The 122,746-nt window shown below is 36.6% G+C and overlaps 6 protein-coding genes across 9 annotated transcripts; 3 read left to right on the forward strand and 3 right to left on the reverse strand.

Moving 5' to 3' along the window:
* The first annotated feature begins 2,063 nt into the window (after positions 1–2,063).
* Positions 2,064–35,436, forward strand: LOC102807482 (xanthine dehydrogenase/oxidase-like). Its single transcript, XM_085492313.1, has 29 exons — positions 2,064–2,202; positions 2,349–2,406; positions 10,874–10,970; positions 11,105–11,210; positions 11,733–11,921; positions 12,021–12,233; positions 12,450–12,591; positions 13,355–13,522; positions 14,253–14,329; positions 15,587–15,683; positions 16,025–16,131; positions 18,008–18,195; positions 18,767–18,983; positions 19,345–19,447; positions 19,715–19,766; positions 19,887–20,013; positions 20,201–20,320; positions 21,847–22,065; positions 22,288–22,421; positions 22,809–22,983; positions 23,206–23,397; positions 23,632–23,777; positions 23,865–23,946; positions 24,737–24,961; positions 25,090–25,164; positions 25,852–25,904; positions 26,058–26,238; positions 33,188–33,376; positions 34,402–35,436. The coding sequence occupies exons 1-29, from the start codon at positions 2,089–2,091 to the stop codon at positions 34,582–34,584; spliced, it is 4,029 nt and encodes a 1,342-aa protein (XP_085348439.1). The 5' UTR covers positions 2,064–2,088; the 3' UTR covers positions 34,585–35,436.
* Positions 35,437–55,489: 20,053 nt separating this feature from the next.
* On the reverse strand, positions 55,490–64,096 carry LOC102800516 (large ribosomal subunit protein eL28-like). 2 transcript variants are annotated; one of them, XM_085492314.1, is made up of 6 exons: positions 64,019–64,096; positions 62,806–62,914; positions 62,380–62,439; positions 60,486–60,549; positions 57,174–57,292; positions 55,490–55,651 (listed from the first exon to the last, which is right to left on the reverse strand). In XM_085492314.1, the coding sequence occupies exons 2-6, from the start codon at positions 62,893–62,895 to the stop codon at positions 55,565–55,567; spliced, it is 420 nt and encodes a 139-aa protein (XP_085348440.1). In that variant the 5' UTR covers positions 62,896–62,914; positions 64,019–64,096; the 3' UTR covers positions 55,490–55,564. The 2 variants fall into 2 exon arrangements, with proteins under 2 accessions (XP_085348440.1, XP_085348441.1); XM_085492315.1 differs by lacking the exon at positions 64,019–64,096 and adding an exon at positions 63,946–63,966.
* A 180-nt stretch (positions 64,097–64,276) lies between these two features.
* On the forward strand, positions 64,277–73,189 carry LOC100367271 (uncharacterized). 3 transcript variants are annotated; one of them, XM_085492318.1, is made up of 6 exons: positions 64,277–64,497; positions 65,803–65,960; positions 68,267–68,569; positions 70,719–70,830; positions 71,714–71,891; positions 72,418–73,189. In XM_085492318.1, exons 3-6 carry the CDS (start codon positions 68,275–68,277, stop codon positions 72,484–72,486), a joined length of 654 nt encoding a protein of 217 aa, XP_085348444.1. In that variant the 5' UTR covers positions 64,277–64,497; positions 65,803–65,960; positions 68,267–68,274; the 3' UTR covers positions 72,487–73,189. The 3 variants fall into 3 exon arrangements, with proteins under 3 accessions (XP_085348444.1, XP_085348445.1, XP_077867023.1); XM_085492319.1 differs by having other exon boundaries at positions 65,803–65,952; XM_078010897.2 differs by lacking the exon at positions 65,803–65,960.
* Positions 73,115–96,152, reverse strand: LOC102810393 (protein odr-4 homolog). The gene is made up of 12 exons (XM_085492317.1): positions 95,984–96,152; positions 94,714–94,866; positions 93,416–93,615; positions 91,641–91,677; positions 89,315–89,452; positions 88,928–89,032; positions 85,743–85,811; positions 85,251–85,367; positions 84,325–84,403; positions 83,426–83,608; positions 75,258–75,356; positions 73,115–74,954 (listed from the first exon to the last, which is right to left on the reverse strand). Exons 1-12 carry the CDS (start codon positions 96,077–96,079, stop codon positions 74,881–74,883), a joined length of 1,350 nt encoding a protein of 449 aa, XP_085348443.1. The 5' UTR covers positions 96,080–96,152; the 3' UTR covers positions 73,115–74,880.
* A 215-nt stretch (positions 96,153–96,367) lies between these two features.
* LOC100367126 (palmitoyltransferase ZDHHC12-B-like) lies at positions 96,368–105,060 on the forward strand. Its single transcript, XM_085492320.1, has 5 exons — positions 96,368–96,752; positions 99,461–99,594; positions 101,475–101,615; positions 101,989–102,155; positions 102,549–105,060. The coding sequence occupies exons 1-5, from the start codon at positions 96,641–96,643 to the stop codon at positions 102,865–102,867; spliced, it is 873 nt and encodes a 290-aa protein (XP_085348446.1). The 5' UTR covers positions 96,368–96,640; the 3' UTR covers positions 102,868–105,060.
* LOC100366971 (uncharacterized) lies at positions 105,042–109,848 on the reverse strand (the record flags this gene model as incomplete). Its single annotated transcript, XM_002736673.3, has 7 exons — positions 105,042–105,189; positions 105,613–105,759; positions 106,597–106,701; positions 107,290–107,416; positions 107,768–107,972; positions 109,156–109,311; positions 109,731–109,848. Coding segments are annotated over 7 exons (897 nt in total), but the record flags the coding sequence as incomplete, so codon positions are not given.
* Positions 109,849–122,746: the final 12,898 nt, after the last annotated feature.

Here is a 122,746-nt window from a genome sequence, read left to right on the forward strand (position 1 = left end):
TCAGATTTCTCTGTAAGTAACTTACCGTTCAACACTGTACTCCGATAGTGATCCCCGATAAACATGCGTTCACCACAATGATAATTCGGGATATTCATTTAAGTCTTCAAGATGCTGGTACTAACGCAGTCACCTCTCAAATACGCGAGCGGTACTGGATGACCCGAATGCGACCCTACGTCAAAGCAGTTCTTCGTCAATGCGTCAAGAAGGAAGACGGTACGCCGTACGATCTGAACCCTTTTCTACAATTGGAATTGACTATACAGGACACTTATTCGTCAAAGACCCAATCAACCAAGTGATTGTTAAGGTCTACATCTGTCGATTAACGTGTACTATCATGCGCGCCATACACTTAGATTCCGACGTTTCACATCACGTCGCTCAACACCCAATCTCATCATATCGCACAACGCGTCAACGTTAGTATCAGCGTCACATTAGCTCAAAGAAATCATGCAAAATTCTACAGTACAGCGCTATCTCTCGGATCGTCGCATCGCATTGAAGGTTTCTTCGAACGAATGATATATATTACTAGGATAATTCTCAGACGACCCTGTGTGACCTGTGTCGAATTGGAGACTATTCTGATTGAAATGAAATCTTCAATAAATAAACGTCCGCTGACACTCGTTTCTTTAGATATCGCCGATCTGAATCCGCTCACATATTCACATTTGCTCAACGGGCGTAGAATACACAGTCTCCCGCGAGCTACTGAAACGAACACAAACCCCCAATATCTCGATGGATCATCATATTGCACCAATAACGTTACCTCACTATGCTTCAAGATGCCTTCTGGAGGCGTTGATCGCATGAATATATCATCGCTCTTCGCGAACGGCAAAAAAACAACAACACAAAGGTGTCAAAACAAATTGAATCAAAGTTGGTGAAATAGTTTTAGTACATGACGACATCAAGAAGAGCGTTCACTGGAACGTGTTACCAAGTTATTGTAGACTACATAGGCAGACATGATAGACCCCATGTCATACTCACAGAGCCAAACAGAGCAGTTCAAAATGGCGTGTATTCCATATATCATGGTAGTGTAATTAAGAAGTGTAATCATACTATGTCCATAATATGTAATAAAAATCCCGGTCATATCATCGTTCCGTTCAAGCGGGCTGGCTTTTCGAGATCATGGCTGACTATCACAAAATAAAAAACAATGGTTTTACACAACATTTATTGAATTATTATAATTATTTCTATTCTTATGTTCCAGAATAAATATAAAGCGGCATATATGTAATACCTAATTTCAAATTCTCCAACTTCAATTTGTCCCTCATTTCTAGTGGTGTTTTGACGGCCACGATCAAAATTTAATTTAATTTGATTTATATTAGCAATACAACCAACTATAACGATGACTCAAAATATAATTACAGGATATCAAACTTTTACTAAGATCCGTTGTCCTGCCATGGAGATAGCACTTTTGACCGAGGCGAAGGTGGTTCGTCATCCCTAAGGCCGCAGGAAGCAAAAAAATAATTGGTCCGGCCACCCATCGAGGGCGTATGATGACGTGTGCCGAAGGACCATGTCTGGTAGGGGGGGGGGGCGGTATGGCCGATACGGTTCCTACGGCCTTGATCCCTCTATCAAACCTCAAAACGGTTTATATGTATTAATTTTACAAAATTCTTTACAAAATTACTGTCACATCTAAAATTTGTTTGCTGGTATAAATTAGCTACGATTAATTGAATAATTTTGTTTAAGCAACATTTGTCGCTATGTGTCGTCAAACAATCCTATGGCGTACGCCACATATACATGTTAGTTACTTGTTACCATTTCGAACCCACATTTCTACTGGTACATACAGCACAAATATGGAGATTGCTATATTTGTATTAGTAGGATTATAAAAACATTATTTTAAACTGTTTTAGGATTAAACTAGTGCACTATGAACTATGCAATATTAAGAACATTAACACAAACATAGGAGGCCCATATCGGTCACGTGGCTCTGTAAATACCCAGTTGAATAGATTTCACTGGCTTCGCAACATATAGTGGTTTGATTCGCTCTGGGTGTTCATTTTCAGTGGTTCAATCATGTTTCACATACTTCCCTTATGTGATACGTTACGCAAACCGAACAAGATGAGTTTATTTATGGATAATTCGAACTATTCTGACGATCTGGTGTTTTTTGTCAACGGAATTAAGGTGAGGAATGTATTACATAGTACAGTCGATGCATATTGAGAGCTTTCTGTAAATCATGATGGGTGGTTGAAATGTAATTTTCGTGGTGACGCATATTGCTATATAAATAATTATATTATATTATGTTAATTATATTGTTCCTGTAGGTTGTTGAGAAGCTTGTGAACCCTGAGATGAATTTGCTGACCTACCTAAGGGAAGTATGTATCCTTTTTGAATTCCAAAATTTACTAGGCATATGTCAGTTAGGAAATTTACTGAGGCAAAGTGTGATAAAAATAAACAGTAATTTTGATAGTGCTACTATATTTTCAGAGGCATACATTTATATGTCTGTGTTATTCAATTTGGTCTCAAATCGTCCTGCAGATCTGGTAATGAAACTAAACACATGGTTACTAACAAATCTTTAATTTTATTACGACCTAGGTCAATATTTGTAGCTTACAGATGCGTAGCTAAGGTCGATGATAATGACGAAATTTGTTTTATCTGATCACACCAACGCATTGCTATTGCAGTAATGTGCCTAAACATCTCTCCAATGTTATTTGATTTATCTTTTAATATTTGCAAAATCGTGTTAACACTGATGCGACCTTCTTCGTCAATAATGTCTTCAATGCGCATGATTTGGAATTGCACCCAAGATTTGAATAGTAATACATCACCCTTATACTGTATGTGTTTATTACACCAAATTACCTGTTGGTCAATTTCTCGTGCAGAATTCGTTTTAGAAAACCCCCACCAGCTTCATGCCGCGCTTCAATTGCGCATTTCTAAAAAGCTGAGGGATAAAACAAGTCATGGCAGTGTTTTGGTTCTTGGAAATTTATTGTATCAAAATATGTTTGACATAGGAAGTAAAAGGAGACGCATTTCCAAAAGGCAATAGAATTATTATCATCACTTTTAAAAATGAGACGATTCTCAGACATAATCATGCTCCAATTTGTGTACCATTTGCTTGATCAGCATGGACTTGTTCGATTTCGTGTTTTACTTGTTTATATTCACTAAGAATGCTAGGATTCAAATTCTCATCTATTTTTTTTTTCGTTGGCATTTAGCTTTAATTCTTTGTGCACGTGATTTGGAGAAAGCTATTAAGTAAGATATAAAGTATTTATACATGGACATATACATCAATTGGTTCATGGTGGTCTCTCGGGTTTCCTCCCCACATTCACACATGATCTTTTATCTAGTTTTGTAATATGAGCACAATGAAAATCGATGTGAAAATATGTCATATGACACATACATTGACACAAACGTCAATTAAAAAAGAAAGAAAAACAATTCTTCCACAGTAGACACAAATCAGCACAATTGAGTGTAAATGAAGTTAACAATAATCCATAGTCAAAATATAATGCAACAGTCCTTTCCCACAATCTGTTGTTAATTCGTGTTTAAGAACTATTAATAGAATAACAATAGACTATAATAGAATGACATGCCATGCATATAATTTGATATATTCTTCATTCAGAAGGTGTGTGTCTTGATATTTATTGGCGAACAACACACGTGCAAATCCAAGAAAAATGTACACGATAACACGGTCTAGTTATCGACGATATCCAAACGTCTCTCAACAAAAGATTTTACATGTGTAATCCCACATAGCATACTACACATAATTCATTTTGGACGCATATAATCATGGCTCGAATTATTTTACATCAGAACATGTACTATGCCATGTCATCACTGCCAAAGTTGAGATTCTACACAAACAAAATGATAAATAGACTAAAAAACAAAAACATCGAATTAATGTAAAGTTATAAAAGATCTATACACCCATTTATGTGTATAAAAATACATGAATGAAATAAATCATTAAATAAGTTTATAAATAGAAAATAAATAAATAAATAAATAAATAAATAAATAAATAAATAAATAAATAAATAAATAAATAAATAAATAAATAAATAAATAAATAAATAAATAAATAAATAAATAAATAAATAAAAGTAATGTATTGTGAAATATTTAGAAACTGCAACCATTATAGTCTCAAAATAGCTGAACGCTCCGAAAATAATTTGAATCTGTGTGTTTGTTGTTGAGTGACACAGCTCTTTAAAGTTGTTGAATTGGTTGGAAAATGCACAATTGACAAAAATATTAGGTTAATATATATTATTATTTTACATCTGTGACCGTAACGCCATATGTTATAGTGTGCCGTAATTTTGCGGAATTTTACGGGGTATTTTCTTCCTACCATATTTGGTTATGCAAATTCCAAATATGCAATTATTACGCGCGTACGCGTCCTCTAATAATAAAAATAAACATGTGTAAACAATGCGGGTTTCGTTTATCAGGGGTTGTTATGGTGGATGGTTCGTCAGGTTGAATACACGGGAAGTGGTTGTAACGGGGAATGGGTAACTCGCAGAGCAGTGAGTGGTACACTGGGATCGCTCGACACTTATACGCACCATTCAGTCATAAGGACTCCAGTAATATAGTATAGCCGGATATTTATTACAACTACAATCGTCACCATACGCCCCCGGTCCTCTTCTAACTTAAAGATACACTAGCTGTAACGACCTAGTTTTTTTTATTGCAAACGTGTTCTACATGAATAGCAATTATTTCCGTTCTATTAGCTGAAACTAGTTCAATTATTTGGTACCGGGCCCTTCTGTATGCTTTATAAGCTCGCTAAAAGCACTGAATCAACATCGTGAAGTGTTTATTGTACGTACCCTAACCTCCGTTTGTTAAACCATCATACGTCATTACTGATTGTTTGCGCGTCCGCAATTCCGAGTACATGTACTTCGTTGTGTCGTCACCGGAAGCGCTGTCCCAGCACAAACCTGTGTCATATGACGCCTTACTAGCCGATTTTGGCTAAAATTCCGCTCCGCCGCCTCTTTACAACAGTGTTTATACGCGGAACTTGATATTGCTTTTTACAATTTGGGTTGCCTTTGAATCACATATTTTAGTGAAATATTGTTCGAAAGTAGTTGCGTTATTTCCGGTATCAACTAGTTCGAAAATAGAACGTCCTTGAGCGCGATAAAATGACGCGTAGAACTCCATCCGAACCAGCGTAAACTTATTGCAATTTGTGCGATTTGGACCCAGTTTGTTCTTACAAGCTTTCTAAGTTTCATTTATCATTATTTAGTAAACAGGTCTCTGAAACGATTTAATATATCCCGGCACACCTAGCGCGATATGCGTCAGATCGGTGTAGAAGACGCCGAACTGCAGCGTCAATACAGTCAGACCACCTAGAAATATGGCGTTGAGTTCGATCGTGAGCATTTTCTCCGCATTCGTATCCGCACAGAGATCGATGTAAATTTTATTATAACAGGAGATAAGCAATTTCAAAGATAAATGCAACAAGTTTTCAACCCAAAATAGTTATTTAGAACGCCGTTAGAAACGTTTTCATTACAGCTACTGGGCCTTTAATACGCTAGAACCCCCCATTTTTATAAACGACAGTGTTAATCGTTCAACCAATAGTCTAAATACTTTGCATGCGTTGTCATGACGGCATGTGGACTCCGCCAGTGAGGGCGTCGCCCCATAGCATCGTCATGACAACATCAATGCAACTTGGTGACACATGGCAGCCACCAGAGTTTGACCGGACTCCTCACTAGCAAAGAGATTCGCTGATTGTGTTCTAAACATATTGGATTTCAGCATTCCCGTGATGTATCCTTGGAGGACAAAGATGTATAATAATAAGGTTATTACGAGGATACCTCAATGTATAATATTATTTAGGTCTGGCTAAAAAACTTCTCGTTCCCAGAGTTATCTCCCATGCATTTATGCACAATATATCTAATATTGAGTTTACTTGAAATCTATGGCATAGCATAGAGCCCAAAATGTGATGACCTGATGAAATCCAATTCATGCAGAGCTTCTAATCACATGACAATTTTGACTCTGGTTAATGTCAAGTCTAGTTACAGCGCCGTTATTTACTCGACTACCTATGTTCCTCCAAAACTTTCCTGTATCTTATTAAACCTGACTTTTCTTATCACAGTGTACACATGGTATGACAATGATAATTAGTAGTTATTTTGTTGATTTCACGATTTAGGATAGTTTCTCATTAAAAAAGTAGGGTTTTTATCGCGGTGTTATATTTTTGAACTAGTCATCTTATAAATAGGTGTCTAGTCCGGGAAATCTTGTGAATGTTAGTGTCTGAATGCAGGCACAATTTTCAAGAGTTAAAATAAAGCATAAATTATACTAAAATCGTAATAGTAGTTTATGAATAAACACACGCTGCTCGGACTGATAAATATGATATATAGAAGATAATATTTGGTAATCGTAGTTCTAAATAACTATTAAAAATAGCTAGACGTTTCGAGCAATGGCTCTTTATCGATAGCATAGAAGAAAATGTTAAAACGTACAAGTAGAACATAGGAACGTAAGAACGCGCATGAACTATAAATTAGAATCACAAAAAATTCCACAATAGAACATATAACGCGCCTTAGGTAGTGAGCTCAACAAATGAGTTGAACTGTTTGTTAATTCCATGGGGATCTTTAGTTCCAAGGCGGAATATAGTATCCTCCTCGACATGCCTGAGCCGATTTTCGTTGCCATTGACAACATATACATCAGAAATAGACATATCTGTAATATTATATCCACTAGAATTAAAATGAAGTGAAACTGGATAATAACGATTTTTCTGTCTAGTTTGACGTAGATGCTCAGCAAACCGATCACCCAATCGACAAACTGTAGATCCAATATAAAGTTTCCCGCAATTAATACATGAAATGCAATATACAACATTCATGGTGATACAACTGAACGGATATTTGACCTCAACATCTCCCTTGGGACCAAATATACGATTAGAGTCTGTAATAAAAGGACAAGTATTACACCTAGGACGATTACAAGGGACAGAACTATATTTCTCAGGGTCTCCCCTTTCACCCGTATGCACCAATAACCTCCTTAAATTAGTGTCACGGCGCCAGGCAGTAGTAGGCATTAGTGGAAACGTAGAACTTGTCTCCTCGCTGGTCTGGAAAATGTTTGTACATTATGTTTTTAATCCTGAGATTTAGAGGATGGTACGTAATTGCCAAAATTACACGACCCTGATTGCCACGGGAAACCGTAGATCCAATACAGTCCGTTCTTGACATTGACATAACCTTGGCCAATGCTTTCCCAGTGACATTACGAGGATAACCCCGTTTTTTGAAATAATCACATAAATTCCTCGCCTGGTTACGGAAATCAGTATCATCGCTGCAAATACGACGTACCCGGAGTAACTGTGAGTAAGGTATGGAGTCATTCATTCTAGTATGGTGTGATGATTCATACTGTAAATAACAATGTGAATCAGTAGGTTTTGTGTAAATTGATGTAGAAATCCGATCACCATCTACCTTAGTAGAAATATCGAGAAATGGTAGTGTTATTTCTGATATCTCATGCGGGTATTGTATGGCGGGATTAAAGTTGTTAACAAAGTCAATGAACTGTAATAACTCATCCCGACTGCTTGACACGGCGCCAAAGCCATCGTCAATGTACCTGACATAACATTCAGGTTTAGTGCCTTGAAAGGACGAAAAAAATAACTCCTCTTGATATGACATGAATAAACATGCATAGCTCGGACCAAAACAACTGCCCATAGCCACACCTCGTTTCTGTATATAATGTTTACCATTAAAAGAAAAACAATTCCCGTTCAAAACTAATTCCGCTAGGCGCATCAACACAAACGTAGGAGGATCCTTAACTGCCCTTTTATTCAGAAAATGCTGTAAAGCCAACAGTCCATCAGTGTGCGAGATATATATATAAAGTGATTTTACATCCATAGAAAATAAAAATCTGGGTTTATCCGGCGTGAAACGAAATAACTCTAGTTTTCTAACTGCCTCATTAGTATCCTGAACATACGTAGGCTGTGACGCAACAATTGGTCTCAATTATACTAGAGTGATATAAGATATATTTTATTGTGAATTCAACAATAGGTCATACCGTGTTTTTTATTGTTAAAGAATTTCTAGGGTGTAACATGTTAAAATTGATAATTTGAGGGAAGATCATGTTGTAATTAGTACAAAGAGTGAATAGATATATAATTAGCTAAAATGAAACTGCAGTTAATAATGAGAGAGCTTGAAGCAGAAGAAAAGAAAGCCGTTATTAGCTATGTAAAAAAATAGCAGCAGTTGGACAAATGTAACAAGATCAGCGTGTACTTGGATATCAGCATTAGCTAAAGAGGACAGGGTAGCGCCTAAGGAAGTAGGTAGATAGACTTACATTTTGAATAGTGGGTGATCAGGAAGCACATGATTTAAACAAAACTGCAATGCTGGCTGATGATATATGGTGAAACCACAATATGAGCACTCTGTGATTAAAGTGAATTTAAAGGTTAACGTAAAATAGCGTTATTATATAGATCGCCCGTAATCCTATCCGTTCCAGGTGATGAGGCTATTGCGAGAACACCTCAAAGTATGCACGAAGACAGTACACCTGGAGTATCGACCAACGCGCAGTGGAGGTCAATGCGCGGCGTACTGTCTGAGTGCATACTTTGAGGTATCCTCGCAATAGCCTTATTATTATACATCTTTTCTTTCCGAGGATACACCATGAGAATGCCTAAATTAGAGCACAATCAGCGAACTTCTTTGTGTTGAATCTGGTCAAACTATGGTGGCAGCCATGTATTACGCGTGTAATCATTTGCATTTCCTAATATGGTAGGGTGAAAATTATGGAATTACGGTACGGTACGCTGTGACTTATGGCGTCACGGTGATAGATGTATAATAATGGCTGTTATTTATGTCTTTTGATACTGATTCGATAGTATTTATCCTTTAGAAACTGATTTCACATTAACAGAGACAATCAATATTTGTCAATTGTGTGAAGTTAGCACTGGATACCGACACAGTGTGATATAGCAAAATTTTTATTTTTCATGAGATAATGAAAGAAGATGTTCCATCAGATTGAAAACATGTCAAGACTTGCATCAATTAATACTATATTAAACATTAGATAGACAGCAATGAAGAACTACTCAGTCAAAGCGTATGTCATGTTCTTAAATGTTTGGACACGTCACATAAAAATTGATCCAGGAACAGATTGATTAAATGTTAGAAAGCCCTACTGCTTGGTTAAAAAAACATGGTAAAACTAGGTAAAGCAAACAAGATAAGAATTTGTATAGTCCTAAATAAAACAATCAATTGTGAACACTATTCAATGGGAACTATTGAAAACGTTATGTTCAATATTATCACGACGTCACAGGGTTGGGTCAAATAGTACCCCATACACCCAATATTATTGAATATTTTTCCTTCTCGTGTGCGAGTTCTTAACAAATTTATAATTACATAATTCATGTAAGAAAAGGATGGACACCATTACAGGTCAATACAATAATATGCACATATAATTAGAAAGAAGATTGCACAATGGACAATCTTACACATACAACCATAGTTTAATTGGTACACCAATATTTATGCTCAGTTTATTTCTCATCTTCGAAGGTATTGCCTTTCTCGTCTTTCACCACGCACCAATGCCAATTCAGTACCCGTAACACGACCCACTTTCAGAAAAACGTACGTGTGGTGTTAACTATAAAAAATATATAAATAAAAGAGGAGTCTAAATGGTAGAAATACTAGCAATTTCGGAAAATGTGTGAAAACAACTTAAAACTGAGACACGAAAGACAAAGAAATTTGAAAAGAAAAAACATTTGCAGTACAAATTGGTCAGGAAGAGAAAATTGCAAATGCCTTGCAATAAGCTAAATATAGTGTGAATTAGGCAGAATAAATCTCAGATTTGTTTATGGCATACAGTGAATTCTTATTTATAGTAAATATCATATTTGTTTATCTGTATATATCTTATTCAAACAAGTATACCAATATCTGAATTCCAACTAGTCAAGGTCTTTCTTAGTCCAGTTTAAAGTTTGTATTATTTCTTTCTAAATATTTAAACTGGTAAATGCTCTAACTTGGCCATTGAATTCTGTTTAGATGCGATTAATGATAAAATACATTGCCGATTCCGTTAGACAAGTCGCATTTCCCAAGACAAATGATATATGTAATTGATGCTATATGTGGCAAATATATCAAACGTGACACATTAATAATAAAAAACAAATACATTATTGAAATAAATAATCAACTTTCAATTGAGATTTTATATAAACTTGTGAGTCGTTTTGACTTGTGGTGACAAAACATTGAAAATTCATTATATCAATCCTGGATATCTAGTATAGTATAGTATATTTATTGCAAAGCAAAAAGCCATTGGCCCAAAGAGCAAATACAGTTTCACTTAACAATGGTAACAATAAAAAACAACACATGGAGTCACACATTTCACAAACATGTATATATATTTAAGATAGACTAAAAACTAGTTTCGCTCAATCGACATTTTTAGTTAGAGCTTAATTGTTGTCTTTCGATCAACACTAGATTCTATTCATGTAATCATTGCCAAAACATTACTACACGCTGGTTTAATTGTCATAGACCTGCATGTCCTTTGAAAGATAACTGCTTATTGCATCAAAACGTATTGCCTTAACTCCTATAATCAGTACATCTACGAGGCAGTAAACTATCGTGTGGAGAAGGTGGTTGCGGTGCATGTACGGTTATGTTGTCTAAATATGACCAAACTACAAGAACAATAAGGTAAGAAGTGACGTATGACGTATTCAACAATTATATGAATTGAAAAAAGCATTACATTTACACATTACGATAACTATTTCAAACAATTGCAAGTTATAGTAATGCTATGCAGTCACTGGTTTGTGTTTTTACAGGCATTACTGTGTGTATGCTTGTCTGTTGCCACTATGTTCTATACACGGTATGGCTGTTACAACTGTTGAAGGAGTTGGTGATAGGAACAGACTGCATCCAATACAGGTAAATATTTGAGCATTAACGATACTTTTATTTCTAATGCTGTTTAGAACCTTGTTACGGGTTTTTGTATCAGGTATTTGACAGCAAAACTCGGCTATAATCTATAGTACAAAGTCGGACTAGAGTAAAAGGAAACTAAGTCTATCATGTTTTACTAATTTCTATGTTTATATTTATTCATTGAACACATGATTACTGGCGGTTTGTGATATGATAATTGATTTGTTATTTATTCTGCTACACATACCCAAGACTTACTTTTAGCGTTTTAGCTAGACATCTATTGAGTTTACTTTACTGTTATATCGCGTATTCCATAAATTACTTCAGCAGTTGAATGATTATGTCGTTTGTATGTAAGATACTGATAAATTTCTCGAAGGTAAAAGTCTGTGTAATAACTTAAATTTTACAGCCTTATGCGCAGGTAGTGCATATTCTGACGCTTGGGAAATTATTTTCCTTGTTTGATTTTAGCTCCACCATCTATACCATTAAAATATAGTTCCATGAACTTTACAGGAACAACTTGTCCGTTACCATGGTACTCAGTGCGGTTTCTGTACACCAGGAATGGTAATGACAATGTACACACTACTGCGAAACAAGCCTTTGCCGACAATGTCAGACATTGAGGGCGCACTAAGTGGAATGATATGCCGCTGTACTGGGTATAGGTCAATATTGGAAGGGTTTTACACTTTCAGTAAGGTGAGTTAACTATTCCCAGGAAGACTAAGAAGGTTGTAATTTTATAGCAGAGTGACAATTAAAGAACTCACTTTCTAAACAGTTGACTATTTATCGCAGGAATCAAATTGCGGTGACTCCGCCAGTGGAAGTGGTATTTGTAGTGGTGTCAGTCGTAGATGTTGTAAAGATGTTACGAATGATGATATGGTCAATGCATGTCCTTGTAAAAACACAAGTTCCTTATATTGCGAATCTACGAATGGTGTTAGTGATGTTGACTATTCTCTAAATGATGCGACTCAGGAATTTATATTTCCACCGGAGTTGATGGTAAAGTATAACTATTTGAAATTCACAATCATAATACATTATGCAAAGTCCAAGAACTCAAAATAACCAGTATGCATATTTAATTAGTCAAGAAAATAAAACACGTTGCCAAATCGCTGAGACAAATATATATAAATAAATTATTATAACCCAACAATCGATTACGTCACGCGAAAATTCATACGTATAGATAATAATATAGCTCTTTTTTTGTAGAAAGTCGAATCGATTCACACAAAGGCTGCAATCTTCCGGAATGAGCGTTGTACCTGGATACGGCCAACGACACTACATCAATTATTAGAATTGAAGCAAACATATCCCGAAGCGACTCTAGTAGCTGGAAATAACGATATTGGTAAGTTTATGTAATTATTATAATCCTTTAAGTATAAGACAGTCAATGTTATTTGTGTGTTACTTGTCTCTGATTGCATAATATCTGGATCTGTTAGACTGCTGATGGTAACAACCTTGTTAGCACTTTCTAAATCGTTCTTCCGCCGGTAATGACTCTGACTAATATAATAAACTGATATAATTATATTTTTACGCAAGTTGGGAACTATAACTCGTAACATTGCCCTCAGTCAAAATCAATTATAGTATTAACTTTTTGACAGCAATAAAGTGTTATTGAAATGTTTCAGTAAAACAGTCGATTGGATTGAGGCAAATGCATGTACAAAATCAGGCTGTATTGGTAGTAGTTTATAAATAAATAATCGCTGCTCGGACTGATAAATATAATATATAGAAGATAATATTTGGTAATCGTAGTCCTAAATAACTATTAAAAATAGCTAGACGTTTCGAGCAATGGCTCTTTATCGATAACACTTTCTTCTATGCTATTGATAAAGAGCCATTGCTCGAAACGTCTAGCTATTTTTAATAGTTATTTAGGACTACGATTACCAAATATTATCTTCTATATATTGTATTGGTAGTAGTTTGAGTATATACATAACTTTAATGAACATTGGAATTAGAAACGAACATTACACTAAATCACGACTTAATATTGTTTTCATAGTATATTTTATGCTTTTGTAAAATTATTGCAACGGGTATTCATAACAATTCTATTTGGTGGACATAACATTAATCTATTTTAACAGGATTGAACACACTCCTTAATAAATCGTTTCCGCCTTTGATGATTGCTGTGTCTCATGTTCCGGAGCTGAACAGAATAGAAGTTTTTGAAGACAAAATCAACATTGGTGGCGCTGTTACAATGACGGATATCATTGAAAAGTTTACGCAGCTGATTTTGACTATGCCAGGTAAGTACATTTGTTTTCATAAATTGTGAACTATAAATATACCTAAACCTACATATCTTTATTTTAGAACTTTCTGATTACAAGACATCAAAGGGGGAAATTTTGTTCAAAAAACCATAACACTAATACGGAGTTAAAACTGAGAGCTTTTACATAGTATATGCATATTATATTTAATAAATCTGAAAATTAAATGTTTTACATATATATCATTTGTTTCCAAGAAAAATAAATAAATGTTTCAAATGATCGCGTATTGTGAATGACAAAATGCCGTTATACGGCCGTTTTCTATTGCATGTCACTGCGTGCTGGCATCCATTGCTCAGATTTTATTGCGCGGCAGGTTCACACTATTTTCTCGTAAATATTGAACTAAAGTGCTGCTAGTTATTAATTAGGCGTGATCTATAATATATTATATATTCAAATACTACGGGTGTGGGTGACAAATGTACATAATGCAAACGTTCATACACATTATATGCATATAAAGTTAAAGTATGTGTAAATTTTATGCAAATTGATTATACACATACAATTTGAACAAGCGTATAAATTATACGACATTCCAAAGGTTGCATATAATTTGCCTGAGTCTTTAAATTATAACACATAATTATAAGTAAATGAAATTTACAAGTTCTTATGTTAATTTATATTATATGTCGTTTTCTGAAATGTGTCTTGTTTGTTTCTAATTTAAGAAAATATCTGTATTTTGTTTCAGAAACAAAAAGTAGAGTTTTGCAAGCACTGAAATATATTATGATGTCCACTGGAGGACCACAGACAAGAAATACATCAGTGAGTGATTGATTAATTATTTGTTTGGTTGGTTGGTTGATTGATTGATTGATTGAGTGAGTGAGTGAGTGAGTGAGTTAGTGAGTGAGCGAGCGATTGAGTGAGTGGGTGAGTGAGTGAGTGAGTGAGTGAGTGAGTGAGTGAGTGAGTGAGTGAGTGAGTGAGTGAGTGAGTGAGTGAGTGAGTGAGTGAGTGAGTGAGTGAGTGAGGGGGTCGTTGGGTAGCGAGTCTATGTTAATTTAAAATAATTAGGAATTATTAGACATTAGATTATTGGCTAAGGTAAGGTAAAGTAAAATAGGTATATATGCAGTATAACAACATGTATATCAATATGACGTTTTATTTGATTTTATTCAAATTTAAGTTAAGTAGAATGGGTTTAATTAAAATGTTAGCATTCGCAACCTCATATAAATATACAATTTGGTGTAATTTTACTGAATTTAATTTATTGCATTTACTTTGTAAGGGAGACATTCGTGCGTGTATTTGTGTATTGTGGCGAACGTGAACGAGTGAGTGAGAAAGCTAGTGGACGTCAATGTCTAAAATATCCATCGAACTTCTTAGGTAATTCATATAGACTATTTCCGATAGATAAACAAAACTTTAATGGAATATTATTTATTGAAATGAAAACTGACAACTCATGAATTAGTGTGTGTTTATGGATTAGATTAGACGTGTAATCAAGTATACTTTATGTATCCATTACGGGCAACTATAACAATTTAATTCTCGTGTCATTAAACGTCACATCACGTACCCAGGATCGTAACGTTCTCAAACGTTTCAGCACAGCAAAGACACACACAGATGGTGTGTCAAACTCTAATCTCAACCAATCACACGCTAGGTATTTAACATGCCATTATATACTTGATTAATGGTTCACTATATTGGAAGACTATTCATATAAATAGTATGTGAGGCGCCAAAGTTATCATCCGTAGTAAAAATAACAGTCCGTTGGCAAATTTTTTTTCTTTAATTAGTTCCAATCACTGATTTTATTTCCGTCTAGTACTTTAGATATAAGCTCAAATGATAACAGAATATCAGCGTGAATAATCTCGCCCGTCCTTTCACTGGGAACCAATAAGCTAGTCATAATCAGTGAGTTTCGTCACAATTGCCAAAACATGAACCGATATCTAAACACATGAAAACATAATCATGACACAACTAAGACCCATTAAGGCCAGAATGATGTACAACGTTATTAAACTAATGTAATATATTTAACATTCTCAGACAATTGGTGGTCACGTGGTAGCTGCTCTTGTTGCTTCTGACGTCATTCCGCCACTGATAGCTGCTGACACTGAGGTCATCTTAGGTCAATCAATAGGTATATCCAGCCATCATTTAGCAATCTTAGAAAAGAGGGTAGAATATTTAAATATTGTTCATTATGAATGATTTGATATTATGATAACCACCAGAGTTATGAAGGACATATGAAATTAAGATTTTATAAGACATGTAATTATTGTAGTTTGCGTAGAAGGTAGGGCGTTTAATACGTTAAAACATACACATCATCGTCTCTATCATATGCCAATAATGAATGTGTGACGTTAACAAAATAACCACATCTCCACTCAAAAGCATCCCAGCATAGCTGACCACGTAATAACACAGAACAGATATACTGTCATATGCGACCATTACGATTATGACGTTTTACAGGTCACCAGAGATCACTGCCAATAAAGTCGTTTTGTCTACATGATCGGAAGGTAGATCTAAAACAGGAGGAATGTATTCTGTCCATCTGCATCCCATATACTAAGGCGGTAAGTTAAAAATGTGCTCCGACAATTTTCAATTTTAGTCTTCCTTCTCAAACGCCGCCACAAATCCTGCTATGCGAAATGCGCATGCGTGGACTAGAATTAAGATTCTTCGGACAAGACAGTCTGAGCAAAGTTTGTCTAGTTTGAAGTGTAATTGAGATATCAATAGGTAAATAGAAGTTACTACTTTAATTGTGTCTACTTTATTTGTTTGGTACAAATACACTACGCATCAATTTGCTGCTCATCATCATTTGTTAATGTAGATCCATGGCTACACTCAGTAATGTTAAAAGTTTAATCTATTTGTATGGACCAATCAGATTATCAGGATTGTTATTGCGTAATATGGGCATATGTCATAAGTCATGCATCTTATATAATTACAAATTTTCAAGTAAAATCAAACCTTGGTCGTTTCACAACTCGTGACGAATCACCACTAGATTGTGGATGAAACAAATTTACGTGGAAAAGATGAGTCGGGAGAATATGTCTTTATATCAGACAAGTGTTTTAGTCGACATCTGAAACTACAAGAAATCTACGAATTAATGTTATTACCAATAATAATTCAAGAAATATTGTGTAAAACCACCAATATTATCTGATATTGGTTTACTTTCAATCTGCTTGCACGGACCAATCAGATTGTCGAGGTTGTTATTACATGATGGAAATATAGGCAATTAATAAAATGCGTCATTACACTGAGCTGCAATAGTATATATGATAAATACAATTATTACACTGCTTTATTACACGGAACTGTCATGGTATTTGGGATAAATACAATTATCACACTGCTTTATTACACAGAACTGTCATGGTATATGGGATAAATACAATTATCACACTGCTTTATTACACTGAACTGTCATGATATATGGGATAAATACAATTATCACACTGCTTCATTACACTGAACTGCCATGATATATGGGATAAAGACAATTATTACACTGATTTATTACACTGACCTGCCATGATATATGGGATAAATACAATTATTACACTGCTTTATTACACTGAACTGCCATGGTAATGGGATAAATACAATTATTACACTGCTTTATTACACTAAGCTGCTATGATACATGGGATGAATACTATTATTACACTGCTTTATTACACTGAACTGCCATGATACATGGGATAAAGACAATTATTACACTGCTTTATTACACTAAACTGGCATGGTGTATATGATAATAACAGTTAATACTGCTTTATTGCACTGAATTGCCGTGGTATAGAGATAAGTAGCACATTTATTTTGAACATGATGTGGGACTTCCCCGTCTTTTGTTTGCACATAATTTGTCTTACCTATGTGTAGTAGTGGTTTTTCACGTATTGTTTTGTTACCAATAATTACCGATTGCTGAAATTCAAATTACACTGAAAATAGTTGGATATATTATTTTTTGCGTTTCACTTTGTCAAAAAATTTCCTACTCTTTTCAACATGAAATGCCTTACGACCAATTATAACAACTTGGAGAAAACTCTGTAATCGGTGTTCATGAACGGTGTTCTTATATGCAAATTAGCCAGGAAGAGTACAGTGTCTTGACTACGTTCACATTTTCTCATCATTTACATATATTGGATAATTATAATATCAAATTCGTGACATCAGCCTATTATATTTGTATAACTCGGGTAGTAATTTTCATTTGTTTCTTGCCAAGAGATTGGAACACTTGAAACTGACTACACTCGTTTATTTAATCTGATATTGGGTTACTCACGGAATTTCCTCTTTTTATCACCTTTTTATTAATGGATGATAATTTCAGTATTGTTTACTCAAGTGTTTGTTTAATTAAAAAAATAGTTTACTGATAAGTACCAAATGTTTTATTCAAAATAGGATGAATATTACCATGCATACCGTACAGATACTCCCCATCGTCGTGACGTCACTATTGACGTTGTCAGCGCGGGAATGAAAGTTACTTTTAAAGATGATACTATCTGTGATCTTAACATTATATTCGGTGGTGTCGGAAAAGATGTAGCTATGACAATCGGTGATAGACTTGCAAGGTTGTCGGGAAGGTAGGTCGATTTGTGTAGTGTTGGATTTAAGCAATACAAATCGTTGACAGCGGTATAAGTTTATATACAACACAGATGCAGATACCGATTGTCATTATGATTTTCGTGACATATATATTCAACATCCGTACGTTTTCTCAGGCAAAACATGTCCAAACACTAAACAGTAAAGGTTTAAGTTGTACTTATCTCTACGTATTTCATAATGTTGACATAAGGTAGTTGCAAAGATACACATGCGGTTGGACACTAACCTACTCACCGGGACGACCTAGAACGAGGTCGCACCAAGCAGTCTGGTCGATATGCGGATATAACTGTAATTGACCCACTGTGGACATAGTAGTTGTAATGAACGTGTGCGTTAACGGAGAAATTCACAATTGAATGTTAAGTGATGCTTGGTAACATTTTCAACGAAAATAGCTAAGATCATTTTAGTGTATCCAAGCATGATAACAAAGGCAATAATGGTAACACAATTCTTGCGTAATACCGTACTTGTAGTGATTGAGGTTTAATGGGAAATAAATATATTTTATGTTCAAATAAAAATATGTTTACATTTCAGTGTATGGAATGAACATTTACTACAATGCATGTTGAATATCGTAGACGAACACGCAGATATGATAAAAACATTTGAAAAAGATTTCAAACAAGGAGTTATGAAAGGTTTTGTCTTCAAGTTCTTCCATGCCGTGTTTTTGGAACGATATGGAACTTTGAGCACGGGACAAATAGGACTGGGACCAAGTGTACCAGCGAGGGGAACTCAAAAATGGCAGGTGTGTTGAACCTATAATTAATGTCATTCTGTTTGTTACCCAGAACTGTAACGTCATTAATTCATTTAGTGAATAGTCATGTAATAATTCCAAAACTGCATGTTATTGTTAATCTGTATGCATATGCATTAGAAGAACAAACAAATACGAAACGTTGTTATTTTATTATAAACGGCCATATAATGCGTGTTCTAGAATATATAAACATATCCCCGGATATGACATCACAATGTAACAATAACATAGTCGATATGGTAACTATTGTGATATTGAGGACAAATACAATTTTGAAAATTTATTATGATTGGTTTCTGATGAGACAAGCTTTACTGAGATTCTACTTTGTTGCTTTTTTTCTCAGCGACATATTGACAAAAGCGTTGGACTTTCATGCCATCATACATCGTCAATTCAACAAACAACTGGGGAGGCGCTCTTTATTGATGATATCATACCACGTAAAGGTAAACTGCGTCGTTGATTCCCATAACTAAATTTGCTATATTATAGTGATCAATGAAGAAACACATTTGTTTGCCAAAATCTGCAAATAACGTTATTTCGGCATATATATTGGTCAATTTGTTTAAAACAAATCCTAAAGTGTGTGCTTTAATATACGGCAACGTGTATGCGGTCAAACTGAACAATTTATACGATTTATACCGGTATGCAATCAACTACATTAACATAACGTACTGTGTTACAATGTATCATTTTCTTTTTTTAAGACGAACTCTTCGTGTCGCTAGTGACGAGTACACGAGCACACGCGAAAATAAAGTAAGGTTTCATACTTCTATAATATTCGTAATATCTATAAATTTCCATTTGATAATTGCATTAGTTTAAATTAGTTATTTTATTATTGTCAATTGCATTGAGACTATGTTTTAAATATAGATACATAGATTACAAAGAAGCCCTTGAACTCACTGGAGTAAAGTATTATATCGATGCTGATGACGTGCCTGCTAGGAATGCTATCGGCGCAAACAGTGCAGAAGAAGTGTTATTTGCTCGCGATAAGGTTCGTTAACATGCATATCATAAGTGCAAACATCTATGTTTTTTTAACAAAGGATATTTATTATGCGACACATACTACAATGAAATACACATGATCATGTTGAATCAATTGAACTCAAGAGCAGACAATATAACAGTTTGTTTGTTTGTTTGTTTGTTTCAATTGTTATATCACAATGTGTATTTAGGTGACTCATTGTGGACAGATAATTGGAGCCATCATTGCAGAAAGTAGGGAAATTGCAAGACATGCTGCTAAACGAGTTGTTGTGGGATATGAGGATCTCAAACCTATATTAACAATTGAGGTGAGAATGTGTTTTGTTTAACTGATCCGTAAGCAGATTCTGAAAGCTACTATTTTTAAGGGTGACGCCCATGTTCGTTGACACGTATATTACAATATATGATTCAAATTGGCGATCCCATTTCATCACATATATTATTTATTAGCATTATAAATGAAATTTCTCGAAATTATATTTATTTTGAAATCATTTTTGAATCGTTTTAAAATAATTTAACTGTCATTGACATAAATATAAAGCGATGTTTATTAAATTCAATACTATAGTAAATTTGGAAAAAAAATACTTTGTCGCAGCATATGTTTATTTTGAGACACTTTGTATAAGCCAATGTCAATGTTGACTTGTATTATTTTAATTTTCCTAAATAGTAGATGTAAAGTACTAATTTACATAACCAATCGATTTATACCATTCATTACATATTGTATGGTCAATGGATAAAGTTCTATAAAACAAATATATGTACAGACTAAATTTAGTTGATTTCAACTCATTTTTTCACGTGTTCAATATAAGATATGATATCTTCAAATGTACACAATAACAAAAACTGTATATAGGAATAGGAAACTGGGTTTCACATTAATTATATAAAAGTGCTGTTTTTTGATATTGCGAAGGGAGTTTACTCTACTTTAACTGCAACGGTATAGAAGTATAGAAGTAAAGCAACTCAAGACTTAAGAAAAATAACTAATTATCAATTACTGGGACTAAGAATGAAGTTACAAGTAGCCTCAGAGCAGTTAGAACTACTCCACCTATGGAACTATTCGTTAGTCGTCTTCACCCAAGTACTACTAACGAAGATATGATGTATTTTATGCGATCCCTGGGGATTAATGACGTGAAAGTCACCATGATTAAAACAAAATTTGATAGGTACGCCTCGTGCAAGCTGACAATAGGTTCTGCCACTAGCAAAACTTTGTTAGAGGCAGATAACTGGCGCCTAATGGCATATTGATTCGAAAATATTATCCATTGAGAAATCAAAAATCAACATGAAGCTGAGAATAAATGGAGTTAAATCCTCAATTCAATCGGTAAAGGATAATTGTGAACGAAGTGATGTTTGTTTATTGCCGGAGCATTGGCTCACAAAATCAGAACTGTGTATGTTATCAAATGTTAGTAATGATTTTAATGCAGTGGGTGAAACCGCTATGAATGAACAGTGTGGCATAAGGCTTGGTCGGCCCTATGGTGGAGTTGCGATATTATGGCGAACAAATTTGGGCAATGTCAAAATTAAACGTTATAGTGATAGCAGACTTATTGGTCTGGAAATTTCAGATAGAAAATTAACAATTATCAACGTATATATGTTTTGTTTAATAATGTTTGGCGCTGAGTAGAAAAAAATGTACAACCTAATATAAAAACGATTGTGCACATACTATACAAAATGTCATCTGTTCAATATTCAACCCTTTAATATGAAGCGTGTGGACAACCAAACATAATAAATGTTTCATATTTGTATTTTACTCGATTTAATTATTGCTAATTAATTATTTTAGGATGCTATTGAAGCCGAATCTTACTTTGATATGTTAAAACTTGTTGACGGCGATATCAGTGAAGGTTTTACATCATGTGATCACATCATTGAAGGTGAAGTGATGCTGGGCGGCCAGGAACATTATTACCTGGAAACACACATATCTCAAGTTATCCCGGATAATGGTGATCAGACAATGGTGGTGCTATCATCAACACAAAACCCATCTGGTGTACAAGTATGAACTTCTATGAAAATAAAACCATTCATAGAACTTAAGATTTTAATGTTGAAATCATTATAACACAAGTCTTGTTCTGCCACGATATTAAACATTATTTTCTATTCAAATATTATCTTTTTTATTATTAAAATTATTGTTTTCTTGGGTAATACAAATAACAATTAAAATGCATTTGGTGTATGTGGTATCGTCAGTAATAAATGCACTTTGTTGCAGAGTTCTGTTGCCGGCATTCTCGGTTTCCCCTGTAACAAAATAATAAGTAAACTGACGAGACTTGGCGGTGGATTTGGTGGCAAAGAAACACGATCAGACATGTTTGCTTGTATATGTGCTGTTGCAGCTCACAGGTAATTTGTTGAACGTAATACAAAGTGAAATGGAAGACCGTACATACATAAGGATTAGGTTAATTATTGGCGATGTACTACGTAATAAGGTCAGCCTTTTACACTTACGTGAGAAGCTGATTTAAATGCGCATTGTAACAATTTAGTATAATGAAATGTATGGCCAGAGATTTAAAAACTTGGTGAATGTAACACTGATATCAAGATAATGTATATACTCATATTGCGATGGACTGTACTTCAAGGTACTGGTCAAAAAATGCAGCCATATCAAAAGTTTTATTGTGATACTTTTGTTTTGTTGTACTAGAATCTAGGTTAAATGTGATTTTGTTTGTTCAGTGGTACTAGTATGATTGAAAAATCTGTTGATACGATTGTTTGCAGGGCTAAACAACCAATGCGATTAGTTTTAGAACGCGAAGACGATATGAAGATTAGCGGTGGTAGACACCCGTATCTCGCCAGATACAAAGTTGGTTGTACTAAGAATGGAAAACTATTAGCATTAGATGTTCAACTTTATTCTAATGGTGGACATTCTCTTGACATGACGCCGTATGTAAGTACAACGCTCCTTCACTTGAAATTGAATACAAATTAATTACCAAGTTTTGGCCCGTTGCAAGTACTTTGTCCTTTAACCGCTGCCAAGTCCTCGTGTAAATACCAATACAGGAGCTTATGTGTGACATTACTTGAAAGAACAGTATTGCTATCGCTTAACTATATACTGATTGTGTTATAACGATCAGACAATGGGAATTGTCTTCTCTTCAACTAGGTAATGCAATATGTGTTATTGGACATTCCAAACTGCTATATTATTCCCAATGTACGACTGCAAGGATTTATGTGTAAGACGAATCTACCGTCAAATACAGCTATGAGAGGATTTGGATGTCCACAGGCTGTTTTTATTACGGAACACATCGTGACTGATATTGCAATTAAATGTAACATATCACAGCAAAGGGTATGCCAATAATATTATTTATTGATGAAACCTCACGCGTGTTGGTTTTTGTTTTGTAAATTGTTTTCTCTTTAGCTGGACTGTAAACCTTTTCTATTAATCACGCCGTTCTGTTTTAATTGTAAATAGGTTTCATATTGTTGTAAATTGTTTTACAAAATTATATTATCTCGAGATAATGTTTTTCTTCGTCATTGTTCTTTTTTAAATACTAATTGTTTATCTGTTTTTCAGTTTCGAAAAATTAATTTTATTGGAAAAGACTTTGTTACAAATTATGGTCAGATAGTTGAAAACTGTAACGCAAAAAGATGCTTTGACGAATGTGTCGAGAAAAGCAGATTTCATGTGAGACAGGATCAGATACAAACATTTAATAGGTGAATATGACTTTCTGATTATTTTATGTTTTCTATAAATATTTACTGCCAGCAAAACTAAGTCTGATAATGTATTTTTCATTTCAGGGAAAACAGATTTGTAAAGAAGGGAATATCTGTTACTCCAGTGATAATGGCAGTCGGGTTTCACTGTAAACTTTTGAATCAGGTATGCTGTCTTTTGCTGATATACTTAATTTACATAATGTTGTTTTTTAAATAATAATAATTATGTACTATTGTTTACAAACTGATGCGTGAAATTCGCGTTTTTGATTTTGTAAATACCTCAGAAACTGCGTTACAACAAGATCACTTATATTGCTTTTCCATTACCAATTCCATTTTTTTTAAAACATGGATTTCAATTTGCTATTGGCAATTTGTTTATAATATCAGAGTTAAACGAAAAGATCGGTAACATACACCAACACCTTGGCAGAAATGCTCTGAATAAAACGATTTCGTCACAGATCAGGTCAAAACCATAACCACTACTACTAGTATTAGAAATCGGATAGACTTAGCTATCACTTTGGTTCCGACAGTTACACATCTTGCATCCAAAAACAGTGAAACAATGTTCCCAGTGAAATTACAATAATATAACCGTACAATTTAAAAAAATAACGCATTGCTTGTAAACAAGAGTGGTTTACAGTTGATGTTAACACAGGGATGTATAGAAAAGATATGATTCCCTCCCCAAACGCCCTCTATAGTATGATTTAATATCGCACAATAATTTGCAGAACCAAATATGGAGTTAACACATTTCTCCCCTATATAGCTCACATGATCACATTTATCCCTACATCCCCTGTAATACCAACAATTAGGCGTGTCACATAACACCAGGTTCACTCAATTTCTCTAATTGAAATTTCTCCAGCGCCTTTTTATTTTCATTCGAACTTTTACAAAGTGGCACTTACATTGTATATTTATCGTTTTTGCAGGCTGGAGCTTTGGTTCAAGTATATAGAGATGGGTCAGTTCTGTTAACTCATGGCGGAGTTGAAATGGGTCAAGGGCTTTACATAAAAATGATTCAAATTGCAAGTACAGTTCTTGATATACCAATGGACTACATTCATACTGCAGATACCAGCACACAGACAGTTCCAAATACATCACCCACTGCAGCAAGTGTTGGAACTCATCTCAATGGATGTGCTGTTAAGGTAAGGGCAGATTAGTAACGATTTATAGGAAATATTTTTGACATTCATCAAAATGATGGTTCGCGTTCTACCATATGACGTACTATAGGAGTGCACTTGTGTATTAATAATACTTTTATTATTTATAGAGAGCTTGTGAAAAAATAATAGAAAGATTAAGAATACTGAAAGAAAATGACCCCGAAGGAGACTGGAATAAATGGGTAAAAACTGCTAGATAAGCAAATTTGAATCTTGATCTGTATTGCGCGTGTTTCATTTTTATCATCCATTCTTAACACTCTACATTATCTGCTTTCAGGATTAGGTTTGGATTATCTAAATCCTGCTACTCGTTAATTTTGTAAATCCTTATCTATTTATGACTCAAAATATATCAAGGAAATACATTGTCATGGTAAAAAATAAGTGTCTTGACATTATTTAGCAGTTAAAATAAAATTTTTAGAATATATCTTCTCACATATTATATAAATTGCCGCATTTGCCCTTTTTAAACTTGACTATGGTGGCTTTGTTTAAAGCGGGGGAGTCGTCACCTGCGCATGCGTCAGATGGTCATAGCGTGTCATTGTTTACAAACAAGTGTCTACCCACGGGCCTTTGCGGTTTTAGCGTGGGTTGTTGTTGTCGCTTGGGCCTCAATTTCCGCGCGTGCGCAGATGACGACCCTTCCCTTTTAATGTGACATGTGTTCCTATTAAATGTTGTTTTGATTTCATATTTCTTGTTCATGTGACTATAATGGAGCATGCTTGATTTATTTTGAAACATATCAATACAACCAAAAACAGATTGAGATGGTAGTATGTGTGCATATCATATAATTGCTGGAAAACAATGTGTATATGCATAAGTGATAAAGTGAAATACGATATTATATTTTTCAGGTCATGGCAGCTTATATGGGCGGTGTTAGTTTATCCGCTACTGGATATTATATGTACAGTTTGTGTTTTTCATTCTAATCTAATGTGTTATGATTAAACTTGTCAGTCATACAACGAGGTGGTTGGGCTATAGTTTGACGTGATATTAAAATTATATGCACATAGTAATAAAATCAATATCTATATATTTAAATACTTTATTCTAGAGATGAAGATATTACATTGGATTTTGGGACATTCAAGGGAATCGCATCATCAAGTTTTGTGTGTGGTGCGGCCTGCTCAGAGGTTGAAATTGACTGTTTAACGGGTGAACACCGAGTACTAAGTACAGATATTGTAATGGATTGTGGACGATCTATCAATCCGTCTATTGATATTGGACAGGTATATTAATATATATATATATATATATATATATATATATATATATATATATATATATATATATATATATATATATATATATATATATATATATATATATCCTACATATCATGGCAGTATGATGGCTTAATTATCGTTTTATTAAACCTCAGATCAGGTACACAGGGGATCGTTACGTTCTCAAGCCTCTCGACCAAGCAAAAACCAACACAGAGATGAGTCGTGTCAACTTCTAATCTCAATCGCCTTGTGGAGAGCCCGCCAAGACTAGCTCGGCTGCCGAGCACTGCCCAAGACTCTCTGCCTCGTATGATGGAGATCTCTCTCAGACTGACCAAGACTCTCTTTATTTACTTTCCAAAACATTAACATATCACATGGAAGTTCAAGAGATTGAGGCGTGGCCTCCATACATTCTACTCATGTAGCCAATCACATGTACTTAACTACAAGTACTTAACACGTCATATATATATGATTAATTGTCCGCTATATTAAGAGACTACACATACCAAACTGTCAGGAATAATGGTCTGTTGTCAACGTTTATATTGTAATTTATTTCCAATCACTGACTCAAGTGTGGCCTAATGCGTCCTATAAGCCTAAATAATGACATGTTATGGGAAAGTGTTGAATGATATCACCCAGCCACTCCACTAGAAATATCTAGACACATTGTAAATATCTAGATATAAGATAAATATCTAGACACATTGAAAGAATCCCTGACAGTAGTACGGTATAATAAACTATAATAACTGTGTACAAGGTATTAACAACTCAAATAATCTGACTGTTTAAACGTTTTACACCATGACTAACAACCTCAACATACACCATTATCTCAATATAGCGATGGGTAACACTACACTTCCAAAAACATTTGTTTGGGTTGTATTAATCAAAGTCGTAAAACGGTGTGTCTAAACAATGTATTTTGTACGCGTTGTGACGTAGATATGGGACCGATATGGCTGTAGCGCTTCAAGAATGTTTTGTAGTTTCAAACAGCAATTACTAATGCGTTTGTGTCATTAAGCTATTTGTCACACGCAACGTAATATTACCGTAATTGGTATAGTACAGGTGTGATGGTTCAAATACCAAAATGGCAACAGTAACATAAAGACTTCCCTGGCAGGGATGATAACATACTAACACGGATCCAACAGATGAGGTTTCAACTGGTACTGGTATTATTATACTCTGCAAACACCAAGTACAATAACGCAGTAAAACTCCAAACCTCCAATAACTAGATACTTAAACTCCAACACAATTCAACGAGATCTCCGATCTGAACTCAGTGCTGAACAACTCCTCTATATATACCCTATATATAAATAGACCATCACATCAGCATACATAATGAGTCTGGAACTTACTACAAATTTATAGAATGTTCCATTACCTTCTATTGCCTCCTACAGTGTTCAATTACCTATTCAACCAGTTTCTAAAAAAATCTAGAATATTCCACCCAGACACAGTACGGTTCTAGAACATTCTCAGTGACACGGAAGTGGTAAATAAGCCGTATGCGACATGCCTCCCCTCTCAAGAATATTATAACATATAATATTACATGACTAGCAACGACGTCAATAATACGAATACGATAACAATTTCAAATAAAACAACAATACAATATATCAAATCGAACTGAACAAAGCTCTGAGTACATAAATTCGAAAATCACATACAGTATAATATAATAAAATATGAAATATAATCATAAACGAATAACATTCTACTATACTGTTCAAAAGTTCCTCAGTCCATCAATCTACTCAGGTAGTCTGCTACCACATTGTCCCGTCCAGGAATATCCTCAACACGATAATCATATCCTTGCAGAGTCATCGCCCATCTCACCACTCGGTCATTTGCAAACTTGGCTTTATCCAGGTAAGACAATGGTTTATGATCCGTCTGCAAAATGAACTCCACACCGGCTAAATATAGGCAAAATTTATTCACGCCCCATACAATGGCTAAACATTCCCGTTCTACAGTTGAATATTTCTTTTCTGCATCGGATAATTTCTTACTTGCATAAGCAACTGGATGAAGCTTCTCACCATGATTCTGCATAAGTACTGTTCCAATTCCTACCTGAGACGCGTCCGTCCGCAACACAAATGGTTTCTGTGGGTCTGGCAACTTCAAAATTGGTTTGCCCAATAAGTATTCCCGCAAAGTGTTATATGCTTTCTCCTGGGCCTCTCCCATACAACTTTGTTAGGTTGTCCTTTCTTTAGTAGGTCACTCAAGGGTGCTGCAATAGTTGCGAATAAGGGGATGTGGTCTCTGTAGTAATTGACCAGCCCAAAGAATGATCGGACACCTTTCTTGATCGCTGGTCTTTGCGCTTCTCGAATTTTCTCCATGTTGTCATGACTTGGACTCACCCAATTGTGTCCAATTTCATGACCCAGGAATTCTACTGATGTTGCACCCAGAACACACTTGGATGGTCTAGCTGTTATGTCCGCTGCCCCTATTCTTCGTAACAACTCAGATAATACTTGAACATGCTCATCCCAGCAGCTTGAATAAACTATCTGGTCATATATATAGCTTCCAACCCCTTCCATACCTGACAATAATTTCCTGATTCCCTGCACCAGATTAGCTCCCGAATTCTTCATTCCAAATGGCATCTTTAAAAATTTATAAGTTCCATCGAGAGTAACAAATGCTGTCTTTGATATATCTTCTTCAGCTACTGGTATCTGCCAATAACCCTTACTTAAATCAATTTTTGACAGGAACTTACTATTATGTAGCCTCTAAAATATGTCCCCTGTTGTTACCATTGGCTCAGGATCGGTTACAGTGATCTTATTTAATTTCCTATAGTCTACACATATGCGATTCGATCCATCCTTCTTCTTTACAATCACCACCGGTGACGCATAGGGTGATGTGGACTTCCTGATTACTCCCATTTTTAACATATCTTCAATATCTTGCCTAAGGTTCTCCCTTATTGCATATGGTAGTGAGTATGGCTTAGATCGTATTGGTGTATCATTTGTCAGGTCAATCTTATGACTGATTATCTTGGTCTTTCCTGGCAAGTCAGTAAACACTTTATCATAGGTATTGACTAAACCCTGTACGAATTTGAACATCTTTACCTGACTCCCTTTGGTTTACAAGTTCCTAACTCTGGAAGATCATCTTCGTCTACAGCATTCTCTTCATCTGACTCGTTGCACCCCGCTGTAGCTGCGCGCACAGCATTCATCAGGTCTATGGCCGTATTTGGTGAGTAACTTGTCTCACTTCCATCTGGTTGAGGTGACGTCTCCCGCTCAACATACAACTTTAACATATTTACATGATACGTCTTCACTTTGTCACCTACCCTCACTCGATAATCGTTTTCGCCTATTACCTGCTCCAACACATAAGGACCTTTCCACTGCATCAATAGCTTGTTGTTGTCAGTTGGCAGCAAAATTAACACCTTATCTCCTTCCTTAAGCACTCGTTTCTTCGTTTTACGATCATAGTAACACTTGTATCAGTGTGTGCCTTCTGTAATTCCTCTCGAGCAATCTCTAAAGTCTGTTCTAACCGATCTCTCAACTCAAACACATACTGGTATCTATTAACTATCTCAGGAGTATCGCTCTCTTGGATCCATAACTCTTTAAGGATCTTCATTGGGCCTCTAACCGTTCGACCATATAACAGCTCAAATGGCGAAAACCCAGTTGACTCCTGTGGTACCTCTCTATATGCGAAGAGTAAAGCACTAATATACCGATGCCATTGCCTTGGTTGTTCATGGCACAATCGCTTTAACATCTTCTTCAAAGTACCATTAATCTTTTCCACCAGTCCATTACAAATGGGATGATAGGGCGTAGACGTCAGTCTCTTAATGCTGAGCAATCTTGATACTTCTTGCATGCATTCTGACACAAACTGAGTCCCCATGTCACTTAGTACTTCTTCTGGAACCCCCAATCGGCTATAAAAGTCAATCAAGGCCTCGGCTACAGTCTCTGTATCTATATTTTTAAGTGGAACCGCCTCTGGTAATTGGTCCAACCAAATCTATAGCCACACGCTAGAATGGCATATCAATGAAAGGCATCTTACCTAATGGGGCCTTCACAACTGATCCCTTTGAAACAGTCTTCTGGCACACATCACACGACCTACAAAAACTGGTAACATCTTGATGTAGCCCAGGGCAATAAAAGCTAGTCACAATCCGGTCTTCTGTCTTCTTTATCGCCATGTGTCCACCAAATATTGAATCATGGGCAATCTCCATAACATGAGTCCTCAACAGTTTTGGCACAACCACTTGACGTACCGTCTTGCCTCCTGGAACTGAACGATTCCAATACACACGATATAGCAAGCCTCCATATACCTGGAACTCGGTTGTATGGTTCCCTCTCACTTCTGGTTCTCTCTTATTATAATACTTCTTCAACGATGTGTCTGTTTGCTGCATCTCGATTATTTTGTCTTTTGTTACATGTGCTCCAGTCTTTACATCACACACTTTGAGCGGCTTCACCTTACCAGATTTCTTTGCTTGCGCTCTGGTTGTTACTGCTCCACTCACATGCCACACTGGATCCGGGTCATCTGGTGGTCTTTCTCCGGGCACATTACCAACAATTAACTCATAGATTGGGTCCTGCACACATAATGCTTCAACCGTGCCTCTCAAATATGGCGTATCAATTTCCACCATGGCGACTGGAACCCTTCTTACAGTACGATCAACCATCAATATATGACCCATCTTTTTTGTATACTGGTCATCTGGTACCAAGCTCTTCTTGACTATAATGCCATTACACCCAGTGTCTCTCAACATGGTCACAGCAGTGTCACCAGCCTTCCCTTGACCCACAGGCAAGGTCCTGTCCTCCACAACACCACTTTGATCCATACATGCGCCATTCACAACCTTTAACTGCTCCCCCGATGCCAACAACAAATGGTCCTTCTCAATCATTTTAGGCACATCACTGTTAATTTGAACAGCACAACTAGCACTGATATTAGACTCCTCTTTAACCACTGCAGCTGCACCAGTAGTAGTGCTGGGTTTGACACTCTTTTTTCTTGACCCCTGTGTTGTCCACTATGGCAGAACTTAGCCACATGTCCTATGGCACCACACTGAAGGCACTGTTTACCTTTGTCATGGTTGACATCAGTAACACAGGATGGATATTGTGCTGCTCGATGACCTACACCCTGACATACATAACACCGGATACTACTACCCTGTCCCACATCAGTATTTCTAATGGCAGTCTTATTATCGTTACGCCTCACCTGGTCCTTTATGGATAACTGTCGACCATGTGCCACTAGGTACTGCTTTGCTATTACTGCCAATTCATCTAAATCTTTGGGTTCTCTTTCTTTAAGATAAACTGGAAGATCTCTTGCACAGGCACCAATAAACTGCTCCTTCACCATCAAGTTGGTAACACCATCATATGTTGCTGCAGTGCCTAACAACTCAACCCATTTAGCAAAATAATTCTTAAGCCACACAATTAACTGGTCAGGACTCTCGGAACTTTCAGGTTTAATTTCACGGAATCGCTTCCTGTATCCATCCTCTGTGAAATCGTATCTTGTCAACAGCACCACCTTCACACGATCATAGTCAACTGCATCAGTGTCGGACATCCTGGAATATACTTCCAGTGCTCTACCAGTCAACAGCGCACTCAATTTTGTAGCCCATCCATCTCTATGTCAACTCGCATTCGTTGCAAACCTCTCAAACCGCAATAAATAACTATCAAGTTCATCCTTACCATCAACAAATGCAGGCAACTTTGGTGACTGTGCATCACTGACCACATTTCGTTGACCGCCAAAATCAGCCTGTTGGAACCCCGACATTGCTGCTTGCAGCTCTAATTTCCTCAACTCAAATTCTCTTTCCTTTTCTCGCTGTTCTGCTTCCACTTCCAGTCGTAACTTTTCCTTTCTTTCCTCAATCTCCATTTTCCTCACCTCTACTTCTATTTCCATTTTTGCCCTTCTCTCTTCCCTTGCCGCTTGTCTGTCAGGCCGCTGAGAACTCAATTGCTCCAAAATAAATTTTCTTTTGTCTTCTCCAGTCATTCCCAGTTCATCCGCCCATTCCATCAACTCTTGTTTCGACATATCTTTCATCTCGCTGGCCATGTTGTCTTCTATATGTCTTCACTGTTCCCGGACGAGCCCCCAGATGTCACACGCAACGTAATATTACCGTAATTGGTATAGTACAGGTGTAATGGTTCAAATACCAAAATGGCAACAGTAACATAAAGACTTCTCTGGCAGCGATGATAACATACGAACACGGAGCCAACAGATGAGGTTTCAACTGGTACTGGTATTATTATACTCTGCAAACACCAAGTACAATAACGCGGTAAAACTCCAAACCTCCAATAACTTAAACTCCAACACAATTCAACGAGATCTCCGATCTGAACTCAGTGCTGAACAACTCCCCTATATATACCCCCACTGTCAATAAATAGACCATTACATCAGCATACATAATGAGTCTGGAACTTACTACAAATTTATAGAATGTTCCATTACCTTCTATTGCCTCCTACAGTGTTCTATTACCTATTCAACCAGTTTCTAAAAAAACTAGAATATTCCACCCAGACACAGTACGGTTCTAGAACATTCTCAGTGACACGGAAGTGGTAAATAAGTCGTATGTGATACTATTGTTCTGAGCCTTCGTATAGTTCAATGAGATTCCCTATAAATTGTAACTAATAATTGATGCATGTCGAAAAAACTGAACTAGCGATATGACCATAATATGCATACATGTATATAGGGTCTTCATCTAGCCAATACAGCTGTCAAATAATGTAAAAATCGTGAAATGATATATAACATTTTATATATTGCACTTATATGTATATCTCTGTAGATTGAAGGCGCATTTCTGCAGGGCTATGGCTTGTACATGTCGGAGGAACTTATGTGGTCAGAAAAAGGAGAATTAATACACAGTGGTCCTGGAATGTATAAATTACCGCGTGTATGTAATATACCGAGGAACTTCAATATAGAACTTTTGAGTGATTCGGAATCTTCAAAGCACGTCTATTCTTCTAGGGTAAGCTGGCGGATTTTATAATGACTTGTTATTATGTGTAAATATATTTATTTTATGATGACTTGTTATTATGTGTAAATATATATTCATTTATTTCATTCATTTTTATTTTCAAAATTATCGATATTGTAGGTATTTATCAATTATCATATCGGGGCATGTGAAACCTTAACTACTATCTGCACCAAGAGCGTGGTTGGTCACTGATAAACCTGCATAAATTATAGACAATTATTTTAAGAACACACCATAGCATGATCTAATTGGTTTGCAGTAACTTTTAAAACCTCACCCCCTGAACACGTATCATGTAGCCTTTAATATTAAGGACTGGATGAAGGGGGGTACCTGATTCAATTAAGTGGGCATCTGCCTTTTCAACTGTAACAAAATTGTCAAGTTCAGAAAAATGCTGCTTTTGATACGATGATGTGTCTGTGTCGTTATAGACTGTTGTAGCTGATCTTATCACACGCCGCAATATACTGCATGATATAGTTTCCTTTTCTTCTTCTAAGCATTTGTAACAACCATAATCTGTTCTCTAATCTCTTCTCTCTAATAATGACAATCGTTGACAATTTCTAACAAACTTCTACTAAAATAATTGCGAACAAATTGCATCATTATGCAAGAAAAAATAACGAAAAAATTTGACTTCCTACAACACAAGTTCTATGTGACGTATATAGCTTAATCTGACGGAGAATAAGTCGCTTAATTTGCGGTACAGATAAGCTAAAGCACTATTCGCTAAAAAACCTCAACCTGATTGGATCAAGTATGTACCCTTATAACCATAGTTAACTGACAATTTATGCAGTTTTCATAGTCATACGTAACTTTAGTAACGTCTTCATAATTAACTTACCGAGGTTCATCTCCATATACATTCATTCATTTATACATTCATTCGTTCGTTCATACATTAACTTCCTAACTCATTTATTTATTTATTTATTTATTTATTTATTTATTTATTTGTTTATTTATTTGTTTATTTATCTATTTCATTTTTTATATAGGGTGTAGGAGAACCACCTTTAATACTTGCATGTTCTGTGTTTTTTGCTACAAAAGAAGCAATTGCCGCGGCTAGAAGAGATATTGGACTGAGCGAGCAGTTTAGACTGGATAGCCCTGCAATACCTAGACGTGTGCTGATTGCATGTGGCGATCAACATAATCAGACTTATTCAACGCACTGATTTCCACAATAGTGACGTAAACACTGTTTATGTCTAGTATTATGACGTAATCAAATAACGTGAACGATAGTCAATGAACTAATAGCTTTAAAATTGTCGAGTTGTAAAATAAAACATATTTCTATCCGACTGTTATACACGTATCTATACTCTTAGCAGTTATCTTGACATCACAAAGTAATCAGTCTTGCTCTTTCTGAAAAAAATCACAGCGGCATACTCAACAAGAAAATATGTATACTTCAATATTTAACGTATTTGTCGTAGTCATACAATTTTGTCCTGTTGACATGAAATGTTGTAGTGATTTGTATAGCCAGCTCTATGCGGTTATATATATATATTTATTTGATGTAATTTATATAATTAATTTACTTTATTCCATTTTCAAAAATTATGGGTGACAAGAACAAATATAAGGGCTAAAATATGTATGAACATTTAGCGAAATGTTGATATGTTGTCGAGAATAATATTGTGTCACAAGTACCTGGTGATTGTGCTTCTCACGTGATGATATATTACAATATCTCGGAACATAAAGCCATTAACCTAAATAATGATTACGTTTTTCATTCAACAAATGCTATCGTAGACTAATATCATATTGTGAATAAAATTAAGTATAATAAGGGTGTACGGTATAGATTTTATAATTTTTATCATTGGAGGTGAGAATGCGTCTTTTCTGGGTGACAAATTAGCATTGTAGTTTACTGTATACTATCTGTCACGTGTAAAGTATAAGTGGTATTTAGTGTACTTAGTGAACGATTTCATGCAAAATCTTTTCCTTGTAAGGTGTGAATCCATCAGTGGGTTAAAGTTTCAATAAAATAATTTATAATGGTATTCTTTTGCATCATGTTGTGCTTCCCATTAAGCAATATATCAATATCATTCTTATCATTAATTATTTACATGATTATTGCTATCACTATTACGATTACATACAAATCATTTATTAAATTTGGATTTGTGAGTGGTAAATATAAAATGAATTAAAATAATACCTCACATAATTACTTTAGCAAACCACGGACAAGAGTTGTGATTTGTAAGTGGTAAACATAAAATGAATTAAAATAATGCCTCACATAATTACTTGAGCAAACCACGGACAAGAGTTGTGATTTGTAAGTGGTAAACATAAAATGAATTAAAATAATGCCTCACATAATTACTTGAGCAAACCACGGACAAGAGTTGTGATTTGTAACTTTTAAACATAAAATGAATCAAAATAATATCTCACATAATTATTGTAGCAAACTACGGACAAGAGTTATGATTTGTAAGTGGTAAACATAAAATGAATTAAAATAATGCCTCACATAATTACTTGAGCAAACCACGGACAAGAGTTGTGATTTGTAAGTGGTAAACATAAAATGAATCAAAATAATATCTCACATAATTATTGTAGCAAACCACGAGCAAGAGTTGTGATTTGTAAGTGGTAAACATAAAATGAATCAAAATAATATCTCACATAATTATTTTAGCAAACCACGAACAAGAGTTGTGATTTGTAAGTGGTAAATATAAAATGAATTAAAATAATACCTCACATAATTACTTTAGCAAACCACGGACAACGTTTTCTTAAATGTATGTTGATGCGAGACATAAGAAGGAACGCTTCACGTTTCATACCTTCATTTCCTTAGTAAATAATCTTTGTTAATTCCAGTTGAAAAATATGTACGAGGGGCGTTCAATAAGTAATGCCCCTGACATATGTAATGATTTACATCTCTATGGGTTATGTTGCAAAAACAGCTCTGAACTAATTGTGGTTTCTGATTTACAGTTTTTTGTACTGAGTCAGGTGTGAAATGAAGCCAGTTGAGTGTCGCGCAGTGACCCGGTTTCTGTATTTGAAAGGACGCACACCAAAGGAGACTTTTGATGAAATGAAAGAAACTTATGGCGATGATGCCCTATCATGTGCCATAGTAAAACGCTGGCATCGTGAATTCAAACATGACCGGATGTCTGTGGAAACAGCTCCCAGACCTGGTCGTTCCTCTTCTGGCATTTATGAGGCATCTGTCCGTCAAGTTGAGGCAGCCCAAGAGGTCAAGGTTAGTACAGGGTCTGTGGAAACTATCATTTATGACCATTAGCATATGCATAAGGTGTCTGTCAGATGGATTCCGAGGTTGCTCACTTTTCCAGAAGCAAGAGTGTTCAGGATGAATTTGGAGATGTGCCAACAAGATGAGACTGATTACACGGGATGAAACTTGGGTTCATCACTATGATCCAGAGACCAAAGCCCAGTCAATGCACTGGAAGCACTTGGACGCACCACCTCCAAAAAGGCAAGGTCATACTCACAGTCTTCTGGGACCAGGACGGAGTAGTGATGACAGATTTCCAGGGTACCACAATTACAGGATGTTATTATGCTTCACTTTTAATGAAATTAAGAGAAGCTATCAAAATCAAGATGCGTGGCAAGATCAGCAAAGGTATCCTCCTCCTGCACAACAACAACTCGCATGTCGCCAGATCAGAAGTATGGGCATGTGGCTATGAAATCTTCCCCCACCCCCTTACTCTCCTGACCTTGCACCCTCTGACTTTTATCTCTCCCCAGCCATGAAGTTGTTTTTGAAAGGAAAGCGTTTCCCGGATGATGCAGCCTTGATTTCTGAAGTTACGATGTGGTTGGAGGACCAACCTTGGGTGTTCTACAAAAACGGTGTCTAGAGCTGCATCAAACGATGCGAGAAATGCATAACTCTGGGTGGTTCATATGTAGAGAAAGACTAATGACTGTGCCAAGTTTCATTAATCTCCTGCTATGGGAAATTGGTCTTCGGCATTACTTATTGAACTCCCCTCGTACCAGGCATAATTTGATACGTTGAAAAAACCTCTCAACAAAAATGCTGTGCTATGATTGGTCTGACTGTTAGGGGTTTGTGTTTGATAGCCAATACGATTAGAGGAACGACATCTGTGACATTGTTGTTTGACCATCAGATCAACAATACGTTGTCTGAGCTTGTTATCTTCAATGACGTGGTATGCAAACAGGTGTAGAACGGGTATGCAGTATGGAATCAACACAATCGTGTTGGAAATTCTCTGGCAATGTATATCTTGGATTATATCTGTGGTATAAGCTAATATTAAATGATTGAAGGCAGCAAGTATTGTAATAGCGTGGTAAAATAGATTTTTAATAATAACTTGAATCAATGATTGGGGACAGCAGTTAATGTATTTATCAATTTTCAAATGTGCATTGAGCTGTTCACTAATGGTCGAAATGTCATATGACATTATTCAAAAGAATGTCAGTGCTTAACTAATTACATTAACATTATCAGATGCGTGAATAACTAGGGTACGAACGTTTGATGCTTCCCTCTTTTGTCACTGTTTATCTAGAAATAACATATACAAATTTTACAATACAATACACAATCTGTTTTTAAATGTGCTTCACGATTTTATATACCAAAAATAAGTACGAAATAACTTAATAAACATTACCAACAGTTTTAATGAGAAAACAAAAAGTTTAAATTCACTACGTTCAATTACCCACCTTAGACTCTGGTCAGTCAAAATGACTATTTTGAACTGTGGGCATTAATCAGCGATTCTGCCAATGACGGAGAGCTAAAATCTAGGTCAGGGCCCATGACCCCAAGATTGTTTTCCCTTACGTAACGAATCACGACGCCACCTTACCTTGTCCTTCACACTTTCTTTATCTCTGCACGGGGGATGAAGTCTTGCGGCTCTGCCTGGAAGGCCTGCATTTTCCTGTCCAGGTTTCTGGCTTGGGTTGCTAAGTTTTTCTTATTATTTTCACCCCGTGTCGATTTCCCCTTTGTGTGTATAATTTTTCACAACAAAGAAAATAAAACCCGGCGACGCAATTTAACCACGTTGTTCGTTACTTTGTGTCACCTTTTCCAACTGTATTTTGCTTCCCTCATGCATGTCATGTTCATTTTTATTTTTTCCTATGTATTTAGAAATGGATAGATGTAATGACAGCACCAGAGTCTCGCCAACGGTTTTGTCTCCTCTGGTTTCATAGCGACTTTGCAGTGGTTGTAGTCAGAGTTTACCAGAATGGAACCCACATTCAAAATGCTATTTATGTCTTGATTGCGTGAGGGATTCAGGTTTTTGCCTTGAAGGCGTGTGTAATCACTGGAGTTCTTAGGACGCTTTCCAGTGCCAAATTAAAATCGCTGAGATTGACCGCATCACTCATTTTCGCAGCAAAGGTCCCGCATTCATTATAATAAGTCAAAGTGAGTTGTGGGTTGGCATTAGTGGAAAGTCCTCACGCTCGGCTACTGGTACTGTGTGTACTGAGACGTTGGGTAAGAGGCCCAACGGTGGAAGTACCAATATTTTTTGGTCTCCCTCGCTGATCAGAGGGCATCCTCACAGTCTGTTTTTTTAGGCGATAGTTTACCCAATTTTACCGGCAACGGCAAGGCTGTGTTACTGGAGGTCTTTCCTTCTATGGGGCCATTGCGGGTCCCTCTGTGGATCCGTCCTCGAACGGCGCCGAGTTTGCCTCTGAGATGAGGGCTTTGGTCGAAGGACTGTCGGGGCAAATTGCGTCCCTGGCAGGCCGGGTAGATCAGATGCAGTCAGAGCAAGCTGTCTCCACTGCGGCCTTCGGTCGGGAAGCAGGAAGAAACACAAAAAGCATTGCTCGCATTCAAAACATGTCTCTTCTGGGGAACCCCCGTCCACTAGCCAGAGTGAGTCAGAGGCAAGCGCTAATAACCTTCCACGGAAGGGAAGAGTAGCGGCACGCCCTGCCCCAGGGAAGAAGGGTCCAGGTGGTGGTTATTCATCCTCCTCGGGTGGTCGTCCACCCCGGCAGCTGGTGAAGCATGCTTGACGCTTACCTCTGTGATGGGGGGGGCATGTTGTCGGCGAAAGGCCAGGTCACAACTTAGTGACTCGTGGAAACTCACCTCATGGGAGGAGAGAGCACCCACACCTCGCAACCGCCGAACCCATGGCCACATATCCCTGTGCCGGTGTGTTCCAGTTTGGAGGCAGCGGGTGGCCGAACACTGGACTCTTCAGGTGGTGACACTCGGTTACAGGATACCACTGACATCTCCACCTCCTCTGGGGGCACTGCGAGGAGACGCCCACAAGGTTGAAGTAATCAGACAGGAAGTAGACAGTGTGCTGGGAAAGGGCACCATACACAAATAGATCAGCCTGCACTAAGTCCTGGCTTCTACTCAAATGTGTTTGTAGTACCAAAATCTACAGATGGCTGGCATTTTGTTCTAGACTTAAGCAGAATAAATCAGTACGTGCTCCTTGATCAGTTCTGCATGGAGACGCCAAGCAGCGTTTTTCTCTCCATCCACTGATTCGACTCGCTAGTCTCACTAGACTTAAATAATGCATACCTGCACATACCGATGCACCAAGCGAGTTGCTACCTCCTTAAATTCGCCCACCTTGGCCAAGTATTCGAATTTCGGGTACTCCCCTTTGGGTTATGCACAGCTTCCTACATGTACACCAGTGATGAAACACATCAATCCGTACCTAGACGACTGGTATTACACAACCAAAGCAAGGGGTTTATTAGCTGAGCTAATAAGGCTAACGCAGGATTTACTTCACCAGTTGGGCTTTTTAGTAAATCAGTCCCATCCCTACCCATTACAACAGTTGGTGTTTCTGGGCATGGAGTTCAACACGGAGGTAGGCTTGGTAAGTCCATCTCAGGCGCATTGCCTGGCATTAAGCTGCCTAGCCGGATGACTAGTCAGTGTTCCCTCAGTGTCCCTCCAAGAACTAATGCGGATCATGGGAATGATGACCTTGGTTCGAAGGGTAGTTCCCCAGGTCGCATTATGCAGCTGATCGGTACAATGCTACAACACCGAGCTCATCTACGAAAACTAGACAGGGGGTATTGATTTCGGACCAAGCGAAGGAAGCTCTGCCCCAGTGGTCGTCACTGGCAAATATTGGACAGGGTGTCCCCATGGACCTACTCACTGCAGCTATGACTCTGGTAACAGATGCCTCCCTCTAAGGTTGAGGAGCGCATCTATTGGACGTTCAAGCCAAAGGAGTATGGCCCCCGCATTGGGTTCGGGACTGCCATATCAACTGGCTCGAACTGAAAGCAGTGCACTTAGCTCTACTATGCTCTCTACCCATAGTTCATGACCACAGAGTCCTGCCCCGCACAGACAACACAATGGTGGTCTCCTACATCAATTCCATCAATGTCAGTCCTAGCAAAGCAAATTCTCCTTTGGTGCCTGGAATACAATGTGGAGCTACCCGCTCACCCCCTTCCAGGAGTAAGGAACAGACGTCTGGCAGGTGCCCTTTCGAGGCCGCTTCATCTCCCGGAACGCCAAGCTTCTGACGTACACTCCTACCAACAGCAGGGGCCTGGGCCATGGATGCCTTGTCGATTCCGTGAACCCACATGGATGCGTACACCTTTCCACCCTTCTTGCTAATTCACCGGGTATTGGAGAAACCTCGACTGAAGCACACCTGCATATTACCCAATTCGCCAACCAAAGCCTGGTTCCCACTTCTGAAATGGTAGTCGAAACACCAGTAGGGTTCCAGACCTACCAGACCTGCTGTCCCAACCGGTCAGTGCACTTCCAACGAGCCCAGCGGTGTACCAGTTACATGCGTGGAGGCTCTCAGTAGACTCGCACAGACGAAAGGTTTATCTGAGCGGGCTGCCAACTTCCTGGCCAGGGCGAATAGGGATTCCACCAACGCTGCCAACAACTTGAAGTGGCGAGCATACACTGATTGGTGTAGTGGAATGGAGATTGATTCATGCCATCCCTCTATTGGCCAGATAGCAGTCTTCTTCGTCCACCTGTTTGACGATGTAGGAAGGGTGCACCGCCTTTATGGACGATCAAGTCGTGCTAAAGACACAAATCAGGTTTCTCACCAAGAACCAAATCCTAGGACACAATCCTCAGCCGATCGTTATCCCCCGGCTGTCAAATATTGCCGGCCCAGAGGATCAGGTGTAATTGCTTCTCTGCCCGGTTTGAGCAATGAGTTGCTACGAGAACCATACAAAGGATTCAAGATGGGGTGCCAAACATTTTTTTTGTGTTACGGCCCAGGCAGGCAGGATAGGCCGGCCTCCCTGACTTCCATCGCCAGGTGGATTACTGCGACTGTATTAGAGGTATATATACTTTAACTTCCTCGACACAGAACTTGCAGAGACACCAAGTACGCTCGCATGAGGTCCGTGCGATTGCTAACACACTAGCACTAGCGTCAGGCACCCCCTCGAGCATATACTGAGGGCAGGCTACTGGAGAACACAAAACGTCTTTATCAACTACTACCTAAGAGACACCCAATCCACTCTTTAGGTTGGGTCCCATAGTAGCGGGTCAGACTCTGATTGCTGACCCAGCCCAGACGACCACAGGGGTTTCTGCGCATAGGCAATAGGTCGGTCTAAGAAGTCCTCATGCAGAACTGTTTAGGTTTCTACTCCGAAAGCATACTACCCCCTGAATTGTTTTTTGCGTCTAACTTTCTCGGGCACATCCTGTCACCGTAGCAGCATTTTTGGCTTTTGCTCCGGGGACAGCACTGGCAAGGTAAGACATCACCCTCTTTTGGGTCTTAAGTAGGTGATGAGTGGTAGTTGTATTTGCTCGGAAAACTCGCCACCTCTCGGCGTCTGACTCTGCCTAGTCATTTTGACTGCTCGGAGTCTATGGTGGGTGATTGAACGTAATGAATTTAGGCACATAGTTCATACCCACCATAGACTCTGCGTCCCCCCAACCACCCCACACTTTCCGCAGCGTTGGTCTAGTTCTTGGTGCGGAGAGAAAGGAAACTTGCCACCTTACCTCGGTCACTTGGTTTGTGAAAGGAAACAAATCATGGGGTAATGGGGCTTCCCCTGACCTGGATTTGAGCTCTCCAACATTGGCAGAATCTCTGAATAATGCCCACAGTTCAAAATAGTCATTTTGACTGACCGGAGTCTATGATGGGTATGAACTATGTGAATAGTCGGGTTCGGAGAACCCTCTGCCTATTTTTCAATTGCACCACTACATAGATGATAATTTATTAAAGATTTAAAGATTGTGATGCCCACCTACGCATAAATCACGTACTGAAACTCACACTACAGTAAATTTGAGTTGTAATACTGGTTTATTTGATGTAACTGATGTTGTAGTGGACGGGGTAATGTTCTGAACAATAACCCACTCACTGTAAGTTACTGGCCTTGTGGATTTCAAGCGATCTGATGAAGAAAATAAGGTATATATATATATTGTTGATCATATTGTAGGCATAAGAACTGTGAAACTTCTTACGATTATAAAAATGGGAAAACCCACAGTCATAATATTTTATACAATGCGACTGGTTAGGCTTCTATTTTTCAAAAAATCATTTAATGAATATGACCTAGACAGCGTTCCTAGATTGTAAACATAAGCCCAGTGAACACAATATTCAATACAAGACATTTTTCATTTGAAGTACAAGAAAAATCCACAAAATTTGTCTGATGTGTATAGGTAATCTGTCGATCTTTTAATTTGAAAATAATGAATAACAAATAAATAAAATACGACTAATATTTTTACTTACTGCCCTGTTTCCATTTACCAAACCAAGGGTTCTGAGGATCTGCTCGCCTGTCACTGTCAGCATTGTTGTTAGTATTCCAAAAAATCATAATTCATTAATTATGACTAAAACACCCGATTACATAAAATTAAAAAGCATAAACACATAAACACATAAACAGGTCAGGGTAAATACTACGTCAAATAGACATGCTTAGACGTTGAACTAGGCGATTAAATGCATACTTATTCTGCAATATACTTTATAATTTTTAAATTGTACTCGCGCGATTTGACAGATTCTAACCAAAAGTGTGTCGTTATATCACTTAACCAAAACACATCCACAGTTCCCGCATATTTATTATGTAATCGTTATATATATTATATATATTTTTATTATAAAAATGCGGTCCTTCACACATACGTATTATATACCTAATATATAATCGTGGTCCAGTGTCAATATTTATTATGTCATTGTGATCCTTCGATCCCATTTATTGTGTGATCGTAATAAACACTCTTTAATAGAGGTATATACCAGCATACGTGCTAATTACAATCATATGTATAGAGTAAACATGTCAAAATCAAGTGGTATGTTAATATTCTGTTTGTTATAGGATAAAATACAGACATACAATTGTCGTATAGCCTATAACTATGCTATTACGATAAATCTACATACTGCTTGACTGTAAAATGTTATTGACACACAAATAATCTACTCACACGCTTCAAAAAATCAACCTGTTTTTTAATTGTCTATCTAGATTGTTAGTACTGTCACCCCATAAAGCCGACACCTAGAATATTGTCATTATATAATATAATTAGTACAATAATTCTAATATCCCTGATCACCCATCATCTGATATGATATGATAGAAATCATCAAAGTGGGACACGACCGCATATCCTTAGCCTTTATGTGGTCAAATCAATGTATAAGTACATGGAGCTTGCATGATTGGGGTTACACAAAAATCTTGTAGTATATTTCCAAGTCAAAGACACAAAACAAACGATTGACAGCGATTGACAAAACAGTCCACAACAACTGACAAGCACACTACAATACATAGTCAATTTGAGTAAGAGAAATATATATGGACTCCTTGGTATACATGAAGGGTTGTCAGGTGTTTCAAAATAAGTTAACACACTCTGCTTTGCATGTGGCATTGACCACAAATCATTTTATAATATATTTTATAATTAATTATTTGACGGCCATCTTGGATGTTTGCAGAAAACAATAATCGGTTCAACTATTGAACCAGACATCTTACAGAATCAAACAAATACATTTTTACATTTAATTGGAACATGGGGAATTCAATGAGAATGTTGTTTGTGTGATTTAAAAATAAAATAAAACCATTTAAACCTGCAATTAATATTTTAAAATGCATGTGTATAATTTTCAATAAAAAGCCTGCATGGTAACAAATATTCAGCTTGACCAGTAACAATGATAAACAAATCATTTTAGTATATGCACATCAGATTCACACATTTCACTGTCATGCAATCGAATGGTAGCCACGTGTAGAGTGCGCTGCGCGTATATGCGCGCTTTGATGTGCACATGTATTATCGCGCATCCAGGCTGTGAGATGACGATTTTGATTTTTCCGGAAATAGAACAATTGTGTAGAGGTAGCCAAACATGCCTGAACCAAGTAAACGTAAGAGAAATAATGGCATTGTGTCTGAAGATGTACGCAAGCGTCCTCCTGTAAGATGTAGTTTGCATGTAAGTGGCATTAGTAAAATTAAATGATCTGCAACAGACAAGTTTGCTCCGCTGCATGATATACGTGACAAACGACTTTATGCAGTAATATTCCAAGAAGTCTTGCTGGTTTTTATTTAGACCAAATTGGCTATCACAGAGGCACTAAAAACAAAGATGGTCTGAAGAGTTCTAATATGCCACTTCAACATCACGTTCTCCCCGAAAACCATCTTCTGGCATGCACATGTTCCCTCCAGAAGGTTTCTTTTGTGGAAGGTACAAAGTTAAAGTATCAGGAAAAACTGAGCAGTGTATTAAATTCCCTGTATTTAAGGACAAGGAATGGAAACTTTAAAGAACCAACCTAGAAACAGATAGAGTCTAGAGTGCTAGAAGTGGGAAATATCCGTCTTCATTGGATGGTGCAAGGTGAAAACCTGTTTGCACGAGAGGTAAATTTCCACCACTCATGTCGCAAGTCATTCAATTTGCAGTATGTTAATCACATGCGTGATAAATCCCAATCATCTAGTTATGTGTACAACACAGAGCAAGGTCGTCTTGCTGATGCTCATCTCAAGGCTTTAAATACTGTACTTGATTTCATCAAGGACTATGTAATTGGAAAGACATGGGTTTGCTAATCCAGTTTATAGGAGTGAGAAGCTAATTGCTCGTCTTGAGAACCATGACATTCATAAATCAATCGCCTTTGCAAAGGTCAATCCAGGTGACAAAGGCTGTATCACCTATAACCTGGTGTACAGTACCAACATGTCTGTTGCAGATGCAGTGACATATGCATATAAGCCTGGATCAAAAAACAAGTATCATGAAGTGGCCAAGTTTCTTTGCACTAAAATCAATCAAGCATTCAATCAGCCACAACCACTTCCTTGGCCTCCTACAGCAGATGATCCTGAGTTGCACTCACCAGATGCACTTCTTCCCGCTGAGTTAGTCAAGTTTTTTAATATCATGATGCTGACATGGGAATATGTGAGAAGATTGGACGTATAGTGCTTTCCATTGGCCAGGTATGTAATATTAAGTCTGACATGTCTTAAAGATAATGTTCTCCATAATTTTAAAATAGTTTTGTGTCATTCCAGTCTATCTTATTTTTGTTTTCTTTTTCAGGACATCTGTCGAGGTGTGACAAAGGGAGAGTGGAAGTTATCAAAACACATCCTTCTGGGCACCACCATACGACACGTATACCGCATTAGACAGCTCACAACTATTCTCAACAGACTCGGTCACTGTGAGACATATGACTTCAGCTTGGAACTTGAGACTGCACTAACTCATGCTATTGATGAGGAGGCTACCATGGAGGTAGGACAGGTGTATATCCTCAACACATTCGATCTTGGTGGATGCATGAAGGCACTAACACTAATCCTTCAGCTCTACTCCTGTCATGTAGTCGTGAGACCCTCAACCTTGCTTTGCAGGGCCCCTCTACTTTCACCTTGAGGAGTATGTTGTATATGAAGACAATGTACGTACAGGCCACCTTGGCAAGACAACAATCTTTTGGCTTAATGTAATAAACCATGCACGTCTTATTCTAATGCTGCAGTATTCTGTGAAAACTAACAACTTGACTCTCTTCCACAAGTGCAACGGGGCATAGCAGATCTATTCTTTGTATATGATGGACTACTCCAGGTAAATCATGATAATACTTATTTCTTGATAACTCATTGTTGTTGACTTTTGAAAATTGTACAACATGTTCAGTTGTCATGAACAAGCCTATCTCAACTCTCGACAGATACTTGGTGTGGCTAGAAACATTCCTAACAAATAATGATTTATGTTTTCAACTTTCCAACTGATCCAGTACCGTGAGCAAAGTGACCTCGCATTCGTCCTACTCATCAAGTCACAGCATATGTATGAACCGATTGACCTTGATGAGTTGATGCGGTACTCACTTACACCTGTTCCTCACAGCCTAGGCACAGCTGATGGATTATTCAATAAGACTAACAAGGCTGCAGCTCTTCATTTTATGATAGAAGACGATGTTAGCGAGTTGTCTTATCCACTTGATGCCTTCTACATACAGGATGGAAATACATTGTTTCATGCATTGATAAACATTCCTCCAACAATTGGAGACATTTTCCTCAAAGTTCTGGATCAAATGGTGGCTAAAGAAATTCTCTTCTCCACTGATTCATATCATGCTCAGGAGATATATCATAGAAGGCCCAGCAACAAGAAAGCCCAACGATTTCAAAGTATTTCTGGCAAATGAAGAGAATAAACAACAACTCTGTAAACTCCTGCTACGGCTGTGGAGTAGCAAATCAGTAGCAACTCGTCTAGAGAAAAGTGGCATGGCAGTGGTAGTTGTGGAAGGCATATCATATCAATTGAATTCAAAATATGGTGATGTGAGTAATATTGAAATTCAAACAATGCATGTGTTACTTAAATGACAGCATTGTAATTACATTTCAATAACTATAATATAAATATTCGAAAATATATTTTGTAAAAATTAAGTTTTTTTAGGTAACAGTATGTGAAATAGGTCAGCTAAAATCAAACCACGAAGAGACTGATACACAGGTTGTGCTTTACGTGCTCTATGCAGCCAAATTGGGGTACAAATCAGCAATAGTAAGGACACCAGACACTGACATTTTCGTCATTCTACTTCACCATGCCCATTCAATCACTCTCAAAATCTACCTTGATATTGGCACTGGGAAGCATCGCCAGATAGTGAATGTCAGTGAATTATCAGAATTGAAAGGACCTAACTACTTTACCATGATGCTTGGCGTGTATGTGTTTACAGGGGAAGATGTAACGAGTGCATTTAAAGGCAAAGGCAAGGTGGGACCCATGAAGAAGCTACAAAGTAACCCCAAGTACCAAACCACCTTTAGGTCAGTGCTTTCCGAGTATACATATGTTTATTGTGGTTCATATCAACCAGTAATTGGTAAGCGTATAGCTATATAATGTGTCATATTTTCATTTTCTAGGGAACCCGGTGATGAATGGTCTGTAGCGCCAGAGGATATGAATGACATTGAAGCCTTCACGTGCCTGATATATGGTCACCAACAAGAGAATGATATTAATTTATTACATAGTATCATGCTAAAGAAGATGGTAGGGGAGGATGAAAAGCTGACAAATGAATCAAAAGTGGATCTTTCCAGGCTTCCACCTTGTAGGGACAATCTTGTTCCACATGTTGCACGTGTAAATTATCGGCTTGCCATCTTTAAGCAAGCTGACAAGTCTGTCTACTTGTCCCCCAACCATATGATCCAGGACAGGGCTGGATGAAGAATGAGAAAGGTATATGTGTGGTCATATGGCCCGATCCTATCTTCTTCTCTCGTTGACTTGCTGGTGAAAACTGTAGATGACGACCAGGAGGAAGAAGAAGAAGAGCAAGAGATTGGTTTTGAACATTTTTAAGTGATGGTGACTAAATGCAACATAACACATTACCAAAAAAATATCGTATAATTTTTCTGTAAAATTATAATTGTTCGTACTTGAAAGTATGATCACTGAACTACGCTTTTGTGCTTTTCACTAATATTAATTTACAGATATATTGGTGAATACATATTGTTTTGTATGTATAATATTGTGTACTTATTTTTACTACTTATGCTAATTGATCAAAAATGATACTAATTTTCCAACAATATTTTGGCTTTTGGGCATTTATGCTGCTCCAATAATAAAAATAAGATTGAATTCCCCATGTCCAAATTATATGGATAAATGCATTTGTTTGTCGCTCTGGGATGTTTGGTTCAAAAGTTATACCGATTATTGATTTTTGTACAAAAATCCAAGATAGCTGTCAAAATGGCCGCCTAGTGACGTCATGGGACAAACTTTTGCAATGGAAACATCAAAATTTGTGTAATAGACAACCTGACGATTAAAAAAATATAAGTTAAAAAAATATATCATTGGGGTGCATGATAACCCATATTTCCTACTCGACTAGTATTAATTTTGTGTGAATAAATTTGTATATACTTAAGTCAATGTACACATACATATGACTATCGATGCATTGATGACTCTGTGGCTGTGATTTGGCTTGGAGTATAATCACTGTATACCATGGGTCGCAACAATTAGGTCGGAAAGTTTCATGTCAGGATTTACATCTATTGAAACATCGCCATCGGCTTAAAACAACAACAAAAAATAATAATAATGGCGGAACCACGAGGTTCTCGAGTATCACATGACCCGAGGCTCAAGTTGTGATTGGTCAGTTCTAAACCAATCACTGGTAGTGGTGATAACATCATATATATGACATATGATATTAATGGGAATACTGATAATCTAAACTAAACATCAAAGCTATTACTGCACAGCAATAATTATAGAAATAATAATTATCAAAAAAATATTGATGACTAACTAGACAATTCAACTTTAGCAAACACATCTATGATTCGCATCTCGCCCGACATACTCTGGGCGCAAACGAGTTGCTGGCATACCTGTATCAAAGCATGGTGAGTTTGCTTAACCGTAGAATCATTGTAAATTGCTCAATATATTCGATAAAGGGAACATTAGAATGATGTGGCATAGAATTATGATACAAATGATTGTCTCATCAAAATTGTGCAATATTCACTGTTATGAGAATTACTGCGCTTACTTATTTCTAGTGTTCAGTAATAAATCACTGTTTTGGAGAAGAGTTCTCTGGTGATATCGAAAAGTTTGTAAAAGAGTCTCTATATGATAAACAGTCAATGTAATTATTCACACAGAGTTATCATTGTAGTGCATGGTATTCTTTGTTTGGCGAGTTGAGCTGCCTTTCTTTGTGATTGTCTGTGAATTTGCGTTGTGTTAATTGTTGTAGTTAATCAGAGATACTATTATCCAACTGAACTATATATTTCATTATACACAAATTGTACACTAAATTCACACAGTGTGAAGGCGATATTGTAACCTGTCAACGTATGCTGTGTGTATAGGTAAGTAAATTTGTTATTCAATTCTTTCACATCGCATCCATTTTGATTTTGTTTTATACAGATATATACCATGTTTGAAAACATGTGTGGCAGTATAAAATTTAGTTTTTAAATGCATTTAATGATAATCAAATATTAAAGACGACTTTAATTAGTAACATATAATGGGTCAATGATAAGTATTCAAAATCATTTGGCCACAGTAACAACATTCAGTTGTCTGTCAATGTGCTATTATTTTGAGGAAATTGGCAAAATAGTTTCAATAACTGTGATATGAAAATAAATCCATTGAGCAAAGCAATATCTTTTATCTTCAAAAGTTTGACATAATTCGGAATTTCAAAGTACTCCATTAGTTGTGGTATATCATCGCTATGCTCTGTGTCACCAAGAACTTGTTTGAGATATGGCATATATATGAAAGTATTATTTAATACATGTTAAATGTAGCCCAAGTATCTTGTTGAGGTATATATGGAAAAAATATTAAAACTACATCACGTATGGCATCATCATTTGTCCCTACTATGCCGAGAAGCAAACACTTTTTGGCTTTATATTATGATATAAGAAAGAAATGTACAAATATAATAATTTTGCATGTCATGACAATTTGATGTAACTCTATGATAGCAGCAAGAACATAAATAAATAAATAAATAAATAAATAAATAAATAAATAAATAAATAAATAAATAAATAAATAAATGAATGAATGAATGAATGAATGAATGAATGAATGAATGAATGAATGAATGAATAAATAAATAAATAAATAAATAAATAAATAAATAAATAAATAAATAAATAAATAAATAAATACAATAATGGCTGATGACTTTCGTGAGATCTTGACCCTTCTAACAAAAAAAACTCGTCTGGTTAGTGACTGGTCTAAGTGTACAAATTGCAAGGTTTCGACACCCAAACTGCAAAGGACTGCAACTCCAGCAGGAATAAAGTCTTTTCATTGTGCATATCTTGCTAGACGAGACCATATTTATCAGAGATTACAGTCTTTGGATATTGATTCATTATTGACATTGCCACAAGTACACTATCATGCACGATGTCACCAGTCTTACTGCAGCAAAACAAACCTAAAGCCATTTATGCATCAAGGAAGAAGTTCCTGTCCATGTCCAATGGCAGAAACTAGCACATCCATGGACTCCAGTCAGTGTGCAAGCTTGCGCAGTCAAAGATCTACCTGTCAGCCTGTTAACTGGAATGTGTATATAATATGTCAGAAGGTGTATAACAAGAAGGACAAGAGTCTGTCTCAAATACTAACTTTTGGAGGGCAACAAACTCTATTCGAAGCAGCTGATAAAAAGGAAGATGACACTGTCCTGAAAAGGATATCTGGATTGGACTTAATCGCATATAAAGCAAAATACCACAAAAGTTGCAAAAGATTTTCACCATAAAACGAAACCAAGAGTCTAAATTGTCACTTACTAGTGACAAAAAAGACGAGAATATATATCAAGAATGTTTTTGTGAACTAATTTCTGAGGTTTAAAATAACATTCTTATAAACAGAAAAACATTTTCTATGTCCTACGTGTTACAGAGAACATCCAACCACAGGAATCTACACAGACAGATATTATCAGTTGGTCAGGACATGATCCATATAGTGCCCAGAGGTGCAAAACGTATCCCTAATCATGTTGGGCTAGCAATGTCCATACAACATATGACAGGATCAAAGCAGGTAGTATCAATGGTACACAAGCTAGCACACTGTGTCAGTTATGAAGACCTGGAGAGAATTGACACTGCTATTGCAATGGATCAACAGAGGAAAGCAGGTGCAGATGGTGTCATAATTCCATCAAATATACAGCATGGAGTTTTTGTTCAGTTTGCTGCAGACAATGATGATATTAATGAAGAAACATTAGATGGGAAACACACAACCCATGCCACAACTATGGTAGTGCATCAGCGCCTCAATCCAGTAATTACGGAAGGCTGTTTTGGAATAGTACCAACTGAGATGCAGGGGGAAATAATACCACCTAGACAACGAGCACTTAGTAACCCAACAATTTGTCACACAATCCTACAGTACAATCGTCATGGAAGACGTCCTAATCCAAATCTTCTTGGGAAAGTAGACAGTAAATGGTTTTCTGATATTGAATCATGTCAGCAAGCTGCTAACATTGATTTACAATGGCTTATTGTTAGGTGTTGTCCTATCAAGCTAATTGAAGTTGAATTTGAAAGGCTTACCACCCAGCAAATCCCTGGATGGACAGCTTACAGTTCAATGATTTCCTCTAAAGTACCAAAAGTAACATCAATTGGGTACTGCCCAATGCTTCCAGCATCACCTACTGAATGGAGCACTGTGTATACAGTGATAACAAATGTGTGCAAGATGACTTGGATACTTGGGCAAGATTACAGTGTCCTGACATTCGACAAGGCTATATACTGTAAAGCCAAAGAAATTCAGTGGAGGTGTACTGAAGAGTTTAACAAAACAGTATTGAGAATGGGTGGTTTCCACATAGCACTAACATTCCTGGCAGTGATTGGAAAGAAATATGCTGACAGTGGTATTGAAGACATCCTTATAGAATCACAGATGTATGGCAGCAGTACAACAAGTAATCTACTGAAAGGCAAAACTTACAATCGTGGAGTAAGAACTCACAAACTGGTAATGGAGGCCCTGTTTTGACTAAGGTGGCAGGCATTTTGTAAGTGAATACAAGGCAATGAGATAGATTGTGATGTTGACTTCATCAACGACAAACTTCAAGAGTGTCAGTCTGCTGTTTTGAATGATAACATACCTAGTCTGGAAGTAGCGCTCTCTCAGTTAAGAGACGCCATCAATATTGTGCATGATGCACTTAACAGATTCTGCGTTACAAGAAGTGCATCATCACAAACATTCACTTTCTGGAATGATTACATTGAAATGGTTAATATCCTGTTGCGATTTATAAGAGCTGAATGAGCAAGCAACTGGGAACTACATCTGGCAGTAGTTATAGAGATGTTGCCACTATTCTTTGCTATTGACCGTACCAACTATGCCCGATGGGTGCAGTGGCGGATCCAGGGGGAGCCACACCCCAAACGCATGACGATTCATATCATCTGGATTACGCATAGCTTGTGTACGATTTTTGCTCCGTATATCTTAAGCGAAGCTTTCCCCCCCCCCCCCAATACATTTTGCTGGATCCGCCACTGGATGGGTGTCAGTGTATATAAGTGACATGAAGCTTCTACCAGATTGTTCCTTAAAGTATATGCACAATTTGTACAAGGGAATCATGCTGTTGCTTGTTCAACAAATAAGTGAAGTCTGGACAGATATGGCACTCGAACAAACAGTAAACCGTGATAGTAAGGTAAAAGGTGGGATTGTTGGGTTTACTTTACAACCAGGAGCCCTTGCTAGATGGTTTATCACTGCTCATGAACGCACATCTATTACAACCTCTATGAAAGTGATGTGTGATATGGTGGGAGACACACATGCAAAGCACAAAGAAGCTACTCCAGGCCGCATACAGCGCGATGAAGGAGATGTCAATCAGATAATTAGCACTGTCACTAACTACATGGCAGACCCATTTGACATAGAAGTGGGCCTGGCATCACTTATCAACATTGCCACTGGCATAGTGGTACCACCAGCAATTTCTACTTGGCTTATAAATGCCATCGACATAGGAATGAAAGCAATGGATCAATTTGTGGAAGACAGACTAAATACAAACAGAATAGGATTCTTTCAACCATTGAATAGACATAACATAAACACATTCGCATCTATGGGCAAGAAAATAAAGAAGAAGGTTGGTGGAGAGCAGACAGCGGCCACCAATGCAGATAGAGAGTTGTTTAGTCGGCTTTTAGTAGCTGCTTTAACAAGAGAAATTAATTTCAAAGATGTTTTCAAGCATGAGCAGTCCACAGTTCAATTGGCCCATGCTTATGGTTCTCTGCTAAAAACAGCAAAAGGTAAGCTACTGCCTGAATTAGAGAAAGAAGCGGAATCACAACACCAACACATTCCAACAGCATGGATGGTAGACGGCATGGCTATTCTGCAGATGGTTAAACAAGGAGGTGCATCCTACTTCGGAGAACTTGCTGAGGTGCTTTTCAAAATAGTTCACCAACCTCTACAGAGATATGAATGCTGTAGATATTGTTTTCGATAGATACGATGCAAAAGATTCTATCAAGAGAGCCTAAAGGCAATCCTCACAGAGCTATGAAGTTAAAATCCATGGCCATAACACACCGATACCAACACAGTGGAGTAAGTGTATTGGTATTCCTAGAAATAAAGAACTGGTTGACTTATCAGAATCGTGGTGCAAAATGGCACAATTGTTACTTGAACTAGATGAGAAAATTATAGTTGCAAGCCCACGCTTTTAAGCAAATAGTTTGAAAAGCATGAATAAGCAAATGATTATATAAACAATGTGTGTGGAATACAATAGTAATGTTCCCTACCTGTTTTAATATTGCCTTAACTGTTTTAATTTTGACAAATTTAACATACCCCGGTACTAGCAGATCTTGGGATATATACATTGTAAACAAAACTGACCCCAAGTTATGACTTGGATCACGTAGGAAGTGATTTTCAGAACTCAGAGCTTATGTTTAGTAGAAGCATATATACAATTTGATACATCAAATAAACTTATCAAACAAGCTGCTCTCTGATTGGTGTTTTGATGACGTAACAATAATAAAGATTATCTACCCAATGTCCATTTTATGATAAAATGTCCTAATGCAGTGGTTCAATTTGGTCCACCTGTCATATTTTGGCTGGAAGTAAAAAAGTTGGCAGTGTTGTTCCAGCTGTAATCATATTTGGCTGGAAGTAAAAAAGTTGGCAGTGTTGTTCCAGCTGTAATTTTTCTCGTTGCTATGAGACGTTTTATTGTCATGAGACCCTATTTTTGGAAATTCATTTGGAAGGATGTGTCAATGAAGTTGCAGGGTTCTGAAGATTACCCTAGCGTACAAATTTCATCAAAATGTGTACATTTCTCAAAATACTGGTAGAACAGACATGCACATACATAAATTATGAACCATTACTTGTTCACCGAGGTTAGTGTCATTTTAAATTTGTTCAATATTTTTTGCAAGCAAGACTTATCTTGTGGACAGCGCCCTCACTATGCTTTTAAAATGGCCGACACTTGATCCAGTCAAAGTATCTGGTTGGTGAATAAATATTTATGGGGTGTGATTGGTTGTTGCATGATTCGTGCCTAGTTTCAGGTGTACTTTTAATCACTGAATTATTTTTAAAATCTGGGTTTTAATGTGGCAAAATATGAATTTTTTTTACATTGTGTTCCATGCAATTTCATCAAAATTCAGTACTGCAATACAGAAAATATTGTTTTATGTAACTATCACTGCATGCATGTACATACTAAACCAATGAACATTGTCATGTGATTTGTTCTTCACCTTCATAGTATTTTGTAGAAGATAATGCATTCAAAACAAGAATTGACAGATTGGTTCACAAAGAAATCAATTTATTGAAACCATACAAGAATGTTCAATATACAGTTGATAACTGATTTTAATAATTATTCTCGCTTAGTACGTGTCCTCTTCTTGACAGCAGTGACAGGCTTCTGACTCTTCAGAATGGCACTAGTTCTACGCAAAGCAGCCTGTAATATAATCAGACATTGAGAATTATGGGTAAGAATTCAATGTAATGATTTCAGTTCACATGCAAGTGATTGCATCATGGACATTCCTGATTCAATATAGGCGTTTGTACTTGCAGCCAAAGACTGTTCTTGCACAAAGACACAAATGCCTTTTTCTGTCAGTAATATTTTGTTATGCTCACTGATGACATGACATACCATACTTGACAATATATTTTTCTCCCTTCTTGTTTTAAAACAGACAATACATTTCCAAACATGTTGTGCAGTGAGCGTAAGTTGACATTTCAGCAGTTTACTGAGGAGGGTGCTTGGCTAAATCCCCACCCCTTTAAAATCATGAATTAAGTTGGGGTTCTCTTTGTGTTGCAATGGTCATATGGCAACAGTTGAACATTTCACTGAAACACAATATCTTGGATGTTTCTATAATTCTAAATTATGTATTGAATTTGTATGAAAGTGAAGAAGAAATACAATAAAACATACAATTAAAAGAAATTTATACTGAGCTATCACAAGATTATTAAAGAAACATAACATGGCTGTGGTTCCATTTCACTTATTACATTCCTAAGTTTCTGTCCAGAAATACAAAATAATGTTGCACTTCTGCTAATTTTATTTTGTTTTCTAATTAGAAAGTTAGGCCCGACTTTTTTTTTTATTCCATGTTTATCAAGTTTTTATAAGTCATATTTATATTTTTTTGAGGGTGGAAAAAAAATTAAATTAATTCTTTGTTTCCATTAGATTTGTGTTATTCTCAAAGAATTGTAAGTGAGATGATTGATCAGAGAGAAGAAATTAAATAAATTTTTATTCCATGTAAAACCTGGTTGGTAATGTCGCCATTTGTGGCACAATTTTCAGCATTAATGAGTGATTTCTCGTTTTTTGACTACAGAGTTTGACAGCGTGTCACCACAAATCTCGCCGCCGCCTAGTAGCACACAGAGAGATCAATACCCGAGATTCACCATCAACCAATGCGCATAAAGTATAGATCTGTGCGAGACTTCGGTACTTTGATCATGATACCCCCACGAAAATGCAACTTGGATTTTCTAGGCAGCGGGCGAGGAACAAAATGAAGATAAAAATAATTTTTTTTAGCAATTTTTTGCACTCACAAGTCGGTGGGCACAAGAAATTACGCTGAAATAAAATTTTATTTTTAAATTAATAAAATAAAATTTTATTTTTATTTCATTTTCAGCTCCTGTTCATTCGGAAACAAGGGATAATAAAAGTCTGGCCTCATTCCTTCAATTGCCAACATAACCTGGAAGTAATGAAGAATCAATAACCACTGCACAGTTGGCATTGTCATCAGTAAAAGTTACAATCAAAAAAACATTCAACATATTGCACAAAGTTGCACTCAGGTTAAATAAAGCTTTACTGGGGGATTTTGGAATCAATGAGAATTTTGATGGTCACAATATACATGAATTGCAGGGAAATCGTCAATGTTCTCAATTTCTGTGACCTGGTATATAGCGCGTATTATAAATACCATTTTAAGATCTTTACGATATCTTCCTTTTGAGATAGTATTCCTGACTGAAGTCAGATTACGTCTCCAATCTTTCTTCAATGACACTTTTGTTGCCCATTTGGCCGGCTTGTTCTTTGCTGTAAACAAAAAAAATGAAAGTTGCAATGACATCTCTGCAGATGAATGAATTGAGTAGGTCACACACACAACATCTTAAATCAAAGAAAGCTTAGAAAGAACTCCCATGTGCTGAGAGTATTGGAGACACATTAAATATAATTCGAAATTACTTAGCTGAAAACTAATTATGCAAATCAGAAAATTAATATGACCAGATTTGAGTGTAAAACTAATGAGGTCTGCGCAATATAACAGAAAATCTATGTCTCCAAGTTTAATTGAAATGTGATTAGAACCAAAAAATTATGAATTATTATGCTTATTAGGGAATTAATATGAACAGATTTTTACCCCAAACTAATTAGGTTTGTACATTGTCCTAGAGCATCTTTGTACTAAGTTTCATTGAAATGGAATAACTAGTACCGTGAAAACTCCAAAATTTCGACCCCTCTAAAAATTCGTCCGCCTGCTTATTTGCCGGGTTTCGGTGTTTTATTTACCTCCAAATTTTCGACTCCACTAAAAATTGCCGACTCATTCTTATTCGAAAATTGCGACCAGTTTTAGTTTTCCCCCAAACGAAAAAAAAAACGATGTGAGCGTTCAAACGGGACCTTCCTCGAAGGCATGAATCCGGGTTTCTGATTGACTGAGAGATTTTTATTTTATTGGTAACGATATATTCTAAATAAACGAAGTTTCAAATAAAAACGAACACAAAAATCTCGGCATGCTGCGTTTCTGAATTGTTGATTATTACTGTACTCAGTAGTGATTATAATAATGTACACAAAATAAATTTGTTGAATGGTTATGAAATACAAATAAAAGTCAACTTAGTTTCATCGTAAGCGAACAATTCCGGTCTCGTATAAACGTTTGATGCTGTAGGATATCCGCCATGTTCTCTTAGGTCAAATAGGTCAAATCGCTAATTAACCAATCAAAAAGCTGGATGATGCCAACGTGTTCAAATTACCATAGCTTATTTAAATATGTTAATGTTATTGAACGCAATGCGGAAGAGATTGATGTTGTAGTACGATATTTTGGCTTGGATTTTGATGCGAAAACGGCATGATTTTTTTTAAATAAAAAAATTAGTTGTTTTTAAAAAATAAACTGGTCATCTGAAGAATAATTTAACATTGTTCACAGTGATAACAGCTCATTCTCGAAAGGAAGCTTACCCGCTCACGCTAGTCACGATAAAAATCATACACGTGTACTCTTGAATAGACAGACGTCAATGACTACGGTAAAACTTACTCTATTTTAGCCGGCAGGATTGATTGAAATGTCCGAAAAATGACGCCAAAATACACCTTAAAAGTCCCATTTTATTTTCTTAAATCCCATTTTATTTTTTAATCCAAGGGCGAATTTACGGCAGAATTTGGTCCCTCAAATAAGGGACACGTGAGCTTTGATTCTAACCGGATACATTGCACTGGGTCGGGGAGATAGTTTGCTAAACTTCCATGTATCTTTTGTCCAATGGGTACCTGTACTTCGAACATTCGCAAGTTTTCCTAGGTAGTGCGAGACAGCTTTGTCTTTTGACCTATTAGTTTTGTGCTGACCTCTTCTCCGCGTCTTGATGTTTTGTTTTGCTTGTCATAATACTCACTGATTGATGACTTTGTTTAGATTTTGAGTTACAACTCGGCCACGACCTTTGCTTTTACCGTGAAACATGAGGAAGTTTACGTCAATTGACGGACATTGCATTTTTTAAAAACTAATGAAGCACACTGTCTATCCCCATTTTTTCATTTGCTGATTTCTATTCTGAAAAATTCGACCGTCCGAAAATGCACCTTAATTTTGACTCTAAAAACACGTCACATTTCTAACACCAATTATTTAAAACCGGTCGAAATTTTTACGGTACTTTAGATATCAGTGTGAAAGCTTAAAATTGGTTAATTATGCAAATTAGGTAATTAATATGTACAGATTGTAACCCACAATTATTCAGGTCTGTCTATTGTCCTACAGCATCCATGTACATTCATTGATATGTGATGTATAGTACCTGAGATATCAGTGTGAAAGTTGGTTAATTATGCAAATTAGGTGATTAATATGCACAAATATTTACCGGAAACTAATTGGGTCTGCATAATTCTAGATTCATTGAAATGTGATGATTAGTACTTTAGATATCAGTAGAAAAGCTGAAAATTAATTATGCAAATTAGGTAATTAATATGCACAATTATTTACCCTAAAACTAATCAGGTCTCTGCATAGTCCTAAAGGATCTATGTACCAAGTTTCATTGAAATGCGATGATTAGTACTTGAGATACCCATGGAAAAGCTGAAAATTAACTAATTATGCAAATTAGGTGATTAATATGCACAAATATTTATCGAAAACAATCAATCTCTGCATAGTCCTTGAGTATGTAAGTACCAAGTTTCATTGAAATGTAATGCTAACTACTTATATCAAATGCTGAAAATTAATTAATTATGCAAATTAGGTAATTAATATGTACTGATATTACCATAAAAACTATCAGGTCTGTGCAGTGTCGTATGACATCTATGTACCAAGTTTCATTGAAATGTGATGATTAGTACTTGAGATATCAGTGGAAAAACCGAAAATTGACTAATCATTATGCAAATTAGGTAATTAGTATCCACGGATTTTTACCAAAAATTAATCAAATCTGCGCATATGTTCAGAGCATCTATGTACCAAGTTTCATCAAAATCCAATGAGTGGTTCTTTAGATATCAGTGGAACAGTCGGACACACATACACACACACATACACACATACAGACACACTAACTGCAAAGACTCCCATTTTGTGCTTCGCACATGGGAGTCAAAAATTACTTCCGCCAGAAGTTTCCAAAATCGTGTTTATAGATTGAATCTGCTCATTTGCATAATTACAAATTAGAGATACAAGCTTAAAATGCAGTGCATTGCAATTTAAAAAATGTGATTATCTGGCAGATTATATAACCACTGCCAGAATTTAATTTGAAGGAAAATAATTTCTAATTTTATCGTCAATCTACCAAATTCTGCTGTTTCTGAAATAAGTGCAATAATTAAACTTCAAGCATTTAAATTATAATGTAGTGATGATAAATTTGATAAAAATATTTTGGTGTGGTTTAAAGTACACCAAGCTCTGGACAAGTTATGCCAGATCAGGTATGACATGCATTTGCATATTTACCATTTTGCTTTTTTGTTACAAGGACAACACCCTTCCCATCTTCAGCTGGTTCAACACCAACAGTCTGAAAACAAACAAACCAATATAATATAACAAGCAGCCTCTCTGCACATTACAATTAAAGAACTGGAGATATCATTAGAAAATGAACAATGTATATATAAAAAACAACAGAACAAAACTGAAAGAAGTCCACACGTAGTACGTATATATGTAATATAAAAGCAATCTGACTTGCAGTTTTCAACAAGTCAAAAATATCACTTTTCACCAAAAATGACAAAAATATTCACCAAAATTAGAGAATTGACGTTATCATTACAAAATAAACAAATTTGAGAGTGGTCCACATGTAGTACCTATATATGTAATATCAAAGCAATTGAACTTGTGGTTTTTAACAAGAAGTCAAAAATATCACTTTTTACCAAATATGACAAAAATATTTCCCAAAATTAGAGAATTAAATATATCATTACAAAATGAACAAATCTGAGGGAGGTCTTCCCAAGGTACATGTACACCAAGTATCAAAGCATTCAGGCTTGTAGTTTTCAAGAAGAAGTTGAAAAAGTAGAACATTGACACGGACGATGACGGGCGCCGACGATGGACGCTGGACAATTACTCATATGATAAGCTCCGCTCGACAAAGTCGACCATGGAGCTAAAAAGGCATCAATTAAAAAAAACACTCAATCTGATAAACGGGCAAAATATTTATCACAATGGTTTCAAAACAAGCAGCCTATCGGCTGAGATAGATCTGCTGTTAGCAATGCACATTTCAATTAAAAAACTGAAGACATCATTAGAAAATGAACAATATGAATAGTATCAAAGCAATCTGACTTACAGTTTTTAACAAGAAGTCGAAAATATCACTTTTTACCAAAAATTACAAAAATATTCACCAAAATAAATTAATTAGAGAATTGAAGATATCATCACAAAATGAACAAATCTGAGAGAGGTCCACATGTAGTACCTATATATGTAATATCAAAGCAATCGGACTTGCAGTTTTCAACAAGAAGTCGAAAATATCACTTTTTACCAAAAATGACAAAAATATTCACCAAAATTAGAGAACTGAAGATATCATTACAAAATGAACAAATCTGAGAGAGGTCCACATGTAGTACCTATATATGTAATATCAAAGCAATTGCACTTGTGGTTTTTAACAAGAAGTCGAAAATATCACTTTTTACCAAAAATTACAAAAATATTCACCAAAATTAGAGAATTGAAGATATCATTACAAAATGAACAAATCTGAGAGAGGTCCACATGTAGTACCTATATATGTAATATCAAAGCAATCGGACTTACAGTTTTTAACAAGAAGTCGAAAATATCACTTTTTACCAAAAATGACAAAAATATTCACCAAAATTAGAGAATTAAAGATATCAACATGAAATGAACAAACCTAAGAGAGGTCTACCCAAGGTACATATATACACCAAGTATCAAAGCATTCAGGCTTGTAGTTTTCAAGAAGAAGTCGAAAAAGTAAAACATTGACACGGACGACGACGACGACTGACAATCACTCATATGATAAGCTCCGCTCGACAAAGTCGACAGCGGAGCTAAAAATCTTTTAGTCATTTTCAGACAAATTTCCATAAAATTATTTCATACAAAATTACTATTATTCAGAGTAATTTTCTAATAATTAGTGACTATGGTAAATAACATAAAGTCAAAATTGTATGATTGTTTGGTCTGCGATTTGTGTGTAAAGTAGTTTGATGGTAGTATATTTTTATCTGGGTTTGTGGATAGCTGCATAAAATGCAACCAAAATTGCTAGCAAATCTAATTATCTGTTTTAATGGTAGGTAAATAACTACGTTATAGTAACAAAAATTATATTTCTACATACCTTCTTGTGAATAAGACCATTGTATCGGAATGAATTCTTGTTTGTTAGGTTGTTTGGTTCCTGTGAAAGAAAAAACACATCAGAAACATATCTGAGAATTCATCGATTTGCTGAAATTGCTCGATCAAGACACATACATTTTAAAATAACCAGGAAATCATTACTTGCTACATGTAGTAATGTGGTAGTACAAATGTATCTTCTGAAATGTAAGACGAGCACAGAGTGAACAAAAGTTTGCTCAGGTGGTTTATTCTACCACTACCGAATTCAGATTATTGCTGGCCATATGTCGCACATAACTAATGTATAACTACTGCTATGGATGCAGCACAAACAATCATCCTGTAAGCCCCATGTAAGGGTTAAGCTTTCTTTATTACCAAGTAATAATTCCATGGCCAAAGCTATGATATTTGTAATTACCTTTGTGAAAACTGTACGATTCCCTTTGACAAGAAAACTGGAACAGTCTCTAATGATAAACCACTGGATATCTGGGGAACAGGACACCATGGTGACAAGTAATCTAGTCCTGAAACGACAGTACATTACAATGTTAACCATTTGAAAGATTTACTTTTCTGTAAGTTTTTTATAGGGTTATAGGTCTTATGATCAAACGTAATTAAATACAAGTGATTTCAGACAAAATTTAGCTGCATCACAACACCTTCAGTTAAAAAATCTCCATGTTCTTATTTGAATGCTCTAACAAATCTCTGAATCTTGATAAAAAAATAACCAGATTTTTAAGTGCACATTTTCTAGTACATTTCATGTACAAGGTTTGCAGCTGTTTGGCCTGTGTACACTTGTGTAATTCAATGCATCAAAAACAGAATGGCTTTAGTGTAGCACAGGTTAAAAAAAAATTACAATTAACTGCTAATTTGCATAATAATCTTTAGTCTTATTATCCTTGCATCAAAATTACTAATATATACTAATGCAAGCAAACTGCTGTTAACCGTAAAATTTTTAAAAACACAATCTTGAGAATGTCACTGTGACTGCATAAATGAGTGGACAAATTTGAATTTATCCATCTTTTTGGTATATTAGCTAGTATTGTGTGTTGGATGAACAGTTTTAAGGTTATAAAATTCACTAAGAAGTACAACAAAGTTTGTAAATCAACAACCGAGAGTTGCACTATTTTCCTATTATTACTGTCAGTGTGGAGGGAACATGTAACCCTGAAATGAACACTAATGTTACAAAGGTACTGGACTTGAAGTACACAACAACCCCTAACCCTAATAATACACCACATGGAGCAATTCTAAAACACTGACGCGTTTTATGTAATTAAAAATGGCATTCCTGCGAAGATTGTTACGCACGTCTATTCTACACAAATGTTTGATCAAGTTAGTTGGGTCAATTCGCAAAGAGAGAGTAAATGCCATTTGTGGTATAACCGAGACTGTATTATTTATTTGGCCGTCAGAAAACACAAGCAGATTTAACTTCGAAGTATGCACATAAAATAAGCCACAGTTCTTCCAACTAACAGCAGGGCTGGTATATGGTAAACTGAACAAAAGGTTGTAAAATATTTACTGCAAATATGTAAGTATTAATGTCAGTATTGTACAAGAAACACCGATAATCGTAGACACGAGGTTGATCTCACCTTCCACAGGGCAAAAAGGAAGAACTACGGCAAATTTCCTGGCGTATTAATTTTATGCGCACTGTGAAATCTCGCCCAACTAAGGCGTTACTTGCGCACAAAAAACTGCAAACTGTCAGGTAGATCATTGCATATTTTAATTATAAAAATTGTGCAAACATTTCTGAAATTGATTTGAAATAAGTGTTATTATAGTGCCATTTTATCTCATGCGGATTTGTTAAAAATATGAATTGGTTGTGACGCGTGACCCATGGTATTGTGGGTATTTTTTAAAATGTCTGCCCCTTCATTCGTGGTCTGTTTTCTCATTTGAAAACTGATTCTTCCCCGAAATTAATTCTTTGTTTGATTATTATCGGTTAAAATAATGGCCACGTGTTAGATTGATTGATTGATCCCGGAGGTCTATTTTAGGTGACCCGAAGAGCGACAGTCTTCTCAGGAATTCTTAGGACGACGTTAATCGTCATCACAGGGTAAGCAAATCAAATCAAATATAAACGTAAATAAAAAAAAACATGTTAGTTGTTACACGTCAGTGTACCAGACTACAAAACAGAACATAACAACAATTTTTCTCCCTGGATTTTTGATAGAATGACAGTCTGATTTTCGAGAAGGGACTACTCATTCATGTCTGTATGACAATATTTTGTATTCGCATTTCCCCACATATTTGACATTAATTGTGCAGTGTTATTGTTTACCACCTTCAACTTTCGGTTCACAAAATCCCAAGCCCACCTCCAGTTTTCGAATAGGGGAAATCCTTAAACAAGAAAGATAAGTAAGTGAATCCTAAAAATAAATCAGCTCAAATCATGCACAGCACAAACTTTATGTTTGCGGAGGAATCAAACCCTGCTGATTTGTTATTCCAAATAAGAGTTGGGAATAGCCCCTTGAATGACAAAAATTTACCAAAATAATCCTGTATGTTATCTCTATGTATTATTTTTATATGTTGATCAAGACCTGTGCCCAATGGAAAGTAAATGTTTAATTTGGTCCAAAGATAAACAAAAAAGAAATAGAAAAATATATAAAAATTTACAAAAGTTACACAGTTTATTTATTATTATTATTATTTATGCAGTTTAGTACATTTATGTGTTTCAAAAATTAGCAAAAAATGTATGTGGTTTGATAATGTTCATCCTATTTACTGTAAATTTCATTGGTTGATAATACTGATTCATAAGTATCAGGGTAAAAATTAGTTGTGTCTGTCTTCTGGAGGCCATGTGATATGGTGAATATTCATAATATTCATAATTATCAAATATTAATTTGCATAAAAGTATGCATGTACCAAATTTCAACACATTGTTGCAAACTTGTTATGATACAAACAAGCTGAAAACAGTTAATTTTCAAATTAGCCAATTAATACCTAGATTAATTAGAAATGATCTACACAAGCAGCAATCATGTACCAAGTTTCAATGCGTTTGTGCAAATAGATGCTAGGACACGCACTGAAAATGCCAACTGCCTAAGTAAATATGCAAATTACCTACATTTGTACTTGACATGTTCAGATTTGTATCAAAATCTAATCAGATCTGGTGATAAAAATATAGTAGCTGTGTTTAAAGTTTCTTTTTAATCCAGCATTTTAATCAACACAGGCAGGGTGACAGACATCGGTACAACATCACCTCCCATTTGTTCACATTAGAGCTAAAATTGGTGTGGTAGTATGTTACATGTACATCATACTGCATTTAATTAGTATGTCGTCCTGACAATATTTTGACAATGTTTCTTCTTCATTTCAGGTAAGTTTCATTTTTCGCCCAGTTTTTGTAAACCGTTAAACCTATGTATAGTGACAGGTAGTCTTTATACGAAGTTTGGATTATATTTTTTATGGACCAACAAACGATATAATACACATATTTGTCAAAAAAATAATGAGATACTAGTAAGTAAGTAAGTAAGTATTGTTGCACCAAAAACACATTTATTTGCATTGATCTAAATCAAATAAGTTTAACTTGAGGAAATTAGAAATTGTTTGACCGGGTATAAACAGAATGTTACTACCGTAGTCCGTAGTAATTATTATTTTGATCTCTAAGCAAAGATGAATATGTGAAAATGTTGCTGAAAGGGTGGTCACATAAGACAGGTGGTCTTTATACACAGGTTGCTCATATGTTAAATCTTTATATTGTCTAAAAGGGATCTCTATAGCAGGTGGTCTTTATATAGGGGTGGTCACTATGGCAGATGGTCTTTATATAGAGGTGGTCACTATAGACAGGTGGCCTTTATACACAGGTTGCTCATATGTTATGTCATTGGATTGTTTAAAGTGCCTGTGAAATGGTTGCTTTTTTCACGCCTAAAATTATCCATTGATACATAAATATTATTAATTTTTATGTTTCTAAGCATGAATTATTTTTTTTCAAATGAAAAAATGTGTTTTAAACTCAGTCTATGGCAACTTTTTTTTGTGTATTTTAAATGAGGCTCCTCATTAGCTTCTCATTTGCATACAGAAATTCCCCTTGTGACGTCTTGTGCAGTTTTCTTGTCTTTGACTAAATTGTCACTTATGTACTTGTTCGTCGAAGAAGAATGGACCATAATGAACACATAGTATCAATTTTTGTTGCATGGGGTTGAGTTAGATGCGAAATATGTCCATTTTGGTGTAGCTGGTCACCGTGATCGACACCGACGCACGTTTATACACTGTGCTGGACAAAATAGAATTTGACGTCGGAATTATCTTGTTATTTAGCAGGTTACTAGACACGTCACTACACTGTTTTATTTCATCGATCGTCTGAGTAAAATTTAAAACTTTCAAAATTAAAATAAAAGAGAACATATTTTGACATTCTAAACACTAGACTATAGTGATCACTATAAAATAATCACAGTTACTAAATAAATGACAGCTGCGTGGAAATAAATTGACATTTTGTTTAAATAGGTGAACGCGTCGGGTCACGACAAGAGCAAGTGCGTTAAAAGCGGCGTTTAATTGGCTAACAAAAATAATCGAGATCGACACAGATACAGATAAATTCAGAGTGGATTCGAGTTAGCGTGATCCATGGCGTGATTGTCATAATTATAACATTGTATTAAAACTTTATTTGGTAGAAACACATTGACCAAGCCCGGATTCTTATTTCATAAATTATTATCAGATCAAGCTGCAAGCATGGAGATAAAAAAAGAACAAAGGTGTGAATTCGACATTCAACACCAAACAAGTCAGGAACTTTTAGTCTTCGAAAATGAAAACAATTGGCAGTGTGTAAGGGCTGTGTAATTTCCTGTTTGTCCGACGCTTCGTTTTCATGTCACTGTCAAAATTATTGCTACTTTTACTTAACAGGGACTAAATGGTCTCTATAAAACGATAATCAGGATCACAAAAGCTCAACTCATTTGAAACACTTGCTGGACATCTCTCTGTCTTCTGAAATCAGCCTCGGTGATCATGGGCTGGTCCGGAATCTATTTCTTTCAAAAGTGTTCCGCCAGGTTTACGTCATCGGCGTTTCTCTTTAAACCTAGTTTTTTTTTCATGGACGAGGACAGTTTTTCCACACACAAAAAAGAATCTGAGGTTAAGTGATGTCGCACCTTCGAATCGATTAGAAACGTGTGAATACATACACTGTGACTATACGTTTCACTGCAACTGCCCACAACACAACATCTAAAAACTCTCTCAAAAAAAAAATAAAATAGACAAAAAAAAAAAAAAAAAAACGCCGACCAAAAAATGTATATTGTTTAAAAGTATACTGAATGACCAGTGTTATTACAGATACGAGTAATGATTTTCAGCAAAAAAATCAATACTGTCCATTTCAGTGTGACACAGATCTAAAATGGGAAACGTGAAGGTGGGCATTGCACAGGCACTTTAAAAGGGATCTCCATAGCAGGTGGTCTTTATATAGAGGTGGTCACTATAGACAGGTGGCCTTAATACACAGGTTGCTCATACATTATGCAATGGGACTGCTGAAAGTGGTCACTATAAACAGGTGGCCTTTATACACAGGTTGCTCATATGTTATGTCATTGGATTGTCTAAAAGGGATCACTATGGCAGGTGGTCTTTATATAGAGCTGGTCACATAACACAGGTTTGACTGTAAATGTTTACGCTGTTCTCAAAACTGCCATTTCAATATTCCCACAATTTGATAGTAGTATGATACCTTGATTGTAACAGTATATTGTACAACTTTCTTTGTTTTATTATAGTTTTTACCATGTCTGATTTGCCTACAACTACTGAGGTGCTGGGGGAACACCTTTACTCTCTCATTGATCCACTGCAGCCACAATACAGCGACAAAATCACTGGAATGTTATTAGAACTTGGTAATGAAGAGGTGATCCAGTTACTACAATATCCAGAACTACTGAAGAAAAGAGTGTGGGCTGCCATGGAAGTACTACAGAGGGAAGGAAATATTAAAAGCCATGCGGATAAAGAGTTATTAGGTGAAAAGCTGTATACCAAAGTGGACGCAATTGAACCTGTGTACTGTGCCAAAATAACAGGTATTCAGTACTAGAGTTTGTTACTATATCATTGATCATGTGACCTTGTATTTTCTTGCAAGTGTATGAAGCATCAGAAAATCATACATTGATATAGCAACCTTAGAAAACATCTTACTGTTAGTAATTCGGAAATATGAAACTCGTAAACAAAATGAGTTAGTGTAATAAGTTCTTCTTCAATTATTAAAAAATTTCCTTGGTTAGGTTCTAATAGTAACTTCCATAGTACAATATGTACATCATACAATACACTAGAGACAATGCAGTGTCTGAGACAATGCAGTGTAAGACTCACTGTCAATCAGTGCGTTTATGAACTTAGCCTCTGAATACAGTGTCATATGTATTGACAAACTTGTTTTTATTCAGTCAATTTGATGTTGTTTAAGTCATCAATTCTAAACTATAGTGAGTTATCAAATCAAATCAATCAAATATTTATTTTACCTAATAATGTACACTTGTAATTTATAAAACAAATTAAAAAAATGAGTTATACAGTAAAACCTGTCAAAACCGACCCCTGGATAAACCGACCTACTGTCAGAACCGACCGATTTATGTAGCCCCGAAATTTCTCCATAGACGCCTATGTTAAAACAACCTGTGAAATCCGACCACTGTTTACTCCGAACACCGACCGCATTGATCGGTCCCAAGTCCAATATTCACACTGAATACATCGACCATCCGACCAGTTGCACCACATCCGTTGTCTAGTAATTCGGTCTGCCCGACCTAAAAAGTGTGCATTGTGTCCAAATTCCGCAAACGTCACAGAAACAATACCAAATCTCACACTACAAGTAACATCCCGTGTAAAACAATGGCAACTGATTACATTTTTCACACCACACGCCCACGCATCGCGTGGTGTCTGGACAGTATAATGACCCCGGATATAAACAAATGATCGGGGTCATCACCTTCAATTGCGGTGAAGCACACTGCATTATCACTTTTTCAACGCTCAAAAGACATTGAGTTTTCTTCTTTCCATAACGATTCTGATCGACAATTTTGTGCTTTCGAATGTTTCCGTAAAGGGGGCTTCAAGATTGAAATTTATGATGACGAAGAAGCAGACGACAACAAAGAATTCGGAAACCTTATTTAGCAAGTTGCAGACCCGCAAACACAGTGTAGCGTTGTAGAATACCTCCACTTTGATGAACGTATACTGACTGAAGCAATGTATGATGGCGAGTGGGAGCAACAGATTGTTGAGAATTTTATTGCAGACAAAGAAAACCATGAATCTATAGACAACAATGACATAAATTGCAACGACAGTCAAATTATTGACCCCCACAACGACAGTGACTTGACGCATGGCGATGTGCTAGACATGTTGACAAGATTACAGAACAAAGACTCCAGTTACTTGACAGATATCCAAAATTTCATAATTCGAACGGAAAACAAAATCGTTGAAAAAAAAAGATGTTCTTTAAAGTAGTCAAAACTTGATGATTTTTTACATCATAATTTGATTCATTGACTCACAGTTGAGGGACTGTGATTGACTTAACAGCAAAATCGACTGTCTGCATAAATTATGATAATTACATGTAGCTCACGTGAACTTACGTAGTGATGTCATCCAAAATGGACGCCTTCAGTTACGATACGCAATACTTACCCGGTCTGTTCGAATAGTTATTTTAATGTTAATTGATGTCATGTACATACCATAATATTTTTGTCTTGTTTGGTAAATTATTTTATTGAAACAATACAATAAATGCACATTGTAAATACATGTAGAATCACCGGAGGCAAACTCCGATGTCTTTCATTTGTCCCGTGTTTACAGCACATGTAATTGTTGTTTCAATCAAAGTCACGCCCACCCTGAGTAAACCGACTCCCTCTGAAAACCGACCATAGATCCCAGTCCCAGTCATGGTCGGTTTTGACAGGTTTTACTGTATAATTATTTCAAAACAATATGATGTTCAAGACCAAGTTATCCGACTTAATAGCAAATATGTTAAAACATCCACATTCATCACACAACACACAATGTATTTTACTCATGGCAACCTTTTCAAACGCGATGTGTCACTCTGACAGTGGATCTTTAATGTGTGTTCAATCTATCTGGTTTCAAAATAGTGTGACAACTTTTTACATATCATTTTAGGGATGCTGTTAGAAATGGAAGCTATATCAATTCATCAGCTATTGCTGTCAGAAAAGGATTTAGTTTTGGCCGTGAATAAAGCCAAGATTGCACTCCAACAGGAAAACAACAGGTTAATAGTAATCGTTCATATTTCATATAAATAACACATTGACAAATTTTGTAAAATTTCATAGTCAACTTTTTGTTAGCTCCGCTGTCGACTTTGTCGAGCAGAGCTTATCATATGAGTGATTGTCCATCGGCGTCTGTGTCAATGTTTTATTTTTTCGACTTCTTCTTGAAAACTACGAGTCTGAATGCTTTGATACTTGGTGTATATGTACTTTAGATAGACCTCTCTTAGATTTGTTCATTTCATAATGATATCTTTAATTCTCTAATTTTGGTGAATATTTTTGTCATTTTTGGTAAAAAGTGATATTTTCGATTTCTTGTTAAAAACCACAAGTCTGATTGCTTTGATACTACATGTGGACCTCTCTCAGTTTTGTTCATTTCGTGATGATATCTTCAATTATCTAATTGTTATGATTATTTTTGTTTTTTTTTTAGTAAAAAGTGATATTTTTTTCAAATTCAAAACAGGCCGATTGCTTTGATACTATACGTATTGCTTCTTTTCTAATGATATCTTTAGTTCTTTAATTGAAATGTGCATTGCTAACAGTGGAGCACAGATCCCGTGCACAGATTTGATTAGGTTTGGGTTGAAATCCACGCATATTGATTATCTATCATTAGCCCATTTCTGATATCTAAAAAAATTAGATTTAAATTGAATTCATCACAGAGGTGCTCTGGAATTAATTGTACCGAAAAATCAAATTTTCTGTATGTGCCGGTATTATAAATTTTGATAATGTGAATCACATTGTTTTCATGTTATGCATCTCAAATACCAGACAAATATCAGTTGCCAAGCTTCTTGTTTGAAAGGCAAATCTTAAATTTTGAATTAACTTTAATTTCAACAATTTTGTTTTTCCCACCAGTGAGACTGAGACTGAAAATGAGAAGTTTGGTGAGGAACTTTACAGCATTATAGAACAGAAATACCCTGAACATGCTTCCAAGATAACAGGAATGATGCTGGAACTCAAACACTGTGATTTGGTGAAACTAATGAACAACAGAATACTTCTAGAAAGTAAAATACAAGTAGCTTTAAAAGTAATACAGTCTAATGAAAATGATTGCATGTGAAGAGTTTGCTCCATCCATCTATCTTGCTTGATTTGACATCAACACATGTGAAAAGTTTGCTCCATCCATCTATCTTGCTTGATTTGACATCAACACATGTGAAGAGATTGCTCCATCCATCTATCTTGCTTGATTTGACATCAACACATGTGAAAAGTTTGCTCCATCCATCTATCTTGCTTGATTTGACATCAACACATGTGAAGGATTTGCTTGATTTGAAATCAATACATGTGAAAAGTTTGCTCCATCCATCTATCTTGCTTGATTTGACATCAACACATGTGAAGAAGGATTTGCTTGATTTGAAATCAATACATGTGAAAAGTTTGCTCCATCCATCTATCTTGCTTGATTTGACATCAACACATGTGAAGAAGGATTTGCTTGATTTGAAATCAATACATGTGAAAAGTTTGCTTCATCCATCTATCTTGCTTGATTTGACTTCAATACATATGTTAAAGTGTGGATACCCCTTGTTGTTTTCCAGCAATGTGGAGGTTGTGTTAATGACAAATCTGATCACTGGTCGACTGCACGTCAACATTACAAGCAGTGATTATTTACATATTACAGAGAATACATAGACTGGTATTGAACTTAATGTGTTAATATTATAAAGTTTGAAAACAGTGTATGAATGTTATAGTCAAGTCAATACATTAGAAAGACAAGTGTATATCAGATCTTTGCAGGTGTCCTACAGCTTTAATTTCGGTGTTTTTAACTTATCTTAGTCAGTACAGACTTTTGACTGATCACAAATTTTATTTTCAACTTGTTCATTAGAACCTACGCATAGTTCAAGCGCAGTCCCTCAAACTGGACTGTGGTTTAGGCTATATAGAAAACTAGTAAATACGAGTACATTCTCTTTTGAAATGGCTCTTGAACACTGTATGCTATTGAATCTTTTAAAAATTATCTGGATTGTTAGAGATAATTAGCTCTTATGGGTAAGTGGAGTGATGACTTTCCTCAAATAACATGCGCAGGTTGCGGGATCAACATCGGTATCAACCTGCAGCAAACATTGAAACATCTTTAGTTACCATTCAGAGTAATTATGACATGTTTGGTGTTTTACACATGTTGTATACGTAACATGGGACCCGCTTTGAAGGAGTAGAAAATTCACAAGAATGGCATGTAGCTATTTCAAAACATTTTACACTCGTAAATCAATGTTCATTTTAATACCTCAGCATTTATTTTTGAAATAATGTACAGCAATGCAAATAAATACATATTCATAAAATGTACATTCTTTGGACTATTTTCTGTTATCTATGAAAAATTTTATTTTAGTTATATATACTCAAATAGCTGAAAACTATGTGTTCTATTTTCTCTCATCACTGTATCTACTTTTTTTTTCATTTTCAATGAATTCTCCACAGCAATTTGCTTATAGGGTATATTCACAAGTATTTGATTATCTGTGCTCTTTTATTAAAATCAGTCAGTGTCCTAAATCTGTAAACCCCTTTATTAAAAATTAAGCCAAGCTCTTGGCATTTGCAATGATGAACCTGTATGTGTTGGAGATAAATACCATTATAATTACAGTTTTACAAATTAAGTTCATAAATTTTAAACATAGTTGAACTCTGGTGACCTTGCCTTTTGTTATATAATTCCCTTTATCATAGTTTGATTCAATATAAATATGCATTGTCATAATTAATTTTGAATACAAACAAGTTTTGGGGGAATCATTGGGGAATCAGTCTACCGAATGTCCTTAAAAGATGTAAATATCTTACAAAAACATTGGTGCCTTATTTGTTTAATTATTTTAAGGGACATAATTTCCAGCTTTATTCAAAGTAATTCAGATATTTTAGTATAAAAACAAATGTCTCATTGCAAAAAAAAAGTGCTGCATTTAGATGTGAATAGATTCATAAAACATGCAAGATAACAGAAAATTTTAGCTGGCTTTAGTCCAAGTATTTTGTACAGGTGTCTGTCAAAAATTAATGATTTACTGAGACAAATATGAACTGCCTCATTGTGTGACTACTGTATTATATGAAAAGTAAAAAAAAAACACCCTTTATGAATAGCTATCATGTTGCAAGCTCTGCTTTGTATGCAAATCAACTTAAATAGTTGGTGTCCAGTGGAGAGAGAAGTCAACAGTACTGTTGCCTCCTGAGAATCTACATCTTCAAACACTGCAATCTTTGAAGTGCGTTTTTTAAACTAGTATTATAAAAACTCTATCATTCTGTTCTAATAGCTGAAACATATTCCTGTGAGTTTTCATTTGTCGAATGAACTGTTTGTCAAATACAGAATACATATATTTTAGAATAATTTTCTTTTTAAAATGTGGATGAAATGTTTTGCTTTTAATGTATTTTTTTTTATTTGATAACTTTGAACTAAACAGATTTTCTATTAGCTTCAGATCTTGATCAAAGTTAGGCACCCAGTTCATAGTTCTTATATTGATTTTCTGACATCTTGTTTTCTGTAAAGATGTTATTGGTAGGTTTGCAAATGTGTATCAGACTGTGCAATCTCTCCATGAGTTGGTTTTGAAACCCAGTATGGGATTCTGAGATACATTACCAAGGATATTATTACAAGATAAATCATTTGCTTCATTGAACACATACAACAATGCATATTTCCACTGAGATCAGTGACCTTTGATGTGTATCACCAGTGATCAGTCAAGTAGAAACAGTCAAAATATTTTATCAGATTTTCTCAATTTTTGCATGATATTTTCATACAGGACATCTGTTGTTCAAACTCAGGGAAGACTTTATACTGATGAATAAGGTGACCAAGTTTGATAAAGTTTGGAATAGAATTAGTAAAGTTATTATGCACACAATAACAATTATTAACGACGACAACGACAGACAAAATTTTTCCCTTAATATACCTTTCCTTTCCATCTTTGATGGTACGGGCAAGGTAAAAATGGTCAATTGTTCTAAGTGTCTTTACTGAGAAGTAGATATGACATCGCCACTGCAAACAGAGCACCAGCTGCACTCACTACCAAGTCTGCAAAGAGATATTAATAGGACTATGTTAAATGTATTTCTTCAGTGTATAATAAGTTTTACCAGTCAACTGGTTTTGAAAAATTTATTTTATGCTGAAGTGTACTAACTAATATGTATTGGCAACACATGACCTGTTAAAAGCCTCCACAGCCAAATTGAATGGGAAAACAGCATCTACGGGCAATGTGTTAATTAAAATGCATAGATTTAAATCTGAATGCAGAGAATGTAATTATTACATCAGTAAATAGTTCATAGATTTCAAGAAGTATTTTTTTAACCGCCCTATATGAATACTCACTCAAATATTGGTTTTTAGCACTGTTTTTTACAACTTGCTTAGGTCCAGTTTTCACTTTTTTTGACACTTTCTTCTCTGGTTTCTGTAAGTCACTGGGCCCTGAAAAACAAATTATGCATAATGTACAGATGTAAGTAAGTGTAAAGCTGGTGAGAGTGGTGTAATGACAGTAGTGTAATGACTGCATAGTGTAATGTTAGTAGTGTAATGACTGCATGGTTTAATGTTAGTAGTGTAATGACTGCATGGTGTAATGTTAGTGTAATGACTGCATGGTGTAATGTCAGTAGTGTAATGACTGAATTAGGCGAGGGTTCTCCGAACCCGCCTATTCACATAGTTCATACCCACCATAGACTCCGGTCAGTCAAAATGACTATTTTGAACTGTAGGCATTAATCAGCGATTCTGCCGGTGACGGAGAGATAGAATCTAGGTCAGGGGAAGCCCCATGACCCCAAGATTCTTTTACTCCTTACGTCACGAAACCACGTGACCGAGGCCACATGGCAGCGCCATAGGTAGCCGTCAATCACTCTGGTTCCTTTCTCTCCACCTCGAGGACTTAGACCAATGCGACGGAAAGAGTGGGGAGGTTGGGGGGGACCCGGAGTCTATGGTGGGTATGAACTATGTGAATAGGCGGGTTCGGAGAACCCTCGCCTAAATTCACTACGTTCAATTACCCACCATAGACTCCGGTCAGTCAAAATGACTATTTTGAACTGTAGGCAGAGTCAGACACCGATAGGTGGCGGGTTTTTCCGAGCAAACAGAAAAAAAAAATGATGAAAGTCTTTTCCCAGTCCGGGATGAAAACAAACTCAAAACCTTAGTTAAGACCCAAGAAGGGTGGTGTCTTACCTTGCCTGTGCTGTCCCCGAAGCAAGAAGCCAATGCTGCTGTGGCGACAGGGTTCGGTGCGCCCGAGAAAGCTAGACCCAAGCAGAATTCGGGGGTGATAAGCTTGAAGTAGGACCGAAACAGTTCGCATGAGGGCATAGGTCGAAAGAAGCGAAACCTGGGAGCTTCCAGGAAGTGCTAGTGGAACAGACAATCTGCCCGCAAAAATGCCGAGACGGACTTATTGCCTATGCGCAGAGGCCCCTGCGGTCATTCGGGCTGGGTCAGCAAACAAGGCCTGACCCGCTACGACGGGGCCTAACCTGAAGAGACCCTGCTCAATAGATTGGGTGTCTCTTAGGTAGTAGTTGATGAAGACGTTCTGCGTTCTCCAGAAGCCTGCCCTCAGAATGTGTTTGAGGGGGGGCACCTGACGCTAGCGCTAGTGAGTTAGCAATCGCACGGACCTCATGTTCTCGTACTTGGTATCTCTGCAAGGTCTGTGTTGAGGAGGATATTGTATTATAGACCTCCAGTACAGTCGCAGTAATCCACCTGGAGACGGAAGTCGGGGAAGCCGGCTTATCCTGTTTGCCAGGGCCGTAACACCAAAATATGTGTTTGGTTCCCCGTCTGGAAAACCTGGTACGGTTCTCGCGGCAACTCAGCGCTCGGACCGGGTAGAGAAGCAATTCCTCCTGATCCTCCGGACCAACAATATTTGCCAGCTGGGGAATGACGATCGGGTGAGGATCGTGTCCTGGGATTTGGTTCTAGGCGAGAAACCCGATTTGTGTCTTTAGCACAACTTGATTGTCCATAACGGCGGTACATCATCTGAGAAGGACAATGCCCCCCAGCTCTGGCTGACGCCTACCTGAGGCGAGGACCAGTAGGAAGACTATTTTCCACGTCAAAAATTTGAGTGGTGCTTGATCAGAGAGGCTCAAAAGGCGGTCTGCTTAGAGCGGACAACACAGCCGACAAGTCCCAGTTGGACAGTTCCCTTGCATGGGGTCTCAGCGTCTGGAAAGCAGTAAATAGTCTCCTAATAGTAGGACAATCGGTTAGTCTTGTTCCCGTACGTTTGAATGGTGGGGCACAAGGCCGACCTGTAGCCAACGATCGTTGCGTAGGACAAACCCACTTCGTCAAACAGGTGGACGAAGGAGCCTGCTACCTGGCCAATAGAGGGATGGTATCGATCAATCTCCCTTCCGCTACACTAACCAGTGTATGCTCGCAGCCTAGAAATGTAGGCTGCATTGGTGGAATCCCTGTTCGCCCTGGCCAGGACGTTGGCCAGGACGTTGGCAGCCCGCTCAGATAAAGCTTTCGTATGTGCGGGTCTAATGAGAGCCTCTATATGGGTAAGTGATACCCGCTGGGCTCGTGGTAGTGCGCCGTCTGGTTGGGACGGCATGTCCGGTAAGTCCGGAAGCACTGCTGGTGTTTCGACTATCGTTTCCGACAGAAGTGGAAACTAGGCCCTGTTTGGCCAATTGGGTGCGACCAATGATAATATGCAGGTGTGCACCTGTCGAAGTCTTCTCCGGTGCCCGGTGGACTAGCGGGAAGGGAGGAAAAGCATACACAACTAAGTGGGTCCGCGGGGTAGCAAACCGACCCTGGCCCAGGCTCCTGGAGTCAGCAGGAGTGTTACGTACGTCGGGAGCTTGGTGTTCCGGTGTGCGGCAAACGGTCTAACCTTGGACCGTCCACAGCCGAAACAGCCTGGAGGCTACCCACTGGGGTATCAGCCACTCCGTGTTCTGGAGACGGAGTCGCCCTGAAAGGGCGTCGCCAGACTGTTCCTCACCCCTGGAAGGTGGTGTGCGGTTAGCTCTACACTGTATTCCAGGCACCAAAGGAGGATTTTGCTCCGCTAGGACTGACAACGATGGGGAATGCGTCTCCCCCTCCTTCTTGAAGGAGACCACCGCTGCGTTGTCTGTGCGGAGCAGGACTCTGTGGTCTCGAACTACAGGTAGAAAGCGTGGTAGTGCTAAGTACACTGCTCACAGTTCGAGCCGGTTGATATGGTGGTCCCGAAACTATGCGGGAGCCATATCCTTGGGCTTGTTCGTCCAATAGATGCGCTCCCCAACCCTGGGGGGAGGCATCTGTTACCAGAGTCATACCTGCGGCGAGCGGGTCTAAGGGGGCCCCTCTGCCCGAGGTTGGCCAGTGATGACCACCAGGGCAGGGTTTCCTTCACTTGGTCTGAGATCGAAACCCGCCTATCTAGTTCCCATAGGAGAGCTCGGCGTTATAACAAGCGTTATACTGGGCGGCTGCGTAGTGGGGCCTGGGGAACGACCCTTCGAACAGAGGTCATCATTCCGATGATCCGCATTAGTTCACGGAGGGACACCGAGGGAACGCTGACTAGGCATTCGGCTAGGCTGCTTAGCGCTAAGCAATACGCTTGAAATAGCTAAGCCAAGCTTACCTCTGTGTCAAAACCCCATGCCCAGGGACAGCAACTGCGCGTTGGCTCGAGGTGGGACTTGTCGATTTACTAACGAGCCCTTGCCCCTTGCCCGGATTGTTGGTAACCAGTAGTCTGGGTACGGATTGAGGTGTACCGACATCTGGTGAAGCAGCAGCACTACCTGTTTCATCACTCTGGTGAACACGTAGGGCGCTGTGCCTAACCTGAACGGGGGGGGGGGGCACCGAAATTCGAATACTTGGCCCAGCTGGGCGATTCGAAGGAGATGGCAACTCGCTAGGTGCATCGGTACGTGCAGGTAGGCCCCGCTTAAGTCTAGCAGGGCTAGCCAGTCAAAACGGTGGATGGAAAGAAGAACCCTGAATGGTGACTCCATGTGGAACCGATCAAGGGGCACGTACTGATTCAGTCTGTCTAGGTTCAAAACTGGACGCCTGCCACTTGTAGATTTGGTACTACGAACACATTTGGGTAGAAGCCTGGACTTAGTTCCGGCTGATGTACCCTGTGTATGGCGTCTTTCCCCAGCAAACTACTACTTCCTGTCTGATTGAGTCCCATGGCAGTGCCCAACAGGGGAGACACTGACGGGGGGAAATGGAGATTTCAGCGGTATTCCGTAACAGGTTGTCACCACCTGGAAAGGTCCAGGGATCGGTCACCCGCTGTCTCCAAACCGTAATACACCGGCGCAATCCGTGTACGACAGGGATATGTGGCCATGTGTTCGGCAGTTGCGAGGGGGGGGGGGTGCTCCCTTCCCCATGAGGTGAGTTCCCCAAGGCCTGAAGTAGTCACTAAGTTGTGACCTGGCCACTCACCGAACACGTGCCTGTCCCCCCGGTTGCAGAGGTGAGCGTCATACATGCTTCCCCTGCTGCCGGGTAGACGTCTGCCCAGAGAGGGTGAGGAGCCACCACCTGGCTCTTACCTCCCTGGGGGTGCGCCACTACCCTTCCCTTCCCACGGAAGGGTATAAGCGCTTGCCTCCTGGCTGTATTTTCTGTGCTTGGGGTGCCCTCCGCGTGCCCATGGCAGGACCAACTGGCTAGCGGATTCGATCTGAACCCTCTGATTCATTGCACTCCAAAGCTCCAAGACTGTACCCACCATTCCCTGAACAAAGAGGGTGGAGGTTGTCCAGTCTGCATCACTGAGGTGGGGATGTACCCCGGCTCAGCTTGTCGGCGAAAACACGTGCGTCTAAGGTCGCGTCTCGTAGCACAGTAGTGGCCCTGGCCAAGCAAGCCAGGCAACACTAGGGGGTGTCGCACGTAGATGTGCGGTGGCCCACCAGTAAAAATGTCGCCTGGTCTAGGAGGCTGGTGCGTTCTGCCAGCAAGGTCACCAGAGTGCTGGGCACGCATAATAATGCGCTCAAGCAACTCTGCCCTCAGGGCTGGATGGGTTGTCCTCAATTGGCAAAGACACCCATGGAACGCGGCTATCCCCCTTTGCCCGGTTTGCCAAATTTGTGGTACCGGGGTCTGGGGAAGGAGCCTTGGAATCCGGTTGGGGGCGTTTTGGTCTCATCCCACGCTATGGGGTCTGATCCCGAAACACACCGACCGGGTACCGTTTGGTCCAGTGGGAAGTGTTGCGTAACGTTATCCCCACCCGGGGGCCTTAAGCATTACATCCTCCACGACTGACCAACGCCGCCCCTCAACACCGTTTGCGTGCTCTGCGCCCCACCTCGCACTCAGACGGACAGGGAGAGACGTGCCGACGGGGTTGCTTTGGATCCCGATGCCCGTGATCCCATAAGCGTTGAAGCAACCTTAGGTGGTCGCTTTAGGATCAAGGGTGGGGGTATATACATCATATCACTGGGATCGATGATACTCCGCCTCACCCCAAAAGCATGGCTCATCGAGTCATACAGATGGAAGACTCTGAGGGACCGCCCGGAGTACCGGCTGTATCTGACGCGAGCGAACTGCGTCTCCTTTCACTTTAAATATGTGAAAGGGAGCGTGATCGACTGTGCGTCTCATGACAGGGTCGGTTCCCTCTGGGGACGCCCGTGGGTCGGTAAGAAAGGAGTCAAAACCCACAGCGGGGACCGGACACAAGGATAAATTTGTTACCCCGTTGGCATTCAGTGCCCGAGGATCCAGAAAAAGACCGGTGCAATTAGCCTGAGCCTCGGCCACCCCCCAAAATAGTGGGAGAGCCGTGACTGGAAACGGGGGTTCCCCGGAAGAGACGTGTTTGAATGCAAACATGCTTTCGTGTCTCTTCCTGCTTGCCCACCGAGGGGACACAGTGGAGACAGCTCGCTCCGACTGCGTCTGATCTACCCGGCCTGCCAGGGACGCAATTGCCCCGACAGTCCTTCGACCAAAGCTCGGAGGCAAATCCGGCGCCGTGCGAGGAAGGGTTCACAAAGAGACCCGCAACGGGCCCCATAGGAGGAAAGCCTCCAGGGGCACAGCCTCGCTGCAGCCGGTAAAATCGGGTAAAACACCGCCTGAAAAAACAGACTGTGAGGATGCCCTCCGATCAGCGGGGGAGACCGAGAAAAATATCGGTACCTCCACCGTCGGGCCTCTTACTCGACGTCCCGGTACATGAAGTACCGGTAGCCGAGCGTGAGGACTTTACACTCATGCAAAACACGCAACTCACTTTAACCGATTTGTTTACTGGACGCGCGACCTTGCTGTGACGCGGTCAGTCTCAGCCATTTTGATGGCTCTGAAAGAAAATCTCAGGCCTCAGAACTCCAGTGAAAAAAACGCGCTTTCATGCAAAAACCCCAAAACCCGCACGTAGCTACGACAAAGCATCTCGGATGCGGGTTCTATGCTGGTAAATTCTGAATATAACCACTGCACGGTCGACTCGAAACACGAGGAGACCGGAAAGAAAACGGCAGCGAGCCCTGGTGCTGTCATTACATCTATATATTGCTAAATACATTGAAAATAAAAGACGACATGCATGAGGGAAATGAATTACAGTTGTAAAAGGTGCCGCCATGAAAACCAACATGTGGTTACGTAGTGGCGCCGGATTCTAATCTCTTTGTTGTGAAAATTACTACACACAAAGGGGAAAACGACACAAGGGTAAAAAAGACAAGGAAAACTTATCCTACCAGCTACCATGTCGGATGCCGTGCAGCGGCAACAACCCAAGCTATAAATCCAGACAGGGAAAAAAAAGCAGGCGATCCAGCAGAGCTCGCTAGATTTCATCTCCACTCGAGGCGGAGAGAAAATCAGAGTGATTGACGGCTACCTATGGCGCTGCCATGTGGCCTCGGTCACGTGGGTTCGTGACATAAGGGGTAAAAGAATCTTGGGGTCATGGGGCTTCCCCTGACCTAGATTCTATCTCTCCGTCACCGGCAGAATCGCTGATTAATGCCTACAGTTCAAAATAGTCATTTTGACTGACCGGAGTCTATGGTGGGTAATTGAACGTAGTGAATTGGTGTAATGTTAGTAGTGTAATGACTGTATGGTGTAATGTCAGTAGTGTAATGATTGCATGGTGTAATGTCAGTAGTGTAATGATTGCATGGTGTAATGTCAGTAGTGTAATGACTGAATGGTGTAATGTCAGTAGTGTAATGACTGAATGGTGTAATGTCAGTAGTGTAATGATTGCATGGTGTAATGTCAGTAGTGTAATGACTGAATGGTGTAATGTCAGTAGTGTAATAATTGCATAGTGTAATGTCAGTAGTGTAATGACTGCATGGTATAATGTTAGTAGTGTAATGACTGCATGGTATAATGTTAGTAGTGTAATGACTGCATGGTGTAATGGCAGTGCATGTGGTGTAAAGGCAGGTATGGCAGTGAGTGGTGTAAATGTGGAATATTGACTACATGGTGTAATGGTAGTAAGTATGATAAACACTGGTATGATATGGCAGAGTGGTGTAATGACTGCATGATGTAATGGTCTGTGTGTGGTGTAAAGAATGGTACAATGACATTAAGTGGTTAGGTGGGTGGTACAGTTAATGGGTAAAATTGATAAACAATATATATCAAATCATATGCCTTTCTATTGTGATTGGAGCCCTCTATTGTTGAGATCAGTTTCATTTCTTTATGTTGAGGTCGCTATTATGATAGTCGTAGTGACTGATTGGCTAGTTCTATCTATTGTCTATTGACAGCCGTCTGGTGTATTATGCAGTATAAAAATAGTCCTATGACTATGTTTTTAACTTTGTGGCTCACATTTTGATGATTTGGGCGGGACAGCCACTAATTGGTTTTGGGTACTGTGCAAACAATCGTGGTTTCATTGTGCCTGGGTTTGAATATGTGAATATGCTGATTAGAATGACATGGATTTCAGTCTCAATAAAGAGTTTTTGGAAATCTGATAGCCTTTTGCAATATACAGTATTGACTGCAATACATTTTTTTTGTATATCAGAACTGATAGACTTAGCATCCACACAAAGATCAAGATTTTCAAGAGCAATGTCCTGAGCATCCTTCTATATGGCTCGGAGTGTTGGAAAACCACTTCCTCCATCGAAAGAAAGTTAGAAGTGTTCCAAAATAAGTGCCTACGTAGTATTCTTAGAATATTCTAGCCAAACACCATCTCAAACGAAAACCTCCGGGAAAGAACAGCAACAACATAAATTAAAGAGACCATTCAAATCCCACGATCGAGATGGCTGGGACATGTGTGCTGGATGCCATCATCTTCTCTCCAAAGAAGATCATTATATTGGACGCCTCAAGGGAGGATAAACCGAGGTCTGCCAAGAGAAACCTGGAGAAGAACAATAGAAAAGGAGCTCAGGAGTATGAGACTGTCCCTTGAGACTCCTTGTTTCGCCTCAAGCACCAGACGGCCCAGATGAGGACTGAATGAATATATATATACATACCAGGCAGTGATTCAATGTCTATTTTAAGTTCATCGGGACTGATCTGAAAATCAAGCAATTCTTGAATTCGGCCTACGCAATCTTGTGTTGACTCATCTGGAAACATGTAATCGCTGATTTCTATTTGAGATCTTGGCATCTGAACGTACACTCGCCGTGGAGTTGTATTAATGTCTATGATGTCTGAGACAATGAGAGGGAAAAAGAGAATATTCAAGAATGGTTATTTACTTCATCCTTACAATGTTTTTATCAGTTAATAGCAATAATAATTACCGATAGTTGTGATAAGAAAATAATGGAGTAAAAGTTACATATTGAAAAGAATTTTCATTTCATGATATATTTAGTTATATTTGTATTTACTACCTTGTCCATATCATATCATAGATGAAGGTCAAGGTATATGAGGGGAAAATGTCTGTCCTCTTTGTTATTTTTGTCATCGTTGACTCTTTATTATTGTAACCACAATTAGCAAACAGTTTTTATCTAATTTCTTTCAAACTTGGATATTAACCAGTTTAGGATCTCAGCCAAGTTCATGGTACATGTTCTATGTACATTTTTCACTTAAAATTGTCCTCTTCTTGTGGTTATAATAACTCAATACATTTTTATCAAATCATTTTCAAATTTGAGAAATCTAATCAACCAAGTGCAATTTTTAAGTATTTTTTAAAATTATAAAGTTAAAACTTTTGAATTTTTATATGTCTTCAGTGAAAGAAAAATTGTTTTCAACAAATAGTAAGTGACAACATAAATTCAGAAGTAAATTCTGAATTATCCAACTGGCCAATCTTGCACAGAACAAGATCATTTAACAGTAACCTACCATACATGTACCTTTAAAGAATTAAGTTTTCTCTCACAATCATTAGAATTACAAATCTTACCATCTTCTGTCTGTTGTAAATCTTCACACAGTAAGTCACATCTTGACAATAAACTATGAATAACATCTTCTTTTAATGCCTAGATTTCATGGAATAGAAGAATGTCAGCTTATGTCCAGTTATGCTATATAAGTATACAGTGAAAAACTACAGATGTTCAGAACAATTCATTTATTATTAAATACATTGGCTGAAAGTATTCACCTACCGGTAATTGGAACATGAACGTATACATATGAAATCTTTGTGTGATAATATCAACTTTTATCACAAAGAAAATAAACCTACATAATTGTTTCAATATTTTTAAAAAAATGTTGACCAAAACTGGTAATTATTGGGAAATTAACATAGTACATGTACCAATGTCATCTTTGAATGGTCCAGTAAACAATAAATGTAGTGTTTGGTGTACGTAAGTTTTTATTGCAGATGCGCTTCTAGTAAGGCAAATACAGTACTTCTGGATTGCCAGAGTTTATTTTGGCAGACAATCAAATGATAAGTGAGATAGAATGGAGAATAGAATAGAATAGAATAGAATAGAATAGAATAGAATAGAATAGAATAGAATAGAATAGAATAGAATAGAATAGAATAGAACTTTATTGAAACCTTAAAGAAAATGTTAAATTTCTTTTTTGGTATTAAGTCATATATATCAATCAAGCAAAAATTAAAACAAATTAAACAAAAGACATAGAAACAGCTTCAGATGCATGATGGGAGAACCGCCATGTTTTAAGGTGCTTCATTTATTAAAGCAGTAACAGCTTCAGATGCATGATGGGAGAATCGCTATGTTCTAAGGTGCTTATTTTATTACAGGATCTACTTTGTAACAAAACATCACATGTTTTTAGCTTGTTCTGGAAGTGATGTCGCACAAATCTGGGAATATTGACAAACACATGTGTTACTCCTACCTCTACAGCTTCACCGACTGTAGCTTTATTGTTCATATAACACTTGGCAGAGATTCTTCCCCTTAATATTATCATTGACTTGCACACTTTATTCTCTATAGTAGTATTTGCTGAATTCTGAGAGAGAAATAGTAAGATGTATTATTTTTTAGTAGTAAAGCACTATTTAACAGTTTATTTTTCATCTTTGTGATATTTAATGCAATTGACAAGAACATTTTTAAACATTACCGGTAATCTATTTTTTGAGCATTTGAAAAATAATTTTGAAAATTACCATTATAGGCCATGTTTCTCATGTTTTGTAGTTATATGTACAACATAGAATGAAAAAAATATTCATGAGATAAGAAATAAAGTACATGCTAGAACAGTAAAAAAAAAAGGTGTACCTCTTAGGCCAGTGTGAAGAATACTATAATAGCATTTTTTTTATTTTTTGTGATGAAAGTACTCACTAAATCACACCTACATGTATAGTGTAATACTCACATTCTGCAACAGAAAAGCTACTTTAAAATTCTGTGGTCCACTTCCACTAACTGCTGATCCTCCTTTTTTCTATTAGAAAACAATTAATATATGGCAAATAATAAACAAACTAAATAAAAGTTTACTAGAGAACCACTCAAAACACACACTTAAATAAAGTCACATTCCACATGTGTATGTTCACCATGGTTACAAGGGTATCCTGCCAACAACTGATTATCAGCACAGAGAGATATACAAATATGAAATAAAAATTACAAACTTATATATAATTGTGAATGTTTCAGTAAATTCAATGTAACCATAGATACTTAATTAAGAGTCTCTAACAGACATAAAACAATTATACAATTTAGTGAATATCTTCCTGAATTTGAATGATTGTGTTTAGTATATAGGTATGTCAAGATTGCCACCAGACAGAGAATAATTTCAGGAAATTCACGTTTCTAAAGTACTCATTAAATATGTTGAGCCACAGGCGAGTGCATATATGGAGTGAATTGTGCAATATCAAGTGGTTTTATCCGTCTTCGGCGGGGGGGTTATTGCTATTATATTATACAATTCGATAAAACTTAAAAAAAAAAAAGAGTTTTCTTGCATCTACTATAAGATCATGATTATGGCCCTTGAACATGAATATTTATGAGAAGAGTATGTAGTTGTACGCTGAATGCATACATAAAAATCATATGCAACACAGTTCAAATTGACTACAAAATGATTTTTATTTCGCATGAAAACGAATCGTATATCCAGTGAATAGAGCTGCGTAAACACAAAAATTAGCATAACAAAAGATGACCTTTTACTGACCGCGTCAACGCCATTTGAAATAAAGGATCGTGTACAGTTTGGATCATTAAAACAGCGGATTTTCCACGTTTTCATTCCGGTTTTTGTACAATTTGGACTGTAATTTGCCCATTGAAAGTTCAGTTGTGAAATAAACCGGTTTTGTGACTCATCATACTACTTGTAACTGTGGATAATTTGACATTCAGCGGTACTTGGCTCGACCCAAGTTTGTGACGCGCGGTACGCAGTCGGGTGGTGTATCATGTATGGCGACCGGCACGGCGACCTCAGTCCCAACATCTGACCTGGATACATCTTTGGTATAACCAAAATTTTGTGACAGTATGCCTGACAAGTTTTGTCATTGTTCTGGGGTAAGTTTGATGGTGTAAGATCGGATTCTCGCATCGTTTTTGTGACACATACATGATATGCCTTGTCTCAATTCCGGCCGAAAGAAAGACTTTGCACGACGTCGCTCTAATGCAGTGGTTGGTGTACACTCGGCACAAATCTGCAGCATTCGAAATTACATTCATCATCTCCTGTATTTATTTACCCATAGTGGAAAATTACAATACCATATATCGTCGTCGAATCCTGCGTTGTCCCGTGTTTTTTGAAACAGATGGCAATTACCCGGGTGCAATTTCACTGCAATTTTGTCAGCTAGAATTTGAATGCCGCTACTGGAAACTGGTTGTTATTGGTGGCATACATTTTTGCCTGTGACTTGTAGTTTTTTGCATTTTTTCGTCCTTCAATCCCTCAATCTCATCTAGTTGGTCACCAGTTAAACTTAAAGATCATGTTTTCTTTGTTGGAGGTTCGCAATCCATTTCAAAGTCACAACACGGAGAACACAGCGTTCTGGCATTCGTTTAGGCACCTCGCGGTGTTGAGGGACGATGGTTTAGGTTTGTGTGGCGATCGACAATCACCCAACGACCGACCCCTACAACTTGGATCCCGACCATTAACAAAAGCAATATTATGGTTATATAATTTTTAAGATGTTTTTAGTGTGATGTTTTTTCAATATTTTTTCAAAATTCAACCACTATATTTCCCTAAAAATCAAATACTACCGGTTTTATGTATTTCCTTATTAAGCCTGTAGTCTATTCATGTTCCAGGGCCACTTGGTTTAGCCATGCATTATCAGCCAATATACCATTAATTGCATATGCAAATTTTGTGTTCGGACCAATAAAATCGATGGATTAACACCATCAATATCGGGGGGGGGGTTTGCATGACACGATTGGTTGAAATAATCGTCTCATTTGCATAAAATAATATTCATGAGCAATGGAAAACTCGTCTTTTCAGTAAAATTGTGCCAAAATGCTTTCCGATAGTATACATGTTAGTTCTAAATTGACTGATTCTATCGTTACGAGCTGAAAAAATAATCGGGCAAATGATGTAAAAGTATTTTTTGAGACACGTTTTCGATCAGACTCCAGCTAACTGTTGAAAGTAAGCACAGGTTTTCTCTTTACCATGATCATAGCAAGTTGCGATATTCATGGAGAATGCAGAGGCACGTTTAAATTTCACTCTCGTACTATTGCTCAAAATGTTTTCGGTGACTTTTATCAGTGACAAGTTATCTAATTAGTATGCATTTCAAGAAACCACAGTGTGTGTGCATGCGCAGTTTGAAATGGAACAGTTTTGAACGCAATAAAATCACGTGTAGAACTTGGTCTCCAGCAAGAAATTGTGGCGTCAAACTGGTTGTCGGTTGAATTGTTTTGCAATAGACATAATTTTGGAGCCTGTATTTGTCTATGAAATGTTTCTAAGTTTTGTTGAGGATTTTTCTGTAAAGAAATTGCTGAAATTATTTCATCTGTTTGTAAACAGGACGTTGTTGCTTTGACGATGGGCTACGGACGACTGACGTCGAAACGTTTCATTCAGATCGGATGGTGCGTTCTCGTGCCAATCCCCCCCCCCCCCCCGATCAATACACTGGTATAATATAATTTTTAGCCGTACAAATCATGGTTTTAAAGAAAATAGTGTGAAAAAATGCTGAAAATGGGCATGTTTGGAACAATTTCCATTGGAATCCATATAAAATCATTATTTCATAGTATTCCCCAGAATCTCTTAATAATTTGTGACAAATAGAATAATTACCCATCTTATAAAAACATACTGTTTTTTTCACTATGTGTCACCAAACAATATTTTCAGATATGACAAAATGTTAAATGGCTCAAACATTACTGCTTTCATGGTATTTCCAGCTATTTGTTGCTCCCTGACCATATGTTTTCATGTCAGTTTTGTAAACAATATAAATAAAACTATAGTTCAAATATCTGAATATCCATTCTAATACTGGTACTCACAAATGATCTTGAACTCACCTTATGTGTTTGTGTGGTGTCCAATAACTCATCTAATTTTTTCAGTTTGCCATTCAGAAGACACAATGACTGTGATAATGATTTACACCATGATTTAACACCAAGCTGAAAGAATTGAATATATTTCAATTGCTTGTGTTTGAAAAACTTTTAAGTCATTACAATTTCATATCTATGTCATATCACATGATAACTAAAGCATAAAGAAATGGTTTATTTCTATTTGATACATGCTAACCATCTGCAGTAAATTATCTGTGTCCAACTGATGATACTCGTTGCCCCAGCAATCCATTCTTGGCAATTCACAAGGCTTAACATAGAGGGTGCCATTGTAAAACAGCATTCAAATACATGCATGATGAAAATATGAACCCCGAACCTTACTTGTATCTGTTTTTGAAAATTACTTCTACTTGAAGATTTCATAACTGGTATTTTTACATTAACAGACACTTGAGTATTTAACTGCGACCAACGGTTAACAAATGACTGGTACTTCAATTCGGCTGGTCGGAAAGTACTCTAAAAAGAAAACACAAGGAGTCATGGATCCAATGTGACATTGCTCTTTAAATATATAGTAAACATGCCATGCATGGCACATTGCCCGTTAGTTATCAAATTTAAGATACATAGTTTTGTTTATAATAATATAGTTTGAACATATACATGTCGGAGATATGGATCGTGAAGCTTGATTATGATGAATTTTTATCAATAAAATGATTGACATTCAGTCATCTTGTATCTGATCATAAAGTACTTGTCCATATTGAGAAATATTTTGAAGACATCTGTATATCTATGAAATAATGAATATATACAAGCAGCCAGTCGGCTGAGATAGCTCCGCTGTTAGCAATGCATATTTCAATAAAAGAACAGAAGATATTATTAGAAAATGAACAATATGTATAGTATCAAAGCAATGGGACTTGCTGTTTTCAACAAGAATTCAAGAATATCACTTTTCACCAAAAATGACAAAAATCAAAATTAGATAATTGAAGATATCACCACGAAATTAACAAATCTGAAAGAGGTTCACATGTAGTTCACATGTATATGTAATATAAAAACAATCGGACTGGCGGTTTTCAACAACAAGTCGAAAGTATCACTTTTTACCAAAAATGACAAAAATATTAAGCAAAATTAGAGAATTGAAGATATCATCATGAAATGAACAAATCTATAAGTGGTCCACATATAGTACCTATATTTGTAATATCAAAGCATATGGACTTGCGGTTTTTAACAAGAAGTCGAAAATATCGCTTTTTACCAAAAATGACAGAAATATTCATCAAAATTAGATAGTTAAAGATATCACCACGAAATTAACAAATCTGAAAGAGGTTCACATGTAGTACCTATATATGTAATATAAAAACAATCGGACTGGCGGTTTTCAACAACAAGTCGAAAGTATCACTTTTTACCAAAAATGACAAAAATATTCACCAAAATTAGAGAATTGAAGATATCATCATGAAATGAATAAATCTATAAGTGGACCACATATAGTACCTATATATGTAATATCAAAGCATATGGACTTGCGGTTTTTAACAAGAAATCGAAAATATAGATTTTTACCAAAAATGACAGAAATATTCACCAAAATTAGAGAATTAAAGATATCATTACAAAATGAACAAATCTGAGAGAGGTCCACATGTAGTACCTATATATGTAATATCAAAGCAATTGGACTTGCGGTTTTTAACAAGAAGTTGAAAATATCACTTTTTACCAAAAATGACAAAAATATTCACCAAAATTAGATAATTGAAGATATCATCATGAAATGAAAAAATCTGAGAGAGGTCTACCCAAGGTACATATACACCAAGTATCAAAGCATTCAGGCTTGTAGTTTTCAAGAAGAAGTCGAAAAAGTAAAACATTGACACGGACGACGAACAGCGGCGATGGACGACGACGGACAATCACTCATATGATAAGCTCCGCTCGACAAAGTCGACAGCGGAGCTAAAAATTTGAACATAATCAGTTGAATCATGCCAGAGATACAACACTAGAACCACATTCATTAAAACAAAATGGCCGTTGGTCAGCCATTTTGAATCCGATCTGAAAAACAAAATGACATGCATCAAGGACCAATAATGTCTAATGTATGTACCAAGTTTGAATAAAATCCATCTGTTAATCTAATCTATCTCAACATGCATAATGCTTGTATCAAATTTGAATGAAAATCAACAAATCCAGCCAAGATACCACATTTACCATAAAACAAGTATGCGCGAAATATGAGTGAGAATAGTCCCTAAACCTTGGAAATATAGTAGTATGGTAAAAAAGCAAGATGGTCGTCAGAACAAAAACCGACAAAGCATGCACAAGATACCATATTATCAAAAAACAAAATGGCTGCTAGTCAGCCATCTTCGATTGAATCTAGTACATGTGCATATGTTCCAGATAAAATACTCGTCACATGCAAAGAGTGTACATGTACATAAATGGTCCACAGAGTTCTGAAATATGATGGATGAACGGATAAACAAAGACCAAATACCTGTACAAATACCAAGTACCTGTTTTGAATTTCACTCAAACAGGGACTAACAAATCTTCTGGTCAGTTTGCTCTCTAAAATTCTGAAAAAAATCCTCAAATAATGTGATGCAGAAACTAATTTTTTTTTGACATAACTTGGTAATAATTGTTTGTATCTTACCTTAAGATCAGAAACATCAATTGTTCTACAAGTTGTTCTGAAAAGTAATATTTAGGAAAAGTAATTTGTGAAGTATGATAATAATGAGTAGATATTCCTATACATTTGTTATTAAAGAAGGGCAGACATCACCTGTATATGCGGCCAACGGCCATAGTGTGTTGTTGTTCACATAGCATGTTGTTGTTTACATAGCATGTTGTTGTTTACATAGCATGTTGTTGTTCACATAGCGTGTTGTTCACATAGCGTGTTGTTGTTCACATAGCATGTTGTTGTTTACATAGCATGTTGTTTACATAGCATTTTGTTGTTTACATAGCGTGTTGTTGTTCACATAGCATGTTGTTGTTTACATAGCATGTTGTTGTTCACATAGCGTGTTGTTGTTCACATAGCATGTTGTTGTTCACATAGCATGTTGTTGTTCACATAGCATGTTGTTGTTCACATAGCATGTTGTTGTTTACATTGCATGTTGTTGTTCACATAGCGTGTTGTTGTTCACATAGCATGTTGTTGTTCACATAGCATGTTGTTGTTCACATAGCATGTTGTTTTTACATAGCATGTTGTTGTTGTTCACATAGCATGTTGTTGTTCACATAGCATGTTGTTGTTCACATAGCATGTTGTTGTTCACATAGCATGTTGTTGTTTACATAGCATGTTGTTGTTTACATAGCGTGTTGTTGTTTATATAGCATGTTGTTGTTTACATAGCATGTTGCTGTTCACATAGCATGTTATTGTTTACATAGCATGTTGTTGTTTACATAGCATGTTGTTGTTTACATAGCATGTTGTTCGCATAGCATGTTGTTGTTTACATAGCATGTTGTTGTTCACATAGCATGTTGTTGTTTACATAGCATGTTGTTGTTCACATAGCATGTTGTTGTTCACATAGCGTGTTGTTGTTTACATAGCATGTTGTTGTTCACAAATAGACTTCTACACATAAGCTTTTTTGCGTTGTTATTGTTGCTTAGGACTCAATTCCCGAACATGAACAGTAGAGGACACCTATATTATTGTATGTCATGTTACACAGGATGTAAAAATAGGTTCCCATGGAAATGAAAATGGTTACACAAACATTGTAATATTCCTAGGATAATTACTGATCTCAATGTTATGATGACTTTGCTATTCATCGTTGAAAACTGAATTATAAAAGAGACCATTCAAATAAAATGAAGTTTAACATCAACAGTGTTTGTTAAACTTCATAAAATATGTTTTAGAAGATTGTCAAAGATAATTGCAACTAAGTGAACACACTGTAAGCATGTAAATTTTTAAATACGTTGTTGCATTGACCATTATAACAATGTTAATTGTACATCTTTATGGAAATTTAATATTACTACTCCATACATTTTGTTGCTAGTGGTCACTACTCTGACACTAACACATAATGTTTACTATGCTCACACTAGTATTAAACAAGAAACACATCGCTATCCTCCATAAAACGTAATATCAAAATGAAAAACTTCGCTATCCCACATGAAAACATTGACAGTGACATTGAACCTTGTTCAAAAATGATTAATTAATTCATTCAATGGCTTGTTACACACATGTCTGACACGAATAAACCTTGTGTTTCAAGCAATGGCAACAGTAGTTCTGAAATTCACAACAGGAATGTGTCATATAGTTTGGTCATATAGATTGCATCTTCAGTTTTTGATGTTGAATAATTTGACCAAGCATGATTTTTACTTGTATAATTCATAATGATCATGTACTCATTACACAAAGGATACTTTCTTGTAAGTGAACATATCTGTAATAATATCCTCTCTGTTACATCAGCATCTTTGAGAAGAACATCGCCTTTGGTTACAGTCTTGTGAATTGCAAACATTACCTGTCTTAGTTTCGCCTGAGACTTTGTCATGACATCAGGTGCGGCCATGGCAACGACACCAATCACTGATATTCCCCCTGGCAACATCCTGGATACCTGAGTACAGTGATAATATTAGGTTTGATGGTCAAAGCAATAGTGTTTGTCATATTTACGAAATCTCACTAAAACTGGAAATGATAAAACGAGTACATGTGAAGACAATACCAACATTTTCAACCCCACTGCATTAATTTGCTGTCATTTTCAGTGACAGAAAAAATATTTGAAGTAATAAAAGCATCATTATTTTAGTTTTTGTTTACTCATTCGTTTGTTCGAAACGTCTTCATGAATAATTAATCATATGACGTAATGCTTAGTGACAATTTTTGAAAAAAAAACAATAGCAAACAAATGGTACTGCAAAAGACTTAATTATTCACTGTTTTTTTAATTTCGCTATTTTTGTTGATATGTAAGTGAAATTCACTATTAAATTAAATCCATGTCAACTTAGAATAACAATAGAACTCATTGTTCCCGTGCCAAGTTCATGAACTTTAACCCCAGTGAAAATGCTCAAAACATCAAAATAGTGAAATTGAATGTCAGCGAAAATAAATGGTTCTACAGTATATTCTAATCGTTGTGACAATTTTCATGAACTTTTTTCTTTCTTGGTATTTCAATAATTTTACCATAAAAATATCAATTTATTTGGGTACAATGTAACTAGATCATTTTCACAGAAATTTGGACTTTAGCTTCCCAGCTTACATGTACTACCACCAGATGGCAGCCATTTTGTAAAAAGAAATGGTAAAAACTTTCGAAAGAGCATAACAGGAAATCAGGACTGGTTAACCCTGGTTACCTCTATACTGATATGGATTGTGTCAAAAGAACACATGACAACCAGAATTTATTTTCCATTCCACCCCACTCCTCCATCTTTCCTATAATACAACCAAGAGTTTGTTTAGATAATTCTAAGTTAAAATAGAGCATTCTATGGCTTCCTTGGAGCCAAAATTACTATAAGACAGGTCACAGTTGAAGACTATGACAACATGTGATCCCTGGTCAATCAGAATGTTATGGTTGCCAGAAGATCTGCTTCCAAGGAAGGGGCGTATGGCCATGGCATAAGGGTGCTGCGCCCCTGTTCCCTTGTTTAAAAAAATCTCTGATTCAACAGCTGAGTGTGTTTACCTGTCTAGCATGTTCTGCAGTCCACTGTTCATCAACAGTATCCAGTGATGGTTTCTTCTTTTTCTTCACTGTGTGGCCTTTCTCATCATCTTCTCCAGTATCATCGATGGGACTCCTGACAAGTTCAATGGCAAAGTCTCTCTGTGAACTGTTCTATAGAAGCACCACAAAAGAATCAGCTGTATGTTGACATTGGTATACACAGTAAAGGTGATGTCTGCATAACTTAGTTAACAGCCAATTCTGAAGAACTTGGCCAAAAATAAAATCTTATGTTATACTTTGCACCGTTCATCACTAAGTTTTTGTTTTGTTTTGTTTTTCCCCTGTTTTCTTTATTGTTCAACTTCATCAAGATCCAAACAAGGACACATTTTAGTAAAAATTACTATTACATTTATTATTTGTTGTCTTCACTACAAATAAATAATGTAATATTTTTGTTGCCAAAAAATTTGATGACAAAACATAGTCAATGTACAATGATATTGTTGAGTAGAAATACTGAATTAAATGATCATAAAAGCTATATTAGGCATTACCGGTGTATTACTTGTGATGTTCTACTTACCCCCCCCCCCCTGGTATTATACACAACAACAACAGAAAACACCTAGCTACAGTGCTAGTAATATCTCATTGTGATCTGCCGATAAAAGTAAGCATTTCAATCATCTAGAAGTAGATTTGCATAAATCTGAATGGGTAAAAAAACCTTACCAGCATCGTAGCTAGGCATTAGTGGGATGTACTTGTATAATGTCAAGGCGGATTATGTTTATCCCAATATTTATCCAAACTTGATAATTAATGTTTACATAGCATGAATGAGTTTATTGCATGTATCACATAAACAATAAACCACTGACAGGTGTTTCAGCCCAATTAATAATAATTATATCTTTATTGCATTCTTAGAAATAATATTTTCAGTTTATAGCAATATGTTTATAAAATAAATGCAACAGTAAAAGAAAAAGTCAGTATTACAAATCAAGAGAATGCTCATTTCTTACAATGAAAAATTGTGAATAAAATTACCTAATTAGAAATACCCACCCCCACGGGGCGGGGGTCTGTTTGTTTTGCATGATAGCTCTGCTGAGTGGCGCCCTCTGCCAATATTTACACCACGCCAACCCGGTTGTACATATGTATGTCATGATCAACATTACTACATTACTGTATTATTTTACAACAAATAAATTTACTATTTTCACGATTCAATATGTTCAGATCTTTTTCATATCAAACACAATTCAAATCATACCTGGCCAAGTATCAATCCTATCATCCACTGATTAGTACCAAATAAGCCATCAATAAATAACTGCACGCTTTCCTCGGCAACTACGGATCTTCCCATTATCAAAAGAAACTCGTGCACTCTTTTGGGACATGTGTTGGTGTTTCCGGAAACTAGCTGCGATCAGCTGTTTTACGCTAAAATAAGTAGCGAAGAATTAATACTAGAGAATTCAATTTTCATTTAAACCAGAAGCTGCTTATTTTTGAATAAATTAATTTCTATCAATATATAAAAAAAATATGAAAATTATAGACAGGTATATGTCATTTTTTTCAAAAGAATTTACATTTGTTAATATGCGAAGAATTCGATACTAAAAAAGACGTGACTTACAGCGCCAACTCTCGCGTGTTTTCAAACGCAACGTGACTTCAGTAACGTTGTCGTAGAAATGGATTGTGCGTGAAATTTAATGAAATTCTTTGATTTTATCTTATTTTCTGGACTATGGAGGTGTGTGGTACAAACTGTTGATTATCTGCTTGCCTTGCGAGGCGAAAATCTTTCGGGAAAAATTGGGAACCGGCGTGACAGTCGAACTTTATTTGACCTCTGTGCTGTGTTCTGATTCGTTTTCGTCTTCCAGAATCTGAATCAAAACAATCAAATTTATCAGAAATGGCAGCAGACCAACAACTTTTCTGGGTTGTTTCGTCGAGTGTATTTGTTAGAGCAATTCATTGTGGTTTAACCCTTGCTGTAGTTATTACATTTTTCATCAAAAATACAGGTAGGTTTATTATACTATTAATATTACTAAATACTAGGGAAAATTTCGTTTGCGTACATGTACATAACAACAAAAGTTCATTTTGTGATTATCAGAAATCTCAGGTGCTGTATTTTGTTTATGATTAAAGATGTGATTAGATAGTATCACTCGTATTTCTTGCTGTAATTGAACTATGCTAGACAGACAGTGTTTTCTTGTTTTAGGAGACGGACCAAGTATATGTGCACTGTTTCTTGACTATGTGTACATGTATTATAGTTTTCTTCTGTAGGAATACGTATCTATACTGAATTTCAAATCTTCACTAACCTCTGTGAGGTATAGGGTGACATTGACTGCAGCATTACACAATCTATCCCTATGTTGGTTTTAATATGCCGTATGTGAAGATTACTATGTCAATTTTGCAACAATTTCGAATGTACACAATTTTGCTCATAGCTATCTTTGTGTTTAGAGATATTGTTTTGAAATTGTAGTATATTTGACTTTACTATATTAATAATGTTGTTCTAAATGCATTTTTATGTTGCTTTATTTTTCCAAGTAGCCGCATAAGTTTATGATGTATTTTTATTCATTGAGTTAAGGTTACATAATCATGCATCATGGCCATGATAGTCTCATTGCACCATGTATGTTGACCATGTGCTGATCATGTTTTTTATAATAAAGCTGCCCTTCAACATTAGCTTTTAACCAGAGAAGTGGCGAGTGTCTCTTTGTGCACAAGTCTTAGTATCTCCAGAATTCAAAAAGTGAACATTGTAGGGATGATACAAAAAAATCATCTCAAAGGAAAACAGCATATTGCCTAATTTGTATAACAATGTTAATTAATTCCATTGTAATATTTGATAATGATCTTGCATCATATCTGCAGTGAGACATTGACATCATTAAGAAATAAAATGGAAATACAGGAGATGTGACAATATACACCAAGACACACAGACTACCTATTTATGTCTTCATAAGTTATGAGTTTCATAAGTCACTAGCCTAACATGACGACTAGAAATTTACAAAGATTATAATTTCTGCCCATCGATACTGCTAGTACATGTATACCAGGATTACAAATTACCAAACATTGTGTATGTTCATTTGACATTTGCCCAAAACACAATACACTGTAACCTCAATATAATGAACACCTTTATAATGAATTTCCTGATATAATGAACACATAGCATGTTCATTGCTTACAACAAACCCAATGTAATATGTGCTTCAATATAGTGAACATTTCACTATAACAAACTACCAGTAATTGTATGTCCCCCAATCAGTTGTTATAACGCGGCTACAGTGTATGATATTATAGAACTGTTACCAGGCTTATAACCAGCAACCTGTCTGCCTGTCACAGCACATTTTGATTTGATAAGCAGAATATACAAGACCTGCTAACTTTTAATGTGAATTTCCAGTTTTTGACAAAGCACACAATAGGAGTCTTTGCAGTATGGTTGTCAAATTGAGAAAGTTACTTACATGTATTTTCTCTACTCTGCTTTGCGGGTCTACTGAGAGTTTGCAATGTGATCTAGTCAAGTGAAAATTTTTATTGTAAACATACAACAGTTTCAACAAGTCATTGAAAATGACACAGTCCTAGTTAAATTTTTGAAAGTTCTCTTTGTGCTCGTCATATTAAAGCGGAGAGGTTGTCGCGAGCGTGTCCTTGAAACTTGAGTTCCAAGTGGCGTATACAACAGATTGTTTATATCAAAACATGTGTTTCGTGTAGTAGTAATATGGCCAAAAATAAAAACAGTCGTTATTCGGCCATCTTTGATCTGATTATGAAACACACTGATATATATGATGTATGTGCCAAATTCAAATGAAAATGGTACATAAATTGTGGAAATATAGTAGTAAGGCCAAAAGTCAGATGGCTGTCAATTTTGAAACAAATTGTCATGGACATGCATCCTAACATGTATAAAGTACATGTATGTGCCAAATTTGAATGAAAACTGACAGAGCACGTCCAAGATACCGCATAAAAAAAAAACAAGATGCCTGCCAGTCGACCATCTTTGATCCAATTACGAAATAAATCATCATGGACATGTACTGTATCCTAACATGTATAATCTATGTACCAAGTTTGAATGACAACTGACAAAGCATGTTCAAAATACAACATTTTCAAAAAAACAAGATGGCTGCCAGTCGGCCATTTTGAATTGAATCGCTAAACCACTGCATGTGCAAATGTCCCACACGGACACACGGACGGACAGACTCAGGAATTCACGGGTGGTCAGGACATGTATCCTAACATGTATGACCTATGTACAAAGTTTGAATGAAAACTGACAAAGCATGTCCAAAATACAACATTTTCAAAAAACAAGATGGCTGCCAGTCGGCCATTTTGAATCGAATCGCTAAACCATTGCATGTGCACATGTCCCACATAAAGTACTAGACACATGCAAAGAATGAACAGAATCGGTTCAAGGGATTCTGAGATATGACTCCGGACAGATGCACGGACGGACGAAGACCGAATTACAAGTTCCCGTTTTCGGACTTCGTCCGAACAGGGACTAAAAATAGCATTTATACTGAATCATTAAAATAATAATATAATTTTGACCATTGAAACACTTCTGTAATTTTCATAAGCACATGTACTACTACATGTATATGGTATAACAATTTCATATTTAAATTTAATTCTATTGCAGAAATAAGTCAAGATGTGAAAGATGGTCAATATTTAATACCAATCATCTACATAGTATGTGTGATAGTGCCAATGAACTTCTATTTTCTTGCCAGTTTGTCTGACCCTGGTTATGTGAACATCTCTGAACATAGGGTAGGTAACTTGATTACACAAAGCATTCACATATATTCTGGTATATTTAGTATACATTAACCTTGTAATGTGGTTGAATCGCTTCAATAATTTGATTGCATTAGGGAGGCTATGGGTTTGATTCTCCTAGCACTAGGTAACATTTAGCACAGAGGCTACCAGATATATTAGGTTTAGGAGTATAACGTTCTATTTGGTGAGGAAAATGCGAACCAACCAATGTGCTGACCTGTAGTGCTTATCAACATACTTCCTGCTGATGCTGTTTTATTCTGTAGAGCCTTACAGCAGGCAATGTGTTAACAAAACTAGGCATTCTCTTCACAAAAATAGAAGATTTTGCAGGATTATTGACTCATTTCTTATTCTTTCGAGCAAGCTTTCAGATTCATGATTCTTTGCTTGTTAAGCTTAATAATAATAACTATTAAAAATTGATGCAGGATCATTTCCCATATATACCGGGTATTCATAGGGAAGTGTTGGAAACGTACACATACCGTATTTGTCTTCAGTTAAGCACCACCTTCAATTAGGCGCCAGTGCCACGAAAATATCGTATTTTACACCCAAATTAACCACCAGACAGAGTTGAAATTTTGCCACATAATGATTGTGAATTGCGGCCGGCGGATTGACTACCGGTTACCGGTTAGTAGTGATAGACGTGATCGCGTATGTCCCCCACTGTTACTGTGCGATGGGTTTTTATGCAAAAAATTTGGTTTTGTTTCTAACAATATTTAACAATCGGTCTATAATCTCTATGTCTCTTTGGTTTACTGTAGAAGTACAAAATATCTGTGTGGTTTTTAATTTAGCGAATTTCGCAGTAAGTCCATAAACACGAAAACTACGTGAAAATGTTTTGTTTCAAATGAGCTGTTATTACAGTAAACAGTTTAAAGTTGTTCTTTAAATGCTCAGTTTACTTTCCAAAAATAATTAATTTCTTGATTGAAAAAAAAAATCACACTAAAATCAAAGCCAAAAGATCGCAAACATCGGTAAATCTCTGCCGCGTTGCGTTCATACATTATTTAAATGAGCTATGGTAATTTGGTCACGTTGGCAACATCCAGCATTTTGATTGGATGATTAACAACTTGACCTATCAAGTCAAAGAACACGTTTCAGGTAAACTCTGACACAGGAAGCATGGCATATATCGTATCGCATAGAACGTCCTCATGCGACTGGAATTATTTGCTTACGATGAAATTAAGTTGAATTTTACTTGCATTTTATTTTTTGGACGTTATCATAATTACTACTGAGTAATAATCATAACTGTGGAATGCAGCATGACCGGATTTCGCTATTGTGATCATTTACTACTAAGCGATGCATTTATTTTTCTGTTGATCGTACGACAAAATGTGAATGTTTTCTAAAGGATGATAATTTTTGTATAACTTTCTAGACTGTCTGAAAACAGGTAATTAAGGCTACAGTGACTAAGCGTCAGACTGTAATGTAAAACAATGGCTTGATGAAACACAGTTACCGGTACTGGAACTTGAAGTGCTTGAAATAAGCACCATTTGAAACAAAGTTGCCCAAATTTAACCACAAATAAGCGCCACCACGAAATGAATGTGTAACAAAGTGGCGTCTAATTGAAGACAAATACGGTAACTTGACTACTATGTAAAATTGTCATACTACATACAAGTGTATCAATCAATCCAAATCTAGGTGCAGGTTATGTACTTTTGTACCTGATTGCAAATACCAACATAAACTTGATGAATTACATAGCCAATATTACCATGTTGCTACCAGCAACTCGTTGAGCTTCCAAAATATATATGGTAGTTGCGGCATATAAGTAAAGCTCCCAGACATAATAAAATAATATCCATGTGGTATATTTGCAGAATTCAAAATCCAAGAGGCTTGGCAACAATGATGATTATAGTACCAGCGATGAGGAGATGGAAGAGGGCAGATCAGAAGCCTCTCAAATGCTTGACTCTCCAAAGATTAAACTCAAAAAATGTTCCTACTGTAAAATATTGGTAAGTCCTGTGGAAACTTTGAAATTATCTGTATATACGCAATTGACCATTGTTTTCTATGGCTAGGGAAATGTCAAATATCTCCACATTTTGTTCAGTGATATTGAGTAAACAAATATTTTTGCCTGTTTGACACCTTTTCTTGAAAATCAGATTCATGGTGAATGAAATATCTTTATAAATTTAATTTTTATGTGTATAGACACTCTATCGTGGCCATTGCTATTTGACAATAAGGCTCTTCTTGTAAAACAATCATAGCAAGTAGCAACAATATCGCTATGGAATTAGTAATACATAATGATATCCTAGCAAATCTTTCAAAAACAATTTTAATTGAAGCCATATACATGTATGTTTTTGTGTTTTGCAGCAACCAATGCGAGTGAAACACTGTAGAGAGTGTAAACAATGTGTTCACAGATTTGATCATCATTGCCCTTGGTTGGATAACTGCGTTGGGGAGAGAAATCATCGCTACTTTTGGTTGTTTTTGCTAACAGAAACTGCTCTAATTATGTGGTCTCTGAAGATTACATGGCAAGTAATATTTTCAATAATACATGTACATGTATCTGCATGCAATTTTACAGAATTAAGTACCAACAATCTCATTAAGAAAATATACTTTATTTTGAAATAGCTACACTGTACATCTTGAATTAGCACAATTGTGGATATAAAGATAAAGTAACTTGCTAGCTAAAAAGCATGGAGGTATTTTTATTACCATGGTCAAATCTTTCTGTGGTTACAGGGATGTCATTGGTTGATTCCCACATTGCTGTATTATTATAAAAACCTTGTAGAATCCACCTGTATTTTGCTAAAATACTTGTACACTTGTGTAGTATGGCTGTGATACACCAAATTGAATATCTGATAAATTTATATATACATGTAGAAGAATGTTATTTTGTGTTCTTGCTTCAGGTCTGCCTTCAAGCATCAGGAAAAATGGGAGGAATGGCTACAGTACAATCTTTTCTTCATATTTGCATTTGCATTATTATTGTTTGGATTAATGGTGGCTGGTCTACTTTTAGGATGTCATAGCTTCCTCATTGCTGTCAATACTACCACATGGGAATTTATGTCAAGACAAAGAATTCAGTATCTCAAGGACCTCAATGATGATGAAAATCCATTTGATGAAGGATTGCTGAAAAACTTTGTAAAGTTTCTGTTTTACTGTGCTCTGCGGCGTTGGGAGTTAATGTACTATAAAAATAGTATTGCAAGAATTGTTTGATTTTTGACAGCTCTTCATATATAACTGAATGATTCATGTTAGTACTGCCATATGGCTCAATGAAAATATACATATTAATTTAAACCAGTGTACATAAATATTAGTATTTTTTAGTGGTAGATGAAATGTTACATCTGTAACCTTAGCTCACCACTTGGATGTCTGACATCAAAGTATTTGTGGCAAGGAAATTATCGCAAAAACAAAATGTCTTGTATACCATTAGTCATTTGTTTTGTCTGTGGCGGGAATATTGTTCATCTCCAAGTGATGTATAATGTGACAGATGTTTACTTACTAGTTAGAAGTATCTTCTCACTTCCAGCTCATCAGATGATATTGTTAGGATTTACATTACGCTCAATCATAACATGTCTACAATCTTATATTCCTCTTGAGACGAGCAACATTAATGTTCTTTTATATTTTAATTTTATCAAGGCCAAAAAAGTACAATTTTTGACTCCCGTGTACGAAGCACACAATGGGAGTCTTTGCAGTTATCCTGTGTGTGTGTGTGTTTGTGTGTTTGTCAGTCAGTTCCATTGATATCTCAAGAACCATATGTTGGTTTTTAATGACAATTGGTGCATAGATGCTCTGGGCCAATGCGCACAATTGCTTAAGTTTTGGTTGAAATCCATGCATATTACTATCATCATTCATTGAACGATTATGTTTAACTAAATATTGCTACACTACAGCAAGTTATTATCAACATTGTCGGTAAATGTACAGCAATTGCTTCCAACGTTGTTGAAGTTGTTTTGCTACAATAAAGGTTGTTTTGATACATTTGCATCGCACCCAGACTTCAAGTCGCCGCTCCACTGTCCAATCACGCACTTGTTAACTGTGACTGTCACATTCACAGTCATCATGTTGTGGAGTAAACAGGGATAATAAAAATATAGTAATTACCTAATTGGCATGATAATTAGCTACCGGTAATTTTTAGCTGTTCCATGACACAGCCACTGATGTCCAAAGAGCCATTCATTGGATTTTGATGAAACTTGTTGCATAGATGCTCTGGACTAATGTACTGATTTGATTAGTTTTGGGTAAAAATTGATTCATATAATTAACCTAATTTGGATAATGACTAATCAATATTCGGCTTTTCCACTGATATATCAGGTACTAATCACATTTCAATGAAACTTGGATACATAGGACAATGCAGACAGATATGTGAAATATTAATTACCTAATTTGCATAATTAATCAATTTTTAGCTTTTGATATTTCAAGTACTATCACTTGTACATGTGCACCCTGAAACAATATACAGACTAAATCTTTGCATAATTGCTTAATTTGTATGATTCATTGAGGTAGTCCACAGATGTGATTAGTTTCATGTTGATAAACATCCATAATGTTTATCTATTATTAGCCTATTCCTGATATCTTAAAAAAACAGATTTAAATTGAATTCATCACACAGGTGCTCTAATTTATTAGACTAAAAACCATGGATAAAAAATCAAATGTATTTCTGTATGTATAATAAATTTTGATAATGTAAATCACATTGTTTTCATGTTGTGCATCTCAAATAGCAGACAAATATTAGTTGCTCAGCTTCTCGCTTGAAATGCAAATCTTAAATTTTGAATTAATTTTAATGTGTCTCCAATATTCTCAGCACACGGGAGTTCTTTCTAAGCTTTCTTTGATATACTTTAGAACTACTGTCTACTCTACTAAATTACTAGAGCATAACTGGTTAGGAAATTATGATGACCCTCACTATTTACATAATTTATATTAATATTTAATCAAACTCAAATCAAGTTCAGGGGGAAGGTATGGTTCAATTTATATAATATAATTGTACCATACCTACCTCCTTTACTAAACCTAAGCTTCACAAACATTTCTATGTCATGTCACAGGATATTAAAACTTGAATTAAAATGCAATTCCATGTTGTATTGCATTTAATTCAGTTTAATTAAACTCAAATTAAACTGCAACCCTATATAGGAACATGTTTTAATTCACATTGTAACTATATTAAAAGTTAATCCAATGTGCGTCTGTAAGACGCGTTTGTTTTTGAGTGTATGAGCCTCTTCATCAAACCTTAGCAGTAATCTATGTCTGCTTAGTTTGTCAGAAATGTACACAACATTATTGTAATTAATTAAACAGGAGCAACAATAAAGTTTACTATATATATATATATATATCTGATGTATTTATTTAAAATAATCATTTTAATGTGCCACAGCACAAAGACTGGTGATTTAAGCATCTTGTCAGTTGGAGGACATTTCATAATTTCGAGTTTGGACCAGACCATGCAGTTTCATCCTGGTGAAAGAAACATACAAATCATGTAAGCTATGGTTAAACGCTTAACTGGACAAATATTGACACAAATCTAAAGTCCAGAAAAAATATTTATGTTTCTGGTTTCATCATAGGAGTCTGTGAAAAATGTTAACATCTGCTTTTACTATTTTAGGTTACAAAAGAGAAGTTAATTTTCACAAAAAATCAGAAGCATGATTGTTTTTTTTTACAATTTTAAAATAAACTGAGCATGTTAATCACCATGCTCTCGTCAATTTCAGAAGAAAAAAAATTGACAAGAACTATAAATTTTGATGAATCAACGCATAATATTCAATCCTATATAAATTTGCTGATCCTAGTAATAAACTGCCCACAATATTTTGAAAATGTTCTAAACAAAATTTGTTGTAAAGTGGACAATATGAACAATGTACATACCCCAGAGTCTCTTTCTTTGACAGCTTGTTTAAACCCAGCTTCATATGCTCTCTGCTGGAACAAAACGCCCTCTGGACTATGTCTGGTCATGCCATCTAGAAATGTAGCTAATCTCTGTGTTGAAGATAGACCCATCTGTTCCACAGCCTGATTAATATTTAATATAAAGTGATTAATTAAGTGAGTTTCCTTATAATGTTTACAGGGATCAACGCCCAGGGATGGGTACATGGATGGTCATGGGACACGCCTGTCTTTTCTGAATTTCGCAAATAAAGAGATATACTTTTTTAAGCTCACATTTACGTGAAACCAACAAAAAACAGATACTTTTTAAAATAGTATTTTGGCAGTGGAAACCACCTGAACGAAACATATCGAATGCAGAAAGGCATTAATTTCTTGGACTAAAATTAGCTTGTTAAAAAATAAAGTCAGTGGGTAAATTTCAAAAAATCAGTGAAAAGGGATTGTTTTGAGTTTGCAGAGGACTGGTATGCCATACCTATACCATACATCTCAAGTTTTATACCGAATAGAAATGAATATTAGTCATCTTACTATCCTATGGTATTACAATATTTCAGACATTTTGCCTTAATAGGTGTTTGGGAATTTAATGAGCTTTATATTTTTCTTAGTCCCAAGTTTTGATTGGCTATTGGGTCTCAACATGATTGGGTAATCAGTCATATGTTGTTAAAGACCATGAATACTAACGTCTTAGATTTTAAACCTTTGAGTGCCATTTTTCTCCACAAATATTTTGCACATTTTTTTTATTATTTCTTTGTTAATTTTAATATAGGTAATAAATTTTAATTAAGGTCTTGATCAACATTTTTGGAGAAACATGAAAAAAATTCTGCAGGTTCTATTTCTGAAAAGTTACAAAAAAGAGACTGATGACATTCAAAGGGCTAATCAGATTGTGATGCACTTTGCACAAAGTAATGGTTTTATCACTAATCAATATTTACATACCTGGTTTATAACTTGTTTTTGAAAGAATAGTTGATTGGACGGAACATTCACCATTCTCTGTACAAGCTTATCAACAGCATCATCCAACTTGTCTTCTGGCACTGACTAGAAATCAGAATGACTAAATCAGACTCATAGTACCCTCATTGGCCAAAGTAACAAATTCTTTTGTTTTTTGCATCTTCTGCAGCATCAAGTTGGAATCAAATTAATGTACCGTAAAATACTTTATTTTAGATGGAATTAATTTTTGCTGAATAGACGTCTTTGATGTTTTGTATGCAATTTATTTTCACTGATTTTTGATGAGCTGTATGTAAAAACTAGGAAAAAAGTATGTTCGCTGAATTTTATTTTCACTGAATCATTCCTTCAGAGGAAATCAATTCTAAGCGAAGATAAAGTATTCTACAGTATGAGAAATGCTCACCAATCTGTCATAATGGATCATAAAACAATTGCATATACATGGTAATAGATGGAAACTACATTCTGTATAACAATGAATCAACAGTCTTTGATTGGATAAAAATATAAACAATCCTTTATGATGTTCAAGCTAAAATTGAATGAAATCTACAAGCACTGAATATTCAACAATCATCTTGTTTTTATTCTCAAGTGGATCACACAACAAATTTACATGCAATTTAAATGTGACTATAGACATAATGTGTGAAACAAAGACAGTACCTGTAAAACAAGTCCCATGTCAGTGGCTTCTTTACCAGTGATCAAATCACCAGTAAACAGAAGTCTCTTGGCTTTTTCAGGACCTACTCTGTACACCCACATGGCTGGAGTGGAACAGCCCCATACTCTGGAAAAATACATATATAAATCCAAATAGAATATAATTTTTTATATTTTTCTGACATTTAAACAATAATGAATTCTTTGCTGCATCATATTGTATGAGGAAGTGCTAACTTGAAATGAGAATGAAGGTACTTGAAAATAATCTTTAATACAGGGACTTTCTCAAAGGGCTGGTCGAAAGTTATCTGCCTTAATCAATGTCTGGGACACAATTTTTAAAAACTGGTATCTATAGTTGCATGTATATGTCCACTTTCCTCAAACCATTTGTATGTTTTGAGATGGTTTGGCTGCTTTTGATGTGGAGAAATTATTGTTCTGTGCCAAAGTACAACTAGGAGGCACAAATTACCTTGAGGGTGGGTATCCTATCTTTGCATTATCCGCCATGATTACCATATCACAACACAATGCGATATCGCTACCTCCAGCAACTGCAAATCCATGTACCTTACACACTGTAGGTTTGTAACTTTTCCATAGTGACATAAACGCTTCAGTACATGAAGCCATAACCTTGTAATCAGTGTACGGATCCCATGGCATTTTTTGACTCCCTATAATTAGGACAAAAATTTCATTCTTTCTATTTGTGTGTTCATTGAGTCTATAATATTGTTAATCTAAATGTATCCTTCTATATTAAAAAAAAAAACATTACAAGAGATGGCATGGTTGTATTAAAAACTGTTTTATTTAATATAATACCAGCCTTGAATGCAAATAAAAGGAAAACTAACTGATTTTGAATGGCGGACTGATACATATAGGGTGAGCAGTCAGCTGGTTTTGAATGGCGGACTGATACATATAGGGTGAGCAGTCAGCTGATTTTGAATGGCGGACTGATACATATAGGGTGAGCAGTCAGCTGGTTTTGAATGGTGGACTGATACATTCAGGGATGAGAGTGAGAATTTTAATTTTCAGCTGAAAGTAAAGTAGCCGGGGTCCGAGAACCGCAGTTGATCAAATCATTACAATACAGACACTGCACCTTTCCCGGGCCCTTGCACTTGCCGATGAAGTCACTCAATTTTTCAGTTACCACTTCATCTTTCTTCCCGATTTGCATAGTCAAAGTCACTTCCTTGTCAAGCCCAACGAAATTTGTTCCTAATGTCTTTATCGATCCCTCGCACAGCTGACTGTGACTGTGTAACCAATTTCACCATTATCGCTGCATGAAACTTGTAAACAACGATCCAACGCAGCTAACAATTGAAACAATAAAATGGCGCCATTGGTGAAAAGAAAAATGAAAGCTCTTCACCGCCCGTCAGAGCAAACTCAGTCAATCATGTTAATCGTTACATATTACTTCGAACTCTTCGAAACCACTTCGGATTTTACGATTGCACTGATGAAAAGAGTCAAGAACATTCCGCATTGGAGACACCGCGAGTTGTCTCCCTTCGACCATACACTGATACAGGCCTCTTGCAGTAACAATGACGCGTGTTTACTCCGGTGAATGAACAAGATTTGTATTCTTTGTAATACCCTCCTAAAATTCAGCTGGTTTTGAATGGTGGACTGATACATTTAGGGTTAGCAGTCAGCTGGAAGGTTGTTGCTGGTGTAGTTTGATTTGTGGGACTTTCAACATCTGTTGCCTACTAGACAAATCAAATTCAATTGTGGTGTCAGACTTGAACACTGTCGTCTATGGACTGTTTAACTCTAGGGTGAGACCTACTCAGTAGCCAAAACCCTAGGTGGCGCTGTTCATGTACTTACCAAATGTTCCTCTCTCAGATTGAGCAAAGTCAATGAGATCATATCCTGAACAAAAAGCTCTACCCTTTCCTGATAACACAATCACCTTAACATTCTCATCATTATTAGCCAGTAATACCGATTGGTAAATTTCTTTGGGTGTATGTATACCAATAGCTATTAACAAAATACACAATGTTTTAAAGTTATCAGTTGGAATCACTATGTATATATAAATATTTTCAAAAATTCACTTGTTATTAGTTATGTTATTGTTTATCAGGCCAGACAAAAAACATTGTTGCCTTTCCCAGAGAAAACACATGCATAGACTGTGAATGATACTGAATTCAGATTTGTCATTTGTAGTTAGCATACCATCATGCAACCATCAGGTATTGTGTATTTCAGCATCACTTAAGTTTTGAGCAAAACAGCTTGAAATCTCCTACCCCCTCCCTACCACCCAATCAGACCACTACAATAAATGCCTAGCATGGATAATCAGTTAATTTAGCTTATAAACATGCAAACATATTTAAATCATATACTTTGAGGCAGTCAAAACAAGAATCTACAAACAGAACAATCTTTACCATTCAATCTGTTGGGTCTATTCAATGTAATATTGGCCACTTTGTCCTTGACAGTGTACTGTACACTTTGGAACTCAGATGGGTCGATAGATGATTGTGTCATCATCATCATCTTTCGAAGTGTTGTCATAAAATATGGCTTTAACACACGATTAAAACGTATCTGTTTATTAAAGAAAAATACACGTTATTAACTAAGTAGTAAAAACATATGTAAATTATTTTGTAGGCAAGAAAGAGGGTATCTTACATTTGAAAGCAATTGATGATCAGAAAGGAAAGACACTATATATTCACATTCAGTTGTAATATAAAACACAAGGAAATACTGGTTGTTTTTAGGGATTTAGAGAAGAATGATGATAATAAGTTGCATACTCTTAGAATAAATGGTCCCTCAAAAATATGGGGTTGGGTCTAGCTGCTATGCATATTCCTGCAAGTTTTCTATAGAATTATCCCCATCAACAGTGTTTTCATAAATCAAAAATTGTTATCGGTTCATCCATTTGACCCAAGCAGTGTCAAAGAGGAACTCACGGATTCAATTGTTTTTGGACTGCTCAAAGGTGGCCATCACCTTGGGAAAGTGTAACAGAAGTTTGACTGTACATGAATACCCACATGTATACTGTGTCTATTAAACTGTCAACAGTCGGTCGTACCTAATATTAATCTGTTATTATTAATATTGTGTATAAACGCAACATATTTAGACATATATGTCTATATGTATACATACATATATACTATATGTATACCTATATGTACAAGCTTGTATATGGATATAACACATACAGGTGTATATAATCAGGATTACAACACCCCTTAGTTTTTAATCATTCTCAGAAACAAACTTAATAGTTGAATTAAAACTTAAAATTAATTGTCTTTTATGACAGTTGTTGAGAAAGGGTTTGCCCTGATTTTGGGGTCAAACTCCATCTAGAATTTATACGGAGTTCATTGTAACATAAAATGTAGTGAATTGAACACTGCATAGATTCTAGGTTAAAATTGCCACTACCACTTTAGATGTCATGCTTGGCAAACACTGTGAGTATACTTGGATTGAAGTTGAATGGATTTGACTGTTGGTCAGTCGGTCTGAAACTGTCAAACTATATACTTACTCAATAATACTGGCCTGTCCATGCCATAATAACAAAGTCCATACACAGACAAAGATCAACAGGGATGGGCCAACTCAAATTATGGGGAGCGAATAAGACCTTCATTGGTTTGTTTGGTGTATTCATTTCGGCAAGAGTCCCTTTTGTACCTCCCATCCCTAACCCTAACTCTAACACTCACTCCCAGTTGCCCAATTCATTTGTATACGCCCCCTCTAGATAACTATAGATGTCCTTAGGAGGGGCACGTACAATTAAATGGGGAGTGCTGGAGGGTATAAAAACTCTGTTTGAAATTTAGTGAATAAAAGATCTTGTAAAATTTGAAATTGTAATCATCGTCTAATATATCACAGGTTCTGGATACATACAAAATATATCTTAGTGAAAAAGTTGTTGTAAATGGCTCAAGCCTATAGCGAGTATATTATGTATTTTGTTCCTACAGAGGGCCCAATGAAAATTACTTTATTGTATATTGGCCTACCCTCTTTAAATAAAGTGTTAAATAAATAAATAAATAAATAAATAAATGTGCTCGTTAAAAGACCCCCCCCCCCCCGATTTCAAATGGTCAACCCTTAATCTGTTTCAGGATAACATTTTTCACACCCACCGTTTGCGACAAGCAATCCTTTATCAACATTTTTGCTCACCGATGAATGTTGCTGACCACTAAATATCCAATTTGATACTGAGTATGAGTACTACAGTGCCTGTCTAATTTACAAAATGATTACTCAACGAATACATCAATCGACTGTGAAGTTTTCATTTGACCTTGTCAGGCTCGTGACTTTTAACCTTTAACCTTTATTAACTATTGCAAAAATAATATTCGAAACGATTATAGTCTGGGCAAGATTTTTCAATCTGTACCTAGAAAATTCCTATGTAGGCATTTCCTGTAAAATTTTTACATACGTGCACAACTGCTGAATCTGAAAAAGGACGACTAAACATTTTTAAAAACACAACCTACAAGTACATGTAACATGTAGAATCTTAACATAAATATTACATCTAAATTGTATTTAAAAAAAAAACGAATATATTATTGTGACTAAGATCAATGAACCATTTAAGGTAGAGATGCAGTTTATTTGTGAATTTCAATCAAAAATAGTTTTTTTTCGTTTTTTATATAGATTTTTATCTAAAGAACATTCTGTGAAAATTTGACCAATGAATTCTTATGGGAACACCCTTAAAATTGCTGGTTATTTTCTGATTAAAAATAAAAAACACTCACGCGTGGCAATGTTTATGTCCAATTGCCTAATTTGCATGAGTAATCAAATAACAGGACCTTTGATTGACAATATGCAAATCGAGATTGTACGGGTCATAGTTCATTCAATTCACGCGCATGTGCAATTATTCTCAAATCAGTTATCGCTTGCTAGCAAAACAAACATTACATTTCCTCAGCGTTTTTTTTTTCCTAATTTTTATCATTACATTATGCGTGGTGTGAAAAGAAAGAGAGGTAGAAAAAAGATTCAGATGATTTCTATGTCGGAAGAGGCAAAAGCTACACTGAAGGCATCAGCTCGTCGAACGAAAAACAAAATCGATGTGAGCGTTCAAACGTGACTTTCCCTGAAGGCGTGAATCAGAGTTTCTGATTGACTGAGACATTTTATTTTTAAATAATTGTTCTCAAAAAATAAACTGAGCATGTGAAGGATAATTTAACATTGTTTACAGTGATAACAGCGCATTGTCGAAACGAAGCTTACCCATTCACGTTAGTCACAATAAACATCATACTCTTGAATAGGCGTCAATGACTACGGTAAAACTTAGACTCTATTTTAGGCATCAGGAATGATTGAAATGTCCGAAAATGACGCCAAAATACACCTTAAAAGTCCTATTTTATATTTTTCTAAATCCCATCCCGAATTTACGGCAGAATCTGGTCCCTCAAATAAGGGACACGTGAGCTTAGATTCTAACCGGATATATTGCACTGGGTCGGGGAGATACAAACTTTCCGATCATTCGCAAGTTTTGCTAGGTGGTGCGAGACAGCTTTGTTTGCAACCGGACGAACTCCGTTTAATTCAATGAAGGAAACAACTGACAATGCTAAAATAAATTGCAGAGGTACGCTAAAATTAATTGAAAACAAGCAAATAATTTCAATGAAAAATAAATCACAGAGAGAGGTAACTTGATACATTAACAATTCTTTTGACGCGCTGACCGCTTCTCCGCGTCTGATGTTTTGTCTTTCTTGTCATAATACAACATGTACTTACTGATTGATGATTTTGTTTTGATTTTTGAGTTTTTTAGCCTGCAACTCGGCCACGACCTTTGCTTTTTCCTTGACGCACATCCCATTTTTTTTAAACTAAACGAACACACTGTTTAGCACTCTTATTTTTTTTCATTTGCTGATTTCTATTCAGAAAAATTCGACCGCTCGAAAATGCACCTTAATTTTGCACTTTTAAAACATGTCAGATTTCCAACACAAATTATTTAAAACTGGTCGAAATTTTAAAAAACTTTACGTTAGGAGCTGGAGCTCTCTTCTTGCAGGCGACCGTCGCCGGTAGTACAACAGCATGTTTTGTATGTACATCCGTGCGCTGATTGTCTGCGAATGTCTTAGAAAATCTCTGAATAAGGCGTTACCAAAATCGGAAAAATAAAAAATTGCCTCCTTAAAAAACGAACAGAATTTAAATATTTCTTTTAACAAATATGTTGCAGTGGGAAAATGGTATTGGAAACGCTGAACAAAACTTCTGTGCCTCGCGTTTCGATTCTAGGATTACGCGATTATTCATTATTGTGCGTTCGCTTCCTGGAGTTGGTTCTCAATACTACATAAAAATCATCGAGGATAAATAATTTAATATCCCACTTTGTACTCTTCACGGTAAACCATAGACTCTGAAATACTCGTAGATTTTTTATTGAAAATACATGGAAGAGAAGCCATGATGTTTTGATCGTGATAAAAGGTCACCTTCCTAGGACCGCCCCCTGTTTAATAATTCATGAGATGACGTGATGTTTACTGGGCATTGACACGTGTTTTTACCGACCCCCATCAACACACTGGTATGAATGACGTTTTTCTGATATATATTCAAGAGCAGTTGTTCTGGTCCAACGATTTTACATAAAATGTCTATGTCTATACGTTAAATTTCAATTTCAATAGTCTAGAAAGTATGACAAAGTATGACAAAGCAGTAATTCCCGGTTTAACGCGCAAATATGCAAATTAGCCTTTTTCTCGTCTTCCATTTTTGGTGAATTCTTGGGTTTTAAATTAAAATAGCTGATAGACGCTTTGGCCATTTGCCTCGAAATTTTCACACATTATTGACAAGGTGTTCCCCCTTCAAAATGCGTCCGGACAGTTTATTACGGCGAGTGGAACAAAAATAATAAGTCCGCAATTAACATGGATATATAAATTATGCAAAAATAGAAAAGAGTGAACTTTGAGGTCATGCTGTGCGACTTTGAAAGCCGTTAGAGAGATGAGTGGACGCATTTGAATTAGTAGTATACCAAGGTATCCAGTGATGTAATTTTACCGTCAAACGGACTTGAAGTTTTTAAGCTAATTTTTTTTAAACCACTTTTGTCCAAAAAAGCATATTTTTGACCCAAAATCAAAAACGCATTCTGGATATTTAAAATAAAGACAAGTTTTACAAAGTTTGTATAATAAGCTTTCAGAAAATATATAACATGTTGGATATATAATACCATCTTCATTGTCTAATTACTCAATTACAAAGCAAGCCAAATAAACTGCATCTCTACCTTAAAGCAGGAGGGTAGCCACCTGCGCACGCGCGGGAATTGAGTCCCAAGCGACGATAACAACACACGCTGAAAACGCAAAGGCTCGTGGGTAGACGCTTGTTTGTAAACAATGACACTGTTGACGCTGCAGGTCGGCGTCCGAGTTTGGCTGGTTCCCTCCTCAAGTGTCATGGCGTACCAAGCCACAAGAGGCCGGTAACTAGTAACGGTTCTGGCATTCTGATTGGTACATCACTTTCTCGTTGCTTGTTCCATTTACCTGACGTCAGCGCTTACGCTCGTGGCCGTTCAGGGGTTTCCTTTTGCTTTCGAAAGTTGGGCGAATAAAAAGAATTGTTTCTTTTGTTATAAATTTGCACAGAACATATCAAATCTGTAAATCTAAGCAGGCAGTATGTATGAGCATGGCTTTATTGTAGCATTACAGACACGTTTACGCAAAACGGAACTTGGAATGTTTTCAAATTACGTCACCCAAATGGAACAATATGGCGATTACTAGTTACGGTGACCACCGAACTCGGCCAGATTTCTACTCGGCCAATGACCGATCACGGCCAGTGACCGTACTCGGCCAGCATATGTGCATAAGGGTGTCAATGATGCAACAGCGAGCGCTGTATTACAGACTGTCAGAGTCATATCACAACAAAATATAAAAAATGTACGGGCGTCAAAGGGTGTCGATTTCAGTGATGCCTATCGTGCTTTGTTAATAAAAAAAGGGATGTCGATTTCAGTGACGAAACAGCCAGCGCTGTGTCTTTTGTCATATCACAGTAAAATGTAAAAAAAAAATAGACGGTCGCCGATGTGATGTCTGTGATTCAATGTAATGTCTGTGTTTTTCCTTTGAAAAGAAAATCTGCGTCACTGAAATCGACAATGTTCAGCCAATGTTGAAATCAACAACATGTCGGAGAACCAGTAGCGTTTGTGTGTGTGTGTTTGTAAACTTGCGTTGTTGAAATCGACAACAAAATAGTCACGGGAGTTGGCGACTGGCCGAGTTGTGCATTTTTTTCCTGGCCGAGTTGAAATCTGGCCGAGTTCGGTTGTATTCCTAGTTACCTGCGTCCTACCTGCCATTCGCAAAGGACGCCGGGAACCAGCGAACGTCCGAGTCAATCGTCGATTGGCACAGGGGGGGGGGGATTGGCACGAGAGGGCGCCATCTGATCTGAATGAAACGTTTCGACGTTAGTCGTCCGTAGCCCATCGTCAAGCAACAACGTCCCGTTTACGAACAGATAAAATAATTTCAGCCATTCCTTTACAGAATAATCCTCAACAAAACTTAGAAACATTTCATAGACAAATACAGGCTCCAAAATTATGTCTATTTCAAAACAATTCAACCGACAACCAGTTTGACGCCACAATTTCTTGCTGGAGCCCGAGTTCTACGCGTGATTTTATTGCGTTCAAATCTGTTCCATTTCAAACTGCGCATGCACACACACTGTGGTTCATTGAAATGCATACTAATTAGGTAACTTGTCACTGATAAAAGTCACCGAAAACATTTTGAACAATTTTGAGCAATAGTACTAGAGTGAAATATAAACGTGCCTCTGCATTCTCCATTAATTTCATAACTTGCTATGATCATGGTAAAGAGAAAACCTGTGTTTACTTTCAATAGTTAGCTGGGGTCTGATCGAAAACGTGTCTCAAAAAATACCTTTACATCATTTTTCCGATTATTTTTTCAGCTCGTAACGATAGAATCAATCAATTTAGAACTAACATTTATGCTATCGGAAAGCATTTTGGCACAATTTTACTGAAAAGACGAGTTTTTCATTGCTCATGAATATTAATTATGCAAATGAGACGAGTATTTCAACCAATCGTGTCATGCAACTCCCCCCTTGGATTGGCACGTATTTTACGGATATATTAAATCGTTTCAGGAGCCTGTTTACTAAATAATGATAAATGAAACTTAGAAAACTTGTAAGAACAAACTGGCCCAAAAATTGCGCAAATTTGCAATAAGTTTACGCTGCTAGAGTCTGGTTCCGGTAGGCGTTCTACACGTGATTTCATTGCGCTCAAGGACGTTCTATTTCCGAACTTTTTGATTTTAGCCAAAATCGGCTAGTAAGGCGTCATATGATACAGGTCTGCGTTGTGTCGTCACAGGAAACGCTGTCCCAGTGTAGAAGACGCCGACCTGCAGCGTCAATGCACAGGTCTGTGCTGGGACAACGCTTCCTGTGACGACATAACGCAATGACGCGCTATGGCCATCTGACGCATGCGCATGTGACGACTCCCCCGCTTCAACATACATTAGTATGTACATGTATATACATTCTCCGTCGCCGAGACTATGGGTCTTTTATCACTAAGCTAGGTAGTCGCCAGGGAACGTCCCACAAGTTGCGGCTCTCTGTGGTTCCCTAGGTCAAGAAGACTCTACAAGGGAGAGTGACTAATATACTGTATCACACTATACATTTTTAAACAATTTTATTTTCATGTATGCCTGAGCATTCTTACAGACTAAAGGTATGCTAAGTCACAACATGTGGAATATTTATTCTAAAAGCTTATGAAAATGAATGCAAATATTATAAATTGAATTATCTCAATAACATTTATAGGTACAGGAGTTAATTCGTTGTTTGTGCTTGTCACTTTAAATTTGGGGAACTGTGAACTGTGAATAGCAAACTGTCACCCAGATTCAAAAGAACACGCAATATAGGAACCATCATTTTCATAAATCCATTCAATGGTTCCCCTCCCACGCATTTACATATATCATAGCTGAAAATTATGACACACTGAATCTCAACTACTAAAATACTAATACAAAACTCTCGTAATCTCAACTATTAAAATACTGACAGAAAATCTCGTAATCTCAACTACTAAAATACTGACACAAAAATCTCGTAATCTCAACTACTAAAATACTGACAAAAATCTTGTAATCTCAACTACTAAAATACTGACAAAAAAATCTCGTAATCCCAACTACTAAAACTCTGACAGAAAATCTCGTAACCTCAACTACTAAAATACTGGCATAAAAATCTCGTAATCTCAACTACTAAAACACTGACAGAAAATCTCGTAATCTCAACTACTAAAATAATGACAAAAAATCTCGTAATCTCAACTACTAAAACACTGACATAAAAATCTCGTAATCTCAACTACTAAAATACTGACACAAAACTCTCGTAATCTCAACTACTAAAATACTGACACAAAAATCTCGTAATCTCAACTACTAAAATACTGACACAAAAATCTCGTAATCTCAACTACTAAAATACTGACATAAAAATCTCGTAATTACAACTACAAAATACTGGCAGAAAATCTCGTAATCTCAACTACTAAAATACTGACACAAAAATCTTGTAATCTCAACTACTAAAATACTGACACAAAAATCTCGTAATCTCAACTACTAAAATACTGACAGAAAATCTCGTAATCTCAACTACTAAAATACTGACAGAAAATCTCGTAATCTCAACTACTAAAATACTGACAGAAAATCTCGTAATTACAACTACAAAATACTGACATAAAAATCTCGTAATCTCAACTACTAAAATACTGACACAAAACTCTCGTAATCTCAACTACTAAAATACTGACACAAAAATCTCGTAATCTCAACTACTAAAATACTGACAGAAAATCTCGTAATCTCAACTACTAAAATACTAACACAAAAATCTCGTAATCTCAACTACTAAAATACTGACATAAAAATCTCGTAATTTCAACTACTTAAATACTGGCAGAAAATCTCGTAATCTCAACTACTAAAATACTGACAGAAAATGTACTTAAATGTTGCAGGCATTCAGTGCATGGAGAGGTTGGGATAAATTCAGTATTTTTTTATTATAGAATAGAATATTGCTTTATTACAACGTAAAAGAAAATTTGACAAATTTTTTTTTGGTTTCTACGCATGTAGAATGCAATAAAGCTAAAAACAAAACAAAAAGTGTAACAAACAAACAAGAAAAAGTGTGTGTTAATATTATTTGCTCTCTTATTGTATACGCTGTTTTGATATATTTAATTAACCCCAGTAATTGTTGTCTAGTATGGGCATTCATAATACATATAAATTTGTCCTTGTTTTTGATACCGTTGATGTTATCAAACAGATTTGTTGAAAGTTTAGTTTTGTGACATCTTGGTTAATACTGTATTCCTTTTTAATTTTTGTTAGTCTTGACAGCCAATGATGATCCTGGGTGTCATTTTGCATTTCATTCAATGCATTGTATGCAATATTGTCTTCCTTCAATGAAATCAAGTGTTTGAAATATGTAAATGACTTATAGTGTAAATAATAGACAAGTGGCAGTCTACCAGAATCCATTCTAACTGCTATGTTGATTGTGTTGTTGCTAACATTCAAAACATGTCTACAAAATTTGAGGTGAAATTTTTCAGTACATGTTATATCCAACTTTTTATTTGTGCACAAGCCGCACACCTCTCCTGCATATGTCAAAATTGGAATTTGTGTGGTCTCAAAAAGTTTGGTTTTAATTGAAGTGTTGTTGTTATCAGCATTCAAGATTAATGTTTTTGCTTTTTCTGCTTTTCTGGCTTTCTCAGCAAGTCTGGTCATTGTGGACTCCATTGAGCCATTGGTGTTGAAGTTGACACCAGGGTAGGTGTAGTTTGTGACTTTTTCAATGGGTTCTGTTCCACACATTATGTTAAGTTTTTCAGTATTGTATCCATTCTTTGTAAATATCATTGATTTTGTTTTGTTCACGTTTATTTGCAGTCCCATTTTGTTGCATAGCCATGGAGGTTTGTATACCTTCTTGACATTCTGATATGATGATAATGTCATCTGCATATAGCAAACATGGCATTAACTTGTTATTATGCTGTGGAGGAAAGTTGTTTTGGTTGTTCATCAATTAAATCATTTATGCAGATGTTAAAAAGTGTGGGACTTAATGGACATCCCTGCCTAACACCATTTTCCAGGTTGAATCTTAGTGTTATTTTCTTGCATAGTTAACTGCACACTGTGTGTTCTGATACATATGTTTGATGACCTTGTATATTGTTTGTTTGCAGCTTGTACATAAGTCCTTCTGTCCAGACAGTGTCAAAACATTTCTTAAGATCTATAAAACTGCAGTAAAGCTTTTTGCTGTTTGTTTGATACTTTTTGATAATTGTGTGTAATGTTAAAATGTGGTCTGTTGTTCTATGGTTCGAACAAAATCCTCCTTAATTTGGGTGAATGATTCTTCTAGGTACATAACTAATCTGTTATTAATTGTGGCATTAAATAATTTTCCAATAGAACTACCCACAGATACTCCTCTGTAATTATTTGCATCAAAACGATCCATTTGTTTGTGTATAGGAGTTAATAAGCTTATATTTCAAATATCTGGATACTGTATTGTTTGTAATATGTGGTTGAATAGCTTCTTCAGTGCTCTTTTTATCTGTGAGTTACTGTGTTTTAGCATCTCTGCTAGTATGCCATCAATTCCACATGCTTTGTTGTTCTTTAGTATTTTCATAGAACTGATTATTTCTTTTTCTGTAATTTCATGCTTTAAAAACTGGTTTTCTTGATTACTATGTTCTATGTCTTCCAGCTTTTTAATTATCTCTTCTTCCTGATCTTTTGTAGTGACTTTGTTTTTGTTAACTTCTTTAAAGTGACGTATCCAGGATGTATGTGGTATTTGCAGAACACACGAGTTGTCTTTGTATTTTGTCATCTTGTTGATGGTTTTCCAGAATGAATGTGGGTTCATATTGCAGCTAAGCTCATCTAAGTTTTTCATTTGTTTAGCTGTGTGTTCTTTCTGTATTTTTTTCACACAAGTTTTGAATGTTTTCCTTTTGTTATAGTACCTTTCTCTCAGTCTGGTATCATATGGATGTCGCTGTAGTTCTCTTGCTAGGGTCTCAAGTTCTCTTTTCATATGTTACACTGACTATTTGATACTCCCTTTGATTTCCTCTTTTGACTTGTTTTCAAGTTTGTTTTGCGGATGAGGCATTTTTTAGCTATTCTACTATATCATTTGAAGATGCAAGTTCATAACTTGTGTGTAAAAAGTCTTGAATGATGGAAATACTTTCTTATGTTTGGGAATATAATTTGTATATTTCTCTTGTTTTTTGGTTTCATGTGTATCTTCCTGGAGCATATTTGAGATTTAAGTTGATATTGTCATCTTTCTTGAACTTTAGTAATTTGACCTTTGTTGAGATAGGGCAGTGATCACTGGATGGTTTAAATACATTTACGTTAAAATGTATAATGTTATGAAACATGTCCATGGATATGCATAGTCGACTGTGCTTGAACCAACAATCTCGTGACAGGTTAACTGACCAGTTCTATCCCTGCACACTCTTCCATTTACAATTAATAACTCATGTGATTGACTTATCTCTCCAAATTGATTCTTTCTGGTGTCTTGGTTATTTCTTTGAATCATGTTTTTACTTCTTATCATATCTCTTATTGGAGTTGGTGAGTATTTATCATTGTTTATTAGCATATCATCCATATTACTTGTCCTGGCGTTAAGGTCACCCCGGATTAGCAATAGCCCCATATTGTTGTATTTCATGATTTCCTCTTGCAATTCATTGAATGGATCTATATCACTATTTATATATAGTGATGAATTCGATGCATTGCAAATATAAATATCTTCTTGTTGCTTGACGAAGTGTCTGTCCAGTTTACACCAGATGGTAAACTGTGATGTTTGTAGAAGAACTGTTATACCTTGTCAGATAGACTGTCTTATATATAATGATATTCCACCTGAGCTTCTCCATGCTTTTTTGTTCTTGTTTTATGATACACATAACACCCTTCTGGTTTTGGTAAAATCTCTTTCTCGCTCTTATTCAGCCATGTTTCCAGTGACCAATGGATAGTATCGCTTTGTTCAGTGGCGGGTCCAGAGGGGGGGGGGCAGGGGGTCCATGGCCCCTCCCAAACGCATGACGATTCATATCATCTGGATTACGCATAGCTTCTCTGCGATTTACGCTCCGTATATCTTAAGCAAAGCTTGGACCCCCCCCCCCCCCAATACATTTTGCTGGATCCGCCACTGGCTTTGTTGATTCTATTCTCTCTTACTTTCTTCATCATTGATATTAGTCGTTGTTCTTGATGTGTACTGTCTACTGGAAATAGTTAATCTATCAATGATGTCATCATTGTAGCACCTATGTAAACTGGTTGTATTATTTCTGTTTCTTTTTCATTGAAGATTGGGTTGAACATTTCTAGACAAATGTAGTGGCTTGTTATTAACTACTTCACTGTATAATCTTCTTGATTGCTCATTGGTTGTTGTATGTTGCATCTGTGTGTTGGTAGTAAATAATCTTCTTCGTTCGTTATTCTTATTTGATTTGGTACTTGGGTTATTGGTGGCTCGGCTTGGAGTATGTGCTTGTAGTGGAGTTTTCATGTTTGTTGCAGTTTTTATATTGCTGATGAATGTTGATGTACTCTGGTGTTTGTTAAGATGAATTCCATCATATTTAATCATGTTTCTCTCGATATTATCCATGGAGATGAACATTGTTGTACTTCTTGTTAATGATTTGAGGTACCCATTAACTACAATCATTACAGCCAACTTTTTTATATCCCCGTGTCGTCTTGCAAAGATTCCACAAATGAAGATATTTGCATTGGATTGCTCATTTTCAGTCACCAGTAGCCTTTCATGTCTGTGGATGATTTTGCCTTCAGTAATTCCTTGATCTTGTTTTATGATACACATAACACCCTTCTGGTTTTGGTAAAATCTCTTTCTCGCTCTTATTCAGCCATGTTTCCAGTGACCAATGGATAGTATCGCTTTGTTCAGTGGCGGGTCCAGAGGGGGGGGGGGCAGGGGGTCCATGGCCCCTCCCAAACGCATGACGATTCATATCATCTGGATTACGCATAGCTTCTCTGCGATTTACGCTCCGTATATCTTAAGCAAAGCTTGGACCCCCCCCCCAATACATTTTGCTGGATCCGCCACCACTGGCTTTGTTGATTCTATTCTCTCTTACTTTCTTCATCAT

Source organism: Saccoglossus kowalevskii, chromosome 17 (assembly GCF_978046115.1).
Source record: "Saccoglossus kowalevskii chromosome 17, keSacKowa6.1, whole genome shotgun sequence".
NCBI classification, from domain to species: Eukaryota; Metazoa; Hemichordata; class Enteropneusta; family Harrimaniidae; genus Saccoglossus; species Saccoglossus kowalevskii.

What these genes read in the sequence shown, in the direction of transcription:
- LOC100367271 (XM_085492318.1), top strand. Translation starts at nt 68,275, where the DNA reads ATGTCTGATTTGCCTACAACTACTGAGGTGCTGGGGGAACACCTTTAC. An exon ending in CTCCAACAGGAAAACAACAG is followed by an intron (nt 70,831 to 71,713) that starts GTTAATAGTAAT and finishes TTTTCCCACCAG; the next exon opens with TGAGACTGAGACTGAAAATG. An exon ending in AAATACAAGTAGCTTTAAAA is followed by an intron (nt 71,892 to 72,417) that starts GTAATACAGTCT and finishes GTTGTTTTCCAG; the next exon opens with CAATGTGGAGGTTGTGTTAA.
- LOC102800516 (XM_085492314.1), bottom strand. Translation starts at nt 62,895, where the DNA reads ATGGTGTCCTGTTCCCCAGATATCCAGTGGTTTATCATTAGAGACTGT. An exon ending in ATCGTACAGTTTTCACAAAG is followed by an intron (nt 62,440 to 62,805) that starts GTAATTACAAAT and finishes TTTCTTTCACAG; the next exon opens with GAACCAAACAACCTAACAAA. An exon ending in ATGGTCTTATTCACAAGAAG is followed by an intron (nt 60,550 to 62,379) that starts GTATGTAGAAAT and finishes GTTTGTTTTCAG; the next exon opens with ACTGTTGGTGTTGAACCAGC.
- LOC102810393 (XM_085492317.1), bottom strand. Translation starts at nt 96,079, where the DNA reads ATGGGAAGATCCGTAGTTGCCGAGGAAAGCGTGCAGTTATTTATTGAT. An exon ending in CTGCAGAACATGCTAGACAG is followed by an intron (nt 93,616 to 94,713) that starts GTAAACACACTC and finishes CACTGTACTCAG; the next exon opens with GTATCCAGGATGTTGCCAGG. An exon ending in AGACATTGAATCACTGCCTG is followed by an intron (nt 75,357 to 83,425) that starts GTATGTATATAT and finishes TTTGTTTTTCAG; the next exon opens with GGCCCAGTGACTTACAGAAA.
- LOC100367126 (XM_085492320.1), top strand. Translation starts at nt 96,641, where the DNA reads ATGGCAGCAGACCAACAACTTTTCTGGGTTGTTTCGTCGAGTGTATTT. An exon ending in ATTTTTCATCAAAAATACAG is followed by an intron (nt 96,753 to 99,460) that starts GTAGGTTTATTA and finishes ATTCTATTGCAG; the next exon opens with AAATAAGTCAAGATGTGAAA. An exon ending in TGGTCTCTGAAGATTACATG is followed by an intron (nt 102,156 to 102,548) that starts GCAAGTAATATT and finishes TTCTTGCTTCAG; the next exon opens with GTCTGCCTTCAAGCATCAGG.
- LOC102807482 (XM_085492313.1), top strand. Translation starts at nt 2,089, where the DNA reads ATGTTTCACATACTTCCCTTATGTGATACGTTACGCAAACCGAACAAG. An exon ending in GCTGATTTTGACTATGCCAG is followed by an intron (nt 13,523 to 14,252) that starts GTAAGTACATTT and finishes ATTTTGTTTCAG; the next exon opens with AAACAAAAAGTAGAGTTTTG. An exon ending in CACAGACAAGAAATACATCA is followed by an intron (nt 14,330 to 15,586) that starts GTGAGTGATTGA and finishes TAACATTCTCAG; the next exon opens with ACAATTGGTGGTCACGTGGT.